We start from the raw sequence: 144,179 nt of genomic DNA on the forward strand, positions 1-144,179 counted from the left end.
ATGAGAGTAGTACAGTAATGACTGTGCATTTTTGTAGGTAAATATTACGACCAATTTGCGTACAGCAATGTCTCACAAACAGCCATGAAGTGACTGGCCAATTTTATTCGGGCAATTGTTAGCCGTGAAAGGTAAAGGGGAAGCAATCCTGATGGAAGGATAAACAAGTGCACCCAGAATGCAGATCGCAAGGTATTCTCCAAACTAGATTGCGTCACATCACATTGGAATTTACCCAAACCTTTCCTCACAATGTTCATAATGAAACAGAAAGTGTTATATGAATCCATGACTTCTGTATTTTATGGTTTCCCCTCAAGACGAAGTCACACAAATTGTTAAAATAAAATAATAGTTTTGGAGGAAGCTACAAACATTAAATTGGTTAAAAACTATAACTTGGGAAGTAATGTTTCGGATCTTCCCAGGGGTGTAGAAAAGGTCAAAAAGCAAGTTTCTATAAGTTTATATCTCCTTATTGTACTATTGCCATTTAATTAGTGTTTATGCAAACTCTAAATAATTCTCTAATTCAACTTCCCTAAGCATCAATTTCCAGAAATCTCAAGAAAAATGATGAGAGTTTTTGCTGAGTGACTGAGTCAGACACAGTTGGGGACAAGTCCATGTTGGTTGCAGTTCCACTGAAGGGTGCGGTTCAGTGATCAGCTCCAGAGAGAGGCAGAGACACCGCGAGCTGGAAGGTGACAGACACTTGGCAGAGCCAATCCAGACTGTCTCAGGCTCCCCCTCAGCAGCTCCAGAGCCTGGCAGCCGAGAGGGAGATAGTGAGGTACAGACACTCACATAGACACAGATACCGAGTGGCACAGACACACACACACACACAGATACCAAGTGGCACAGACACAGCCACCGAGTGGCACAGACACACACACACACACAGATACCAAGTGGCACAGACACACACACACAGAGCCACAGACACAGCCACCGAGTGGCACAGACACTCACACACAGAGCTCCACCTGACCTGCGGGATGGATGGCTGGAGACACAGACCCAGTGCCGCTCGGGCTCTGCTGTGTTTGCTCACAGCACTGTCCGGGGAGGTTACAGTTGGCATCAGTACAGGTGAGAGATGGTGGTGCTGAGGACAGTCAGTGGCAGTATGTTGTGTCCTTGTGTTGTGTTGTGTTGTGTGTGTGTGAGGTCAGGCAGTTTGTTTATTTGAATCGCTGTAAACATGTCAGATACTTGTTATCAGACTCCTCGCCATCACATCTGAGCAGCAGTTTGTGTTATTGGGTTATGGCTCTGATGTCTGTGGCTGAAGGGTTATGGTTTGAGCTGATAGTGTAGTTGTTTATATTCTGTGCTGATTGATGCAAACAAGACAGTTTGTACACAGCACGTACCTGTTTGCTTGGTGTCATGTGCTGTGCTGCTTTGGTTCATTTTAAGAAAATAAAACTCATGCTCTTAATTGTTTAAATGTATTTTTTTTCCCCGTTCTCCCATTTTATTGGAATCTTCTCCCATTTGGAGGTTGATCGCCCCCTCACTCCCTCTCCCCTCAGCTTTCTCTACTTGAGAAAGAATAACCTCCTGCAGACAGCTGACTAACTCACTAACTACCTGCTATAAATGTTCTCACTGATGTGAATGGGGACCAGAGGCCAACATTCCTGGTTTAATGATTACTTTGGGGTTTATGGATAGTCACTATATTGCTTCCAGATGAAGCTGCAGTAGATAAGGGTTCGGGACTGTGACCCTGCACTGTGATGTATAAAAGCTGATCACATCCAGTGCACTGGTTGATGATCTTATCTCTATTCTGTGCTGATTTACTGATGTTCACCTAATGGGGGAAAAAGTAACATATTAAATGGTGTGACCCAACAAACTGGCCCATGTGCAATAACGTTCTTGAAACTATTTTCCTTTTCTAAATACTAGCTTAAATTTGAGTATGTTATAGAGTAAAACCTTGCATGGCATATCAGTTGGGACCATACATTTAATATGTCTGACGCAAAGTATGACTTATGTCAAATTTTAAAGAATATAAACTCTTGAATGGGACTTGGGCAGATGTACCACTTAGGCCATTATACTATTTATAAATATTAGACTTATGTGACTTCTGCTGTACCAATATTTGTTGCAAACTGACTTTTCACCACATTCACCACTAATGTTTTTGGTAATGTGACCATAATTTCTCTGAAAGTTAAAATATTTAGGTCTGCAATTGTCCATTTACTTCAATACCACTTCGGAGATTTACAAGGTATTTTGGGTATAAAAGTAGTCTGGCATTGGGAGTACTGTACCTCCATATTGGTAACAATCTACAGTGAAACTAAATGGTAAAAAAAAGTTCATTTTGAAGAAAATTATTCACCTCCTATTTGTAATTACACAAAGCAACATGAAAGGCTATGAAATGCTTTGTTATTGCATTAATCAGGATGACCCTTGTCACACACTGGTAACTTTGGTCTCATTTGGTGTGTGTGTATATATAGTGTGTGTGTTTGTGACACAAGCTGGAATTCCCCTGGTGTCAGCTCTATTCTGTAAACCAGCGCTCTGAGATGCTACCGTGCATGGAGAGCGTTATACAAGTGCATGGTGTTGTCTATACTTTGCTTTAACTTAATCAACGTTTGATTGCCTTCTGCAAAATAAACCTTTATTAATCAACTTATTTTTTATCTTCTCACTTGGTGCTTTCAGGAAATGGTATCTTTACAATTCAGCATCAGAACAGCAAGAAATGTCTCGATGTCAAGAACAATATAATGGCTATGAATAAATGCGATCAACTAGACTCTTTTCAACAATGGAAGTGGGTGTCTGAACACCGACTGTTCAACATTGGCACCAAAATGTGCCTCGGCATCGACTCCAACAAATTTCCCCAACAATTGAGAATGTTTCAGTGTGATGTGAAGATAACCGCTCTGTGGTGGCGCTGTGAGAGTAGCAGTGTGTATGGCACAGCTCACCATAAACTGTCTGTAAAGAAAAACTCTCCTACAGTGAGCATAGACTCAGATGATTTGTGGACACAGGGCGACTCAGAGCGACATGTTTGTGAGCAGCCATATCGTGGTAGGTACAATTGTTGTTATACACCAAATGTTACTGCTGTTACAGTAAAGTACTGATTTGTTTGGTCGCTAAATATGATATGCAGGATATGATGGAAATCCACTTACAGAATCATGTAATCTTGTGGCACAGAAAGAGGCCCATCGTGTCTGTGCTGTCTATTTGAAAGAGCTACCAACAAGTCCACTTCCCCCGCTCTTACCCCATAGCCCTGCACAAATTTTCCTTTCTAGCTACATGTGTGTGTATGTGTGTGTACATGGTGTGTGTGTAGGTATATATGGTGTGTGTGTGTGTATATGGTGTGTGTGTGTGTATATATGTGGTGTATTGTGTATATATGGTGTATGTGTGTATATATGGTATCTATGTGTATGTATATACGGTGGGTGTGTATGTATATATGTGCTGTGTGTGTCTATATATATATGGAGTGTATATATATATGCTGTGTATATATGTGTGTGTATATATATATGGAGTGTGTGTATATATAGTGTGTGTGTATATATATAGTGTGTGTGTATATTTTGTGTCTGTGTATATGGTGTGTGTGTGTATATATGGTGTGTGTTTGTATGGTTGTGTGTGCGTATATATGGTGTGTGTGTATATATGGTGTGTATGTATATGGTCTGTGTGTATATATAGTGTGTATATCTACAGTGAGTGTGCATGTATGGTGTGTGTGTGTGTGTATGGTGTGTGTGTATGTATGGTGTGTGTGTATGTATGGCGTGTGTATGTATGGCGTGTGTATGTATGGCGTGTGTGTACGTATGGTGTGTGTATGTATGGTGTGTGTGTGTATGTATGGTGTGTGTATGTATGTATATTGTGTGTGTGTATATATATATGGTGTGTGTATATGTGGTGTGTGTGTGTGGTGTGTGTGTGGTGTGTGTGTGTATATACGGTGTGTATGCGTGTGTATATATGGTGTCTGATCTCTGACTGTTCAGAACCTTGGGACGTCCTCCTGACATGAAAGGCAAAGGTAATTTGTTGTTGTTGTTGATGTTGTTGTTTGGTCACCTTCCCACCCCTCCCCCTGGCTCGGTCCCAGGATCCTAAACTGTAAAGCGCTCTGAGACGCCGTCCAGCGTGGAGGGCGCTATATAAATCCAAGTTGTTGTTGTATAGTTGTGAAGCGGGTTGAGACATATGGAAGACCAGGGAAGGCAGTAGATCAAATGCAAAGATTTTACTATAAATGGACTTTTGCAACGAGCGACTAATGATGTGATAGAGAAAGAACAGCAAAAGCTGAAAACTGGAAAAAGAGAAATTATGCATTGGAAACACATGAATGTGACAGAATGACTTATAACTTGGCTAAACAGGAAGCAATTTCACTCACACAGCTTTATAAGGGAGACATTTCATCCTGATGCTTTGACCCAAATATTTAACAGTACTAAACAATATTTAACCTAAGCTAATGATTTTCAGTAGTGGAATTTAAACTGGCAGATGGGAGTCGCTAGTCAACATAATCAGAGTTTGTAGCTGTGTAGAATATAAAGTTTCCTGCAAAATGAAAATGTAATATATGGCAATGTAAATGCTGGAGCTTCCAAATCATCACTTTTACTATCACTTCATTCAAAAAATACTAAAACAGGTGTAGACGATTAAAGGCAATGGAACTTGGTGCAAACGAGATGAAGACTAGACTGCGGTAGAGAGAGAAGATAATACTTAATGATATGCTTTTGTTTTGCAAACTGCAGAATCCTGCATGCAAATAGGCTGTTACCCAAAATATAATAAAACAACCAGTTATCCCAATGTTGTGCCCTGTTCACAGCGCAAGTTCAAACTATAGCTGCTGCATCATATCCGTGCAGTCGTTTTCAGTACATGTAATCATTCAAGGAAAATCCATGTTAACTTGTTCTTGATCTGGTGGAAGGGAGAAGGTTCATTGCTCAAAGATCTTTTTTTTAATTTTATTAGCAGTAAGTAGTCGATTGGCAGATCGCTTTCTGGGGTAATAATTGCTTCAAAAAATATATATATCAAAGAATTTAGCCACTCAATTAGCTCAATTAGCTGCCACATTTCTACCACAAAATATACATTCAATTTGCTTTACAATATATACTGTGAAGCGCTTTGAGACACTTCCATGTCATGATAAAGCGCTTTATCAAATGCCAGGATTAATATTAATATTTTATTGCTTTATAAGCTGCAGTATAGAAACAATCAGACGTGGACAGTATTGTTAAACAATCACTATAGGCCTTTTCTAAGAAGAGGTGGATTGTAGAGATAAAGAACAAAGTGGAATTAATGCACTTTTACATTGGAAAGTGTGGGCAGAGACACTGGAGAATTATTTGAAATAAGCAGGAATAATTTGTGTTTTTCTGTAGATTTTTGAGATTGTTCCAGACGTGCTCTAGCAGTTGCTGCCAAGTATTGCACCAGTCGCTGAAAGTGAAACAGTTTAAGTGTTTTATTCACTCTGTGAGGCACAAATGAAGAAATCACATGACCAACTTGTCACACCTCGATCAGTATCAAGCCATCTCTCGCTGCTCAATCCAGGACCGGTTTCACTACAAACAAAACAAACTGCAGAGTGCTTGTTCTGCTCAACATTATTAGCATTTAGAGGCTACTGATAAACCCAGAGGATGTTGTGTGACAATGAGACAGTGAGACACTGTGTGTGGTTGAGATGACACCACTGTCCCCTCTAGAATCCTTCCTCATTTTATAACAAGCTGCTGAAAACAACAGACACAGTATTTACAATTTAGTTTGATTTGAGGCCTACATAAATGTCTCTTGGAGTAATGCAACCTTTTTGGTTTTAATGCTTGTGGTAACGTGCAGTAAATTTAAAAGCGGCGTTACAGTTTAAATTTTAAAAAATGCTAAAAACTTCCTGCTGCTTATTTGCCTCTCCCCAGACCATCCGTGTTCATTTATTAGATTTTTTGAAATGGAGCTGATTATGGCTATAACCTTGTCAGCACTTGCCAATTTACAACTGAGATTTGTCTCACAGCAAAGCAGGAAACTTTACAGTGTTTGAAGAAACGTGATTAATCGTTTTATCGGTAGATTGTGGTGGAAACTATAATCTTTTCCTTCAGCTACAAAGGCTTCATTGCTATTATTACTGTTGTTATTATTTAAGACAGGTTAATGGCTCTATCAATTCCTATGTAGCACTTAAAAGAGGAAAAGAAAAACATTCTAACCAACATTACATTGTTTAACTTCTATTTGCCTCCACAGACATTTACACAACTCGGGGAAATTCCTACGGGAAACCATGCGTCTTTCCATTTAAACATGAAGGCAATTGGTATCATGACTGTGTCAATGAAAAAGGCGGTGGAGCTCAATGGTGCTCAACAACTATTGACTATGATATGGATAAGAAATGGGGGAATTGTTTGAAACCAGGCAAGTAATGACTAGGTTTGCAAATCGAGATCAAATTATGACACAAATATGCCAGTGTGCAATGATTATTGTCTTTTTTTGGCATCTTTTCACAATCTCATTAAAAATATTCAATAACCCAGCTTGTGAAAAAAAATTAGCTTTATTAGTAATTCAGGGAAGAGAGATACAAATAATATTGTGATTTTGGTGCATTGTTTTGAAGTGTTGGGAATTCTTTATGTTTATAAAAGTGTTTGTATTTTGTAGCTTCTGAAGATGTGTAAATTAATTGCTTTTTCTTTCGTATGTTCTAACCCATAAGCTTGGCCGAAAAGGGGGTAATCCATGTTCAATATCCTAATTAAGGATAAATATAGTAAACTCTGGATAACTCCACCCTGTCTTAACTTGTCACTATCACTTTTAAGTCATCATGCCATCAGCATCTCAGCTGCTTCCCATATAAGCGCTCTGAGACGCTGCCCTGCATGGAGGGCGCTATATAAGTGCAAGTTGTTGTTGTTGTATAAGCAGTAATAAGGAACGCACATCACTTTGCTCGTCACTCTGCTTAACACGTAACTCGTCAAAACTCTTGTGAGAATTTGGGTTGCAAAATTGATCAGATAACTGGACCTACAAGAGGGCGTCTTACATCGCGGAGCCCCTCGTCCTGTCCAGTGACTGACCCGCCCGACGTGCGTGTCGCTGTCGCTGTGCCGAGAGGTCTGGGAGCATAAGCTGAGGTCCCTTCGGCCAACTCGTCACATCAGCTAATCTGTCACTCGGTCCCTTTCCCCTTCGATTGACGAGCGTATCCGGAGTTTACAATGTTTCTGTCTCTGCACAGACACTTCACAACAACAGCAGCAGCCGCTTACACTGTGTAGCGCCCTCCACACAGGGTAGCGTCTCAGAGCGCTTCATATTTAAGATTGAATGTAAGATTTTTTCGCCCTCCCAGTTCCTAAGTAATATTCCCTGTAATGTTTCCAGCCAATCTATTTATTTGTGTACCCAGCGGGTAAAGCTAAAAGTAACTATTGTCGCGCTCCTTCTTCTCCAGACTCAGGATGCAGTCACTTGTGGGAGGCGGCTGAGGAAGGACATGCTTGTTACCAGTATAACTTTCACTCCCTTCTCTCCTGGAAGGAGGCTCGTCTTTCCTGCCAAAGTCAAGGTGGTGATTTACTGAGCATCGCTAATGTAACTGTACAAAACTACATTGTTGGTAAGTGAAACTGTTAGTTCAAGGCAGAGCAGATTTGTTTCCCATTCAAATCGTATAGAGAGTATCTACACCGGTGTTCTGTCATGTTAAACAAATAAAATGATATTTCAAATGATCTCTTTTTCTCTTTGACTTATTTGACCTCTTTGCCTCATTTCTCATGAGGCAATGCAAGGATTATTATTATTATTATTTCTCGATTTATTCCCATTGAAACGGCCCAAATAATTACATTATTTCTTTCTTTCAAATGCAAATGAGATTTATTTTAGGAAATAATATCTGGGGAGACCGTGTATAGTTTGGGACATGATGTGTCAAGCGACTGCCAGGATGGTGGAGGGTGGACTAGATGATGTTGGTCTTCTTTCGTCCAGCAAATTCTTATGATCTTACATAAGATTATCGCCCCAAAAAGCAAAAGCAGGGGTTAGAATTTTTTTTACACACAGAGTTAATAGGTGAAATCAACACTGAAAACAATGGTTATAGCAGAATTAACAACAGTATCTCTAAAAGGTACAATAGACATATATTTGAAACACATTAAAGTGGGACAGGGATAGGCAATTGGGAATAAATGAATAGGTGTTTCAGAAAACCCAATATATTGCTGTCTAGCAAGCTTCCCCGCTGCTTGTCCAGCGAGGACCACCCTACTCATTAGAGCTTTGGCTGCAGGGTTTACAGGAGCTGAGGGGGAAGATTCCAGGTCCTGCCGATGAGCTGTGCTGTCATCATCCTGGAACACCCTGAATCCAGTTCAGCCCGAGGAGAACCCGTTTACCTCCCCCTCCCCCCACACAAGGAGAATAACTGACTCAAGCCTGACGGGCCGGGTGATCTCTTTCTGTGCTGTGAAGTTCTCTGGTTCTGTGAACAGGATGCTATTGCATATTCTGGTGGTAAATTTATCCTTGTTCAGTTCCTGAACATAACAAGAAGATGTATAATACGAAATTTCCACTGCAGCCGTGTCGTGTGTTGGTCATTGGAAAAACTTTCACTTTGACTGGAATTTCCACAATGGTGTGCAAGCTTTACCTTCACTTCAAGTCCCAGGTCTGTGTGCCACACAAAGCTCGAATCCAGCCCAAGTATCTGCTCCTGAGGTCTATGTGATTTGCCCAAGATGATTTCCATTTTACCAGGAAATACTCCTCTGGAGACCGTTACAAAATTGTGAACAAATTCACTCAGTAAAAGCGTGAAAAATTGGGCAATGATTCTCTTCACTTTCTAAGTTGTTTCACCTCTTTCCCTACAGGACTCGCTCCTAAATAAACAGTAATAATAATAGTAATGTGTTTCTGCGAGGGCTTTAGTTATAATAGTATTATTTTCCTTTTAACTTTCAGGGCAACCAGACATTCCAAAGGCTCTGTGGATTGGTCTGAATCAGATGAACACTGCTGGAGGGTGGCAGTGGGCAGATGGAACCCCTGTGGTTTTTATTAATTGGGACTCTGGTAAATAAATATTTTTCACCGAAAATGCCTTTCTAATAGAAGCAGAAACCTATTGGTTTCTAGACTGCCTCAACTCAGAATTCACATTGATGATTCGCTTGTAAATCACTGTAACTAACTACTTTTAAATGTTTTTGAATATGTATATGTTGTGTAAAATGACTATGTCTGAGAGAAGTCAGAATCAGCCAATCTAAACACTGCTCAAAGTCGTCTTTCCCTCCTTTTTGCCCTTCTTTGATTATGTTACATTTTGAGTTCTGTTTATTCTTTACTCTTCTACTTCTTGTTTCTGTACCTCACAAACAATGATTTATTTCATCATCATAAGTCTCTACCTCTCTTCGTACTTTGGCTGCTGTGTTTCGCCCACAAAATATACAGTCAATTCAATTTACAGTATATTCTGTGAAGCACTTTGAGACGTCTCAAAAACGTGATAAGGCGCTATATCAAACGCAAGGATTGTTAATTACCTTTTGTTTTCCTTCATCCTATTATCTCCTTATTTCTCTGCGCTTGTACGCTTTACTGTGTGTTTTCCGCTTTGGCTTGTTCATTTATTCACATTGCATTTTCCTTCTTCAGTTTTCCCATCTCTGTTTGCCTGGTTCTATAAAGTAGGTCAAGGGCAGTTGATTGAAAAGAAAAACTGCAGGTTCTTCAGATCCAGGAAGCAGCATTTTTATTTATTCAACTGAACCCTCTGGCCCTGCTCCAGTTACTGCTCAGATAGCAGCCGGTGAGAGCTCTCAGCTAAACATCACCATTGTTGTGTTTAGGTATATTTGGCAGGTCCACTATTGAAGACACCAGCTGTGCAACGATAAATACTGAATCTCAAGGTCGCTGGCAAATGAACCCGTGTGAAGTTTCCCTGCCATACGTTTGTAAAAAACAATTGAATGAGTCAAGTTTGGAGACAATTGGTAAGTGTTAACTGAAAGTTAACCATTGTTGGATATTTGCTATTACCAGAATTCAGAAATCATATTGTCTAAAAAAAATACTGCAGATCCTTCCACTCGCTGAATTTCCCCCCCCCCCCCCACCCACCCGCCATCATATTGTACTTTCTTTTTGCCTTCCATACCCTATATCCCGCGCCTTGGGACTTCCCCCTGACATGAAAGGTGCTATTCAAATATAATTTTGTTGCTGTTGTCTCTAACAATTGGTTGTTAGTGACACTCTTTGATCAGTATTTTGTAGTGTTAACAATGGATGTAGAAACCCAATCCTTGTAATGTTCAAGATCTAAATAAATGACACTCGCCTTCTGGGCAACCAAACAAGATGTAATACAGTAACTCTAGTCTTCATAAAATTCAGAAAGCTGTGATAAGTTGTCCTCATAAATTTGGCATCAAATCTTGCCTTCTCAGTAGATTTTAATTCTATCATATGCTTAGAAATATAAGCAAGCACGTTTCTTAACAAGACAAATTTAGACATTTAATAGTTTTTTTTGTTATAATTTACACTATTTGGAAGGTAATAATTGGCTGTAATAATTAAAAGGACAAATACTAAGCTGAAGGACAATAGAGGCAGTTTACATGTGGGGAAATCATATGGTATTTGATAGATTCAATTAACTCTTGGCACGTTTTGCTTTGGGTATTTCATTTGCAGATCCCTGGCAGTTTTCGAACACAAAATGTGAAGCGGGTTGGCTGCCTTACAATGGATTCTGCTATTTTATGCACAAGGAAAAGTTAAGCTGGGATGATGCAAGAAGTTCCTGCAAATCCAAGCAAAGTGAACTGATGAGCCTCCATTCATTGGCAGATGTGGAGTTGGTTGTGACTAAGTTACATGATGGTAAGAAGCATGCAGTCTTGTCTTGAGTTTTGCCCTTTTCGCCCACAACATAAAATATACAGTCAATTAACTTTACAGTATATTCTGTGAAGCGCTTTGAGAAGTCTCGAAGATGTGATAAGTCGCTATATTAAAATGCAAGGATTATTATTATTTTCTGGCAACAAAGATAGATCTGAATAAAAATAATGATCATGTTTCTTTACATAAGATGGTAAGAGAAAGTGGGTTTATTCAATACAGAACTGTATGTCACTTGGTAAAGTTGATCAATAATTAAATTTAACACCTGTTCAATATTTAATATTCTGTTACTGAAGTATTCTAACAATCCAGGAAAGCGATCGCAGAATAGGAAGTTAGGAAAATTAAATCTGTAATGTGAACCATATCTGAGATAAAGGGCAACAATAAAATGTACAATTTAAAATGGACCATTTATCCCAACTCCCCTCCCAGAGAAGATTTGTTTCTGGCAAAAATCAATTGATGAGACCAATCTATCCACATCAGTCTTGAAAATGTGAATGGATCCATAGCCTTTTGGGGGAGAGAGTTCCAGATTTTCATTAGCCTTTGCATGAAAAAATGCTTCCTGATTTCACTCCTAGTTATTTTTTACTTTAATTCACTCCTAGCTCTAATTTTCAGATGATGCTTCCTTATTCTGAATTCCCCACCAGAGGAAATAGTTTCTCTGCAGCTACCCTAACCAATTCCTTTATGATCATCTCCATTCACAAAGATAATTATCGATAAAGACCAGATTGCTACTGCAAAATCCACATAATGCACATTACTGCAGGATGTTATTCTACCAATGTGTGGTTTGGGGCTCAGACACAAGCTAGGTTTCAGGAAGGAATGTTCTCTTAGTTTTCTTCCTAGTTTAAATGTGTGCAAAAAGGGGAAACTGTACAAGGACTAAATGTTGCTAGAAATCTACTGCGTTTAAAATTAGCTGGTATTAATGTGCAGGGAAATTAGATACATACAGATATGAGAATTCAGGAAAAGTTGACTGAAGGATAAATTGTGCATGATGTTGGGAGTGAGGCTGAGCTGTCGGCTGGTAATTTTTAAAAATAATCCTTATTTACGGAATTTTCAGAGCTATTTTTGGTGTAGGCTTCTTTATGTTTTCACTCTAGGGTTTGAAGATGAAGTGTGGGCTGGATTGAGAAGTAACCAATCCCCAGCCCTGTTTGAGTGGTCAGATGGATCGATTGTGACCTTCACTTACTGGGACCAAAATGAACCTAATGTTCCCTTCAACACTTCGCAGCACTGTGTTCACTATTCAGGAAAGGCAAGTCATAGTACATGGGTACCCTCCTACCCCTATCCTTTCTACCCTCCACCCCTCCTGATCCCAGCTCTGGTCCACATTCCTGACTTTCAGTGCCTTGGGACATCCTCCCAACAACGAAAGGCACCATGTAAATGTCATTTATTGCTGTTGTTGGATAGTCGCTGAGAGGGAGGAAAAGGCAATGTTCAGAATCAAAAAAAAACTTTCACCAGGTTTGCTGTACATGTGATTTATCTCTGTATTTGGGTGATTATTATCGCTGTATATGTGTGAATTATCCCTATGGCTGTTCAGCTGTGGCAGAAAAGGCACCTGTTATCTGTCTTTTTTCCACTTCATGTCAGCTTGCATCTCCACAAAAGCGATCCCACTTTTAAAAGCCTGAACCAGACTAGACCACGTCACTGCTCACACCTTGTTTTAAGGCTGGGATGCCATTGGTAATTGAGAAATATAGATTTTTTGGGATTAATTTTTTGATGATAAAATCCTGTTAATCTCTTACAGTTGGGTCGATGGAAGGTTAAAGAATGTAGCACAAAGTTATCATACATCTGCAAAAAGACAGGCAACATTGCGAATGACACGGGGCTGTCCGATGCAGGCTGTCCTCAGGAAAAGGTAATCATTCCACTGAAACACTGATTTTGTTTTTGTCAGGCTCCCTAGGGACACGGTGGAAGCAGAAAGTGCCGATTGTTTCAAGAACAAATAAGATAGTTTCTGTTAGGAAATAATATCTGGGGTTACAGTATATAGTTTGGGACACGACATGTCAAGCGACTGCCAGGATGGTGGAAGGCGAACTGGATGGAACTTAGTTTTCTTTCGTCAGCAAATTCGTATATTCTTAAACAAAGAGAATTTATTCCGATGATAAAATTGCTTGATCTGGTATAGTGCAGTTTCCCATATTGGTTGTTCATAATGCTTTATATAACTATAAACATAAGCATGGTGTAAAATGTCCCAATGAGTATTAGATCTTTGATAATTAAATGTCTAGAATGAGTGAATAAGACCTCTTTCTTTTGTAGAACTGGAAAAGACATGGAAATTTCTGCTACAAACTTGATCCAACAGAAGTGACGTTTGAATCTAACTGTCACCTGACCATACAAAACAGGTAGATTAAACCCTTGTACACGGTCAATCTACTTTACTGTATATTCTGTGAAGCTTTGAGACGTCGTCACAATGTGATAAGGCGCTATTTCAAATGCAAGGATTCTTATTCATTTCATTGCCTTTTTTTTAGTTGGTGTTTTACATTTTTACGATGATGCTCATTCAAGCCTTAATATTTGTGAAGTATGAAACCTGTCCAGGCTCCAAAGCCATGTGATGATTAAAAATAATAATCCTTGCATTTGATATAGTGCCTCATTACATCTTCGAGACGTCTCAAAGTGCTTCACAGAATATACTATAAAATGAATTGACTATATTTTGTGAGTGAAACTTGGCAATCAATTGCGCACAGCAGCGTCCCCACAAACAGTCGTGGATTAGAATATCAACACAGCTCAATTGAACATTTTCATCTTATTGGTGTAATTTTGTAACTGCAATAATACACTCCTAAGCCTGGAACAAACTGAATGTGTATCGGAGAATAGATTTGAGACTTTTGTACTAGGTTAGGGTTTAATATTTTGGTTTAATATTCTTGATATAAAGGACCAAAAGGCACTTGCTAATATTAACTGAAAGCACCTGTTAGAACCACAATGGGCTCCGCAGCAAGCTAGGAGTAGAACAATCTTGCAAGCTTCAGCCTAACCATTGAAGCGCAATAAGTTCCCCGCTTCAGCATAATTAACCTGATCTGAAACTCCTGAGAGCACAAGGAAGGAGGTTTACCCAGCAGTGGGGGATTTTTTTAGTTTGTGAAATATCTGAAACTTTCAGAAACCACATCACCATGCATAAGAATATTCAACCCAGACATAGTTCCACATAAGCACCACCGTGGACATTCCATTCCAAACACCAGGAAGTTGCCAATTCTAGAGAGTCTTAGGCGCAGGTTGGTGAGAATCAAAGCTGGAGTTTAACCAGTTAAAACTGCACAGCTTGTTTGTGAAATGCAAGGATTATTATTACAGTAAATTTCACACTGGGACAAATGCATTGCATCAATGATTGATTTGGAAGCCAACAATTTCCTGATGTGTGTGCCCCCAAAAGCAGGAATAAACAGCTAACCCTGTGCTAAGAGGCATTCTTTTGAACATATTACAGGTTTGAACAGGAGTTTATTGAAAGCTTGATTAGAAAACATACCACAGAAAATGACAAGTACTTCTGGACTAGTCTACAGGATATAAATAAAACTGGAGAATACACATGGCTTCCTAGAGGCAGAAGAAATGAACCTGTAACATATACAAACTGGAATGTATATCAACCGGGTAAGTAAACATACACCAAGTACTCTCATCACAATACACATCTAACAGTTCTACATCAGCTAAAGGATGGCCTTTGTTTTGTGCTAAAAGTGCTTTGGCAAATATATTAAGAACTTTTCGAAAAACTTTGCTGGGTGGAATGGATCACACTGGGATAAACCATGTGAAGCTCCCGTTAGAATATTAATGTTGAGGCACTCAGATTTTATCAGCTTTATCGAGTCAACCCGCCCAGCTCTATAACCTGGGTTCAATTCCAGGCAGAGGGCGAAACCTCGGTCAAGTTTCCTTACTCCACACACCTAATAATAATCCCTCCAAAACAAAACAATAATAAATTGGTCATTTTCAATCCACGACTGTTTGTGGGACACTGCTGTGCACAATTGGCTGCTGCGTTTCGCCCACAAATATACGGTCAATTCACTTTACAGTATATTCTGTGAAGCGCTTCGAGACGTCTAGAAGACATGAAAAGCGCAATATCAAATGCAAGAATTATTATTATAGACAGAAATTCAACTGTGGGCAAACAAGTTGGAGGTTTACACAAAGCAATATTTCCAATTCCGTTCATGCTTATTGATGATGTTTACAGGACAATTAATTTGCCAGTAAATTGGGGCATTGATGGCCCACAGTTTGCCCAAGGTTGAATTTCTGTCTTTTCATTTGTTGATTGTCGGACATTTGTGAAGGAAACCAGTGTTTTTCATATAGATAATTTGATGAGATTTACTAATGAAAAGGTCCGTGAATTGCCTCTTCCTGTTGATTATCAGACTGTTTTCAATCAAAAACTATGTTCATTGCAGTTAGATTTGAAGGTTTCCAGTGTTCAGGTATTTTCCGTGCAGTAGTAATGGCCAGTTTTCCTGTGTTACAGAGACTGCTGGAGGCTGTGCTGTGCTGGGCTCAGGGAAGGCTCTGGGACGCTGGGAAGTCAAGAATTGCAAAATGTTCAAAGCCATGTCTATTTGTAAGAAGAGCATTGGAAACACCACAGAACCTGATCCTTCACCTCCAACAGGCTCCTGCCCTCCTGGTTGGGTGACTGACACCACTCTTCCGTTCTGCTACAAGGTAAAGACACACTAACAGCTTGGGAGTATTGGGGTTTAATAGTGTACCTTCGAAGGCTGGATGAAGAGCAGGGTCTTGAGACAGGTCTTAAAGGAGGCAAGGGAGGGGGTGAGATGAAGGGATTGTGGGATGGAGTTACTAGTTTTGTAGAGGAACTGAGAGGAAAGAGTAAATAAATATCATTGCAAATGTTTTAGATTTTCCATCATGAGAGGGTGATTAGCAAGAGGACCTGGGAGGAGGCGGAGAAATTCTGTCAGGCATTTGGAGGCCACTTGCCAAGTTTCAGCCACAATGAGGAGATGAGTTACCTTCACAAGCTGCTGAGGACAACAATCACGTATGTAACACGTGCACAAACACGTCTGACTTCACTTTAATAAATAATAATAATAATAATCCTTGCATTTGATATAGTGCTTTTCATGTCGGGAGGACGTCCCAAAGCGCTTCACAGAACACACTGTAAAGTGAATTGACTGTATATTTGTGGGCGAACGCGGCAGCCAATTACGCACAGCAATGTCCCACAAACAGTCGGAGATTGAAAATGACCAATTTATTATTGTTTTGCGTTTTGGAGGGATTATTATTAGGCTCTGTGTGGAGTAAGGAAACTTGCCCAAGGTTTCACCCTCTGCCTGGAATTGAACTCAGGTCTCTCACTTGCAAAGCGAGTGCTCTAACCACTGAGCTACAGGACTCCAGGACTTACTGTCGCTCCGGAGAATGGCTCACTCACATGGCTTGTAAACAGTAATTTAAACCAGATGCCTCCTTGCTAATTTGATCCCTCAAAAGAAAACCCAAACCAGACCGTTTGTGGGACGCTGCTGTGCGCAATTGGCTGCCATTTTTCACTCACAAAACCTTCACTTTACAGTATATGCTGTGAAGCGCTTTGAGACATCTCGAAGATGTGATAAGGCGCTATATCAAATGCAAGGATTATTATTATTATTGCTCTTCTCTGCACCACCTCCGAAGCCTTTTGTCACCGTGAGCAAAACTATGTACTTTACTAAGTAAAGTTTCCTGCAGCTAAAACCATCAAAATGAGCACTGAAGGTTATTTTAATAAGTGTAAAAGATTTTCTATTTGAAATGTAGAAATGTAAAAGCTTCTCTGTTTTCTCTCTCCTTCAACAGTGATGAGCGCTGGTTTTGGGTTGGATTAAACAAGAGAAATCCCAATTCCAGAGGATCTTGGGAATGGAGTGACAACAGGCCTGTGAGTTTCTGCCTTTAGATGTTTGACCACATTTTGTAAATTAATGAGTCAAAGAAAAAGCTTATAAAACTGCCAAGAAAAGCAGCAAATCTGAAGATTGGGAGAGGTTTAGAAACCAACAAAAAAAAACTAAAAAACTCATTAAGAGCGAGAAAAAGGAGTATGAGGGTAAGCTCGCTGGGAACACTAAGTCTGATTGTAAAGGTTTTTACAAATATATTAAGAGGAATAGACTAGTGAGGATAAATGTAGGTCCACTTCAGTCAGAGACGGGAGAAGTTGTAATGGGGGATAAGGACATGGCAGAGTCCCAAATGAGTACTTTGCATCTGTCTTCACCCGAGAAGACACAACAAGTCTGCCAACAACAGAGATGCGCCAAAGGGATAAAGACAGGGAGCAACTTAAGGAAATTTTCATTAGTAGAGAATTGGTGCTCGGGAAACTGTTAGCACTAAAAAGTGACAAATCCCCGGTCCGGATGGCAGTTGAAGTATAATGTAGGGAAGTGTGAAGTCATCCACCGGAGCAAAAACAGTAGAGCGGGTTATTTTTTCGAAGGGTAGAGATTGGAATGTGTTAGCGTCCAGAGGGACTTGGGTGTCCTTGTACACCAATCACAGAAAGTTAGTCTGCAGGTGCAGCAGCAATTAGGAAGGTGAACGGTACGTTAGCATTCATTATGAAAGGATTAGAGTATAAGAGTAGGGAAATCTTGCTGAAACTGTATAGGGCCCTGTGAGACCAACCTGGAATACTGTGTGCAGTTTTGGACTCCTTATTTAAGGAAGGACGTACTTGCCGTGGAGGGGGTGCAGCGTAGATTTACTAGGTTAGTGCCAGGGATGAAGGGGATGAGTTACGAGGATAGGCTGACCAATTTGGGCCTATATTCTCTAGAATATAGAAGAATTAGAGGGGATCTTATAGAAACCTATAAGATCATCAAAGGGCATGATAGAGTAGATAGTGGGAGATTGTCTCCCCTGGTTGGAGAAACTAAAACCAGGGGTCACAACCTGAAAATCAGAGGCAGCCCTTTCGCACTGAGTTGAGGAAGAACTTCTTCACTCAAAGGGCGGTGAATGTATGTAACTCACTACCCCAAAGGGCTGTTGACGCTCAGTCCTTGAACATATTCAAGACTGAGATAGATATGTTTCTTATTGCAAAAGAGATTAAGGGATATGGGGATAAGGCAGCGTCAGTTTATTAGCTGGAGTTAGATTAAAAGATCAGCCATGATCGAATGGCTGGCAGGCTCGAAGGGCCGAATGGCCTACTACTGCTCCTACATGTTATATTATGTAAGGAAACTTGCCCAAGGTTTCGCCCTGCCTGGAATTGAACCCAGGTGTCTCGCTTGCCAGGTGAGTGTTCTAACCACTGAGCTACAGGACTCCATATATACTCACCTAAGTGGTACATCTGCCCAAGTCCCATTCAAGAGTTTATATTCTATGTAAGGTTTACCGTAACTCATACTTTACATGCGTCATATTGAATGTATGGTCCCAGTGGATATGACTTATTGAAGTTCACCGTATAACCCTCAAACTCATTTTGTTATTCATGATTTTCTGGACTCAAGCATTATACACGTTTATTCCTTCTAGAATCAGAAATGTGGACGTCATCTTTCTAAATCCTTTAATTGAGCATTCACAGCACAGTGGTAATTAGTTCCACACGTTCCTGATGTAAATATTATATGTGCTCAAACACAAGACCCCAAGGATGTTGAGCTTACACTCTGACACTCTATAGCTGACACTCCAGTGCTGGGGTATGAGATGTCAAACTGAGGTTATATATTATATAATAAAAATTATCACGTCTTCGAGACGTCTCAAAGTGCTTCACAGGATATATTGTAAAGTGAATTGACTGTACATTTTGTGGGTGAAATCCGGCAGTCAATTGCGCACAGTAGATCAAGTGGATTTAATTGGAACTAAGTAACTTTGGATAAACCTTTTGTCTTGTTGATGAAACAGCATTGGCTATTGTGATCTTGTCCTTTATCTGATGAATATTTCTAACCTTTGATAGGTTTCCTCGTTAGTTTTGCCCAATGAGTTTAATGAAGATTATGGCATCCGAGAATGTGGTGCATTTCAGGTGAGATTTCCATTTGTTTATGTGAATTAAACGTCTCTCCTTATCTATATATACAGGCTGTGCATAGTCCAATTATGAAATGTTCTGAGATGTGAGGAGAAGCGTTGATCTGTGTCTCAATGGACAGGTGAAGTGTTCAGTCGAGAGTTTAGGCACCGAGAGTTTGTATACTTAAAAATCAATTACACCTCTTTTAGAGAAAGATTATTATACGAAAATGATATCAATTTACAATTGAAGATCTCTCTGGGGGTGCACCATGTTCTTCAGTCAAGTGCCTCATTTTCATGACTCTTTTACAGTGAGCAATATTCAGCTTTTACTATCCTCAGATGAGAGCTTCTACACAAATGATTTCAGATTAAAGAATATCTAAAATATGTCTCCTTTGTGATTTCCACAGACCAAAAGGCAGTGGTGGTTCCATTATATTATGAGGGAGGTTGAAGACACATTTGACTACTACTTGGTCCCTTTCCGCTGTGACATTAGGCTTGAGTGGGTGTGTCAGATTCCAAAAGGTACATCTCTGCTCATCTTTCATCTCTCGGCAATATATTAGCCAATGTTCTTTCCACAATTATTGTAAAGCAGTATTATAATGTCTCAAATATACTGTGAAGTGAATTGACTGTATATTTTGTGGGCGAAACTCAGCAGCCAATTGCGCACAGCAGCCTCCTGCAAACAATCGAGAATTGAGTGACCAAATTATTATTATTATTTATTTATGAATGAATTATTACCCCCAGAAAAGTGATCCCGGCACTGATCGCTCTCTGCCCTCGAAGGAGAGCCCAGGGATGGTTTTACATCTTCTAAACCTTTTTTCTTTGTGTACTCTGATAGGCCACATGATTGCAGTGGGGGGGGGGGGGTGGGTAGAAAATCAAGTAAAAAAATCAAGCCTTGATTCTTATTTGAAATATAAAAACCCAGCCAGATAATAACAGAAAATACACAGCCCATTTTTATTGATGCATTTAATTTTTTTCATAATTTATAGTTTATAATTTTTGTATAAACATATTATTATATGATGTTTAATACATAGTTAACATGATTGTTTGACAGGAACAGCATTGAAGATACCAGAGTGGTACGTACCTGGTAAGTGAAGCCTTGCTCCCTCTGTCTAAATCACCTGTGCCAGTTCCGATCTGCCTGATCCCCTCCTCTGCGAGCTTTCAGCCACTTCCCCACACCTCCTGGAACATTCCAAAATCTCTCTCTCTTTCTATCTGTTTTCAAAATCCAATGACCTATCTTTTTGATGACAATGCTCTTGCCCGCACCCACCACCTCCCCACCTTCCACACGCACATTCTTTCCCATTCATTCTCCCTCCAACTCGGGCTCCCACTATCTTTGTACAGTGTTTTTAGCGTTTCTCCCTGACTGAAGATCCCAGAAAATTGCAAATTGCTGGTATTAAGGAATTCCATTAAGAAATATTTCAAATCAGACTGCAATATGACATTAATTACCCTAACATTACTCTGGATTTGGCATATCTGAAACAGTACAAGTCCAACCCCTTCAGAGGAAGTTCATGTGACTTGGTCCAAACAAAAGTTCTGGAATTTTAATACAGTAACATCAATTGCATCAACCACCAAAGTCGCTTGACATGTCGTGTCCCAAACTATATACCGTATCCCAAGATATTATTTTCTAGCAGAAATCTATCATGTGTTCTTGAAACAAATGACACTTTCTACTGCAACATTTTTTTATTGCAACATTTTCCAGATAATTTTCAATCCTGAAGCTTTAGACTGGAAATGTTAATATGAAACGCGTTAAAGATCATAAATCGAAAACAAAACCGCAGCTGACCTTTAGAAATATTAACTTTTCTTTGTAATACAAGCAGACAGTGCTGATTGGCATATCAGTCCATTTACAGAGAACACGGTCTGTTTTGAGTACAATGGCCCTTCACACTCTGATTAAAGTTGGGAATAAAAGGCTGTTTAAAATGCTGGAATGTATCTTAGGTCAACAAGCCAAGACATTTTTTGTTTAATGAAAATTGAATCTAGATTTCAGTTTAAAGGGAAAACTATCCTGCGTGAGGGGAGCTATATAAATGCAAATTGTTGTTGTGTTATTTTATGGATGAAACATTTGGCTACGACCTTTTTTTATGCCTTTTTCTCAGATGGAGAAAGTAGTCACGGCCTCACAGTAGTTATCAATGGGAACGAATATTGGTTTGTTAACAATGTGACGCTTCCTTACCAAGAAGCTGAATTGTATTGTGCACAGAATGAGAGCACATTGGCCACCATCACCTCCAGAACAGCAGTAAAAGTGATTATATCTCAGATACAAAAGGTAAATCATGGTATATTTTGGAAATGTGTTCCATTTTGGGCATGTGTTCTGTACATTGATAGGAATATGTTTTCTTTTCACATCTTCTGCTCAATGATCACACCTGAATTGTAGAGCTCTGACTGCTGTTGTAGCTGAGATCAGGTAACTGCAATAAGCAGCACTCAAATGTGTGACTTTTGTTTGTGTACAGCTTAGTTCTGCACAGGATATTTGCCTTTATTAATAATCCTTGCACTTGATAAAGCACATTATCATGTCCTTGAGACATCTCAAAGTGCTTCACAGAATATACTGAATTGACTATATATTTTGTGAGTGAAATACAGCAATCATTGTGCGCAGCTGTCCCACAAACAGCTGTAGATTGAGTGACCAAATTTTTTTTAACCCCATCAAACTATTAGGAAAGCTTCAGAGTATGACTTTAAGACCAAGTTCAGTACTTTCTCTATTGCTACAGGTTTTAACATGCCAGAACCACTGTAAATGTTTGTTCCCATTTGCTCGGATAAACAGCTCACTGAACTGTGAAGGGCTTCATTTCCAGTGAACAAGCATAAAAACCACTGCCTGCTGGTGATTGCATCTGAGTTTCCCTTTGACATCAGTGGATTCTTAATCTGGGCTGGCAGCCAAGGGTAGTGTTGAGGTGGAAGTTGTGGGGTTGTGGGAGAGCAAAGGAGGAAGAGAAGGGGCCTTAAAATCCCCACTAAAACTGCAAAAATCTCCCAGCCATGACACTCAACAAAGTGTCCATGAAAGTGTCAATGTAAGTGGAAAAGGCTGTAAAACAAGCTTGTAGTATTCTGCTTTTACACATAGAGTACAAAAGCAAAGCAATAATAATATAAAATAATAATAATAATCCTTGCATTTGGTATAGCGCCTTATCATGTCTTTGAGACATCTCAAAACGCTACACAGCATGTACTGTAAAGTGAATTGACTGTACATTTTGTGGGTGAAAATAATTATCATTGTTTAGGCAGCAACTTACTTGATACTGGGTTCAGTTTTGGAAGCTTCATTTCAGGGAAGATGTTAAGGCCTTGGAGAGGTTGCAGAGGAGATTGACAAGAATGATCAATGAGGGACAATTGTTAGGAGCTCTGGGAGTTTCACAGAGTAAATAGGAAGAAGTTATTTCAGGTGGTCGGACCCAGGAGACAGAGTAATAGGATAATCACAAGAAGAGCAAAAGGAAAGTTTAGGAGACTGTTGGGATGGGGAACGCCATTGTGGGTTTCAAGACTAAAGTAGACAGGAATATGACAATCAGAGGCTTGAAGGTATTTGGGGGTAAAACGGGGCAATGGGATTGAATGAACATGTTGCTCTCACAGCTAGTGCAGACTTGATGGGCCAGATCCCTTTTCCTTCACTGTAGATTTCTATGATTCTAACCAAATGAGTAGAGCAAACCAGATGTTGGGACGTATCAAAAGATCAAAAACAGACAAAATAGTGGGGTAATCCTGCCACTGTATAAATCATTGGTGAGACCATACTTCCGAATACTGTGTACAGGTTTGGTCATTACCGTGTAAAAAGAATATTGGAGAAATAGAGAAGATACAGAGGAGGACAACCAAAATGATTGAGGGAATGGAGGGGCTGGACTATGAAGAGCCACAAGTAAATTGGCCATGTTCAGGCTGGGAAGGAGAAGATTGAGAGGTGACATGATTGCTGTCTTTAAGATTCTAAAGAGGCCAAACAATATAGATCATGACGGGCTGTTTCAACTTGTCCAGAATAGTAAAACTAGAGGACACGGTCTGTGATTGAAGGGGGTAAATTCAGAACAAATCTACGCAAACACTATTTCAGTGAGTGAATAGTGAACGTGTGGAACAGGTTCCCCAGGGAAACGGTTGAAGCAGAAAGTGTTGATTCTTTCAAACACAGATTGGATAGTTTTCTTTTAGGAAATAACATTATGGGATATAGTACATAGGGAGTTTGGGACATATGTGCATGCGATTGGCAGGAAGGTGGAAGCCGAACTAGATGAACCTTGGTCTTTTTTCGTCTAGCATTTCTTATGTTCTTATTATGTTCAAATGGGACAAACTCCAATCACTTAAAGTAATATCTGAGTGTGGGAGGGTATTTATAATAATTATAATCTTATTATTTACTATTTATTATTGTTTACTCCTGCAAGTGGGAGAGCAGAGGAAGATACCTGAAACATCTCAAAAACAATACATTAATACTTGCCCTTACACTATATCTGTGCTGTTTTTTGTCCATAGGAGTTTCCTTCATTTCAGAACTGGTGGGTGAAGACAATTGATCACGATTCAATGGGCCATTTTATGTGAGTATTATACACACGGAGTGCGTCATTTTTCAGTTTGCTGCTTAATACTAGATTTTCCTGCATTTGTTAAACTTTCTCAGCCTCTGTGTTGTGATAAAGATAATCCCTCGTTTCCTTTTGTCTGCTTTGCTGCGGTCACTGCTTGTTTATTTAGGAGGTTTTATTTGCTTATATATATATATATTTAAGCAAGTCCCAAGTATATATTTGTGGAGTCCTGTAGCTCAGTGGTTAGAGCACTCGCTTTGCAAGCGAGATACCTGAGTTCAGTTCCAGGCAGAGGGCGAAACCTTGGGCAAGTTTCCTTACTCCACACAGAGCCTAATAATAATCCCTCCAAAAAACCAAAAACAATAATAAATTGGTCATTTTCAATCTACGACTGTTTGTGGGACATTGCTGTGCGCCATTGGCTGCCGCGTTCGCCCTCAAATATACAGTCAATTCACTTTACAGTATATTCTGTGAAGCGCTTTGGGACGTCCTCCCGACGTGAAAAGCGCTATATCAAATACAAGGATTATTATTATTATTATTATATGTTCTGTTTACCTTGCGTTGTTGTTGTAATAATGGCACAAATGTAACTAAAAGATTGTCACTTAGAATAAGGAAAGCTACAAGCCATATAACCTGCTGTAGTTCATGCTATATATGTTTAAAGTTTCAGTAGGTTTTGTGTTAATAAATCTGGTGGTAATGATTTGAGTGGATCGATAACCAATTGTCTTTTCTTAGCAGGCGTCCATATTTTGGGTTCTATGGCATGAATTCCTTCCGCAACAGATACAGGGAGTGTCCTTTCATCAATCCTTTCCGTCGATGGTTTAATGGTAAGTTAATGTATCACGTTGGGATGTCCTCCTGACGTAAAAGGACTATACAAATGTAACTTTGTTTTTGTTGTAAGTACTTTATCGTAATACATTTAATTTTTTTCCTTGTCTACTTTTACTCCTGAAGGAATATATCTCTTTCTTTCCCATCTATTGGGGATGTGGATGCCAGAAACCAGGCACTCTCCTCCAGTACTTTGTCATGTACCATCATAGGAAAAGGACAAAGCCATTCAGTCCCTCGAGTCTGTTCCGCCATTCTATTAGCTCACGGCTGACCTGTACCTCAACTCCAATTGTCCGCCTTTGCCCCATATCCCCTGATCCCCTGACCTAACAAACATCTATCCACCTCAGTCTTGAAAATGTGAATGGATCCAGCCATAATCCACAGCCTTTAAGGGGAGGGAGAGAGAGAGAGAGAGTTACAGATTGCCGCTGCTCTTTTCTATATCATCTCTATATCATCTGGAGTCCTGTAGCTCAGTGGTTAGAGCACTCGCTTTGCAAGCGAGAGACCTGAGTTCAATTCCAGGCAGAGGGCGAAACCTTGGGCAAGTTTCCTTACTCCTCACGCCTAATAATAATCCCTCCAAAACAAAAAACAATAATAAATTGGTCATTTTCAATCTACGACTGTTTGTGGGACATTGCTGTGCGCAATTGGCTGCCGCGTTCGCCCACAAATATACAGTCAATTCACTTTACAGTGTGTTCTGTGAAGCGCTTTGGGACGTCCTCCCGACGTGAAAAGCGCTATATCAAATGCAAGGATTATTATTATTATTATTATTATCTCATATACAAAGCTCAACACTGAATATCAGCAAAATCACAGATTAGTGCTGTTCTGATTGCAACATTTCCACTGTGACTCGTGTGGTTGTAAGTTCTCGACAGTTTCCTGGCGTGTATCACCCAGTGCTGAACCAAATGGTATCTTTACCCCCTGAGCCTTGAGGATAAGACAATACAATAGCGTGTTATCAGCTTCTTCAATATTTGACAAATATACGAGTTTCATTGCTATAAAGTGATAATCCATTTCACATCACACTTACACAGCAGCTCACAGCTCTGCACTGCAATTTGTCCTGAGAAGCTAGTGAGCAGAGTAGTTTCAACTTAACATTACGTGTTGTGGGTTGTCTGATCAGCTAAGTTTCATTTTACATCAGTTCCTCAAATGAGTCACAAGAAATGTTAAGTTCCCCAAAAGTTGGTACATTGAGGTATTGATTGTGTCCAATTGATTACACTTGGTGAGTGATCAGGGGATACAGCCTGAGAGAGCAAGGCTCAAATGGTTTGTACAACAACAATTTATACAGTACCCCTTACACAGGGTGGTGTCCCAGAGCGCTTGACATTGGCGGAACACGACACCGAGACGGAGGAGAGGGGAGCTGACTGTAGTCACATGCTCTGCTGCTGTTAAGCACTCCGAGATACTGCCCAGTGTGAAGGGCCCTCTATAAATACAAGTTGTTGATAGCAGCTACACCATGACTCACTTCCTAGTTCCGTTTCCTGCATCAATGGATATTGACATCCTGACCCAACTGTACAGCGCCTTGGGACATCCTCCCGACGTGAAAGGCGCACTATAAATGGAATCTTGTTGTTGTTGTTGTTGCAGAGATACAGATGTATATCTGTTTTCCAAAATTTAGTGCAGATTGAGTACATGGTTGTGCAATGGCCTTGACCTGTTGCTAAGTCCAATGGGATGAGATGCAGTGACATGAAAAGCAGAAAATATGTCTTATGGTAAAATGAAATTTTGAAATTGGATTGTATCCTTTTTCCCTGTTGGTTTTTTTTAATTGTCGTATCATCTTTCTGTACAATTGTCTGTCAAGAACAACTTGCAACAACAACTTGCATTTATATAATGCCCTCCACGTAGGATAGCGTCTCAGAACGCTGTCCCCCAAACAAATAAGAAAAAAAAGAGGTTCTCTCTCTTGCCTCTGTCCAGGAGAGACAAATAGCATCCTTGCACCACAGCCCACCACCAAGATAGTTTGTGATTAATAATAGAAGCCAGCTTAGAGCTGGGTTTCGCCCACAAAAATATACAGTCACTACACTTTACAGTATATTCTGTAAAGCGCTTTGAAATGTCTAAACGATGGGATGAGGCACTATATCAAATGCAAGGATTATTATTAGCTGTTGCCCAGAACATTACCCAATGGGTTGGAGTTACTGTATTAGAAGCGTTAACAGTCTAGGGAGCATTTTCTTTGGTATAAACTAAACATCTGATTGGTTTAACATATTTCAAATGTCTTTGTTGCAGGATATAATTTGCAGGTACATTGCTACAAAAGTCTTCCCTTCATTTGTCAAAAGATAAACACAACAGCGTTGGAATCGGGATCCTTTTACCCAGATCAGCCGGGAACCCCGTGTACAGATGACTGGATCCCCTTTGGAGACAATGTATGTACAATACCACCATCTCTAAAAAAACGTACTAGTTTGGAGTTAGACTCTTGAGATTTGATTGGCAGAAGCAACGTGGAGGGTGTAGGCTGTGGAAATGTTATTCGGTGGAAAGGTCCGAATCCCGGATACCCAGAGTCTGGTCACCGAGGGTTACTGGAACTTCATTCAGACATTGAAAGGATGTATGTTTGTGTTTGATTCACAATAGAATTGTTCAGATGTGTGACTGAAACAATAAAGAATGATTTAGGCGCCATTATGGGGAGGGAGGTGTTCCTGGACGTGTTCACAGGAGAAATGTCTCTTCGTGTTCTCCTGTATTGGTGCAGCCTAAACAATGGTTCTAAGGTTACTTTATTAATTCGATTCAAAATCTTTTATACCTCAAGGTCTCCATTAACATCTCTTTTTCCAAGACTGATTGCTCAATAAAACACCAACAACCTTGACAATAAACACTTGTAACCGCAGCGCGAACATATTCATATGAATTTTATGCATTTGATATAAATGGTACAAATAACACTAATGAGGACACTATTATTTTGCAGTGTTATAATCTCGTAAAACCAAGGCTATTAACGTGGGAAAAAGCTTCACAATATTGCAGCAGTCTTGGTGGGAACTTACCAACTATTGCTAACTCTTTGGAACAAGGTAAGTGCATAAACTGAGCCAAAAATCCCTGACAAATGTATCAAAATTCAACTTATATTTTTTGTTTTTAAACAATAGTTATTATTGGGACCTGGCATTGTGATCTGTGGTATCATAACTTTTATTATAATTTTTGGATGTGAGTCAAGCAAACATGTTTATTGTATTTTTCACTAATGTAGATAGACGTGTTGTGATTTGTTGACTGTCAAACCTGTGTCCATATTGTTAGTGTTTGTTGTCTTCTTAAGTTGGGTTGATTTGATTTTTTTTGTGTAACAGATTTTATTACATCCAAATTGCCCGGGCTGCAACAGGCACTGTGGCTTGGTTTGCAGATCTCAAAAAAGGACTCAAGATATAAATGGGTAACGGGGAGGCCAGTTACATACACCAACTGGATTCCGTTGTATGATACCTTTCCCAATTTGATAGATATTGATGTAAGTGTAATGTGTGTATGTTTATATAGATGTATTTATATAAAAATTCAAACATTCGGTAAGATTTCATGAAACAGGATTCAAAAAGGCTTCTTCTGTGAGCGCACATGTGTGTGCAAGCGACTGTGTGTGTGTGCGCGTCCGTGTTTTCAAAAATTGTACATGATTCAATTGAAGGTATATTGTTTGCTGGCTTTTTCTATCCATAACCTCTAAATAACAAGTCAGTAAAATTCCTGGAACAGAGTTTAAACAATTGAATTAATTTATAGTAACAAGTGATTGATATGACCTTTTTCCCCCAATTGCAATAACTCACATTCTATAACTTTTTTTTCTCTAGTTTTTTGAATTTCCATTTGAGAAGCAGTGTACACTAATGCAAAACAATCCCAAAACGCCATTTGTTGGAAAATGGAACAGAACAAACTGTGAAATTAAGCAACATGTTGTACTGTGTCAGAAATATAGAGGTAACAACAACAAATGACATTTACACATTTGTACAGAGCCTTTCACAACAACAAGAACAACACATTACATTTACCAGAGTCCGCCGCTCATGTCAGGAGGACTTCCCAAAAGGCTGGACAGTCAGGGGTTTGGACCCGAGCTGGGGGTTAACATTAGATGAAACATCTGAAATACAAGGTCTTTGCAGTAGTGCAAGCCTTTTCTGAATGCTTTAACTCTGGGTATTGAAATGCATTTACCACAAAACAACAACAAGATTACATTTGTATAGCGCCTTTCACATCAGGAGGACATCCCAAAAGAGCAGTCACTCCACTTTACTGTATATCCTGCGAAGGAAAGTGCTTTAAGACGTCCTGATGTAATTATTATAACTAACTGCAAAGGTATGTTTTTTTTTAAGATGTATAACGATTCAATCAAATAATACACATATTGTAATTCATAATAAGAATGTGAAAATGGATTGATCCTTCATTGAACTACAGGTGACCTTATTGGGACTGTAGTGCTTGTTCCTGGGTGTTTTCAGAAAGCAGACTATGTCACAGCCAGTGTTTGTTACTTTACCACCTCAACTAGTTGTATAATATCCTAAACAAAGCCACTAACAAACAATGTGTTGTCTTTAGAGCATTTTGCCAATGATTCAGCGAATCAACCCTTCAATGACACCTTAAGCTTTCTAAACCATACTTACATGATAATCAAGAGGAACATGACTTGGGAAGATGCATTACTTGAGTGCCAGAAGAATGGGAAAGAATTGGTCAGCATCACTGAGACATACCATCAGGCTTTCCTCACAACTGTTGTCAACACTTTAGGCTACCCCGTGTGGATAGGACTGTACAGCCAAGACGTAAGTTCCCATCAGATAGAATAATTAACAAATATCTTAGTGGTCAATGTCTTTTACAGCTCGAGTGTGCCGCTGGCTCGAGTGTGCCGCTGGCTCGAGTGTGCGAATGCCTCGAATGTGCCACTGGCTCGAGTGTGCCACTAGCCACTTTACAAAGGCTCAAAATTTAGTCAATGCAATTTAAACAGCACGTGGGTCACTGTGATGTAATGAGGTAGATGTTTTTCCACACTGGGATATAATGTTGGTGATGTGATGATGATTATTCCATGAAATAACAATCCATGAACCCTGTTTAACACCAGGATGGTCTTCACTTCCGGTGGTCTGACGGCAGACACGTCACTCACAGTCATTGGAGTAAAGGTGACTCTGAACCTACTGATGACTGTGTTTACATGGACACCAATGGGTTCTGGAAAACCCTGGGCTGTGAGTCCCCTTTACAAGGAGCCATTTGCCATATCCAACAAAGTAAGTCTCCTGCTCATCACACTTGTGTTTGATTACTGAATGACCTTTGGGTGTGTTGGTCACTGCTCTGGGCTTGTAATAAACCAATAATTCAGTCATTGATATTTGGATTTGGGACCTGAGTAATCTTTCCTCTCGTTCTTGTCTATAAAGACCCTCGTTCTTGTCTATAAAGACACATTGAGAGAGGGTTCCTGTTCCAGGCTTCTCTTTGATACTGTATAAAATGGTTCTTCCTCACACATAAACTCTTTGTCAAAAGACTATTTGGCCCTACTTAGGGGTGCGTTAGAGCCAAGTGCAATAGTGATCTTTCCCAAGTGAGCAGAAGTGTGGGCTGATAGATTCTCTCGCTTTCTCGCTTTCCCATGTGCTGAATTCTCATTGTTAGTTGAGCAGCGGTGACAAAGGGTAGGGAGAAGCTTCCCCGGTGTCCCTGGAGGTTGGTTTATAGCCTGGGAGCAGCTCGTCCAGTAATGCAGATACTCTAACAAAGGTACAGATAATACATAGAACAGGAGAGGCAGAAGGCAAACACATGTATTTTCTTGAGATGAGGACCTAACGTTAATCAATGTCAGCTTCTGTGGACTCTGAAGGGAAATCCTAATATCTGTTCATATTGAATCTCATAGATTAAGTCTGCATCCTAACACGCCTCTGTTTATCTAGCAGCAAACAGGAACCCAATTATTCGCCGATTGATAGATTTTGTGGGTAATAATCCCATCAAAAAATAAATTAATTAAATAAAAATAATAATAATTTGGTCACTCAATCCATGACTGTTTGTGGGACGCTGCTGTGCGCAATTGGCTGCCATGGTTACACCCACAAATTATAGAGTCAATCCACTTTACAGAATATTCTGTGAAGCCTTTTGAGACGTCTCAATGGTGTAACAAGGCGTTGTATCAAATGCAAGGTTTATTATTATTATCATCTGTTTTTCAGAAGACGAGTCGCCTGAACAACCAAAAGTGAATACTGTGAGGTGCCCTCATAAGATTCACGGTGCCTTGTGGATACCATTCAGAAACAATTGTTACGCCTTTCAGATTAACGCACAGAATTCTCCAAGATTCAGAGAGGACAGGATTCATAGCTTCTGCAGGAATTTAGGTAAGACTATTCTTCCTATTTGTTCTCAGTTATAGTTCACTAACTTCATTGACCAGGAAGTCTGTCTGGATAATCTTAGAAATTTCAACATATTCTTGTGACCTTTTATTATCCTGTGCCTTTAACATCTGTTCAGTTGTTGTAGTGGTAAATATTACACTGCTCACCAAAATTTGTGGGTTTAGCTGGTTAGATTCCAGCAGTTACCCCAATGTACAATCTGGGCTTCCCCCCCAAGCCTTGGGTCTTGCCAACCTGTGCCTAATACTTTCCGGAATGAGGTAAACAGGATGTGTCCTTCCAGGGAGAGAGAGAGAGAGAGCGCATTCCATTCCAACAATCTCTCTCTGGGATTTCCATGTGTAGGTTGGATGCATGGAAATCTCAGTTTGGTTTGGAGACTCTTCAGCACGGTGATGGGTTTCTGCGTGTGTCAGACACCCGGCTGACCAAAAAAAGAATTTGTCAAAATCAGAAACTAATTAGAAACTGATACATTTTAGTCAATTTCTCCTAATTACTCCTCAGTTTTTATACCATGTAAATTGTTGAGAGCTTTACTCCCAGACTACTATAAATGTTTCTCCTCAAATAGATCCTAGTGCTGATGTTTTAAATATTCGAAATGAAGAAGAGAATAATTTTGTCACAGAACAACTTATTGCTCACAAATATCTGTTTCGATGGGTGTGGCTAAGTATTGAGTACGATAGCTTTGGTAAGTAAAGTGTAATTACTTTAAGACTACTATTATTGGACTGTGGGCCATTGGCTGCTGCATTTCGCCCACAAAATAGTCATTCAAACACTTTACAGTATATTCTGTGAGGTGCCTTTAGATGCCTCAATGAAGTGATAAGGCACTATATCCGTTACAGATTTCTAGCTTTTTTTCAGTGTTTTACATTTGTGTGATGGAGCATTGTCTATTTTAGAGAAACGTCTGAAATGGAACGATGGCTCGTACGTGCGATATTCAAACTGGAGGAATGGGAGACCGAAATTGCAGAACTCACCAACACTCTTCCTGGCCGCTGTCCTGGATATGGCCGGAGTCTGGCATCTGACCAATCAACAATTATTTAAAATACAATTCATTGTGAATAGCATAATTGCATGTAAACTCGAAAACGGTATGTGATTAGTTTAATAATCTGCATTGACTACTAAATGTAAAAAAAGTTTATAGATCTTTGTAGAAGTAACAAGGTATTTAATATCCTTCATAATGAGTGTTGTCACACATACACTAATCGTCTCAGCTTTCAGGTTTAAGCATCATGTAACAGACAGTTTGTGTCCTAATCCTAAGGGTGTTTGAGCACCAGATTTGGTGCGTGTCGACTATTTTTTAGGTATTATTGATGACATTATTTACAAATTGTTTGTACTCTAATAATTATTTACTTTTTAACAAAAAAACCTTCTATTTCTGTAGTAGATTTCTGTATCATTTAGGTGTTGTCGGTTTGACGTTTAGAAAAGTAGGTGTGCTTAGAATAGATAATCGACTGGCTGATTGCTTTTTTGGGGGTAAATAATTATTATAATAATGCTATATTACTGTTTTATTGTTCATTGACGATTCTGTGATTTTTTTTCAAGTCTTTGATCCAAGAGATTTTCAGCCTCTAACTGAGACTGCAGTGTATGAAAACTACAACTACAAACTGCTGCAGAAGAAGCTCAGTTGGTTTGAGGCAATGCAGCAGTGCAGAATGGCTGGCTATCACCTCGTCAGTGTCTACAATGTTTCTCAGCATTTGTTCCTGAACAATTTAGTGAAGTCGGATGGTTTCCCTCTGTGGATTGGCTTGTACCAGCCAGACGTGAGTTCACTTAAATTAAGCTGATGGATCATATTGGATCATGTTATAAGTTATTTGCAAAATACAGTATTGTACATGTGTGAGAGAGGGGGATAGAGTTTAGTTCTTTTCCGGATGAACATTTTTCTACATGTTATCTATTTAAAAGTTGGTAAGGTCAGGTATATTATAGGGTGTGGAGGAAGAGGTTGGTTTGAGCAGACTGTCTAGTGGGTGGAGTTTGGTAGATAACAGGTGATGTACTGAGTTGGCCAGTTAGCACCAGAAGTGACCTCAGTGGTCACCCGACTAGCCACATGTGGGCTTGGCAGCCATTTGCATTTTCTGGACGTGTTCTAACACGGGGTCTAATTTGTGAATCCCAAATGTAGAATTGGACTGTACTGGGGTCTATAGAATATAAAATCCAAGAACGTAGCATTTGCATTTTAAGAAGAATTTGTGATACCACACCGAATTAGAATCAAATTAGAACGAGATAATTCTAACCAGATTTAGAAGCCGTGGAAAGGATTTGGAGAAAGGCAAGGAAGGTGATCACAGATGAATCCAGTAGGAAATATGAACGATTCACGTCTACAGGATCATCTTAAACAGCAAATGTACTTGTAATTCCTTCAGCTAACTATATAGCTTCCTTCAGTTTAATATTCACTTTGCATTACCAGGAAGGGCCTGTGTTTGAATGGTCAGATGGAAGAAATACCGATTACAAGCCCTGGGAGTACAAAAATCTTAATACAAATGGCAGCTGTGTTTACATGGATACGAAGGGCATCTGGACCAGCAAAAGCTGTCACGACGAAGTGGATGGAGCAATATGTTATGCTTCACGGAGCAAAAGTAGGTGTTTAAAAAAATTAATGCAGAATTTTTAGAGCTGTGCATAAGTCACTTTGAATTGAATGGACTTCTTCAACACAATGGCATCATAATAATCCCTTCAAAAGTAAACAAATAAATAAGTAAATTAAAATACTTATTTGATCACTCAATCCATGATGTTTGTGGGACATTGCTGTGTGCAATTGGCTGCCACATTTCACCCACAAAATATACAGTCAATTACAGTATATTATGTGAAGCGCTTTGAGACGTCTCAAAAACGTGATAAGGCGCTGTATCAAATGCATTATTCTTATAATGAAAATGACAGCAATGCAATATCCTGATTATTAACTATCAGTTTGAAATCCAGATGCTACTAGTTGTTTTATTATGAGCTGGATTGAATTCTGGCACAGCACATGTCATTGTATGATGGATAATCTGTTCGCTGGGATTCGCCCCCAAATACAGACTCATTACTCTTTACAGTAAATGCTGTGAAGCGCTTTAAGACGTCTTCCTGATGTGAAAGGCGTTATATTAAATGCCAGGATTATTATTATTTAAAAAGCATTTTCAGAATTTGCAGTAAGATTCTATATGTTCGTAACTCGCTGGCCTAAGTAACGCCTGTCACCTAGCTATCTATTCTAAGTGAGTTATATAAAACTTCAGGAAATATTAACATGAGTCTATATCACATTATCACTGAAAAATCTATTTTACAGATACATCCTCTAACACGCGGGCTGAAACCTCAAACATGTGCCCCCAGAAAGATAGCAAGTCAACATGGATCAGGTTCAAAGATTATTGCTATGGATTTGACATGGGTTTGTACAACTGGTCCGTTTTCACCATGAAAGAGACAGAATTAATTTGTCAGAAACTCGGTACGTTCTCTTGTCATCTCTGATTCAACTGAGTCTCGTGTGATTAGAACTGAGGAAACAAATCAACATCTGTGTTTCTGCATGTTGTTCGCACAAAGAATAATTATTCATGTTTAAATGGATGCTTTGAGCTAATATTGACCCTAATTCCCCCCCCCCCCCCCGCCCCCATGTCCATGCAGGCCAGGGCCTGCCAGGCTCTAGCACATCTCTGTAAAGAGCCTTGAGATCTAATGCTATTTGAAAGGCACTGTAGAAGTTTAAGTAGATATTGTATTTCCCTCCTATTTGACCTCAGAATATTTTCAATGAAATGTTTCAGAGCGTTGAAGAGTTGTTATGTTGTTAAATCCAAACATTTAACATTTAGATGCTTCTGCTGCTGTTCTGAGTATTGAAGATAAAGAAGAGAATGATTTTGTCACCAGACAAATACAAGAAGAACATGGTATTGCAGGGCGGGTCTGGCTCAGCATCTCACGTGGCTCTGAAGGTGAGGAACATTCATCCACCACAACGACAGCAACCTTCATTTATATAACGCCCCTCATGTAGGGTAGCATCCCAGAGCTTAAGAATAATTGAATTAAAACCTTGGAACATTTGAAAAATCCTCCCGTTAATCAAGCGCTTTGGGACGCTACCCTGTGTGGAAGGCGCTGTATAAGTGCAAGTTGTTGTTGGATTACTCATTCTTGGGGCAAGGGGAGGGTAACGGCTGCTGTTCTGACTCTCACGCAGACTATTGGGAGATAAAACCGTCAACACTGAGGCTAGGCTGATACTCTCTGTGTTTGCCTGTGTGATTGGCGGCTGATTGTACAGGCAAACCACCCTTGACCACTTGGTGGCACTGTGCATTGGTCTTCAGATAGATTTGGGAAGGACCCTAAAATCTGTAGAGATGCAGAGGCCTGCACTCCCAACATGAAATTGGGAGCTTTGTATGGGAAAGGGCAAACCACATGAATCCTGGCAACAGGTGGAACCTGACCCCACCAAAGTTAATTGAATCCATAGTGGTGAGAAATGGTTTCATCATAGCATATATTGTCAAACCCACTGATAAACGTCCCAACGTATCAACAAAGCACTCCGAGACACTGCCCAGCTTGAAAGGCATTATATAAATGCAAGTTGTTGATGTTATAACGTCATAGCTTTTTGTAACTGAAGGGCAATTTTCAAGAATACTTGTATTGTAATGGACTTTGCTAAAGTTGTTGACACTTTTGTGCCTCTATGTAGATAACTCATTAAAATGGGGAGATGGCTCCAATCTAAAGTTTGACAATTGGATTAATGAAACGGCTGCAATTCTACCTGGTGAGAGCTGTGCTGCCGTATCAGCCATTAGTGGAAAATGGATCCTAACCAATTGTTCAAGGAGTCTTGGCAGACTTGTGTGCAAAACTCCAATAAGTAAGTAACCGTCTCAAACAAAACTCCAGCAGCCAGTGACCTGGCAACCTGTCCCAGTCATTAACTGCCCCCCTGTGTTTTACAGAACCCGACAACAAAGTGGCAGCTATCGTGCTCTCAGTGATCGTATCCCTGCTGCTCCTGGGAGGATTTCTGTGGATTATCTACAAAAATAAATGGCGATGGGCTAATCCTTTTGGGAGTGTACGTTATGAACGTAGTTATAATGATTTCACAGACTCTGATAGTACAGTTATGATAAGAGAACTTAAGGAATTCCATGATTGAAACCTGTTCAGTCTTTTCATTCCAAAATGTTCAAAGAAGAATGCTTTAAACAGCTTAATGATCTTATCCTTTGTGTCTCCGACATGATCAATTGCTAAATAATTTGATTATTGTACAAATATTTCTTGATTTGCACTATTTCAATATTTCTACTGAACAAGGAATGCTGCAATGGCACACTGTAGCACTTTCCAGAATTAACTAATCTGTCGTGCAATATTTTGCTTAAATGCTTATTTTTATACTATATTAAACATTCCTGTACTGAGGGTTCTTAGTATATCCAAGGTATTGAATAGCTTAGCATCTGACTGGAAAAGAAAACCCTCTACCAAGCATGTAATACAAGACCATTTGCTCATAATGCAAAAATGTAATACTTTATGCACTGATGTCACTCCACAATGATCTGAAATCGACCTGCATACTGGATCATGAAGACCCTGGTAATTTATGATTAAAAAAAATTATAAAAAATATAATATATAAGTGAGGGTATTAAGATGCACATATTGAGATCCACTGACTTGTGTAAAGTGGTGAAACATTGCTGTTCTCGTTTGTGAATTCATCATAATCTCAACTGTGTCAGTGCCTTTGTAATTTCCTTTTCACAACAGTAGCACCTCAAAGTTACAGATGCCAAAGTTAGGCAATTGGTCAAGTGAATGAATGCATTGTGTACATTAATAAAGCACTATTGTACGGATTGCATTTTATTAGCTACTAACCTTGAATCATAAGTGTACATTGTTATGATACGCCTTGCATAACAGATTGATATTTCTGCACTGGTCGCAGTAAAATAGTCTCATAAGCAAAAATTCTTTCTTAATTATAAGAAAATTTCTTAAAAGCTATGAATATTTTAGCCACTTAAACATCTACTTTTCTCAAGGTGTGTTGTTGAGGTTCTACTGTAATTCTATTGCCTGTAAAAAAAAACTGCTAGTTTTAGAGATTATTCATGTTTTTAAATCAATAGGTGACAAAAGACAAAGGCAATTTTCCTTGTTGTGTATTGGTTTGCTGGTAATGACTCTATTGTTGGAAAGTAGCTTGAACGCTGCATTGCACATTGTATTATAGTACCCGAGCTAATTTCTCCAAGCTTATTAAGTAAACTGAGCAAAAAAAAGGGAAAATGTATCTCAACTACTGTAAATTGCAGAGTATCATTATCTTCAATCAGAATTCTTAATGCAGGAGAATTGAGATGTTATCAGTCTATCACTGGAGACGTAATTCCTTCAAAATGTGCGAAACCATTGTAATCTTTGTATTACAAAAAAAATTACAATTAATAAAATCAAACATACGTATTTAATGATTTTCCCTTCAAACAATTAATTGTTTTGGATATCTAGAGTAATTGTCTGCAAATAATAGTCAGTTTAACTACAGATGTGCCAGGTGTCAGTTTGGGTGGGGGGGGGGGGGCAGTTCACTCATTATAAATACATCCCATGTTGTACTGCTGTCTTCTTTTATTGTTAAACCCCTAGTTGAATTGTCTGATAACTTCGTATTTTTGTTGTTGCAAAACAGCAACAATTTCAGGTTGTAACAGTTGAATATTGTTTGTTTGGGGTGAAGGGGATATTGGTTTTTTACAAAACCAATCCTGGGATCTTGGCCTAACTTTTTTTTTAAATTGTTTTGAAAAGTAGGATTTTTTAATTTATATTTCATTAATTTGTGTCCAGTCCCTTTCAGGGCTATACAAATGTGTTTGAACTATGCAATATGTTTCACTTTTTATACAGAGTTGACTTAATTATTGATAGAATTATCTTGCTAAAAGGATTGTTTGACATAAACATGTATGATATGAGCAGCTCAGTATTAAACACTTGACCTCCAACTGGATCCCAAGTCCTGACAGCAGGGCAGACCAGCACTGTGTATCTGTTAGTCACTTGTCACTTCAGTTACTTATCATTGAAGCCGAGCAGGTAACCTATGAGGCCACTGAAATACACTGGGTTATCACAATGCCCGTCACCGTCAGAGCCTGAGGTTCAAACCAGTGGGATTAAAGTTTCCTCTTCTCTACCATAAAGAGTCCAATGTGGTGGGAAATGAAGATCTTACACGGCTGTACAGTGTTAGGTAAGCGCTGGGGTAGGTAGGAGTAAGTTCTTTACTCTGATGTATGTTATGCTATTACTTAACGTGCAAATGTTTGATATTGATATGAGTGCCCAAACTAGAAAAGTCTTTCCTTGCCCAAACCTCATAACTTAAACTTTTTGAATTCTAAAATTTAATTGGAAGAATTCACTCCAACTAAGTTTTTTCCGTAGAGTAGTTGTGGAGGTACAGCTGTCAGTTAGTCAGCGAGATGTTGGGGTACAAACCTCCAGGCTGTGGGGAGGGGGGACATGGGTGGGAAATGGGAGAGAAATATTTTTGAAAAAATATAAAATTGATTGTAAATATAAGCCTAAAATGTTACCGTTTTATTAACAAACAGGATTATTAGCAACCAAATAGTCATATGTGTGTATGTCTCTATAAATATGTGCAAATTTAATTTTTCTTTTGATTGAACAAGCTGTGAAATAAACCAAGGAAAAATATTTGATTGGATTATTTATTAATATTTTACTGTAACCACATTTTGCCATTTCACAGTAAAATCCAGTGAGCACATTGAGAATTCTCAACAACATAAGGTGACTATATCAAATTTGAGTATTTATTATATTAAAAGCGAGTTGGCTATCAGATAGTTAACATTACAGTAACCTTTGCTTCTTATGTCTATAGTAACAGGTGTTAAAATCAAATCAACAGTGATTGTGCAGAAGCTATTGTGCATTTTTTTTGTAGAATATTAATAATTCACTCTGGGTGATAAAATTGCCCATATTCCAAAAGGTAATGAAAACACACTGCCCTCATTCTGTTGCCAACAAATTCTTAATCATTGTTAATTCCCTGCAAATAATACTAAGTGTTGTCTGGTCTGTTTTTCTGGGTTATTCTCCTTTCTTGATTAAACATTTGTAATACTGCAATTGGCTTTGTTAACGGCAGAATGAATGTCAACCATACCTTTTGATTTACTGATACCAGACTATCACATAACTGCCTGTAATGTTAGAATTTAGGAACAAATTTGGAAAAAAAACCTCAATTATATTTTTGCCTAACATAAGACAAACAGATTCAACAAAAAGAAGCACATTTCAAGTAAGAAGCTTAGTGAGTAGAGCAAGGAAACCGACTGGAATCCCTCAGATCCAATTGATTCAAACTACAGTCTCAGAGACTAAAGGTGAGAGGGTAACAGAGTGTTGTCACAGTCAGAGATTAACCACTGAGCTGCAGTAACAGAGTCCATGCTTGTCAGTACCTGTCAACCTATTAAATTGCCTGAAAATGTGATTGTTTGGGGTAAAATATCTTCAGATCTTTATTAGGGCTGTTCCAAAATTGTTATTCTTGTTCTACTTTCTATGGTGGAAGTTTCAACACACGGCAGAACACACTGATACACATCCTACAGTTACTGTGGTTCAGCAATTACTGAGATTTAGAACATCAATCTGCTGGACTGGCTTGAAATGTTGGGTTTCTAATAAAATTTGCCACAATCTTTAATGTTGAAACTAAATATTATTTGAAGCCTGTAAAAAAAGAAACAAAAGTAATAAAACATTTCAAAATTAGGACAAGAAGTAAACAATAACTAATCTAAATGAGAAACAGCCCACCACTCCCCAGGGCCTTATGAAGAGGTGACCATTAAACTTAAATCCAGTTTAAACCAGTTTCCCACAACACACTTACAGTGAAAACACATGTCAGAATTCTGCCCCAGAAATGAACATCAGACACAGAAACCTGGAGCTTCACAGCACACAAACCCTTTACACAGGAAGACTATTGTGCGTTTTGGCTCCAAAAGAGCAAAATCTATTGTTTCATTTATACCTACTTTTCTCCATCTCCCTTCAAATCACTCCCTTTTACACATCTCTTTAGCTCCCTCTTGACAGCTAATCTGGATGGCGTCTGGACCACAGTGCCTGGCAGGGCTCCACATTCTAACGACCCTCTGTTGAAAAAAATCTTCCTAACCCCTCCCCTTTAGTACTTAGTTAATTATTTTTAAATTGATGGCCCGCAGTCACTGATCAGTGGAAATCATTTTTCTACTTTTATCAAACCATTTCATTGCTAAAAACCAGCAGAGCCCACGACAATGCAAACTGCATTCCTGTGAGAATTTTAGCACAGGCCTTAAATATAAATGATACAGTGGAACATGCTGATAACACTGATTCTCTACAGAAGCTACATGTGGTAATATGCTTTCTCTTTGCTTCAAAAATACTAGCGTTTATTCATGAAAAACACTTCTACAGAGTAGAACGGTTTTTGCCAGTGAATACCAAACCCTTTTCACAAATTTAAAGATGTCTAACACACAAGTACTAAAGTCTCAATTGAGGTTTGCTGGTTAATCAATGCATGGGATGCACTAACACTTATAGCAGGCACATACAACTGACAACTGTATCAATTATATGGGGAGTTGTTTTTCAAAGGGGAATGGAGCTAGTTACCCTGAAGGCACATGCAATTATTTTCATTACCCTTCATTAAATTGTTAGTCAAATAATCAGGAATAACCTTAGCCCATTGGCTGAACTGCTGTGGCACACATACTGGCAGAACGTCACGCAATACCATTAATAGAGACTGAGAGCACCTCACCTGCCCACCTGTTCAGGTGGGGAATAATATGTGTCTCTGTGTGGACCTGAAGAATAAACAGACTATTAAATCCCTGTCTTAAAAACTATGGGAAATGCAGAAGCCAAACATTAACAGTTGATCTGTCATTGAGGAATTTTGCATTTTCAGAAAGCAATCCCCTTTGAACCGTGTGGCTACACTGCACATAACTTTTTTTGTTTTGCACTAAGTCACAGTGGAGAGGTGCTAGTTGAGGGGCACAAAGTACTGTAGCGCCCAGTTTAACATTGCAGCCCTTACAGTAAGTTTGTTCGTGCCTCATAGGAAAACAACACTCTACAAACACAGAGAGAAATTAGATACAGGAATTGGAATAATTGCATAATGTCAGTTCCACTGATGGGCACTATTTTTGGGTTTTGTCCACAAAATATACAGTCAATTCACTTTACAGTGTATCCTGTGAAGCGCTTTGAGACATTTGGAAGACTTGATAAGCCGCTGTATCAAATGCAAGGATTATTATTATTACTATTTATTTTGCAGAAATCTGTAGTTTGAGTGACGTGGCTGAGAGTGCAATTCCTAGCCAGGCCTCCAGCGCATGTGGAGTCCTGTAGCTCAGTGGTTAGAGCACTCGCTTTGCAAGTGAGAGATCTGAGTTCAATTCCAGGCAGAGGGCGAAACCTTGGGCAAGTTTCCTTACTCCACACAGAGCCTAATAATAATCCCTCCAAAACAAAGCAATAATAAATTGGTCATTTTCAATCTGCGACTGTTTGTGGGACATTGCTGTGCGCAATTGGCTGCTGCGTTCGCCCACAAAAAATACAGTCAATTCACTTTACAGTGTGTTCTGTGAAGCGCTTCGGGACGTCCTCCCGACGTGAAAAACGCTATATCAAATGCAAGGATTATTATTAAAAAAAGAACAATAATGGATTGAAGGGATCGTTACCCCTGGAAAGCGATCCGCCAATCGACAAACAATCAGGTTCCTATTTATTGGTAAACAGAGGTGTGTGGAGTAAGGGAACTGCCCGGGAATTGAGCGCAGGTCCTCTGGCTTGCGAGGCGAGTGCTCTAACCACTGCGTTACGGTACTCCACTTGCCAATTCGGATAAATTGCAAAGCACTTTGAAACTTTTTAATAAACTATTCTAAAGTTATCCTAAGCTATTATAAAGTTTTTTTTCAGTTGCAGTTTCCTCAAAGTCTGGCTTTGCCAATGTTCTGCCTTATCTGCTGCCACAAGACAGTCACAACCCCCTGCAGACTTGCCAGACTAACGCCCTGCCTCACACCAGCAGTAACCACAGGTGCTGTCACTGATCCGCAGTCGGGCTGCGAGTGGGCAGAGTGTCAACCGAGGATTTTCTCACCAGTTTAGAAGTTTTACAGTAAAGGCTCGTCTGTGAGGCTGTGACACACAGACATCTCCTGCCAGATCATGACACAGCAACGCACACATGACGCATCTGAAGTTCAAACCTTCACGAGTCACAGGAAAACTTCCCCCAAAACTCTGAGCACATCCTGAGGGCAAAAACTTTATACCATGGACTTCATGAGGACTCCAACTTTCTCCTTGTGGGTGACTGTCAGCTGTTTGTTTCTCTCCTCAATCACTGCAGGTCAACAGGGTGAGTAGGTCCAGCCCCCAACACCCCAACACCCCCCCCCCAGCCCCCCTAACCCCCACACCCCCCCCCAGCCCCCACACCCCCCCCAGCCCCAACACCCCTTAACCCCCAACCCCCAACCCCAGCCCCAAACACAACCCCAGCCCCAACACCCCCAACCCCAGCCCCCAACACACCCCAACCCCAACACCCTCCAACCCCAACACCCCCCCAGCCCCCAACACCCCCCCAACCCCCAACACCCCCAACCCCCAGCCTCCAACACCCCCAACCCCCCCAACCCCCCAACCCACCCCACCCCAACACCCCCCAGCCCCCACACCCCCCCCAGCCCCCAACACCCCCCCCAGCCCCAACACCCCCCCAGCCCCAACACCCCCCACCACCAGCCCCAACAACCCCCAACACCCCCACCCAGCCCCCAACACCCCCAACACCCCCCACCCCAGCCCCAACACCCCCCAACCCCAGCCCCAACACACCCCAGCCCCCAACACCCCCCCAGCCCCCAGCCCCCAACACCCCCCCACCCCAACACCCCCCCAGCCCCCAACACCCCCCAACCCCAACACCCCCCCCAGCCCCAACATCCCCCCAGCCCCAACACCCCCCCAACCCCAGCCCCCAACACCCCCAGCCCAGCCCCAACCCCAGCCCCCAACACCCCCCAACCCAGCCCCCAACACCCCCCAGGCCCCAACAGCCCCCCAACCCCCAGCCCCAGTCCCCAACACCCCCCCAGCCCCTCCCCTCCCATTTCCCAATGCAATGTGTTTGTGGGGTAGTGACCCCCAGTATGTGACTGTCTGGGATGCTGTGTTTGTCTGTTGCTCTGGGGGGGGGGGGCTGCCTGGGCCAGGCTCCGGCTGTCAGGATTGTTGCCCCTGAACCTCACATGGCTTTGGCTGATTGCCTGATGTGACAATCTGGGGGCAAAAACCTTCACAAATTATTCCAACTTTATACTAACTAAAACAACGTTTAGTTTAAGATTTCAGGAACTCCTGTAAGTCACCATCTAGAGGGGAAACATTCAGCCAAGTAAACAGTTCACAAACTCACAAATGACCCAAGCAAAACTAATATGTTTTTGATCTTCAAATATATATGGAATGTAGTGAACTTCTCTGTTGTCAAAAAGCATCTAACATTTACATTTTATGGTAAAGAAATGCCACATGTCCAATGATTATTAAGTCATCAGTTACCACATTCTATTATTCTGTGAGAAAACAGGGCAATAACTATAAATTAGCTACAGCAAAGTAAAAATAAGAATGTTTAAAGTTTGTAGATTGACCCCTCTTGTTTACAATTTGTTTATCAGATCTGTCCTGTTTATTTGGACTTGACCATGGGTGGATTGAGTGAGTAAAAGTTTTAAAAAAACCTCTTTGCCATAAAACTAACAATGAGTTGTTCACCTCCTTATGTTCAGTGTTTTAAGGACTGTCTAGGTTTGAACTCCATCTTTCTGCCTCAATGTTAAAGGCCTGTTCCCTGTGGGAGTGGGACATAGGGTTTTCTGGAAATGCCTTAGAGGCAAGTACAGAGGAATTGAAAACCTCTGTTTATGGTTGATCAAAATATCTGGTCAATCAGTAAGGCCTGGGAGTGTAGGCATGTTGAAATTCTTGTGGGTAAATTGGTCCTCGATGGTCAACTGCAGTGTAACAGAATAATCCTATTATTACGGCTTCAAATAACCAGGAACTCTCCTCTCCGAAGGCTGCCCTTTTGATTCTAAAGTCACATGGATTCCATTTAGAAGCAAGTGGTACACTTTCATCCCGACATCAGGAAATGGCTACAATCTCGAAAAGGCCCAGGAAATCTGCAAAACCAGTGGTATTGTATAGCTTTATAAATATCTGTCAATGATCATTTTGATTAAGTGTCATGATTAAGTGTCACAAGTTCTTGCTTATTTGTTGTACAACATCTTATATAAGGAAGCTTATATAAAACAAGCTGCTTTTCAGATGCAGTATATAAGTGTTGATGCTACATGTGTCATCCTGCTTAACCCAAGATCTGACTTTTGACACACAATTAAGGAGCACATATAAGAATAATAATCCTTGCATTTGATATAGCGCTTTTCACATCTTCTCGACGTCTCAAAGCGCTTCACAGAATATACTGTAAAGTGAATTGACTGTATATTTGGGGGCGAATCTGTTATAATCTGTATATCTGCGAATAATCTCAATTACACTTACAGATTAGAAGATATTCTTGGAAATAAATTTAAATGTATCTTCTACCTTCATTTATTATCTCTCTTAAATACATTTTATTTGTAACTAATTACTTCCTCGTCAGCCCCAGGTGCTGATGTTGTCAGTGTACGTGACAAAGAAGAAAACGCGTTCATCGTTGATCATTTTAAACAACTTGTGCAGAAACCTGGAGAGATTTGGTTGGGCATTCTGTTTGATACAGACAGTAAGTACATTCTTTTTTGTAGGTATTTTGATAAATCCTCCTCCCGATGTGAAAGGCGCTACATAAACACAAATAGTTACTGTTATTGGTTGCAATAGAATGTGTCTGAGCTGTTTAACAATTGTATTTGTAAATATACAGACTTTTCACAAGTGACCCTTTCCTCACAACTAAACAGGACAGAGCAAACCAAGACATTCTGTGTCCCAGAATTTCTCACCCAGTCACTTTACCTCTAATTGTCCTAATTGTCACTTTACCTCTGATGAGCGATTGTACCCTGAATGTACACACATTAGGGAGAAATTCTATTTGGCTCAAGTTTTACTCTATTTTCTCAGTGTTTCAGAGCGTAAAAAAAATTGGCAATTGTTGAATTCAGTGTAAACTTTGAGGCCAATTTACTGTAATTCTTATTGGAAAATTAGCTTCAAAATGAAGACTGTGTTTTAGGAATTTGCAAAATTCTGGACACTCAATAATGCTAAACAAAAGGTTAATTATAGGCATAGAGAGAATTTCTACCCATGTCTCTTTCACATCTTGATTGAGCTGCCATGAATCTCCAGCTTTTTGGGGGTTTTATTGCATATTTCTAAATTGCCATTGTTTTCTTTTTATCTTAATTTCCCCAAAGGATTGGATTAATATTGTTTCAATTACAATAACCACTTATGCTGCGGGTCCTGTGATATAATGAAGAACAATCCCAGACTCCCTCACCCTTGTTACAGCATTACACTATAAATCAGTGTCTGTTAGTTCTGTTATATTTGAGATAATATATTAGTTTTGATATTTTCATGTGCTATTTTGTGTGGAAAATGTGTCAAATACTTTAACAGGGTTGTTTACATTCCTACATAAAGCACTTTGTCATTTGTGGTCTAATTCAGCCAATGAGATGCTTTTGACATAATCAGAAAACTCCATGGCAAATGGTGAATTTGAAATGTAATACAGAATTTTTTGACATATATCATTAAATTATTGTTTTGATGAGAGAATTTCTAGTCACATTGCAGTTTGCAATGTCAAATGCTGTGGCTGTTTGTCTCTAGTAATTATTAAAGAATTTATCAATCTGATGAGTTGGAAGCAATGACTGCAGAACAACACACAGCAAAAACATGAACCTAATCAAGCTCGAAGCCAGACACTTTGATATGAAATTCTATTGAAGACAATAAAGTTCATCTTTAATCATGTCAAATACTCTGTTTGCTAGAACTTTAAATTAAACATAGATGCATTTTAAAACTTTAATTCCCACACTCTCTGTCTTTATATATCTTTATATATTTCTTAATCCACAACTGTTTGTCGGACGTTGCTGTACGCAATTGGCTGCCGCATTTCGCCCACAAGATATACAGTCAATTCACTTTACAGTATATCCTGTGAAGCGCTTTGAGACTTATCGAAGAGATGGTAAGGGGCTATATCAAATGTAATATTATTATCTGCTACAAATTATTCAAACTTTGGGAAATACCTCAACATTAATCTTCTTCATAATAGATTAATGCTTTTTTCTCTTCCTATATTTCTCTTCCCTATACTGAATTACAATTTGAAGACTTAAGCAGCAGGTACTAATGAGTAAAATATACTGCTTTTTTTCTCGACCCATGTTTAAAAAGATACCCTTACAACACAAAAGCCAAGGCAATGGTGAAGAAGAATGTCCCAATTCTTATAGTCATTTTCTAGTTGATATTTTCTGTGCAGTTAATGTACGTCTGAGGTCAAAGGTTCCAAGTAAACTTTACCCAAACACAAAACTCTAAAGATAATCAGAGTAAATATATCATTAGTCTATTACTGTAAAGTCTGTGCATTGTTAATGCCAGTCACCGGTTTAGCCAAATAATACTTGTTTATTCTATAGGACAAAATCCAGAGTGTTCCGTCCACTGAGTTGGAGATGATATGTAGAATACATGATAGCAATACATAGAAAAGCACAGGTTGCTTTATTTAGCTCATTCTGCCTGAATGGGAAATGCAGCTGGCGGTCACATGATTGGCAGCAAGTTGTGGAGAAATTTATGGCCGACTGTGTTCTATCCACTGAGCTGGAGAAGAGATGTTCTTTGATGAGGAAATGGGGAAATAAAAAAAGTTACATTCAATAATAATAGATTAGTTTGCCGTTTACATTTCTATAGAAAGATTGCGTAATAGAGGCAGCCAATCGGGATAGACTTTTGCTCTTCTATCTTTGGAACTTGACTTTTAGTCCACCCCAGATTGATATCTCGACTGTTATCAGAGTATATAACAAAACTGCCCACAACTCAGTACTGAATGACATTCAATTGGCCATTGGCTCACGAAGGCTGGCAAGGAAATGAAGAGTGAATGCTGTGCTGTGTGTGCGCTTGGCTCAGTGTGGGCAATGCTCTTGCCTCTGGCTGAGAACATTGTGAGTCAAGCTCCATGTTATGTTGGCCTTGAGTTCAAATTGAAGCTGACACTGAAAGGCCACACTAGTTGAAGGCTGCATTATTAGAATTGCCATTTTACAAATCACACATTAAACTGAAGTCTCGCCTGCGTTTTCTGATGATGGTAAAGATTGCACAACCCTATCCTAGAGGAGGATTGTTGACAAGGTATGCCCTGGTCAGTAATTAATTAGTCAGTCATTCACCGGTTTGCTGTTTGTGGGTCTTTGTTGCTGAAAATAGCTTCCACATTTGCCATTGATAATCTGTGAAGCATTTTGATACTTTTGCAATAAGGTGCTATAAAAATGTAAGTGTTTCCTGGGACTCAGGTATTTTTGCAGACCTTTATTTGAGGTACTTGATTCTAACATTGAGCGCCTAATATGAAAATCTGTTGCAATTTACACTGATATCTTTCTCCTTGATGAACCCTCCAAAATTTCACATGAAAAGGTTACTGATTTGCTATGTGTGTATAAATTGATTAGAAATATGTAAATTTTTACTTTAGTGTCATAAACTTTATTTTCAGCTGATACTTTCAGATGGCATGATCGTTCTGCTGTAAATTACTCAAATTGGGTTCCTGGAGAGCCTAATGAAGACACAACTAGTATTGATACCTGTGCTGTTGTAGAGACACAGTCAAGACAGTGGAAAACCGTTTATTGTGACGAGGAACTTGGAAAGTCAATCATCTGTGATACAACAGTATGTGAGTATGATTTAACTTAAACAATACACCAGCATTTTGGGACGTCCTCCCGATGTGAAAGGCACTCTATAAATGTAATTTTGTTGTCGTTGTCTTTTACCATAGAAATTGACAAAATGGATAAAATTAGGTTATTCACTTCATGGCTTTTTGTGGGACATTGCTGTGAGCAAATTGGCTGCCGCATTCACCTACTAAACACACAGTCACTATACTTTACAATAAATGCTGTGAAGCTCTTTGGGAAAGTCCCTCAACATGAAACATCAAATGCAAGGATTATTATTTCAATATATTTTAAGTGTTCCTAAATGATCAGGCATTAATTTCTGATGTATTCTGTTGACATCTGGTTCCATTGTATGTATTGTGAGTTCTTTTATACAGATTGTCTTGGGATTGATGTCTGTATTTACTGGTCCTGAATAGTGTGCTGAATTACTGAGGACAGTCCCAACTTTTGTTTGCTGTTTGAGAAGGTCATGGGTGTGAATAAATTGTATGAGATCAGCAGCCATTGGCTATTGTCATCGTAACTTGGTTTGAAAAGCTGTTATTACTGTAGTCCTCCAGTTGAAATAAAATTTGACATTTTGTCCCTTCAGGGTTCATGTGAAATGTTTAACCCGTGGTGAGACTGGGCAAGTGCGTTAGCACTCTGTCATCTCACATCTGGCACCTGGGTTTGAGTCCAGAGTGATGGGAGGAAAATCTTCTGTCTTTTCTATTCATTGTGAGGCGTTCCTATGTGAAATATGTTTGAATAGTCTCAATCAAGTTTCAAGTGGACACAGGAAGGAATCACAAAACTTCGTAAAACACAGCACAAGTCAACCTTAAGTTAGCATTTGAAGTTAGAATATAGTAAGTGTATGTGGGTTGTGATTAGGAGAACTGAAATAGATAGCAACATTATAAAGTATTTCATCCCAGCAACTGTAATCTTCACAACAGTACTTTTGTGAAATACCTAAGCACATTAATGAAAAATAAGGGATTGTTTTATCAGGTCTGTTCAAGCATACGATTGTTGTTATTCTACTTTAACTTAAAGTATTCATTAAATGTGTAATATATCAAAATCTATTAATGAGAGGAAATCAGTCTAAAAATTATTTAAATACGTTGTTTTGGGTATTGATGATGACAAGATCAATGAAGTAGGGAAGAATCGCAAGAGCCCACAAAAGATCTGATGTTGAGTGAAACCATGAAAGATACAATACAAAATTACATTTGTATAGCGCCTTTCACATCGCGAGGACATCCCAAGGCGCTGAAAGATTGGAGATTAAGTGAGAAAGATGCTGATGTAAGTTCAGTCTGTGACCTGCTTTGTTTCTCAGCTTACTCAGGAGTGGTCTGTGAAAGCAGGATCTGTGGATAAACTCTACCCCCCCACTCACATACACTCACACACTCACTCTCTCACTCTCACACTCTCTCACACTCACTCTCTCACTCACTCACAGACACACACCACCATATACATGCTGTGTATAGCAGAAAACAGTAACATCATCAATGAAAGGATTTCACTCTCCATTATTTAAAACAAAACAACAAAGCTGATCTTTTGGTGAATTGACTTTATGCAAAATTTTGGTACTGTATTTCAGGCCCATGTACAATGACCGGAACATTTGCGGCAGCAAAACTGATATGTAGCGGAATGGTTATTAATTACATAATTCAGACAATTATTTTCATTACTTGCTAATTACAAAATGAATTCATTAGATTGGATTAATCTGAACACAACGTTTACACATAACACGTAGTGCACCTGGATAGTTATTTCAATGATTCCTCAATACCTGTTGATTACACTGTAGAGTGATTGGGGGGAAATCTAGCCGTCCGCGTGCTAGTCACAAATACAGCTGTCACATAGATTTACTATTAAGTCAACACATTTTCTCGTTTTACAGTAGCTGTCCCTGATGAAGATGCATGTTCAAATGGTAAGTGTATAAATACCTATTTCTCAATTCTCCAATAATGTCAAAGTACGTACTCTCAGGAGTTTTCAAAGATGTTTACTCATGTATGTTTTGTTACTATTAAACATAACAATATGAAACAACAATCTTTGAACTATTAGATTCAATAAGGAAATGTATGAAATATGTGATCAGAGGTTCCCAGATTATTTAATGACTACGTATAAAACCAAGTATAAAAGCTGTTTAAACCAAAGGATGTAGGAAAGTGTGTGAGGAGGAACTGATCTTAACCAGGGCTATAGTTTGTCTTTGTAATCCTGAGCTGGGAAATGGGAAAGTAATGATTGAGCTCCTTTGGGGACATGTTGGATCTCAATTGAGAATAGGATCGGACTTACACTGCCCACATTGACTGTAGGCTCACATGTTAGACGGACAATGAGATAGCAGACAGCTGCGGCACAAGCTGCTCCAGCTGTGGGACCGCTTCTTTTGACCATTCGGGGGGGTTTCGCCTGCCACAAAACACATAGTCACTACACCTTACAGTGTATTCTGTGAAGCGCTCTGAGACGTCTTTGGATGTGATAAGGCGTTGTATTAAATGAAAGGATTATTTTTAATATATTGTAGGAAAAACCAGGCAGCTGCCTAAGATGGCAGATAATGTAGGGGGGAAGATGGTGTTGGGTGGCAGGTGGTATAATGGGGGCAGATTGTCTTGAGTGGCGTCTGGCTGCAGATACACATTGTAGGAAAGGATTAGCAAAACAAGAAGAAAGTGCATTACTATTTAGTCAACAATTGAAAACTCGTTTACTATTTGTGAAAAGCTACCGTGCTACTTATTCCAGTGACAGGATAAACTGACAAACCAGTGCTTCCAGTGTCTGGTGTCCTGTACTCTACCCAGGAAATATTAAGCTGTTCGTTCTATTATTTATGTAAAATCTTGTTTGTTTTTGCCGTTTCCTGTTACCAACTCCATATTTATCTCTTATGAAAGGCATTTTTCACTACAAGTCGGGCTCTCTCTCAGCTCGTGGTTTCTCAGTACCAGTCTCATTAAGTCTCCCATTCATTCCCCTTTTTGCAGTATCTCACTAAACAGATTTCTCTTTGTTCCTCAGTCCGGCCTATTTGTTTGGTGATTTAATAATCTCTTGACCCAGTTTTCGTACTAACAGAAACTCACTGATTCTTTTACCTCACACCTTGCTTCCAGTTGGTAAAATTCTTGATCCCAGTTTCTCAATGGTCTTTTGTAGCCAGAAATTCAGAAGTAGGCAACTAACGTGTGTAATTAACTTGCATTGTGATTTCTTCCCTCCTCTTCCCCTCTCCCTAGGAGTATAAAAGGCCAAATTCTAATCTAAATTACACGTGGACCTAAATTCTATTGGTTTTGCATGTACTTCAGCGCAGCATAGATTCATCAACCGTGTTTCATTCTGACTCTTGAAGGTTGTGGATTTAAGCCCCATGTCAGGACTTGAAATTACACAGTCTAAGATGGCTCTCCAATGCAGCGATGGGGGTGTTGTGCTGTTGGAATTGCTGTCCTTCAGATGAGACAAAGTCCCGTCTGCCTGTTCAGGTAGACGTTAAAGATCCCATGGTGCTATTTGAAAAGAGAAGGGAGTTTCTCTCTCTAAGTGTCCTAGTCAACAAATCCCCAACAAAATATAATTGGTCACTCACTCCACAGCTGTTTGTGGCATATTGCTGTGAATAAACTGGCTGCCGCATTTCACGACAGAATGTAGTCAATCCACTTTATCCTGTGAACCGCTTTGAGAAGTCTTAACGACACAATAAAGCGCTATATATGAAATGCAAGGAGTATTATTAAACAGCTATAATTGGTTGAATGTCTTTGAGTATATTTTTATTGTTCTTTGTGTGGATGCTCATGGATGTTGGCATGAGAATGTGACATGCAGGCAGATTATTTTAACTCTGTAATATTGTATTTAGTTTGAGGCTTTCTTCAGGAGGACATTAATTCATTGGAGAGGATTCAGAGAATAGCAACAAGAGAAATTGCAAAACTTTAAACTAAGCTATTAGGAGGGCTCCACAATTGAACTTGTCATTGGAGAAAAGAAGATTGATGAGATAGTGTTAGAACGGATTAGTGAAGGCATAACGAACTCCGTCAGGAGATTAGTAACTGCAGGAGAGGAGACAGACAGGCATTTCCAGGCCATGAAGAAGGAAGAAACAGCACCAGGTTTTTGGTTAACTGTAAATTAGTGACCAGGAATTTGTATCTTACACATATTCCAACCTATTTATTAACAACATAATTGATTGCCATCTGCCTACAAAACTAATAAAACTCCTGTAAATCCCAAACGCTAAGTGTCTTCATCAATACCCAGCTGACATTGTAAACACTGGAAAAAAAAACTCAACCCACATAAAAAGAAAATCAGGAGAATTTATTTGTAATGAGTTTTTGTTGTACTTAAAAGAGATGTGAACAACACCACAGAAAGGTGACACTTTATTCCTATGAGACAAATTAGCTACAAGGCTGTCTGTCTGACACCAAGATCGTTTTTGTTTCAATCTATACAATTAAATATCAACTCCTTCTCCAAACATACAACAACAAAATATATTTCTGAAGTGCCTTTCACATCAGGAGGATATCCCAAGGTGCTGATATTATTTCAATATAATGTCTGAGATAACACGGCCAGTTTGCACACTAGTATTGGGTACTTGTCCCTTTTGGAGATAACTGTATAATGTTATTTTTGACCAGCTTTCTATTGTTTTTTACAGGCAACAAAAATATACTGTCAACAGCCCTGGTCATCACAGCATCCGCAATTTTGCTGATCATTTTGTTAGTTTCCTGGTACGCATATAAGAGGAAATGTCTTTCTCCAAATGGGCTTAATGCCATTCAATATGATCCAACGGAACGAATTACAGATGATTGTATATTGGTAGAGAATGAAGAGATGGAATATGAGGTATGATTGGTTAATCAACAGGTGTGAAGTTGAATACTAATAAATCAACCAGGAATGAGAAGATCTGTTACATGGGTTAATTATCATTTGATTGAATTTTTTATATAATACCTACATTTTGTATTCAATACTAACCATCGTTATGTATTCAATCAGACTTCTGGATGCATAGAATATACAAAATGGCTTGTGTGTTTTTATCATTAGTTATATAAAATGAATTACACAATCCAAATAAATTGTTTAACAACCATTCAATTGTTTAACTGATATTTTAAGTAATCTTCCCGAAGAAGAGTACAGCAATAAAATTGGGTGCAAAATCTACAAAAAGAAAGATCTGTTTTTCTGGCACATTTTTTTGTTGGATATTTTATTGAACGTGGAAAAAGCTCAATTACTGTGTTTCCGTTGGATTTTAATAATAAAGATTTTTTTCAAGAAAAACTAAGGTTTTGTCCATTGATTAGAACCATAGAACATTACATCACAGAGAGGGCATTCAAGCCCATCGTGTCTGCGCTGGCTCTTTGAAATAGCAATGTAACGGTCATATGCAGTTATGCAAGTTATGCAAATACTTTTTGAGAAAACAATTTTTTTTAAAAAGTTACTTTAACTTGAATATCAGCACATGTATTCCGATAACCAAAAGAAAACTTAAATTCATAATTTTTTACAAGTACCAAATACAATTTTCTTGCCTTCCATAATTTGTTCAATGCCTTGGAACATCCTCCCGACGTGAAAGACGCTATACAAATGTAACGCTGTTGTTGTTACTACTGTAATTGTTCATTTATTTCTCTACATCACATCCCTATTACTACAACGACAACAACAAGATTACATTTGTATAGCGCCTTTCACGTCAGGAGGACGTCCCAAAGCGCTGACCAGCTTTGATTGTTAAATTTACTGTTGCAATTTAACTTATATTTATTATATTTAAGCGCATTGAGACACTGCCCCATGCGAAAGGCACTATATAAATGCAAGTTGTTGTTGATGTTGTACTGCTGACACTGTTACCTGGATATCTTGAATATCTATCCACAATCCTAATGTCACTCAGTGTGCGTATTCTGGGATATTTTCTGATGATTGTTGAGTAAATAAGTAATTAATGAGATGTTTTTCAATATATTTATTTCAGCTATTGAATGGGTTATACACCTATAAAAATGTTAGATCTTATATTTCTCACTTGTTTCCTCAATTTTATAACGTGATTCCTCTGGGCCTCCATTTCCTACAGTTTGATTCTTACTAATAAAGAGTAGTTACACCAATTCCCTCTGGGTGCTGCTGTTCAATGTGTGTCACTAATCTCAGCAACAAGCACTTTGATGCTGAACCATTGCTCCAATTAGCAAACCCATTTCCATGGGTTTTCATGATCCCTAAATCTCATCAGCTGTTTTCTGTGACAATGTTTCTGTGAAAAATAAATTGGATTGAAATTAAATTAATGGACTCAACACCATCAGGAATAGTGATTTATTTGCATTGTTGGAAAGGCTGTAATTTTTTAAACTCATTTAAAAAAGAATTTGCGATAGTAAATAAACATATTCCAGTAATTTAGCCTGCAAAAAACAAAAGCAATTGCAAACGGAAAAAGATGAAATGCAAATACAGCAGTAAATCTATCATATGATTCTATTCTGCTCATTAATGAGAAAATAGGGTCTCTGTGTAAGGGAAATTAAATTCTTTCAGATGTTTTATGGAAGAATCCTTTCACGGTGTAGACTCAAATTCCAACTCAGAAAAGAATAATTTTCTTCTACAACAATAACTTGGATTCATATATAGTGCCCTTTACACAGGGTAGAGTTTCGAAGCCTGGCACAGAGGAGAGGAAGAGGAAGGTCTTCCGGCATGATCTGGAAAACGGCAAAGAAGCGCTAAGGGTGAGGGATTAGGACACCCTCTGTGTAAACAAATACCTTGTCATAAAACTGCTCTTCATAATCCTGAAACTTCTCATGCTGCCTAGATGTATCTGAAAATATTATTGTGAATTGGAATTTCTGTTGTCCAAGTTAACATCTTAATTAGGTTCTTGCTTTTTAGCAGAATTATTTCAAGTCTATGGAACAATGAAACTTTGAGAAAACTGCCCATTTAGAAATGCATGTTAAAGGTCACCCTTATTCACATGATTATTATTATTTTACACATGCCTGCTATGGCGATTTCTTGATAAGTGTCCTGTGGAGGACTCATTCAAATAGACTAGTTGGAATATGTTCATGAGGGTATTGTCTCTACCGTCTATCGATGCCTTATCTCGAGGAGGCCTTCAGTGAATGCTTTCAAAGAGAACTGTCCCTTTACTCTTGCAGTTATGAAGAGGGTAACAGAGATCTTGAGACAGAAGCTTTAAAAAGTTTAATAAGAAACAAAATGCAATCTGCAGATTCTAATTTAGCCATTATGTCATTAGTTCCAAATTTCCAAGTGTAGTTTGTCAAAGGATCACCAGACATCCACTGTTATATATATTTGCTTTACTAACTATCTTGCCAATTGTGAAGGATTATTTTCACTGCTATTTAGAAGTTGCTACATAATACTGAATACAAACATGAAAACCTCAGTCATTTTGGCCTTTTCCGTGTTATGCAGATTCAGAAACATTAATATTATTTTCCCCATTATTTAGTATGAATGGAGACTTCTTATCTATTCAATAACAATAACAGTATTTCGCCCACAAAATATAGTCAATCCATTTTACAGTGTATTCTGTGAAGCGCTTTGAGACATCTCGATGACATCATAGGAAGGATTATTATTGTTATAACAAAAACAAACTAAAAAATTACCTTTCACTCTACATACAGTATGATTGTGAATGAAACAAGCACGATATTGAAGTATAAAATAGATCTGAATAGACTGCTATCCAATACCAAGACCAACATGAAGTACAGTATGTGGAAAACTAGAAAACTGGAGAAATTGCTTCCCCTGGTTTCCTTTATGGAGTCTCCTCTGCCAATGTTGCTGTATTGCTGGTTAATACGATGTATGTAAAAGCTTGACAATCCCTTTATTTTTTCCTTTTTAGAAAGCACCTGATTTGCTCTCAGTCCTTCTCCATTGTGGCACAATTGAGATTGAGAACTTGCCACGTAGACAAATGTAGATGACAGTTATCACCACGCTTTCTCCCCCTCAAAATCTGATATTTAACAACGTTGTGTTACTGCAGTTCAATTTTTTTTCTCAAGTCCCGTTTATTCTATGCAATTCTTTGAGATTATGATCATTTTAGGTCATGATGACATGAACTAAATATGATACTTCTGGTTTATACAGAGAGTTTCCCAGAATCACTTCATTCAATTGAAAGATGTTTATCTAACTCTATTTTACAGGTTAGGCTTGCGGCATGCAATCCCTGTGTGCAAAGAACCCTCCTTTATAGATCCATGCTCCTGGGGATACAGCAGAGGCTTTCTCCAGCACATTTGCCAAGTCCAGGACAAGCAGTGCGGTGGGTTTGTGGCAAACATGGCATTGGCTGCTAGGAGGGAGGGCTCCCGCCTACTCTGACCTGTCGCTCAGCATCCTGTAGGTAGAAGCAGCTTCACAGCCGAGTGACCCAGCCCATTTCCCACTCCGTGGATTTTCTGTGAATTTTGTGGGCAAAACCTGGCAGCCGGTTTTGCACGTAGCAATGTCCCACTCCAGCCATGATGTGAGTGGCCAAATTTTATTGGGGTATTGTTGACAGGGACATTGGTAGGGTGAAACTATCTTTTCCAATAGCGCCATGGGACCTTTAACACCCACCTGAACAGGCAGATGGGAGCTTGGTTTAACATCGCAACCGATAGCACCTCCGACAACACAACACCCCCGCCCCAGCACTGCATTGGAGCATCAGCTTAGACTATATGTTTGCAAATCCCGACCTGGGGATTGAACCCACAACCTTCCGATTCAGAAGCGAGTGCTACCATTTGCTAGGCAGACACTAATGTATCCATCTTTTTTAAAGTCCCACTTTTGAGTCTTTATTCAATAATGTGTGCAATAATTATACAGAGAGGTTCCCAGAATCACTTCATTCAATTGAAAGATGTTTATCTAAATCTATTTTACCGGTTAGGTTTGCGGCATGCTGTGTTGGTAGCTCTCTCGCCTTTTGACCAGAAGGTTCCAGAAGATTGTAGGTTCAAGCTTCTGTCCTTTGGATAAGACATCTAATCCAAGTTCCTGTCTGCCTGCTATGATGGATTTAAAAGATCCCATGACACTATTTGAAGAGAGTTTCTCCCAGTGTCCTGGCTTCCTTCCTCCTCATAAATACGTCATTCGCTTCAAGGCTGCTTATTTGGGTCAATGCCTTGTACAAATCGGCTGCCACACATGCCGGCACCACAAATAAATGCACAGTCACCACACTTCACCCAGATTCCTTGAGGAGCACTATGACACCTTGTAGGGGCCATGTGAAATAATAACAATAATCTTTGCACTTGATATAGCGCCTCATCATGTCATTAAGACAACCTCTCAAAGCGCTTCACTGAATATATTGTAAAATGGATTGACTCTGTAACTTGTGGACCAACCGCGGCCCATAAACCCCCCATTGCCCATTGCCCCCAATGCCCATTGACCCCATTGCCCCCAATGCCCATTGACCCCATTGCCCCCAATGCCCATTGACCCCATTGCCCCCATTGCCCATTGACCCCATTGCCCCCAATGCCCATTGACCCCCCATTGCCCAATGACTGGCCATGGTCCTGTGACGTCACAGAGGGGGAAGGGAAGCCGGAAGTGCGGTGATCACGTGCCTGTGACCCAATCTGGCGACGCCATTAAGCGATGGTGGCGATCAGTCAGCGCGAGCCCGCGGGGAGGGGCTGTTAGTGCCCCCCCCCCCCCCCCGGACACACACACACACACACAGAGGCTGTGGGGCAGCGCCGGAGGTTGGTTTTACTGAACGTTTATATACAATTCTCTGGGGGTGGAGCAGCCGAGGCCCTGTCTGTCTGTGGGAGGGGGGTTTGTGTGGGGGGGTCTGTGTGTGGGGGGTTGTGTGTGTGTGTGTGTGTGGTGTGGGGGGTGTGGGGGTCTGTGTGTGGGGGGTTGTGGGGTGTGTGTGTGTGTGTGGGGGGTGTGTGAGGGGGTGTGGGGGGGTCTGTGTGTGTGGGGGGTGGTGGGGGTGTGTGGGGGGTCTGTGTGGGGGGGTCTGTGTGGGGGGGGAAGTCTGTGTGGGGGGTCTGTGTGTGGGGGGGGTGTGTGGGGGTCTGTGTGGGGGTCTGTGTGTGGGGGTGGGGGTGTGTGTGTGGGGGGTGTGTGTGGGGGTGTGTATGGGGGGGCTGTGTGTGTGTTGGAAGGTTGGGGTGTGTGTGTATTTGAGCGCTCTGAGTCACTATCGTGTATGGAGAGCGCTATATAAGTGTAAGTTGTTTTTGTTGTGTGTGAGTGTGTCCTGTGTGCTGGGGGTGAAGGGTGTCTGTGTATTGGTGTGTGTGTGTTGGTGAGTATAAAGGCCAAGGTTCCTCCACTCTTTTCAGGAAGTGTGTTGTGGTTAGTTTACGCTAAAAAGGAAATGGTTGCCTTTTTAAAATAAGTTTTATATGATTCTATGACCTGAAAAATTGAGTGAAAATGGATCACTGAATATATGGTATATGTATACATTCGGGTGTTTTTAATTTTAAAAAATGGACTGATTTGTTGTATGTGAATTACAGGATTGGTGGTGAGTTAATGTTGGGTCAGATACTCTGTGAAGATGATACTCTATAGGTGTCTTTCTTTAAAATTAGTTTAGACTTCATTTGCTTTATCTCTGAACCAAATGAGCAGGAAAATGGCCTGGCCTTTTAGCAGTAGTAGATTGCCAGAGGGCAAGGTCTTCTGATCATGAAAATAGCTGAGGAGATCGGTTGGGAGGGGTATTGTAAAAAGTCAACTTAATGTTCATTTCTAAACAAATGTACGGTTTGGTTTATATTTTGTTAGGCTGGCATCTAACTTTCTGTAATTGGGTTATTTATCAACAATTGTATAAACTAGTCAATGTTGTAATTGACATGTTGGTCAAGTAGTAAAGGAAGGGAGGAATCTGTTTTAATGTCACCATTAATTTGTTCTAGATTAGTGCAGATTTATGAAGAAATGTTTAAGGTAAGTTTATGACATTGAGCAGATACCTAAAATGGCTGACCAGCTAGCATCTTAAAAGGCATTACTATTGAATGGCTTGCAAGCTATCAGTGTTAGTACCCAAGAGTATATAGTGACATTTGGGATGTTGCTGATCCTAGCAACTTTCTTAAAACTTAAGTTGGTGGTTTGTGTGGGTGTACGTGCAGTAATCTGAGTACTTGACAGAGAAGACAATCTGGAGGACTGAGCCAAGTATTTTCTACTTTATTAGAAAGTAAAATAATGTTTAAATTGCAGTGAGGAATTTTGGGTTTCTAATGTGTTCTCAGAGTGATTTTGTGAATTTTGGGCATTACTGCTTTATCACCACTATTGAATTTTCCCCCATCAAATGGTTGTTGCTCCAAAGCAGCAGCTCCTTTTAAACTTAACCAAGTTGGATGGACTGAACTCCTCAGTTGACCAAAACTCTGGCAAGTGGGGCATGGAAGAAAGTGAGAAGTAAAATAGAAATTTACCTTAAAAATCCTTTCCCTTTTTAGTGGGATTTGCTCATGTGATTTCCACACTTTGTTTCTGCTGTCACTGGTGAGAACCCCAAATACAAACTTGTTGCTTTACCTGTATAGAGGTAAAAGGATTCTGTCAAGACCATGCACGCGGTTGGCTGTGAGTACCATCGATGGGATCACCTGGATGATCCGGGTAGGAAGATCGTGATAGTTATTGTGTTTTTTTAAAAAAACCTAGTTTTGTTTGCCTAAGTTTTGCTATGATGGATGTGTGTGCTAATGAGGCTGAGTAACATTTGCTTTCCATTGAATATCATATTAAAAAACGAAAGGAGAAGCAGAGGCCAGGGTTGATGCAGTATATCCAGTTAGATAAGCACAAGCAGTCAGCTCCCTCTCAGCCAATGATCTGCATGTTGTCAAGTCCTGCTAATGCAGGCTCTTAAATTGAAAATTAATGCCCTCCATCACTTGTATGAACAAATGTTTTTAATAATAATAATAATCCTTGCATTTGATATAGCGCTTTTCACAACAACAACAAGATTCCATTTATAAAGCGCCTTTCACGTCGGGAGGACGTCCCAAAGCGCTTCAGAGAACACACTGTAAAGTGAATTGACTGTATATTTGTGGGCGAACGCGGCAGCCAATTGCGCACAGCAATGTCCCATAAACAGTCGTAGATTGAAAATGACCAATTTATTATTGTTTTTGGTTTTGGAGGGATTATTATTAGGCGTGTTTCTTGGTTGCAGAAAAACGAGTCTAATTTTGAATGTTTGCCAATGTTGGTAATTGTGCAGCCAGATAAATAAAAGAGCTGTTTTTGTTTGCTCTTTAACCAGTACAATAGTTAAGTTACTCATTTTGTTGAACTTTCAAAAATCCTCCCAACATCTTGCATAACTGACTGTGTTATGCCTGTGATTCTGCAAACCAGTTCCTTATTTCAAACATGTTCCTGTTGCTAAGTGAGACCAGGTTCTACTTATCGGCAAAAGGGAAAGGAGCTCGCTCACTACGTGGGTGCCTGGCTTAAGTTCACGGTCTTTAGCTAAAAGTGACATTTTCGAGGCCTGGAAGCAAGTGTCTAACCTATTCTCCTTAGAAACGAGGAGAAAACTATCGTACTTTGTGTTTGGGGAAAGAAGAGAGAGAATTCTGCTTCTTTTAAGGGGCCTGCTGTACTGCATTTAACCTTTTAAAGAAAGCTATGCTTTCAGTGAGGAGCCCTCGTGTATATTGAATGTCTGGCACGCACTTCAACAACAACAACTTTCATTTATATAGAGACTTCACGCGGGGTAGCGTCCCAGAGCTGCACTACCGGGTTCTCAGCTGCTGTGATGTTGTGGATGAAGAACCATTTGCAGCCCAAAGTATTTCCATGGACTTACATGGCTCCTGAGAACCTGACTCAGGATATCCTTTCCTGACATTGTCCATGACATTACCAGAGCACGCTGGCAGGATAGTCAGGTCCTAGGATCCACAAGATGTGGTATATTGTTAGTTTTCATCTGTAGCTGAAAAGGAAGTACTCCCTGTGACTCCTCCCTCTTCAATACTACAGTTTATGGTTTGATTTTTTTAGACTATTTTATGTTGATTTCCTCTAATGTGACTAACATTGTTTCGCAATGAGTGGACCGACAAGCCTAGTCCACGACTTTTTTTTAAGCAAACACTGCTTATGCAACTATATTTAGTCATAATACTTGGCAGATTTCTTGATAGATTTACCTTTCTTGCATCAGCTTTTACCGACATTGAGGTTAAAGTAATAAGAACAGTTTTGAGGACTTCAGGACATTTATCTGCTGCTGTTCTCGGTTGCTTTTAGAAATTATGCATTTTGTCATAAATGGATTGGTTAAAAATATACAGTTGGCATATTTTACATATTTACACATCTTCCATACATCCCATTGAACACCTAATCATTAAAATCTACAGCATCTAACCTGTTTTGAAATAAGACGCATTGTATCTTAAACTTTATTGCTTTTCCACGTTTAAAATGTGTACATGGTGAAGGTTCGACAAAAACACAAATGTCACTTCATATAACCTCAGAGTGATCTTGCTGACACCACAATCAAACATTATCTCTGCCTTGCTCGCTCACCCCTCCCATTTCTACCATGACTAATTATGGGCTTGTGAATTGCAGTCCTTCCCATTATTGTTTTTCAACCAGGTAACTACATAGATGTTAGTGATCTCCTGTGACTTAGCTTCTAACTTTCTCTCCAGTCATTCATTCTCTTTCTATCCTTCCCCCTTTTTCTCCCCCACCACCACCACCACACTGGGGTTACTTGTTCTATGGAGAGCAGCTGCACTGAACACACTTGTTCGGCTAGGATCACCTTAGCTGTTGGGAGCTTTGGCCTGTATCGTTAAGGATGAGAATATATTTTCAAACCTCATTGAGAAGCCACACTGACTTGTCAAGTATCAACAATGAATTAATGTGGGATCTACACTGGTATTTTATTTGCCTTAAATCTTGCAATACGTTGCTCAATAGAAGTAAACGCCTTTGATACTTTGGACTATACTGAATCAATATTTTTTGCTTTTTGTTTTCCTTCTTCCTTAAATGAATTGGTAAGTGAAGTTTACTTAGACATTGATCTTCGCAAGGCTGATCATTCTCATTCATGGACCACAAGAACTGAACTTTGATTTCATATGAGTGACATTAAATGAACTATATAAAATGTCTGCTCCTAGATTTCCATCATGTTAAGTATGTAGCTCTCCCATTATAAACACAGATTGTGACATCGCTTGGTAGAAAATGCCCCCGTCTCCTTAAATTACAGCAATGTCTAATTCATTGTCTCCATTAATATAGTGTTAAATAAGGATGGATCCCAAACCCTCCAGAATAGCCCGAAGAGTCCCTGTTGTAGCACCAAGCCCTCTGGCAGCATCTTCATCAGGGACAAGACGCCTGTATGAGAGCCGAGAGAATGGCCTTCCTGACTCTTTTGGGACGAGAGACACTTCAAAGAAATTGGAAGCGGAGTTTCAGGTGTGTTTTCTTTAATTATCATGCAACAATCAGTGAAATTTACTGTTAACTAGCCAACAAATACAGTTTAATTACAACTACACAGTAAATCACGTGAAGCACTTTGAGATGTTTTTATGTGATAAGGCTCCATCAAATGCAATGATTATTTTAAATAAGCTTGATTGAAGGATCAATGCTATTATAGTGGATTCCAATCTATTCCACCTGTATTATAAAGGCCAGTAGACATCCCTCTGCAATACAACATGCTGCCTCTCCTGTGTGCAACATGATATTGCATGTTAGTTATGCCAAACAATTCTTCCTTTTAAACTGGCAAAAGTGTTCCATAATCATTTTGGTTATCTCAACGATGTGATAAGGTGCTATATCAAATGCAGCAAATACAATACAAAATTACATCTGCCTTTCACATCGGGATGGCGTCCCAAGGAAGTTTATTAGGAGGATTATTATTTCTGTTTTGCTAAACCTTATAGTGCTTGTTTTCTTTCCAGTCAACTCGGTTGCACCAGAATTCCCACCAAGACTTCAATATTAGTGACTCGGAGCACAGTGAACACCTTTTGAAATTATCTGCTGCTGCTTCAACTCACAGTTCAAGAGCATATGAAAGACCATGGTCTGTGGGGCTTTCAGGGAGCAGAGGTAGAATGGTAGGTAATCTCAGTGTTCAGATTGTGGGAAACTGCACCTTTTAAATAGAACTAATATATTGGCAAACATTCACGAAAAACCACTAACTTTTTTTCATTTTAAACAGTCCTCCACAACTGAGACTTGCTGCTTGTCTACGCCTTTACCTTTACCGTCTAGCTTGTACAATGAAACTGAGAGACTCCCAGGAACATCCACAAGACTAACCCAGTCTCAGATCAGTGATTCCAAGAGACCTAAACTGGCATCGACTTGTCCTCCCAGTAACAGCAACAATTGCTTGAGTAACAATCCAGGTACGTTGTTCTTCCAAAATAAAGAAACCCGCCCACTATCCTGTTTTTGGCCAGCTGGGTGTCTGACGTGCAGAAACCCATCAATGTGCTTAAGAGTATCTGAACCAAACAGAGTTCCATGCATCTCACCTACACATGGAAATTCCAGAGATATTTGATCTTACTTTATAAACTAGTAATGTTTTATGTTCTGTAGTTTTAAGTTGACTTCATAGCTATTGAGTTTATATACTGGTGTTAGCTTTCAAAACTTCCTTCAAGGCAAGGTGATTTATCTGGTGAACTGTTCTCTAGACTACTCAACTGTGCAATTTACTTCAAATGAGTTCTAATAAAATGCTTATACATGTTCGTAATGAATGTTCAGTTACAAAGCAGGTCTATAGGTCTCAGATGCATTCACTTTTTATTCAGATTCAGTATGGAGATGCAGCCAGTTTCCAAGATCATCAACTCTGCAGTTTAGTTCAGCATCTACAACAGGAAGCATCAATGAAGGAATAGAAATGGAAAGACCTAAGTCAAGTGTTGGAGACTGCAGTTACAGGAACAGCAGCTCATCATCATCATCGTCATCATCATCATGTATGTACTTAATTCAGTTCTTTAAACACAAAGTATTTTCAGTACTGTTTCTATTGTGAATGTGTAAATCTAAAGCCTGTAGCTTAAACTGTTATAGTATATTTGAGTTAATTATAAAATTTTTATAGAATTATACAGCACAGAAGGAGGCCATTTGGCTCATTGTACCTGTGCCAGCTCTTTGAACATAGCTACCCAAATCAATCCCACTCCCCCGCTCTCTCCCCATAGCCCTGCAAACGTGTCCTTCCCAAATAATTATCTACTTTTCTCTTAAAAGTTGTTATTGAATCGGTTCCCACCGGCCTTTCAGGCAATGCATTCCAGATCCCAACAACTCGCTGTGTGAAAAAATTTCTCCTCACCTCACTGTTTCTTTTAACAACTATTTGAAATTGGTGTCCTCAGGTTACCGACCCACCCGTCAGTGGGAATAGTTTCTCCTTGATCACCCTATCGAATCCCCTCATCATTTTGAAACCTTCTATTAAGTCTCCTCTTAACCTTCTCTGCTCCAAGGAGAATAATCCTCACTTCTCTCGCCTCTCCTGATAACTGAAGCCCCTCATTCCTGGTACCATTCTGGTCAATCTCCTCTGCACCCTCTCCAATGCCTTGACATCCTTCCTAAAGTGTGGGGCCCAGAACTGAACACAGTCTCTCGCTGAGGCCCAACCAGTGTTTTATATAAAGGTTCATCATAACTTCCTGACTTGTGCATTCTATGCCCTATTTATAAAGTCTAGTATCCCGGATGCTTTTTTAACAGCTTTATCTGCCTGTCCGGCCACCTTCAAAGGTTTACTATATGACCCCCAGGTCTCTCTGTCCCTTCACCCCCTTTAAGATTATACCATCAGCTTATATTCCTCTCCTCATTCTTCCTCCCAAGATGCATCACTTTGCATTTCTCCACATTAAACTTCATCTGCCCCGTGTCTGCCCGTGTTACCAGTCTGTCTATTGCAGTCTGTTACTATCCTCCTCATTGTTTACTACTTTTCCTAGCTTAGTATTATCTGCAAATGTGAAAATTGTCCTCCCTATACCCATGTCCAGGTCATTTATGATTCTCCTAAGTCATTAACATGCAAATGAAAACACGAGCAGATCCACATTGTTCTTCATGTAAACATCACAAGAGCAGTTTTATGTGAAATGACCACCTAGGTCATTTGATTTTATTCTTTCAGAATTCCAGCCCTATTGTAGCATCAAATAATGTAAGAACCCAGCTTCAGAGCCCAGCTATTCTTTCTGGCAATCAATTGCAGTTCTTCTTTACTTCCTCTTGTAAAGAGCTGCTTCCAGTTGCCTGTCATGACACCGATGTGAAAGGCACAACACAAATGTAATTTTGTATTGCATAAACTTGTGTCCTGCTGTATAGTGTATATTTTTGGTTTTCTTTCTCTATACCCTCAAGTATCTTCTAAAGTTCCTGACAGACATTTTGAGGCAAGAGTTTATATTTAAGATGAGGTCATATCTGTGCCTTTCAAGTGACTGATTTAACTTTATGGTGTTTTCATACCTATTTTTCTGCTTTGACTGCATCCCTATCTTCCATACTTTAGATCTTCAAGAGAGATTTCTTTCCTCCTATGCACAAGGTGCAAGACCAAGAGACACGTTGTTTGGGTCTTTACGACGCACCGCAACAAGCTTAAATCATCCAACACTTTCCACACCTTTAGAGACCCAGTCTACATTTTCCAAGGATTCAAGCAGAAGTTCTCCCAGATCTTCCGGTGGCGGTAGCTCTTTCAGGGAGGTTGAAACACCACAAACAAGTATAGAGTGTGACTTTATGCATGGCAGAACGAGACCTAGGGTTTTAGAATCGGGAACTTCAGAGAGGAGAAATGCATCTTTATTGCAACAAAGGCAACCCAACTCTTCCACAGAGTCTGGTAGCAGGTGTAGACCAAGACAGTTGTTGTCACGTCTGGCATCCAGTGTGACCTCTACTTTCTCTGGTACCAGAAGATCCAACCAGGAACATTCAAATGCAAGGTCTTTTGAAACCAGACATTCATTTGGGCAATCAGATGCTGTACTATTAGATGGAAGACCTCAAAATTCTTCTCAGATTGGTAGTGCTGGCAGAGCAGTTAATACTGATATTTCACACAACAGATCCTCAGAATCTTCTCAGGGATTTGGATTTTTGAGGTGGAGAAGAACTGCTTCAACAAGTACTTCACAGTCTCAAAACTTCGATGCGGGGAGAGAAAGTTCAATGAGTTCAAGGCCAGATGATTTGGAAGATCGAAGTACCGCTTCATGGCTGTCGTCTTCATTACGCAATCGCTGTACACCTCTCTTTAGCAGAAGGAGACGAGAAGGAAGAAATGAATTTGCAAGAATGGCTGTTGCAAGTTCTACTAATGATACCAGAACCGACCGATCACCAATCCTTCAAAGAGAAGTTCGAATGTTTGGGGACTTGAGCAGACAACCCCCAATCTTTGCCCAGGGAGCTGCAGCTGCTGTTTCAAGTCCTTTGGCCTCTCCTGCTGCGAGCAACATCTCCTCTGCTTCAAGTCCTGCAGATTCTGGGCTAGGAGCCTCTCCTAACAGAATCAATTCAGGAATTGCAAGGATTTTTCCTAATTCTGTGATTCGTCTTTCAATGCCGTTTGACCTTGGCGATGGGCTGACTGACAATGTAATGATTGCAGTAGATTTCACTAGACCCTCTAGAAATCCAGTTGAGTCTCAACAGCAAGAGAAACAAAAGAAAGAAACTGTATCATCAAGGGATCCAGAAAAACTCAGACAAATACAAGAGAGGTAAGTCGGATTTGTTTTCTATTCGTAAATTTTCAATCCCAACTTGGATGGTGTAAAGTGGTTTAATTGTTCAAACTTCCAATTTGTTTTCAATATCCTTTTCCAGGAGAGATTTCTGTTGGTATACACAATTAATGATTGAGGCTTCCTTTTTGCATTTACTGTATCTTAAGTCGCAGGCCTGGCATTTAATAACTTGATAACATCATAACTTTACCATAGGGAATCTAATGGACTATACCAGTTAGTTAATATCTAAAGCCATACAGTGGAGTTTCCATGTCTCACTGTGTGGTGTACTTGTATCAACAGCTTACTATTAGAGGATTCTGATGAAGATGAAGGTGATCTCTGTCGTATCTGCCAAATAGGAACATCATCCTCTTCTAATCCTCTAATACAGCCATGTAACTGCAATGGCAGCTTGCAGTATGTGCACCAAGAGTGTGTGAAAAAATGGTTGCAGTCCAAAATAAACTCAGGTAAGTGATTAATCACATTCCTTTTCTCTGGCTATCACAATGATTTTTAAAAGTTTTTCTATATTACTGAAGGAAATTGAGTTAGGTGGTGATTTTTTCCCTCTTTGTACTACCTTTGAGAGATAGTTTCTAAGCTTAACCATGCTTTAGGATGGGGATTTGTATTTGATTATTGCATAAGCCACCAATCTCACCCAATATCTTAGGCAGAGTGAAGTTTGTATCCTTCCTGTTCAAGAGAGAAAATCTTAGAGCAATCATAAATGTTTCTTAATAATCCTTACCTTTGATACAACACCTTTCACATCATCTGGGGACATATCAAAGCTCTTCACAGAATATACTGTAAAGTTTAGTGACTATATTTTGTCATGGATGATTCAGAATATCATAAGTTTTAAGCTTTGAGGTAAATTGCCTGCTTGCTTTCTTTGTGGTGTGGCGAACTTGTAAAAGAGTAGAAATTGAAGTAGGAAGGCAATAGGACATATTGTGATGTTAGGGCTAGTACAAAATAATGCTTACATTTGATATAGAATGCATTAAAGTTGAGATGTCTTAGTCCATCACAGTTAATTGCTGTCGGCTGTAGTGGCTATGTATCTGTTGAAACATCTGGAAGCCAATTTACACATGGCAATGTCCCACAAATGTTTGGTGACCAATTGATTTGGAGGTTCATTATCATGTTAGTTGTCTTTTTTTTGAGGTGCAGAGTTTAGAATCGGTGTGTAACCATTGGCCAGAAGGGGTCTTACCAGGACATTGCTTGTTTATTGATCAGGCACCAGCATTTACTAATCTATCCAAAATAGTATGATTGATAGAGAATGGAAAAGATGCCACAGACATCTGGCTAGTATTGATGTAATCTAATGGAGTGCATTAAAATGGTATTGTCTACTGAATTAATGCAGGTGCTGATTTGACTGCTGTAACCATCTGTGAATTGTGTAAGGAGAAACTGCAGCTGGACTTTGAAGACTTTGATGTACATGAGTTATACAGGGCACATGCAGTTGAACAGGTGCGTATGGGCTGTAGGATTTTCAATGGATCATTGCCAAATAGGTTTATTGGATGAACACCAGCGTTTACTAGAATATCCAAAATACTGGATGAGTTTGAATGTTTGACATTGAAATTTATTTGGTCATGGAACAGATTTGTTTTTTATATTATACCATCTCATAATACGAGAGACTGTGGGGATTTGTTCCTCTATATATTCACATTTGTCAAGATTACAGGCACCAGATGACCCAAAATCATTTAGATCAAATTTTAAAATTGTATAAAATTTTTGAAAGAATGTAAATTGTTTTCTACCTTTTTAAATATGGTAAAGAATTAACCATTGTCTTTTTCAAAGTTTAAGTGTAACCTAATTTCACGTGGAGAGGGAATTTACATAATTGTACATGCATGATCTGTTATCTGGAATCACTTTGTGGTTAACAGTGCAGTTTCACAGAATCAGTGAATCAAAAAATTGTTCAGGTTTTCTATTGTATGTATTTGGGTAATGTATTCTGATTAATAAGGAGAAATAGAGGCTGAGAAGCTTGAACTTTTGTACATTTAGTAATCATTGCTTAGGTTTGTGTTGTAGGTACCATATGCTATTGAGTACTTTACAATCTCTTTCAGGCACAGTATGACTTCATTAGTTCAGGTCTCTACCTTGTTCTGTTGCTTCATCTGTGTGAACAGAGATTTTCTGACATGATGGGTGGTACAAGTGAGACGAGGACTAGACTTCGGGTAAGCATAAAAGTGAAAAGTAACGTGCAAAACCAAAATAAATCTGATCTGAACACTAATATGAAAGCCTGAAATTATTTAAAAGGCTAAGAGTTTTATGAAGTTGTCTTACTGATCAATTTCACCTCCCAACTAATGCCACACAGTTTATGAACAATGCTGTTAATTTTCTATAGTAATTGCAGTTTGTAAAAGATGTTGGTGAATTCAATAAACCAGTTTTCACTATGTGCAAAGCTCTGAAGTTCTATTTGCAATTTTGGAGGAGAGAAATTAGAATTTGTTAAAAATAATATGATCAACTTTAATTGCTACAATAGAGACATCTGCATAGTGAGGCTGGAAGGAGTGTAAAATGTTCTCTTAAGTACCATCGAATGAAGATGTTCAATTTCATAGCACTTAATTGTAAATTTGTATATTTTTGAGTTTGCAGTTTCAAATATAAACTCACCACATATCTAGAACTCCACAAATGACTTGATGAGACAATATAGGAATAAATGAACGTTTTAGCTAGGAATTGTGCACATACATTATAATTGGATCAGCATAGTGAAGTGAAGCATTGTTTACCTACCAGCTGGCTGGTATTCTGCTTTTGACAGTTGTACAGATTTTGCGGTATACTGCATGATGCAGGCATGTGGTTTTGATGAGATTTTTGTGGGTTTGACATTATCCACGCTCTTATTGCTTTCAGTTCATCCACCTGGCAAGAACCCTTCAACAGCACATACAGGATCTTGAAAGTAGGTTTTTCGGATATTCAGTTGGCCTTAAAATGTGATCAGCCCAACCGCTCAGTCTTGCTTGTTGGCTTATTACTGTTTTTCAGCCAATTTTTTTTGCATGTTTATGTTAGATAGTTAGATATACTATTGGGGCTGGACATTGTGGCATTTTAATTGGTGAAACGTTAATCCCCTACTATGGTCAATATAGTATTATTAATATAACCTTGCTCCCTTCTTCCCCATCTTCAAGTCGCGTCTTGACAACGTTCCTCTTCGACTGAACCCACGGTCACTTCCCTCCCAGCTCGGCGCTGTGCTCCGCCATTGTCAAGCGCTCTGGGATGCTATCCTGCGTGTGGGGGTGCTGAGTAAATTCATGTTAAGTCAAATTGATTGTAATATGGCAGATATGTGTAATTCTGTATGATCTGGCTTCAGTTTGTGTTTTGAGTAGGGTCTGCCTGAGCTCAATTGCATATAAACTGATTTGGGATCAGTTTCTTTTATCCTAATGATCATTCTTAAAACCTTGAATTCTGTATTATGAGATTGCTTTTTAGTTAAAGAATGTTGTGATTATCAAAATACAATGCTGAAACTCTTATAAACCAGAACAATGAAAAACAAAAACAGTTATCAACAGTAAGCAGCAATGGTTTTACAACAAGTGTATTGTGAGGGAATGAAGTAGAAACAAAATCTAAAGATTCCTCCATCAAAAGCGTGCGACGAGAGTAGAGTGTGAAGAGGAAAAGCCAAGTAGGTTAGGTGTCCTAGAGTCAGAACACAACAATACCATGCAAACCTCTGACACCAGGTTAACACAAATGTTGTTTTTAGACAATCAAAGCAGAATAATAGTTTCCAGTAATAGAATTGACTGGATTTTTGGAAAGATTAGGTTAAGAACATATCAGCCAATCAGTGTATGTCTCATTTTACATTTTGCTCAATACCTTTAGCTACTTGCTAGCCTAAAGAGAGTGAATGTTATAATAATGTGAAATATTAAATGAGGTAATCATTTTGCCTTTCTTACTTCTGCTGGTACAACATGCATATTTTTTGAGTGAAAATTGCTATTAATTTTTTCATTACGTTTTCACAGCCACAGATGAGGATTCTGAAGATGAGCAGGATAGTTCCGACAACAGTGGAACACTGGGAGGTTCTACTTAATGAACTGTCTTGTGACCGGACTTGTATAGTATAGCTGCTGTGAGGAAAGCCCCTATCGTCTTTATTCTACAAAAGGGCAACACAATATATTCATACTTTGATTTTGCTTTTGCTAGAAGATAATAGTGGCACAATATCAAAAGAATAGATATTTGAACTTGTTTTAGGTGCAATTTTTCAGATTTGTCCCTACACCAGAGAAATGATTACATGCCTTATAATATGATGCGATTATTTAAGCAAGGCTTTTTGTATTTTACAGGCATCTATTATAAGAGGAAGCCAGGAGAAAGAACACAATATACATGTGCCTTTTCAGTTAAACTTCTTGCATGAAGTAAATGTGGGATAGCTGAAATTTTGCAACTGATTGCAGGTCTAACTTGTGCAAATAAAATTGAAGACTGAAATGTTTCAGTCAATTGCGCCCAGAATTTCAGAGATTCAAGAACCAGAGGTTTATCAGGATACATCTGAATAGTAAACTTGATTTAAAAAGGTTACTTCTCAGCAAGCAAGTTTCCTTTCCCAAATACTGATGGTTATATGGAAAATTGAGATCCTATCCCTCCTTCATTTCAAGAGAAATGGGTACATAGAAAATTGTGATCCTTGCTCCATGTTGAGTGAAATTGACTTTGTATGATCAAATGGGGAGAGAGGGGAGGTTGGATTGCAAATGTGCAAATAAAATGGATCAAATTTTGCAAAGTTGATCATTATATGCGCCTTAACAAATCATAAGTGTGACGCGTTGCGGTTTTCTTTGTTCATTACGTATTAAAGGTATGAAACTGAAACTTTTAAAATTTTCTCTTGATTTACATCTGTTTTTTTTGCAACTATGCTTTTGGCAGAATAACTTTGTTCCTGCCTAACATTATTTTGCTGTATATCTTTGACTGCATGTACAGTTTTAAAGAATAAGCAGTTTAAAAAGAGGGTGCATATGACTGTTTCAGGAAAAAATCAATGCTTTATTTATAAAGCAAATTCTACAGTGAATCCTGTCGTGTTTTGGTTAGAGCACTCACCTCACAAGTGAGAGGACCCAGGCAGAGCGAAACCTCATGATGTATATGTAGTTCTCTTGAACCAACTGCTAATGCATTGTGGAGAGTTTGAGCAGCAGCATAACTATCTAAATGTGACCGCAGGTAAATTGTTAAAACAGCAGACTATTAATCTGAATAATTCACTACCTCTAGTTTTTTTTTTTCTCTCTCAACCAGGGTTTGCCTTTGAAAACATAATTCAACTCTGTTAACAGCAGTCTTTCATTCCAGTACGCCTGATTTCTGAGGCACATTGGAATGAAAGACACCTCCTAATCAAGGTAACTGGATGTTTATGTGTGGGTGTGCATGCACACACACGTTTGAAATTTAGATCAAAAGTGCTAATCTGCACTGTTGCAAAAACATTTTGACTCCATTCTTGTTTCTTTTGTGAAGGGGAGCACCCAGATAGTTTTAATACAGGACCCAGTGAATTGGATTGTGGAATAAGATTTAATTGCATAATTAAGAACCTATAGTTACCTCCTCATGACTTTTGCATATGGTTTGACAAACCCACACATTTATGGATTGTTACAAACCACAAATTAGACCCCACTTTTGATTTGGATGTACAATTGCAAAAACTGAGGTTTAAAGCTTTTAAGAACATGTATCCTGGTCAAGAGACAGTTGTTATAATCTGCTTTGTTGTGCTGCTGGCTTTTTTCTCACTTTTTTTACTATGGTTAATTGGTGTGTTGTCAGAGGCATGTCAGACACACGGCATCGTACATTATGGACAAGGTGAGAATTGGTTATCCCGAATAGAAGAGGTCTAGGGGGACCTTTTTCCCTGCTGACTTACCCTTAATGTTTCTTTTCCTCTCCTCCCCCTTTCTGCTTCGATTATGATTTATGCCAGTCAGTAAATTCACATGCGCATTCAAAATCTACACAAGCATACACTTCACAGCAGCAGTAAAGCAATTTGATAATCTGGGGTCCTTTAGCCCCAACCCCTCACCCCCCTCCCACTATCTGCTAATGGTGCTAAAGATACCATTCAGTATTCTAAAGCAATCTTTTATTATGTTTTAAATAAAATAGTTATGCCCTAAATCAGACTTCAGTTATGATTTTTTTAATGATGTCTGGAGTTACATAATGCTGCTTGGAAGCTCTCCTCTTTGACCATGAAATGGATTAAAGGACTGATTTTCCTTATCATGCAGTCATGGCTTATTACAAATATGCATAATTCAGCAAATTGTACACCAGTAAAATAGCGAATAGATGAAGACAAGTTTTCACTGAATTTGCTTAATTTCAGCTGCCAAACAAACTCGAGATGTGACCTAGATCTCACTGCCAGATGTGACCAGTGCTATCTACAGTGTGGGGAAAAAAAACAGAAGTTGCTGGGAACATTCAGCAGGTCAGGCAGCATCTATGAAGAGAGGAAGTGAGTTAATGTTTCAGGTCTATCTACGGTGTGATTGCTCACATTCTTAGATAAGCTCTGAAAATCTAGAAATGCATGCAGTAGGTTCACAATAATTATCCCAGTTAGATAGTAAAATTATTTTTAAATCTATAGCGAGCTGTTTAAATTTACCAAATACACAATTGTTTTCCAATATAGTAGCTCAGAAACGATACATCTATAACCTGCTGGCAATCTTTACAATTGTGTTCACCAGCAAAATACAGCTTTTAGCCATTACAATTAATCTTTCTGCTTGGAGGAAGGTTTAATGACATATGGTAATCCAGCCTAGATACTAAAGAACAAGAAACAGATTAGTTTTGTGTCGGTGAAGCATTATGGGGATCCTAGCTGTTGGTTTTAGGATTATTTCTTGACTTTGTTCTCCGTCATTGTACCTGTTTAAGGGTATAGATGCATTTTGACTGATTCTCAAACAGTCTGTCAAGCAATGCATTGATTATGGATTAGAATAAAGTGATTATTCATCTTTTTCCCTTCTTTGGGTCCTCAAGAAATAGGAGCCTTTTTTCTGATATTTTTGTGCTTGGAATTTCCATAAGTGAGCATATCGGGTATTCCTCTGCAATAATACAAATATCTTTCCCTGAAAACCAGATGATCTGTGATGTACCTGCTGATCCAGCTGCTCACTTTGCTTCACGCACATCAGCCTACCTCATGTCCCCCGACCCATCTGCCCCACAATCAGCCATTCTGTCCTGGAGTCCCTCCAATTAGCTCCCTTGCTCAACTCATTCACAGCCCCATCTCGAGGTGTATGTCAGTCATTGTTTTCCCCCCACCCCCTCTTTGGCTATCACCTCCCAATGTGATGGGCGTTATATAAATGTATAATATTTCTCTTAACTGTGCTTACAATGCAGAATTACCAATTTTTTTGCTAATTGTGCGCAAATCTGAAACTCTAGTTGCATAAATTATGCATATTTTGATGCATATTTTTTCATATATAATGCCTTTCATGTTAAAAAAGCAGTGCTTTGCAAAATACAGCTGATGAGGAACTGACTTTTTATATAGGAAAACTGACTGTGGCTAATTAATTTACAAAGTCCCATTTTACCAAGGTTTGAACCCCAGTTGTATATACGGTGCAGGGAATGATGAGCAGTGGTTAAATAGTTTCAACTGAAACAAATGAAGATTTTGAATTACTTAAATGACCAAAAAAATGTTTGTGGTCAAGCTAAATCTTATCTTCTTTATTCTAATAAAATGACAATGTCCGTCTGTCCTTCAAGGAGGATCTCAATAACTGATTGATGTAGAGCCATGATTTATACCTCACCGGAAAGGTTTTGCACTGGGAGTGACATGGGCATATTTGTTTTCAGGTATCTCCGATTGTTTGTGTTATTTTCAGTTTTGCATTTTTTTCTGCAGTTACGCCCGGTGGCCACCGAGTCAAAGTGGCGCTGTGGCATTGTGCCTCACGCGCTGCAGTTACACCTGATGGCTGCCCGGCTGACTGTGGCGCTGTGGCTTCCTGCATCACAGAGCGCGCACATAGCCAAGCGACGGGTACAAATAACACAGTCGAACCTGAGCCGCGGCAACAACAGCAAAATTACATATTTGAAACGCTGAGCCCTCCCACTGGAGCCCTCCCACTGGAGCCCTCCCACTGGAGCCCTCCCACTGGAGCCCTCCCACTGGAGTATAGATAAAGATGAAATGTCTGTGTGTCAATCTACATTCCATATTGGATCCTTTAGTTGCAAGTGAAGCTGCAATGGGTACAGCTCGCACCTTATGTAATGTTCAAGGAGACAGGAAATGTAGATTTTTCTCTCACAGTTTTATATAAGCTTATTTACTTATTTTACTGGAGTAGGGCAGCATTAGTCTGGTGTATCACTAATCCTGGCATAATCAGAAATCATGGAAGTGCCATGTGAGTAGCTGGCTTTGGAAAATGTTTAGTCAATGCTATTGTCGTCTTGGAGTAAGTTACAGGTGCTCACTCTGCCATGGTCATGAGATGTCCTGTGACAGAATAGCTTCCAGAATTTGGTATGTAAGTCACCGAGCAATGTACATTTGACTTATCTGCTGCTCCAAGGAAGTCTTTTAATCATTTAATTTTCACATTAACCTTATTAATTCATGGTTATCTGAAATGCTACCATTGAATGTTGCATATTCAGAGGGGTCTGCTATCTCATTTATAAGCTATTTCAGCATCTCTTTTGCAGTCTATCTTTTTGAAATGGAAAGGCTACATATGGAGCATCTCCATTATGTGATTAATGCTTTCTTTTCCAGAAAACCTTCCGCTAGTAAAGATCATAATGCAAAATTTAAGTTTATTTTTGTAAAACTGGTATGAATCATGTTAGACATATAAATGGTAACGGGGCTTCTAACCAACCATGTTGATGTAAAACTGATCACATTTTGTTTGTTATAGGTTAATGCAATTCTTCTCCAGCCATCCCAAAACCATGCTGATGGGGGAATGTATTTGCATTCTACACCAGTTTACCTGGCAGGCGAGATTGAGAGGTACACAGTTGATCACAAGTAACTTGAGGCTATGATCATAACATTTTAAAAACAAATTGGATACATCTTTGCAGAGGAACAATGCAAATGGGAGGTAGCCAGGAATATCAGGGAATTAAGATTTGAGAAGTTTGTTCCAGTGGAAGGGAAGCCAAAAGGTTTTATTTATACCTTTTTACCAATCTTTGGTTTGTTGGCAGTGATGAATATCCAGCATTAAAATCAATTCAAACTAGTCAATTACTGTCTTCCTAGTATCTTCTGAAGCTGAAACCTTTATTCTGCTGGGTACTTTACGTATCAATTGGGTTAGAAAGCTGATTGGCAAGGTTTATATTCAACCTCAAGAGCTTCTGGACAAGAACCCAATCCTCAACTGTCCTAAAGTACACTTTATTTATACTTGTGTTAGGCTGGGCAGAACTGGATCTTAAGTTCCCATTGAAAGATTTTAAAAATTGTCTACATATTAAACTATTGAATATTTGACTTGTGTAGCTCTGGCAAATCAGCTACTGCTGTAAAACATTTTACATTGTTTTACATTTCTCAAGCAGTGCTGACTGGTTTTGTGGATAGAGCTGCAGTTTACAGACCAGGAGATCACTGGATCCAATCCTGTCTTTGCTGTGTTTGGGGTTTCTGATGGGGTTGCAGCAGGACATTCGATTGGACTTCCCATGGTTATGGAGGGGAACCAGGGAGGGTCCTGCTACTGTCCCCTATATAACACACTCTACAGCACACTCTACTGTCCCTTTACAGCACAATCTACTGTCCCTATCCCCCCCATCCACCCCAAGCTCAGGTGCACAGTCAGCTGTTTGAAGCACTTTCAGATGTTCTCTGGACTTGAAAACATATATGTAAATTGGTGTGGGAGTTGGGTGGGGAAAGGTCCACTCAGCTGTGATGCCCTCTGCAGGTGAGTGCCAAGGATTACATCAACAATGCCCTTGTGGGTGGGGGCTGAGGGTGACTGCTGTCCCCAGCAGGAGGCCAGACCAGGGGCAAAAATGTGTGCCAGTGGGGAGAAGATTAGAAACCTAACTACACTTATTTAAATAAAACTTCAATCCACTGATTACTAAACAAGTTCTCCCTGGACTTGAGATGGCTTCAAGGTGACCTGATGGCAATGGAATGCTGGAATCTAGTCAATATTCTGTGGCAGTATTGGTAGTGTAGTTCTCGAGCCAGATGGGTCCACAGTACTCCAGGGCACTGCTGATGATAGACCAGCCAATTCAGGGAGATGTGGAGCAGTCACTACCAGCAGACATTCTTCCTTCACATTTGCAAACCCTATGAGTCAAAGCCCAAATAAGTAGGGTGGTCCAATCTGGGTAAGCAGCCGTGAGCTGTTGTGGTAAGCTTGTCAGACAGTGCTATTAATGGCAAACGATGCAGTTTTAGTTGGTTAGACTCCAGGTGTTCCCAAGCTTATCTCTTGCCAACCTGTGCCTAATATTCTTAAGAATTAGGTAAGCAGGATGCATCTCTTGAGTGATAGTGTGCAACCATTAGACATGGAATTTCCAGGGTAGGTGGTATCTAAGAAAACGCACAGAATTAAAATAAAAATCTAAAATTTGTAAATAGCTGAATTTGTGGCTTTATTTTGAATCACCAAGTTAATGGGAGGCACAAAATCATATACATAATATTTGTCCCAGAAAGATCATATTCCAACATATCTCTGTCAGTGGTGCTATGTTAAACTTCAAAAGAACTTAGTGAAAGAATAAGTAGAATAGGATGTTGCAATAAAAGAACATAACTAGTAGGAAAGATGAGAGATGGCGCTTAAAATATTTAAAATGTATTCTGAAAGCTTTTCTGTGATTCATAGTACTGCTCTCTGAAAGTGCTACCAATTCCCTGACCTTTCCTCATATCTCTTAATATTTTCCTTTTTCAATTATTTAGTTCCCTTTTAAAATATGTTATGGATTCTTGTTTTAGCTCTTTTTACTACTTTGGTCGGGATCACAGTCCATGTGCTGAAAACGTACTGAATCAATTGACTAATGGAGACGGGAGTTTTTGTAGTCCTGACAGAATTCTAAGAGTAACTGCCTTTAAAATGGAGGTGGATAAATATGTAAGAAATGGATGGAAGATAAAGACAGACACAGATGATTAGATTCTACACTAAATGTAAAGGTTTGTATACTGAACGCGTCAGTGTAATGCAACTGACTAGATTTATGAGACTGGATTGATGTCCAGCCTTTTCTTAATTACCTTTGGGCATTGAAATATTTCACAGAGCTTTATTCTCTTTTACCTTTCACTTATAGTTATCTCCATCAGGCTGGTGTGCTAGGGGGTCATGCCTGGCTCAGTTGGTAGCAATCTTATCACAGAGTCAAGGTTGAGGGTTCAAACCCCATGTCAAAGTTCTCCAATGCAATGCGGGGGTGGGGGGCTGCATTTCTGGAGGTGTCATGTTTCAGATGAGATGATATACCAAGGTCCTGGATGTTTAAAGATCTCATGGCATAGCTTGGAAATCAGAAGGGAGTTTCTCCTGGTTTCCTGTCCAATGTTTGCATAGGTACAAGAAGTTTTTGCAAAAAGATTGTAATTTTAAAATCAAAATAATTTCCAATGGCAGGATATTTGGGAGTAACGTTATAAAGCAGCTTCATTTGAATTCAGTTGTTTTTCTAGCTATAGAAACGATAAAATTCTAAATTATTTTTGAGGGGTTTAATACTTAGTACATACGTTATAAATAATATATCATGGACATGACAATGCAATAAATGATTTATTTTTGAAATGACCACGACTCGGCCATTCCTGAGTTTGTATGGAGATAATTGTATGTCATGACAGGTTATGACATATCCCCCAATTGCAGTTTAGAGCAGATTTCCATATCATGAATAATTCATGACTAAATGTGAGTATTTTCCTGCCTCAACAAACTGGAATCATCATAGCGGGTGTAACGTTTTCCTTTGTGAGCTGTGGTGAGGAGTGATGATTGTGATGTGCAAACTGGCATTGCTGTACTAAAATGGTGGACATAGTGCCAGAAAGTAAGGAAACCAGTGGACCAAATGATACAGTAAAAAAAAATTTCGCAATTTTTTTCTGAAATAGCTAACAATAAAAAACGTTAGTGGCTGAAGGATCATTTACAAATGAATATTGCTTCGAGAAATAGTGTTAACACATTACAGATTCCCAAACAGCATATTCATTTTAAAGTTTAAAAAAAAGTTGTTTGCATTCATTAAATTTAATTATTTTATTCCGTCACCTTCTGCTACCTTTTTAACCATCCCACACATCAGAAACAATCTACAAACTTCTATACAATAATCATTAATGACTAAAAGATGTTTTGTGATTTCATGAATTCAAATGTGAATCCAAGAGGCCACTTATTTCTCATTGGAAAACATTCTCCATTTAAGTGTCTATGATACAAATACTCGTGTTGAACAAATGCTGAGTTGTGAAAGAAAATCCAACGTCGCACCGCTATGCATGTACTCAGTATATTAAGCTTTCCCCCCAAGTAAACCATATTAACAAACCATTATTATTTTCGTCATTATATTGCTTACCCAAATTACAAGTTCAAAGAATGGATGGGGTTCCTGAGGTCGGATTAATTTCTTGTTTGAAACCAAGGCCAGTTCCCATTCACTGCCAATGAAGAGAAATTGTATGACCTCCCGTTGAAATTAAATGATTCTCAAAGCACTTTTTTTTCAATGAAATTAACTCTTATATTGAAGCGATTAAATCTGTATTCCCGGAATGTTGCTGTGCAAAAAGAGATCAATAACTGCAAAAGCACAGCGCAGCTGTCTCTGATACAGATGCTTTGAGTCAGTTTACGAACAAAAAAATTAAAACCATATCAGCAAATTGGACTACATATATAACACAGCACCTTCTGTTTTCTTAGTTTTTTGAACAAAATGTTTATGTACATTTGCAATAAGAAAATGTTTTCCGAGCAGCAAATCTTTCTCGTTTAAAACCATTCACGATTCGAATTGTTAAACACTCCACACCCTCCCCCCATGTCTGTGAGTGTGAGTGTGTCTGTCTGTGTGAGTGTGTCTGTCACTGTCTGTGTGAGTGTGTCTGTCACTGTCTGTGTGAGTGTGTCTGTCACTGTCTGTGTGAGTGTGTGACTGTCTGTGTGAGTGTGTGACTGTCTGTGTGTGTGTGTGTGTGTGTGTGTGACTGTCTGTGTGAGTGTGACTGTCTGTGAGTGTGTGTGAGTGTGTGACTCTGAGTGTGTGACTGTCTGTGTGAGGGTGTCTGTGTGACTGTCTGTGTGACTGTCTGTGTGAGTGTGTGTGTGTGTGAGTGTGTGACTGTCTGTGTGAGGGTGTCTGTGTGAGTGTGTGTGAGTGTGTGACTGTCTGTGTGAGTGTGTGTGAGTGTGACTGTGTGTGTGAGGGTGTGTGACTGTCTGTGTGAGGGTGTCTGTGTGAGTGTGTGACTGTCTGTGAGTGTGTGACTGTCTGTGTGAGTGTGTGACTGTGTGTGAGTGTGAATGGGTTGCAATCATTGTGGTCGCACTGATTATGTTCCAAATGACCGAGAGGTAAAGCTGACATTCTCACATCGCCTACAAAAAGAAAAGCAGAGAAAGAGGGTGTGGGGGAGATACCAACCGTTTATTAATGAATCCTAAAGCTTTGTTGATTCTCACACATTCACAGTCGGGATATTTTTTGCATTGCTCTTACCCACAAATGTAACTCCATTCAAAATTAAAAAAAACTATACACTGAAAAGTAATTCATGTGTTGAGGAGAGCGAGGGAGAGAGAAAAAGGGGAAGTACATGTTACTCTTTTGCTTCCCTGTCTCCAGATGATGAATGCAACTCAAAATTAAAAAAAACTATAGACTGAAAAAAATTATTGGACTGAGGAAAGAGGAGGAGACAGAGAGTGAAAGAGAAAGGGAGAGAGAAAAGGGGAAGTACATGTTACTAACTCATTTCCCTGCCTTGAGGAGGGTGAGGATGGTGATGGCTGAGGGCCAGAGACTGAGGGCTAGTGGCCAGCGCCTGAGGACCAGCAGCTGAGGGCGAGTGGCTGAGGGCGAGTGGCCAGTGGCTGAGGGCCAGTGGCCGAGGGCGAGTGGCTGAGGGCCAGTGGCTGAGGGCGAGTGGCCAGTGGCTGAGGGCGAGTGGCCAGTGGCTGAGGGCGAGTGGCCAGTGGCTGAGGGCGAGTGGCCAGTGGCTGAGGGCGAGTGGCCAGTGGCTGAGGGCGAGTGGCCAGTGGCTGAGGGCGAGTGGCCAGTGGCTGAGGGCGAGTGGCCAGTGGCTGAGGGCGAGTGGCCAGTGGCTGAGGGCGAGTGGCCAGTGGCTGAGGGCGAGTGGCCAGTGGCTGAGGGCGAGTGGCCAGTGGCTGAGGGCGAGTGGCCAGTGGCTGAGGGCGAGTGGCCAGTGGCTGAGGGCGAGTGGCCAGTGGCTGAGGGCGAGTGGCCAGTGGCTGAGGGCGAGTGGCCAGTGGCTGCATTGGGAAGGAGAGCGTTTCCAGGAAGTTTCATTGTTTAAGCCCTGCCCGACCGCCCGCTGTCTGACGTCATCCGGTTCATGAACCACATAACCACATTGTCAGTGAAGCGGACAAACTGCAGCGTCTCCGCCCGCGCGCCCGCCCGCCCGCCCGGGAGTGTGTGTCTGTTACACACTCACTCTCACACCCGCTCACACTCACCGCCTCCCTCCCGCTCACACTCACACTCACCGCCTCCCGCTCACCGACACCGACACCGACCAAAGGTTTTGACGGGAAGCGACGGGGGGGTCGGCTCCGGCCCCGCGCGGGAGAGGCTCCGACACCGCACACACTGAGGTGAGCAGCGCGGCCCCGGGGGGGGGGGGGAGCGGCCCCGCACACCGCACCGCACCGCACACCCCCCCCCCCGCCCCCCTGTATCTGACATGTCCCCCCCCGGGCCCGGCCTCGCAGATTTGGTTCGGCGGAGCTGCTCGGCCCCGAGTCCGGGCTGTGGTCAGGGAGCGGTGAGGGGATGGCGGCCCCTGTGTGTGTGTGTGTGTGTGGGGGTGGGGGTGGGTGGGTGTGGGGGTGTATATGGCTTTAGGTCTCTCTCCTGTATCTCCGGCGCTTCCCTTATTCAAAGCTACTGCCGAGCGGCGATCAGTTGGGAAATCTATCCCTTTGTGTATGTGTTGTGTGTGTATGTGGTGTGTGTATGTGTGTTGTGTATGTGTTGTGTGTGTATGTGTGTTGTGTGTGTATGTGGTGTGTGTATGTGTGTTGTGTGTGTATGTGTGTGTGTGTGTGTTGTGTATGTGTGTTGTGTGTGTATGTGGTGTGTGTATGTGTGTGTATGTGTGTGTGTATGTGTGTGTGTATGTGTGTTGTGTGTGTATGTGGTGTGTGTGTATGTGTTGTGTGTGTATGTGTGTTGTGTGTGTATGTGTGTGTGTGTATGTGTGTTGTGTGTGTATGTGTGTGTGTATGTGTGTGTGTGTATGTGTGTTGTGTATGTGTTGTGTGTGTATGTGTGTTGTGTGTGTATGTGGTGTGTGTATGTGTGTTGTGTGTGTATGTGTGTGTGTATGTGTTGTGTATGTGTGTTGTGTGTGTATGTGGTGTGTATGTGGTGTGTGTGTTGTGTGTGTGTTGTGTTGTGTATGTGTGTGTGTATGTGTGTTGTGTGTGTATGTGTTGTGTATGTGTGTTGTGTGTGTAGTATGTGTTGTGTGTGTATGTGTTGTGTGTGTATGTGTTGCGTGTGTATGTGGTGTGTGTATGTGGTGTGTGTATGTGTGTGTGTGTATATATTACAATATCTTCCATTTTTCTTTTACTCAAAGCCTTTTCCATGTGGGGCAGTGGTTGGCTCTGACCCTCTCTGGGCCCTGTGTGTTCCTCTCTCCTCTCAGTAACAAACCCTCAAAAGTTGGGAAATGTTTCAGGGGGAGTGTGGGCGGTGACGTCATATAAAGTTTGAGTTGAGTGAAATGTTGGTGTTTTTGTAGCTGAGTCTCTGTGTCTGAGAGCAGAGGAGAGGGAGTCTGTGTCTGGGAGCAGAGGGGAGAGAGTCTGTGTCTGGGAGCAGAGGGGAGAGAGTCTGTGTCTGGGAGCAGAGGAGAGGGAGAGTCTGTGTCTGGGAGCAGAGGGAGAGAGTCTGTGTCTGGGAGCAGAGGGGAGAGAGTCTGTGTCTGGGAGCAGAGGAGAGGGAGTCTGTGTCTGGGAGCAGAGGGGAGAGAGTCTGTGTCTGGGAGCAGAGGGGAGAGAGTCTGTGTCTGGGAGCAGAGGAGAGGGAGTCTGTGTCTGGGAGCAGAGGGAGAGGAGTCTGTGTCTGGGAGCAGAGGGGAGAGAGTCTGTGTCTGGGAGCAGAGGGAGGGAGTCTGTGTCTGGGAGCAGAGGAGAGGGAGTCTGTGTCTGGGAGCAGAGGAGAGGGAGAGTCTGTGTCTGGGAGCAGAGGGGAGAGAGTCTGTGTCTGGGAGCAGAGGAGAGGGAGAGTCTGTGTCTGGGAGCAGAGGGGAGAGAGTCTGTGTCTGGGAGCAGAGGAGAGGGAGTCTGTGTCTGGGAGCAGAGGAGAGGGAGAGTCTGTGTCTGGGAGCAGAGGGGAGGGAGTCTGTGTCTGGGAGCAGAGGAGAGGGAGTGAGAAAGAGAGAGTTTCTTTTATCGGATGGGGATGGTTTGACTGTTCGGTTTAGCAGAGCTCGAATTGCAACTGATCTAAAGAAAGGAAAGAGCCCTTTCCCGGCTCCAGCCTCGCTGTGTTGTGGAATGACACACACGTAATCAATTCAAAATTAAGAATCGGAACAGTTTGTGGAACCTCACACATTTGTTTCTTTTCTGGAAAAACCTTTTTCTTTAAATATTTTTAATGCAATTGTACTGTATTGAGACACATTTAAACATGTAACACGCAGTATGTGTTTGTGTGTGAATAGTGCTTTGCTGGCAATCTGCAAACCTTGCAGTGAGTTTACTAAATGTTGTAGACACGTAACGATGCAATGTGGAAATTACATATTCACAAAGATATCAATCGAACTGCCACGTCTGAATCTAATTTTTTTAAACATTTTTTTTAAAAAAACTAATTGTTTGGACCAAACTGCACATCGTCCAAAGTAATAAGGTCTGGAATGGTACCCTTGTAGAACTATATAGGTTTTTTTCCCAAGATTAATACTCAAACCTTCAAGAGTAATGCTACAGTGATTCAATTAAACAAGGCCTTTTTAGTTTCTTTTAAGTGTTTTTGTAATGATGGATTTATGATGTGCATAACATATTAAATATTATAGTTTATATATTTGTATCTACATGTACCTTTCCAGCTTTGGTTGTACATTAATTTTGAATGCCTGCGTGTATTTAATGTCTCACTTTAACTACACTCCATACTAGTCTAATATCTGAATTTCATTTTTAAAATTCCCAATGACCACTCCTGGCTATATTTTTGTTTTCGATGAGCATGAGTTTAAAAACAAGTCGCACTGCTTTTAAAAGTGTACCTAGGAACAATAGATTTTCTTTTTTTGTTGTGCAAGGTTGTGTAAAACACTTGGAAAAATGTAATGGAAGAAAAACAAGGCACAAATGTATTTTAACTTGGAAATATGTTTGACTTTTAAGTGTTTTTTATTTAAGTATGGTACGCTTTTCATAAAAACCTTTATCACGTGGCAATTGAAATTTTAAAGAAAGGGAGAATTGCTTTTATCTTTACAAAACTTTTTTTTACACGAGTGTGCACTGTAATAGGACACGACTATAAGTGAGAAATCCATTCTGTCAGTTACTCTGATCTTGGGGTTAATTTTTTTAAAATACAAAAGCCCAAACAGCAGATGGCTTTAAATTATACATGCAACAAAGCTTGCAAGATTTGGCAGATTAAGCAGAGGAGATAAGCAGATCAAAGAAAAGCAAAATATTGCTTGCATCATAATTGCATTTCTCCTATGCAGTTGCTCAAAATGCTGCTTATCTTACTGTAGTTGAATGCTTCTTTCATTGTCCTATTTACATTTTTAATTGCAAGAGTGATATCATTAGAGTGTGTCGTTTAAAGTGAGTTCGAGGACTGGTCTTTCATGGCCAAATATAGTGCTATTTATTGCTTGACCCAAGATTCTTACAAATCTATAGCTAACCAGTTAATATTGATTCAAAGTTTGTCTTTTTTTGAGCAGAATCTGTTTTTAATTCAGAAAAGCACGCTGATTTTGTTACAGTCATGTTAGTGGTTAGTTGGACAAAGATATATTTATTTAATTTTGTTTTGTGGGTATCATCATATTTGCACAACGATAACCCACTTTTCTTTCTTCTGGTAACAGAAGCAATGTTCAGTTTAATACTTTGAAATAGGAAATACAGTACTGAGTCTTAAATTAAGGAAGGAAAAATCTTGTTAATGATTGAAGTGTTGATATTAAAAACTGAAAATTTATCAACATTTCAATTAATTGACAAGCCCCCTAATAATATTATCTACATCTTTTTCTGCACTGTATTAATGTCTTGGGACTGTGTGAATGCATGTCTAAAATTGGTTTTCTATCAGCTCGTGAAATGCTTTAGGTTTGTATTCACACATGTTGTTTGTCAATGTTTGCAGACTGGGTTTTAGCACTGCTCCAAGTACATACTCAGTTTCTGTGTTTTGTTGCTAAAAGTGTTACCCAAGTTTAGACATGAATTGGAGACACTGGCTTGTGTTTCTTTGTTTGGATGATTTTGTTGTCAGATGAAATGCGAAGGAGCAGATGTTTTGCCAAACATCCTGATGTGCTGGTTTCCTTATGGGAGTGTATGACTTTTTCTTCTGATGCATTGAGTTGACAGCTGCTTGATTTTATGGAGCTGCTAAGAACCCATTAGTGGTGTCATTGAATTGAAACAGAACAGTCACTCCCAGCTTGAATTGTAATTTCAAATGTCTTCAATTGTATATTTGCAGCACAAGAGAATTTAATATTACAATTGTGTTCCCTGCACACTTGTTTTGAATTGAAGAATGAAAAAAAATTGACTTGTTTGTCTTGTAAAATAGGATAGGAATGTGTTCTATGAAAATAATTGCTGATTTCATTGCAGTAAAAGGTATTGAAACGAAGATGGTGTTGTGCCTCTATTGTTTATTTGGATTTCTGGGTGGTATTATATGTTTTATACTAAACATAATTGTAATTAACAAAAAAAATCCAATGCAATCAACCAAAATTGCCATCAAGAATAACAGTTGGAAGCTATTTGATCCAGAATGTGCTGTGTGAAAGTCATTTTTAATCAGTCATTTGTATTTTTTGATTACAGTATTTAAAAGTTGCTAAAATGCATTTTTGTAATTTTAAGTTTGTGAGATGTTGAATGGGTTTAGAAAAGTAGCACCAGCTATAAATCCAAATGAATTTTATTGCTAGAATCATTAAAGAAGCATTGTCTAAAACTACTGAATTACAAAGAGTAATGGTATTTGAATTTTTAAAAGAATATTTCAGAATGGAACTTTGCAAAATTTTCAGTTTTGTAGCATTAAAGTGAACTCTGACTGACACCTACCACCATTCATGTGACTAAACTAACCAGTGTTTGTGTACATCTACTTTCCCAAACATATTGTTGATAATACCCTATTGTATTAACTGCAGGATTGTGTTAATACAGTAACCAGCATGATCTCTTTCCACCTCCTATTCATGTACAGTAACCTTCAGACTGAATCTTGTTGTTACATGTCAGTACCTGATAAACATTAGATTAGGTTTACGATTGATTTCCAACCATAATTTTAATTTAGCTGCAAAAATCTATCCATTTGTGACCATTACACGGGATTTAAACCTATTTTCATGTACAATATTTATACAAAAGTGAGCAGTGCTAATTGTGTAGACTTAATTCATTTCTCTGATTTCTTCAGCTATGTCAAGCTCTAACTTGCCATTTGGGTTGTTAGTTGATAGTATGTGGCTGGCATTGTGAGTGTGCAGTGGGACCTCAGTTATCCATGTCGGGGAGGGTGGGGGGGACCCTGATCATGGCAGATTATTGAGTTCTATTGTAGTAAATACAGACACTGGAGTAAGTTTGGCAGTATACTATTTTATTAGTATGTAGTATATGCCTCCGTTGGTTGAAACAAGTACTGTGCTTGTTGGTGTAAAATAAAATGGCTGTGTATTTTGGTTTTGGACCGGAATTCTATCTCACAATGATTGGATTATGGTGTAAGGTCAAATCTGTCTACGAGCTACAAGTCTTCTTTCGCCTCTTTGTTGGTTCAGCAAAGAAAAGTGCCTCAAAGTGTTTTATAGCAAGGGAGACAAACTGTTACTATTTTTCTTTGGTTTTTTATGTTTGCTCTGATATTAATCTTTAATCACAACTTGTTTTTAATGGATTTTCCATTTAGTTTAATCTTGAGTTCCAGTCCTTTTTATTAGCCATCATTTCTGGAGTTGCATCAGAATCTTGTTACCTCTTTTGTTTGTAAATACTCACTGTCCTTATGCTGCTAATTCCTACCTAAGAATTGCCCATTCCATACGCTTTGGTTGAAATGGTCAATTATCTGGATCAGCATCTGAATAAATTGTTGTCATATATAAGTTGTCCTTTGATGGTGTGAAATCATGAATTGAAGTGATTTTGCTTTCTGAAGGTATAGTTAAACTTTAAATACATTTTAAGTGTTGCTATCGCGGTTGCATTCACTCATTATCATTTAGAAGAACAGTAAACATCCAATTGCACTCTTTTAAAAAAACAGGAAGATCACCTGCAATCTAAGGCAATATTCCTTCCTCAACCAAATTTGATGTAATTTGGCAACCTACTTACTCATAGCTGTTTTTTGTTGTTGCTAGTGTAGCATTCTTCACATTCACAATGCTTGACTCGTGTGAAATGGTTTCAGATGAGAGAAGGTTCAATGTGTTAAGGAGCTGCTTTTGCTATTATTTATCTATGATTTTTGAGCTCCTTTGGTAAGGATAAGGAATGTTTGGGGTTGATTTTTGGGGCAAGTCCTCCAAGTGGATTGTATATTATGTTTCTTAATCTCAATTTGCCTGGAAAAAGAGGTGGATTTGTTAACAACAAATCGCATTTATATATTTCCTTTTAGGTTGGGAAGACATATCAAGATTCTGGACAGTTGAGGGAGCTGGGGTTGGAGTCAAGACGCGTGGGAACCAAAGGGGGAAGGGTGAGAAGATAACCAAAGGCGCTGGTCAAAAAGGAAGGTCTTGAGACCTTGAAGGAGGCGGGGAAGGAGCAAGGCGAAGTGATGGAGTTTCAGAGAAAATGGGGAGATAGGCTAAAAGCTTGACCACTGATGGTGGGATGGGGAACCTGAAGGTGGCCATTGCCTGCCGAGCAGGGAACAGGTAAATTGGTAAGATTTAAGAATGTTGCAGAGGTAGTGACAAGACCATGGAGGGATTTGAAAGTGAAGTTGAGGATCTTGAACTCTATCCTCTGGGGGATTGTGGAGCTGGGCGAGGTTGGGGTTGATAGGTTTGCAAAGCCTGGCGCAGGAGAGAGCACCAGTTGCAGAAGTCTGGATGGTCTGTAGCTTGTGGAGAGAAGAGTCAGGGAGTCCGGTGAGCAGGGAGTTGGGCACGATGAAAGTATGGATAATGGTCTTAGCAGCTCAAGGGGAGAGGTAGTGGTGGAGACGGGCAATATTGCGGAGGTGGGGGAAAGCTGACTAGTCAGAGCACCAATGTGGGATTTAGAGGACAATTGAGAGTTGAACAAGACATTAAGGTTCTGCACTGACTTGGTGAGGTGGAGTGATATCTGTGTAGATTGATGTTATCAGTGCCTGAGGTAGGAAGTCCCCAATGGGAGCCAAATACAAGAGCCTATGTCTTGTCAACGTTCAACTGGAGAAATTTAGCTTTTGTCCAGGACTTGATGTCCGACAGGCAATCGGTCAGAACAGCAGTGGTCTTGGAATTGAGAGCGAAGGCAGAGAGGTAGAGTTTCATGTCATTTGCATACATGTGGAAGTTAACCCCATGCCTGCGGATAACATTATCAAGTTAAACTCCTCGAACCCGGATTTTTGATGGACTAAATTTAAAACCGAATAACCCAAAAGCAAATTCTCATGAACTTCTCACAACTGCTGACTCCATAAATATGGATTCTAGTTTTTAGAAAGTTTTAAAAAGATGAGTTGGATATGTGGATTCTTTTAATCAAAAGTTGTTTTGCTTCATTAAGTGGTTTAAAATGAATTTTGAGGAACTTGAATACTTTTTATTTACCTTTTTTAAATGTTTCCTTGAATATTGAAGCTAAATTGGTAAAATCCTTTGAAGATGATTTTTGCTGAAAACTCTAAATCAGTAGTAATGCAGTTTACTCCTCAGGTCCCCAGTATGTTTCTCTTGTTGTATCTTTAGTAGCATGCAATTGCCCTTGGATTTTCTGCAAAGAGCTGCAAAATCTAAGGTCAGCAATTCTTGTAGATACTTTCACTGATCACAATTTTGGAACGAAAGAAGAAAGATCCAGAAAAGCAGCTGCTGTGGGGGAAAAAACAAGTGCCAGTATTTGACCATAGCCAGAACTGGCAAATAAAAAGTGTACCTTCAGCATGATTCTTCCAACACAAAGCTTGGTGTTGACGCATAGCACAGAGCATCGAGTCATTGTGATTTGTGGATGTCAGAAATGTAAAACTGATTAGTTGCCATGCAAAATGCAGATGAAAGAGCCTGAATGGCTGGGATCAGCGGCTGATCATAAACTGGCCGCCAAGCACACCTCCCCTGAAGAGAGACATTGGACTTGTGGGTAATTATTGCTGTGGTACTGATGTGTGGGGGATAATTGTGTGTTTTTACTGTTTTTCTGTTCTTACCTTTTCGACAAGCACACACTCATTAATCAAACAAGCAGCACTCCTGCTGAGGGCAGAGAGCTTCATCAAATTGGCAGTTGGTTTGGTGTTAAGAACAGTGCTGAGGCTCTTAAAGGATGGGCATAAATAAATCTGAGGTCTTTGTATGCAAACCCTAGAGGTTAATACTGTATAATTCAATGTCCTTTCTCTGGTTTGTATGATTGATGTTTTTTTAAGGATTTGAAGCTGGATGCAAGTCCTGCACTAGGTCATGGATGACACCTTCTGATTGGTGAAATTGCAGTGTGTGTGGGTGGGGGGGAGGGGAAGCTTGGATGTAGCTACAGAGATTGCTGATTTTCCCTGAGATGGTTGTCATATTGCTTGTGCTTTTATAAGAACATCCCAATGATTGACATCCCCTACTGTGATAATGGGGTTTGGTGTTTAAAATGCCAATAGTTTTGCCTGTTTGTACTGCAGATTAATGCAATTTGCATCCTTCAGATAGCTAACGTGTATTCTATGAATAAACTCCTGGGATTTCCCTGCAGAAATATTGGGATATTGCTCTGGCAGGAACGGTGGCATATTCATAATTTAACACAGTTGCATAAAGTGTACTGCCATGTATAGGTTTCATAAAAGCCTTTTATGTCAAAACTGCATAAAAGACTTTTATGAAATCTGCACCTATGGTTTCCTTTTATTGATCATCTTCATTTGAGAATCCAGTCACTCCTATCACACAGGTTGTATTTTCTGCTGTGCCAGCAGCACAGCTTCAATGTGAATTAGTTGTGCTGATTAAATGTACAATATGGCAAGACAAATTAGATCTTTACATATTGTATTGTAAGACAGTACTGTAGCTCACAGAAAGGGAACATAAAATTCTGATCAAGAATTTCTCTGATTACCCTCAATTCAGTATTGGGTTTTTATTATCTTTTTGTTTGAAGTTAACTACATACCTCCAGAACAGTTAAGCTTTGAAACAATCAGTTCTGTATTTGCCATTAGAGCAGGAAATGTAACTTTACCTCCAACAGATCATTTCAGTATTGATTATCAATACTATATAGTCACTACACTTTATAGTAAATCCTGTAAAGTGGTGTGAGACTTTCTCTGTATATAAATGCAAGGACTATTATGAAAATGTGCAGGCTCCAATTTTTATATTTTGACAATATATTGCTGTATGTAATTGCTCTTTCAGTGAAGTCTTTGTGTAACGCTTTAGAGTGTAGCTCATTGTTGATTTTCCTTGATCTATCTTGATGTTGTGACGTGAAATTGCTTTGGGGTGGAGAGAGAGGAAGAGGGAAAAGCTGCGTAAGACAAAGCGAAACAAATGTAAGACAATGTTGTTTGACATTGACGTGCAAGGGGTGTGTTCACATGAAGGCCTTTTAACCCATTGATTTCATCCTTCCTGCCTATGTTCTGCTCTGCCCCTTGCTCTCCAGCTATGGACACTGAAACCATTTGTAATACCCCTAACCTGGTTCTGATTCAGATCAACTCAGCACAGACCTGGCCATGTACACAATGGAACCTTTTGAATCTTTTTGATTTGTGGGCAGTGAGTTACCAGCTGAGCTCTCAGACGAGCTCATTTTAGTATTTTTTCAAAGGTGGAAATACAATTGATATCTTACAATTCTGAAAATAATATGAGGATGGTAACGTTTCATTATTTCTTGAAGGGTACTAATGAAAGTAAGGGAAGCATGTTTTCAGAGAAAGTGCTGCGGTGGAATATGCAACGTTCTTTATGTCAGAGATAACTAAAAGTGTGTATCCACTGAACATTGTTATTTGCAAATATGATTTGTCGAACATGTACACGATAAAAATAATGCACGGATCTTCTGTCTTCCTGCCCAAACAAGCAAGCTGTTTGCTAAACATTTTTTATTGATACAGTTGCAGTCAGTCGTGCATCAGTACATAGTTAAATATGAATGCACATGGCACCATATATCCCATGGTGTGGAAATATTTACTTCTCAATCCTTCGCCATACTATTGATACACAGATTAAACGCTTCCCACAACAGCTACGTTTTTTTTTATCAGGTTTGAGGTTATTCATAATGTAGTCTTGTAGATTAAGCTTTTTAGTTAGGATGCCATTTTATACTTTCCAATGAATTGTTGCACATGTCAATGAAGGATGTTAGCTCTGGGGAATGGAATTTTTCATTTTCAGGAATCAAGTGTCTATATGTTATAGTTAGGTTTAGAATAAATCTCCCATTTACTCTGGCCGGGCAGACAGTGTACCTTAACTCCAACCTCAGAAGAGTAGTCTCTTCTTCATCAGTGTCACATTTTCCATTTACAATCTGAGTGGTGCTGTGATTTCACAGAGTGTGTCTGACAGTTCAGTGCAAAATGTAGGTAGGACCAGTTTGTGCTGAGGGCCGGTGGTCACTGGGAGCTGGGTTGAGGCTGTCCGGTCTTGTTACATGCAGCATTGTTACTGCGACTAGAGGTGATTTGTGTCCAATAGTCTAGGCTGCAATCAAACTGAGATTCAGAGGTAGTAAACCACCCTCACTATCAAGCTCCTGTTCATATAGTTAGTTTTGCCTTTTCATATTGATGTTCTGGCTTTTTTTCTACACTTTCTGATTCGGGGTGGGGTGGCAGGGTGCATCTTGAAGCAGTGACATTTGGGAAGGGTATGTATGTTTCCAACACTTTGGGAAAGATGGCATTAAGGACAGTCAATAGACTGAGTTTTGCCCTTGTTAGAGAATGTAAGATATTGGTTGCCATTCAGATGAATAAAATGAGTTGCAGGTTTTTTTAAAACGGAGATATTTTACTCATTGGAATAGTAAGGACATCATTTATCCTCACGAGTGAGTGTTTGTACATAGTTTGCACAAAATTCTTTTAGTCATGAAAATTGTTGTGTGTAGCAAGCTGTGGAAACACTGTATTGAAGACTTGCTGATTACGTTGCTATTAATCTTGAATTCCATTGGAAATGGAAATTTCAGGACTTTTTATGCTTGTTTTGGTATTGAAAAGTTACAATATTCATTGACCTTTTTAATATAATGTTTTGCTTTAAAATACATTGAAGACAACAGAGAGTAACTGTAATATTTCTCCTCTGGCTGGTATAAAAGAACTGAAAGCATTCCAGTGGAAAACTGTTTATCCCCACACGGTTTATGCCTTGTACAGTTATCTGCACAGGCTTTGTTTTTCTGTTTCCTCCTTCCGGAGGCAGTGATGCCTGTTAGGGGACTGGAGTAAATTCCATAGGTGTGATCAGTCTCCAGTGACCATTTTTCATATTTATTCTCGATTGATAGTAAGTGGGAACAGACCCCTGGCATTGCTTTATATCCGTGGTCCAAGTAGAAATTAGCTAAATGTTGTATCTGGCTCCTCCTGGCCTATTTGGAATAACTTTGCCAAGGTGTTTACCCACTGAATAATCAATTTTGGTAAATACAGTGAAATTCTGTTAATTGAATACTCAATGAACCAAACTAATCATATAACGGGACTCAACATAAAAGGACGCTCGTCTCCCAGTCCTGGAGCCACGTGAGCCTCTAACAGCACTGGCTAGGAATGGGAAGGCTTTCCTTCACCGATCAGACATGTGTCCTCACTTACAGGAGAACCGAGTGTTCACCAGCGACCCTGGGGAGTGAGACAGGGACACTGACCACTTTCCATCTGTACTGTGGGTAGTCTGGGACTGTACGTTAATCCAGAATCAAATTGTTTTTTATATGAATGGCCACAGGAAAATTTATTCAATAAACCGAATTATTCGTATATCGGGTATTCAATTAATCAATCTATATTCTTAGATTAAGCATGGAAATGGTTTAGAATTTCTAAATTCTGTTGAATAAACCAAATGATTAAATTTCATTTAACAAAATGTCACTGTATTGAGAAAGAATTAACACATAGTGTGTAAACTATCAACTTGACTCAATCTGCCATCTTTGTACATGTAAGAATTTTTTTAATAATAATAATACCTGTAACAACTATTGGAACAGGCTGTGCAGTTTGATTGTGTCTGAAACAAAGTGGGATTTTTTCCGAATTTTAAAGGTGTAGAATGGTAAATGTGGCCAATTATAACTGACATTGCATTAAACATCAACGATGTGCTTAAGTGATGCAACTGTTGATGAAATGTTCCTGTTTTTACTAAGCGACTTATTGCGATGATTATACATTTTCTGTGTAAATGATAACTGGCAAGCTGCAAATATTTAAATAAGAGTTTCAGAATAAAATAACTACTTGAAATATGTGGTATTAAACACTGGGTGAATTTTTGGTGTTCTCTGGACATGAAAGTTTGATCAGCGATGGGAAAAGCTGAAGGCCTTTTAGTTTTAGAAGAGGTTCATCATAATTTGAAGTTCTTTGTAATTATGAGAGACGTTTCCATCCATGATAGTTTGGGCATTAAATATTCAAAAAGAAGTGCAAATGAAATCCTACCTTTGATGCTTTGTATCGCTGTCAGTAAACAATTTGTAAAGTATTGATGGTGCAAGTTGGGATGAATGTTTCACTGATACCCCTTTTGAAATTCAACTCCAGTTTAGTTAATTTCAAGTCATTAAACATTAGCAGTAGAATGGCAGCCCCCCATTGAGATTACATTCTAAAGTATTCCTAGCTCTTCCCTATGTTTTATGTTCCAAAACAAACACACTGTGCTGGGTGGCATTTACATATTAGATGTCAAGTCCAGAATGACAAGGTTCTGAAGTCCTGAGGCCTGTTAGTGAGCACTGTTAGTGACAAGGTTAGTGAGCACTATTAGTTTAGAGAATGAACTGGGAGAAAGCTTCACAGCTGATTTATTTGATCATAGTGAGTGTTCATTGGCTAGCCTTGTGCAGTCTGATGTTTGTATCATCCTGATATGTAATTTTTTTATGATAGGATGTTAGGATGTTGACTGTTTCATAATAATAATAATACTTGCATTTGATATAACTCTTTTCACGTCTTCTCAACGTCTCAAAGCGCTTCACAGAATAGACTGTAAAGTGAATTGACTGTATATTTGTGGGCGTTTTCTTCCAAACTCTTTTTTCTTTATATTATCTTGGACAAATTGGTATTTCTACTGCCAATTGACAAATCAATCCGGTGGCAAATTGTTCATTCAAAAGTCTTGATCAGCACTTATACACATTTGTCACTTTCAAATCCAGAAGTGACTTATCTTTGCAAATCCAGAAGAATATTTGATATGTCGCACTTGTTAATGGATTGCTTAATGTGGTTATTACATTGAGGCAACTTTGAGTGAGGTTGAATGACCTGCTGTTTCAGGGCTACAGCAGAAATGCTTTTATTTAAAACCTTTAAGAAATGTAAATGCAATCAATTAGGGTGTATAGACAGTATAGACCGCAGTATAAAATATCACTAGAATAGCTTGTTCAGGGTTTCTCATTTTTGGGTCCATTTTTTTTAGAACTTTCATTTCCTGCTTTGTTCATTGTATAACCAGGGAGTAATATTAGATGAGAAAATCATAAATGATGTAAGGAAACTCATAACTTACAATCTCAAAAGATGAATGAGTTATGGGTTTTCGTGTTGGGATTTACGTTTTTGCATATCTGGCATTTTTTAAATTGTGGTTGTGAGTTTTTAAGATTAGGTTTGTGGCACTAAATGAGATCGAACTCCCCTCATAAATCGTCCATCATTATTCATGTTTGGTGCACTTTTATTTTAATTATTTGTTCCTTGTTGTATTTAGTTCATTCCTGTAAAATTCTACTTTAGTTTTTTCTTGTTCCGAGACTACATGCAATATGGTTGTTTATTTTGTTTTTTTTGCTTGTATTGTAAAGGTGACAAAACTATTCTCTTCCAGTTAATAGCAAATAGCCTTCTTTATGCTTTACTTCAAAACAATGCCTCGTATTGTGGTAAATTCCAATTCTTGCACTTAACGCAAATGGCAATATTTTTTTATGTGAAAATGAACTGTGATTGTACAGATTATCAGGTCACTACCTGTGTTGCACATCTTGGCAGCAACCTGATGAACTGGATGTGGCTCATTTTGGCTTCCCACTGCTGGCTAATGTTTGATCATTCTATGTCATGCACAGTGAATGTGTAAGTGCTGATTAACAATTATGTCACTTTGTTTTGCTGGTTGGGAATTTATGGATCCCACCACCTAGATTATATTAGGGTTCTGCTGTAGCTGTAGTATTCAGACTATTGCCATGATTGAGATCAACTGATTCAGGATACGTTATGGTTTGAACCTGGTAATGTCCGAGTCTGGATTGCTAAGTACTTTGCCATATGGTGCATTTACTCATTGAACCATCAGTTGTAGTCTTTTGAGTTATATTAAAATCTAATTCTATACTGGAGAATCGGAGAGTAGAAGCTGGTTTGATGGAACCAGGTTTTTTTATTAGGGGTGTTGGAATAATGAGAACATGAAGTGTTTTAGGTGAACTCTATGGTAGATTTAGGATCAGATGACCAAGAATGGTTGTAGGCTTGTATGGATGGTCTCCAGTTACTAGGAAGTCATGCTTCCTGGACTGCTTGAAGCTAAATAAATGTTTAATTCTGTATGGTACAAAGGGTAGATGCCAGATGCTATTTTTAATTCTGAGCAGCTTGTTGAAGGATGTACTTTGGACATCTGAAAGGAAGACTGTTTAGAGTTAAATATCCTGCCGTTGAATATTATGGCTCTTACAGGAGCACTGTAAAGGCTAAAGTACACTGATGTAACACTATGAACCAAGTTAAGACATTCAGTTATACTTGTTTATACAGTTGTACAACCTCATCTGTAAAACAAGAGAACTCTGAAATGTTACCTTGTAAAGTTTCTGTGCTGCTAGATGTGTGCTATAGAGCAGGTTTAATGGCGGTATTGCTGTGCATAATTAAAATTGGTTATTGGTTGATGGTATTTGATCAGCACTTTTCCAGCTTGTGGCCAGTTTCAGACAGACCTTGCAGATCACATTCCAGGTCAGTGATTCAGATATATAAATTGGATTGTAAAATGGACGTTTTGGAGAGGAACAAGTATTTTACACCTAAGCCTTCATATAATAATAATCCTGGCATTTGATATAGCGCCTTATCACATCTTCGAGACATTGTCAAAGCGCTTCACAGAATATACTGTAAAGTGAATTGACTGTATATTTTGTTGGCGAAATGTGACAGCCAATTGGTACAGCGGTGACCCACAAACAGTTGTGCATTGAGGACCCAATTATTATTATTTTTATTTTTAAGGAATTATTATCCCGGAAAAGTAATCCGCTAATCGACTAACAACCGGGTTCCTATTTACTGTTAGGTAAACAGAGGCATGTGGTGTGAGGAAACTTGTGCAATGTTTCGCCCTGACCGGGAATCAAACCCAAGTCCTCTGGAATGTGAGACGAGTGCTCTAACCACTGAGCTACAGGACTCCAATATGTGACATATCGATGCATTGTTGCACTATTGTACAGTAAAGGTTGATAATTTTTGTCTGATTGGCAAGATACCTATGCTAATAAAAATGATGCTGACATTATAAAAGAATAAAAGCAGAAGTAAACTTGCTGAGGTGTTCAGCTTTTCATTTGTTTAATGTTTCCCTTTCTGATTGTGATCATCCAGTATGAATGTTTGAATAAATAATAGAAATCTTGCTAGCTGTAGATTAATTGGTTATGTAAGCAATTTTCTTTTACCCTGTGTACCGTTTTCAGATTTTTTTCGTAAGTAGTAGAATTCAGGCCAGTTGTTATGTTTGACTCTATTACTTTGTAGATTCTATGCAAGATTCAATAGCTAAGAGTCATTATGTGTATGATTTTGTATATGGTTGGGGGAACGAACACCAGTTCCATCAGTATTGATTGGCTTTTGGTATTGCCTACCCATTGTAGTTCAACACAAACTTCCTTAGTCTAGTTAAAGAAGTTGAATGATGTACAATTTGCAGATCAGATTGGTTATACAACAACAAGATTTCATTTATAGAGCGCCTTTCACGTCGGGAGGATGTCCCAAGGCTCTGGACAGTTGGGTCAGGACCCGAGCAAGGGGGAAATGGAGGGAGGGAAGGGAGGGAGCGAGGAGGGGGGAAATGGAGGGAGGGAAGGGAGGGAGCGAGGAGGGGGTAGAGAGTCGAGAGGGGAGTTGAAGGCACGGTCAAAGAGAAAGGTCTTGAGACCGGCCTTGAAGGAGAAAAGGGAGGAAATAAGGCGAAGGCACTGGGGGATGGAGTTCCAGAGCCTCGGGGCTGAGAGGCTGAAGGCCCGGCCACCGATGGTAGGGCGGTTGGGGCGGGGGATGTGCAGCAGACCGGAGCCGGAGGAACGGAGGATACGGGCAGGTAAGTAGGGGGTTAGTGGGTCGGAGAGGTAGGAGGGAGCGAGGCTGTGAATGGCCTTGTAGGTGAGGATGAGGATCTTGAATTCGATCCTCTGGGGGATGGGAAGCCAGTGGAGGTGAGTGAGGGTGGGAGTGATGTGGTCGCGAAGCCTGGTGTGGGACAGTACACGAGCTGCAGAGATCTGAATGACCTGCAGTGTGGAGGGAGGGCCGGGAAGACCGGTGAGGAGAGAGTTCCCATAGTCCAGCCTTGAGGTGATAAAGGCGTGGACAAGAGTTTCAGCAGCGTGAGGGGTGAGGTAGTGCCGTAGTTTGGCGATGTTTCGGAGGTGATGTAAGGCAGTGCCAGTTGTGGTGCGGATATGAGGAAGAAAGGACAGCTCAGGGTCAAACAGAACCCTGAGGTTCCTGATGGCTTTGAGAGGTGGAGAGTGCAGCCTTGGATGCTGATGGTGTCAGCGCCTGAGATGCGGAGGCGCTGACGTGAGCCAATCAGGAGGGCCTCAGTTTTGCGCACGTTGAGCTGAAGAAAGTTGTCTCTCATCCAGGACTCGATATCGGACAGGCAGGCTGTCAGGACATTGGTGTTCGTGGAGTTGAGGGTAGAGGAGGAAAGGTAGAGTTGGGTGTCATCCGCATACATGTGGAATTTAACCCCATGTCTGCGGATGATGTCACCACAGGGGGAGCATATAGAGGGTGAAAAGGTGACCGAGGACAGAGCCCTGAGGGACACCGCACAAGACCGTGCGGGGGCTGGAGGAAAAGCCGTTTGTGGAAACAAAATGAAGACGGTGGGAGAGGTATGACCAAAACCACTCAAGGACAGGGTTGAGGTGGGAGGACAAGCGGTGGAGGAGGATAGAGTGGTTGACTGTATCGAATGCTGCCGATAGGTCGAGGAGGCAGAGGGAGCCCTGGTCGCAGATAGTCAAGATGTCATTGGTGACTTTGACCAGGGCGGTTTCTATGCTATGGGCAGCACGGAAACCCGACTGAAGTGGTTCGAATAATGCATGGGTGGAGAGGAAAGAGCGCAGCTGTGAGGCGACGACTCTTTCAAGGACCTTGGACAGGAAGGGGAGGTTGGAGATGGGCCGGTAGCTTGATAGCTGCGACGCATCAAGGGAGGGTTTTTTCAAAGTGGAAGTGATGATGGCAGTTTTTATGGGAATGGGAACAGAGCCAGAGGAGAGGGACAGGTTGATGATGTCTGTGATAAGTGGGGCAAGGAGGTGGAGCTGAGAGATAAGGAGTGGAGTGGGGACATTATATGCTAATGAATGATGGGGTCGCTTACTTTGAAACTTCTTATAGAATATCTCTATTCACTGTTTAAAACTAAAATTCTCTTAATCCAGTTACTCTTATTGAAACACTACTATTCGTAATCATTCAAAATATTCATTTGGGAGGAAAAAAAGACCACTAGTGCCTAAGAAAATGTTCCCTTTAAACAAATATTTCATTTGAACTAGTTTATGCAGTTCTTTGCTGAAAGATCAAACCATTCATTTTCTATTATTTTTTGTTTCCTGTATTCATCAATGTTCTTTAATTCCATTTGGGCTGAAGAGATAACCTCGGATTTCTAGCTTGACCTGTTTGCTGAAATTAGTCACTATGGAGGCCCACGATCAGTGTTGTACAAATAATCATTAGGTAAAAACGGTTCACCCTTCCAATCTTCTCTTGGTTTTTAAGATGCTGAATCTTACTGGAATATGTTCCATGAATACAAGCTGCTCACTGGTATCTCATACAAAGCACCATTCTTCATGTATAAGTCTAGACTTGACTGTTGGCAAGCATCACAGCCAAGCCTGATCCTGTCCTCATCTGACGCCTACATAGTTGCACCTTAAACAGATTACTGGTTAGTGATCAACAGTTGAATCCATGGCTAGTAGAACTCTGGCTAGCAGTCTGAATTTTGGTTACAGTAAATCTGCGAGGTTCAGTGAGTGATATTGAAGACTGACTTTGTAGATTTTCTTGAGAGTGACATGCTGCAATCCTTTGCCAATCCAATAATGCATCTGGTTTCTATGCAATGTGCCTAGCATGAGTTGAAATGTACCTTACCATCCCTCCCTACATTCTCAAAAACCTGATTCAGATAGTATCTTCACATAGAAAGTTGTAGACTTGTATCTTGTTGCTCATAGATTAATGGGTAGGTACTATGCCACCAAGGCCACCCTTGAACTGGTAATTTAAGAATAATCAAAATACCAGCTTAAAGTTGATACCAACAAGAGAAGAAAATGAGAAACCACTTATGGCTGCGTGGATTTACCAGAAGATTTGAGAAAGAAGAAAGTAGTAGCAAATACAGTGATAAATTCAGGATGAATGGTTTCAAGGCTTATAGATTCTAGATAAACTTGACTAGCATGCATCAACCATATAAAAATATACTCAAGATAGTGTGTGGATTATGTATAATAATAATATTATTCCTTGCATTTAATACAGTGCCATATCATGTCTTCGAAACACGGCAGGTGATTCTTGCATCAAAACGTTTTTAAATGTTCACAGTACAGGACTTTTTTTCTTGTGACTTTTTCCAAATTATTTAATTGTTCATAAATTTGGAGCCAAAAGCAGAGAGGAATATCAAATCATCAGCCTGTTGGTGAGATACAGAAATATTAAAAATAATTACAATTTAATTTGAGAGGCGTTGTGTAGTCCCTATGATAAGGGATACATCTTGACTGATCTTATATGATGAGGGTTGGCTGAGTAGAGGAGGAAAATGGATTGTTCTTGGTTCATGTGAGATAGCACATTTTTAATATGTGCAGTACTTGTGACTTCATGGTTTGCAAGGATCGATGAATTTCAGACTATTATCTTCATGTTGGACTGTCAAAAATGATGCTTGTTTTTAAAACTTTGGCTGTTGGTTCTTTAGGCATCTTGAAACGAAAATGGATTTTGTCCTACAGATATTTCAAGAATAATGGAGGTTTTTGAAACTAAATATTTTTGGATAGTTCTGAAGAAACATTATCCTAAAATATGTTTACCATTCTCTTGGGCTATCACAGAACTATGGTTTGGTTTTAAGTTTAAAAGAAAACAATCCAGCAGTACTGTATAGTATTCCAGAATTCACTTTTAAAAACAATTGGATTCTATCTAGAGATGCACATCCACAGTCTGCTCTTTCTCTCCTATGAATAATAGGTCTGTTTACAATAAGATAAAACTTACCAATGTCTGTACTGTTTGAGAGTGAGTCTATTACTCTTGACTCAGTACTTCTGTGACATATCAAGACCTAGAGATCCTCAATACCACACGTGAGCAGAAGCAATATTTTAGTTTTATTCACCTATCCATTTAACAGGATTAATTTTCAAATAAATGCTTGTCTTGCATAACGCTATAAAAGGGCAGCTTTGCCTCAGTATTGGACTGGAACTCAATTCATAGTTGATGCTTTGATTCAGACAAATTGCTGGTCGTGATTCTAAAATTACATAAAAGTGTACTAAAAGGTACTAAAACGCTTTAGGGTTTAACTGTGTTTGAGACATGAGCCGATAATTGAGATTCCTTTTTAGAATTTATTTAAAAAATGTTTTATTACCATTGCGGGTTGAGTGAAGAAGCACCCGAGAACATGTGTGAAATGGAAATCCCATTTGTATATAATAATAATAAATTATAAAAAAAAGTTCTAGATACCCAGTTGCATTATCTCCAATGCATTTTTGTAGGACAGACAAAGTTACTACGGACCCGAGCTGGGGGTCGGGGTGGGGGAGGGTTGAGGGCAAGGGAAGAAGCCGGGAGATCGAAAGCATGGTCGAAGAGGAGGGTCTTGAGGTGGATCTTGAAGGTGGCGAGGGAGGGGGTGAGACGGAGGGAGTTCCAGAGGGTGGGGGCAGAGTGGCGGAAGGCCTGCCTGCCAATAGTGGGGCGAGCAAGGCGGGGGACATGAAGTAGGCCAGAGCCCGCTGAGTGGCGGGAGCAAACAGGATGGTAGGGCGTTAGGAGGTCGGAGAGGTTATGGGGAGCAAGACCGTGGAGGGCTTTGAAGGTGAGGACCAGGATCTTGAACTGTATCCTCTGTGTGATGGGAAGCCAGTGGAGTTGGGCAAGGATGGTGGAGATAGGGTCACAAAGCCTGGTGCGGGGGAGGACACGGGCTGCAGAGTTCTGGATGATCTGCAGCCTGTGGAGGGAGGAGTTGGGGAGGCTGACAAGCAATGAGTTTGCATAGTCGAGCCTCAATGTAACGAAGGACATGTATGAGAGTTTCAGCGGCCTGAGGTGTGAGACAGAGTCAGAGCCGGGCGACGTTGCGGAGGTGGGTCATGACGCAGATGTGGGATAGAAAGGATGGTTGAGGGTCAAACAAGACCCCAAGGTTCCGGACTGGCTTAGCAAGGTGGAGTGGTGATGGTGATGGAGGGAGTAGGTGGTGGATTTCATATGGGTTATGGTGGTGATGAGAGAGGAGGGGGAGACAGATTCACAGGTGTGGAGGGAGAGATGGGTAGGGGCCAGGGTGGGAGGAGGAGATGGGGAGGGAGTAGTAATTGCAGTGGCAGAGGCAGCTGAGCAGATTCCCTCAACTTTGAATTCGAGGAAATCCAGCATCGCCTTGCAGTTGGCATTTGAGGTGAGGATGGGTGAGATGTGAGAGGATGGGCGGAGGAGCCGGTTCGTGATGGAGAAGAGGAGGCTGGGGCTGTCTTTAGCCTCCAAGATTGTCTGAGAGTAGAATGAAGATTGGGAGCACTGTGTGTGTGAAACCTTTCTGTTAATGTTATGAAGACTGAGATTGGACTTCTGCCACCACCGCATTTCCTTGTTCTCTATGTCTTGTAAAGGGATTTGGCAGTACGTATTAATGTGGCTAAATATGTTACTGTGCTAAAGATTGGTTCCATTTTGGGAGAAGCCTTAGAGGTGTGGGAGTTACTGAATGCCTGTTTACCTAGCTGCTATTTTTAATAGACTATTTTTGTTCTTAACAAAGTGTATATTTGTAAAGTAATCTAAATTGAAACACACAGCAACAAATGTTAGTGAACTTTGGTTGTTGTAGACAACCTACCCTTGTAGACAACCTACCCTCTACAATATCTGTTGCCTGAGAACAACAACAAGTTGCACTTATAAAGCGCCCTACACGCAGGATTGCGTATCAGCTTCTCAGAACCATCAGATGAACTTCAAATTGCATATGTGGATCATGGGATTTGCTCTGATTATGTGAGGTAACCATAATTCTTCACATGTTGACGTCAACAAATTGGAACCACTCCTATGGATGTCATCTAACTGCTACTCTAGCAGTTCCTGTCATGGTGCTTTGCTGCCGTATTACTCAAACATCTCTGAAAGAAGACCATTGCTTATCTGAATTGCAGCAAAGGAGTTAAATTCTGGCAGTATGATAAAACATGCACACTGCTCGTGACCCTCCCTCTTTTTTTAAAATAAATAAATTGATCCTATCTGTTCCAGTTCTATTCACTGATAACAGGCTAAGTGTACTAGTTACACAACTAGTTTTTATTGTACACTGTAATTCCTGACCTAATATTCATATCCAAAATGCCTGGTGTATTTTAATTCTGGTTAGCAGCTGAAGTCTGATAGAGAATGCCATCATTTCAGTCAGCAGGCAGATTAAACTGGAATTGAGAAGATAAACTGGTTGACACTCGTACTTTTCATACTTTGTTTTTCAATTCCTTCCGCTATAATTTTGTGGTAGTGAAGAAATAAACTGGTTTGATGAACTTGTGTTAACCATCTTTGTCCTGTGGAAACTGGAATTGCCAGCCATGTGCCAAGAAGAGCTTGTTCTGTTTTTTGGAACGTACGCATTTCATCAGAATACAGTGAACTTCACCTTTCACTTCGAAAGGGGGGAGGGGGTATTCTCCTGTAGTAGAGGACTTTAAATGTAAAGTATTTGACTGATTCTTGTTTTCTTTTTAAAGTTAAATCAATTTCTCCTTTAGTAAAATGCTGTCTAACTTTGGATTTCCCTTCAGCCTGTTGCAGAGCCATGTTATGCCTGAATCTTGGCAAAGATTCACTTGCTTGGCATTAGTGATGGTGAGGCTGAATGATGATCTCCATGGAATCCCCTTCAGCTCTGGGGGGAAACTTTGGTCCAGGTAGACAGGATCAATGGCATCAAATATGCAACCGTTCCTAATGGGATTCCAGTCTTGAGAAAATCAGCAGTATGTGAACTCTGCCGTGATGATACTTGCCTTCCGTGAGGAGTCAGTACAAAACTTTTGGCTATCAGAAAGTGTCCAGACTCAGATTCTTTAAGTAAAGAATTGCATTAGAAATTGCTGCGTAAATTAGATACATGAAGGAATCTTGGGGCGAAAAATTGGCCAGGATGCTGGAAAAACTCTGTCCTCCTTTGCAAGAGTCCTTTGGATTCTTCATCGATCCATTTTGATTGTTATGTTAAAATGCCCTTTTCAGGCCACTTAAATGGGAATTTTTCAAATAGGAAATCTGTGAATGCAGCAGTACGCTGAATATTCAACGTCTGTTATTAGATCATGAGCATATACTTTTAAAAGGAATTCTTCAAACTAATTTTTAAAATAACCAGAAGAGAACAGTTTTATTATGCTGTTGACAGGGAGGAAAATGTGTATGTTAAGACGTGTGCGTATAATGTGTATACGCCACCTCAACCTTTTGTTGTCTCTTTCTGAAAAAGGTCAGTTAAACAATGCAAAAGGAGGTGGTATCTGTAATGCTGAGAGATACATTTTAACTGGTTCAAAAAATAAACAATGTCTATTACAAAGCAATACATTGATGAAATTCAAGTTGACATCACTTTAATCTGCACCAAGTTATAAAATGTTTTAGTGCTATGAACAATTAAATCTTCACATTCAAAATCTATTTTCAGATTTAAGTGAGGAAAACATTATCTAAATATTCTAAATGCACATTGCTTTGTTACATAATTTATTTTTAAAATGAAGTTAGCTCGCAAAGCATTGTTAAAGGAGGAAAGGGATTGTTTGCATTGTAACATTAATTTGATTCCTCTATAGATTTGCAGAATGCCTTGAAGGTTTTCTAAATCTTTTTTAAAGAAGTAATATCTTGATAATCAAAATTAGTGATGTCTGTGCTGAGGCAGGTTTCCAATTCTGTCTCCAAGTTCAAGGTAAAATTTATCCTCAGAATGACGTTTCTTCTGCTCTACTCCAACAATCGTACTGAAGCACAACCACAGTCAATCCTAAGGAACCTCCAATACTATTTAAGCCCAAGTGTTTGTTTTAATGTTTTCCAGTGGTGAGTGAGGATTATTAAACCATGTGGTCTTGGAGTCCTCACCCTGTCCTAGTCCTGTTAAATATCATACAGGTAGCAGAGAGAGAAATGATTGGTGTTGGGTACCTTTTAATGGCAGAATTGAGAGAATACGATTTTAGACCACTTGTGCAGATGACAGATATACAATGAACTTAGTTTCATGAGGTTTTTAAAAAAAGCTATCCATGTTGGCAAACCCTGACAATCTGTAGAAAACTGGCTTTTGGACAGTTTGAGGGATTTTCTTGGCGGGTGGGGGTTGGGAAAAGAAGGAAATCAGTTAAAATTGGGAACAGAGCCTTATCCATTATTGAAAGATTCCTATCTTAATCTGTTTGAATAAACCCTAAAGAAAATATGTTTTAATAGTTAACACTAAGCGGTTTCTCCAAGTCATGAACGGTTCAAAAGAAGTTATGTGGTGAATTTGAAATTATCGTTCTGGAATGCCAATCCGATCATCCTCTCATTGCAGCATCAAACTGTTTGTAAATGAGTCCAGTGTCCTGGCTTCAACCACATTAACCACCTTTTCTGGGAGCCTGTTCCAGCTGCTGATTGCCTTCCATGTAAAGAAGCAAGTGCACTTCCTGATGTCTTATAAACCTGCCCCTCAGAACTTTGAACCTGTTCTTTGGTGAATATGAAAGTAAGGGTCTAAAACATGCAACAGTAGTGGAGAAATCCAGCTGGTAACATTACTTTCTGTGTACTGGGGAGGGTGAGAAGAGGGGTGGTTTAGTATTTGCTATTTTTCAGTACACCATAAGCTTTTAAGTTTTTGCTTGCTCTTTCCTATACCGTTGGTGACTTGGCGTTGGGCCTTATTCTACTGTAAAGACTATTATAACCCACTGATGTTTGCAATTTCTATTTTTTTAAAATTAAAAACCTATTCCATTCACTGTTGCTTTATCTTTTTGGTAATATTTCTATCAAGACCTGGCTACAGTTGATGCTGCTAGTGCTTATAGGTGGTTCTCAGGTTATAAATATGGGAAAAAGTTCTAGGAGGCTGTTAAAGGTGAATTGGTCCATAAACTGAGAGAGATCAAAGTATAGATTGCAGAAGCATTTCTAATTTGTACATTTTCCATTTTGCTGTACATATGACAGAGTGTTTCAGGGCATCTCCTTGGAGTGGTGTCTTTTCTGCTATAACTCTCTAGGCCGAGATACCTCATCACCATTAGATCTACCTTCCCGGATTGCTGTTAATAAATAATAATAATAATAATAATCCTTGAATTTGATATAGCGCTTTTCACGTCGGGAGGACGTCCCAAAGCGCTTCACAGAACACACTGTAAAGTGAATTGACTGTATATTTGTGGGCGAAGGCGGCAGCCAATTGCGCACAGCAATGTCCCACAAACAGTCGTAGATTGAAAATGACCAATTTATTATTGTTTTTGGTTTTGGAGGGATTATTATTAGGCTCTGTGTGGAGTAAGGAAACTTGCCCAAGGTTTCGCCCTGCCCTGCCGGGGATTGAACTCAGGTCTCTCACTTGCAAAGCGAGTACTCTAACCACTGAGCTGACTGTGATGTCTTTGGCTCCTCGGGGAGTATTCTCATGGTGTTTATGTTGTTGCCCCATGATGCTTAGGATTCTAGGTCAATACAACAAGGATATTCTTTCCTTTCAGTTGTGGTGTAATTGTAGCTCATACTTTGTGTGCCCTGTTCAATTCTTCACTTGTAAATGTGCAAACCCCTAATGCCTGAATATGTCACTACAACAATAACAACTGCAAAAGTTCAACAAATCATGAAAGATATAATGAATCAGTCACAAGAATTGGTTGTAAATTAAAGATCAAAAATGGTTTTAAAAAATCTTTTGTACAGCTATTGTGCTCATCAAATGTAATACAAGGGAATATATTTTGAATGTTGAACTTTTTTCACCAAATAATAATAGAAGACAATTGATAACATTACTTTGTGATAATCCAGGTTTTGTTTTATGTAAGTTGCGCTTTATTTGCCAAAATGTGATTTAAGATTTTAAAGCTTATAATTTTAGGTACACAGTTCAGTGATGGAGTGATAATAAACCTGGCTCAGTTGGTAGCACTCTTGCCTCTTGAGTCAGAAGGTTGCGGGTTCAAGCCCCACATTGGGACATGGAATTCATACAGTCTAAGCTGTGATTTCAGTGCAGTGTTGGGGTGGGCTGAATTGTTGGGAGTGCCATTCTTCAGATTACACTTTAACCGAGGTCCCATCTGCCTATTCATGGACGTTAAAGATCACATTGCGCTGTTTAGAAAGAAAAGGGAGTTTCTCCTGATGTTCTGCTAACAATCCCCAATATAATTGTGCTTTTATTTCATAGCTGTTTGTAGGGTGTTACTATGCGCCAACTGGCTGCCAGGTTTGCCCACAAAACACAGTTACTCCACAGTACATCTTGTGAAGTGCTTTGAGATTTCCTCCCTTTGTGAAAGACGCTAAAGCAAATGTAAGGATGATAACTTGCTGCTTTGGGAGAGTGGTCTGTCCTGACAAGAAAGCATTAGGTGCTCAGTCCCATTGATATGGCTGCTGATGAAGTATCAGAGGATGAAACCGATTGAGATTGACTTTCTACAATGCAAAACAATAGGCAATCACAGCTCAGTATTTACCCTTTTGCAAGCACAGCCAAAACATGTTTGACTTGATCTTTTACATATCGCCTTCAGAAGTGTGTGTTATGGTATTGAGGCTTCGTCCGTTGCTTTTATTATTAGAAATTTGAATTGACACACATTCAAAGATAATTGCAAGCATGTTGGTAACTAAGTTCAAATTTTCATTTTTCGAACTATCTCACTACGTGTCTATGTGAAATACACACAGGAAAGAGGTCAATCAGCTTGTGAAGATTAATGTTGCTCTTTATCCTACGACGAGATTATTTCACAGGAGGCATATTTGTTAAATCTACGCAACCAAACAAACTGCGCTACTGGGACAGTTTCATAATGCCTGTGTGTATACTTATTGGCTTTGTAAAAAAAAATCAGTTAGCAATGTTTTTATTTTTATTTTAGATGAAACTGCCTCTTATGAGGTGATCGATCGTCTTGTGGTGCGAATGAGAGCTGACATCATTCTTTCAAGTGTGGTGGGTGTGATGAATGTTAGACAGCACTGAGTGAGACTTGAACCTCGTGAACAGGGGTAAGTTTTTATTTTGAACTGCAATCCTACCAGCTCCCAAACTAAATGATCTTTAATATTCCGTTGGCTTAATGAAAACCATTCAAAATTTTGGGGTTTGGAGTCATTTTTAAAATGTTATTTTGTCTCATTCTAAGACCGAATATTTTGCTGCAATTAATATAAGGTTAATTTGCAGGTGCCCGTGAGACTAACTCTTGGTGTGTGTGAGAATTCACTGGTCATAGGTCCCAATCTGTTTGAGTCCCACAAATTGACTGTATTCTAATCTGTCAGGGTTCCTAGTTTGTTGTCTCTCAATGTGATTGTAACTTGTGGATCAAAAGCAGTAATTTTATAAATATGATCAGATGATGTCACACATAACTTGCTTTTCCACAGAAAAATGAGATTCCTTACCCCCCCACCCCCCCATCAATTTATTTATTAAAAGCGCCTTGGGATGTCCTCCCGACGTGAAAGGCGCTCAATAATTGGAATCTTGTTGTTGTTGTTGTTGTTATTGTCCCTTTTCGAAATCATTTCTGTACATTGGCAATATTCCCTTACAGTTGTACTCCACAAGCCACTGACTTTTGTTTTCTCCAAAGTGTTTTTTTTAATGCAGCCAAATTAGAAGTTCCTTTCCTATTCTGTGCCTGTCTTTGTAAAGGCTTGCTGAAATCGAAATATATAATAATATCCACCGAGTTCCTCTTAGCCTACAATTCTATTATTATTTCATAGAAATCTCAATAGATTAGTGATGCATGTCTGCTCTCATAAAGTCATGCAGACTCTCTCTTATCATCCCGTAGACTAATTCCTTTTTATTTTTCAGCATTTCCTCAAATGTTTTAACATTATAAATGGCAGACCTATAGTTTCTAGGCAATTTAATTGGCTTACTTAGGTTGTGGATGCATTACATTTTTCCACAAGTGTGGTTTTTTGCTTGATTTATTTGTGAGCATCTTTGCATTAGAACAACATTTCTGCTATTGGAGAAAGTTATTGGGTAATTTTTTTTCAAATTTGGTACGCACTCTTCTACAACAACAACAAGATTCCATTTATTGAGCGCCTTTCACGTCGGGAGGACGTCCCAAGGCGCTGTACAGTTGGGTCAGGACCCGAGCATTGGGGGAAATGGTCAGGGTGAGGGGAGGGAAGGGAGGGAGCAAGGAGGGGGTAGAGAGTCGAGAGGGGAGCTGAAGGCACGGTCAAAGAGAAAGGTCTTGAGACCGGCCTTGAAGAAGGAAAGGGAGGAAGCGGCGAAGGCACTGGGGGATAGAGTTCCAGAGCCTCGGGGCTGAGAGGCTGAAGGCCCGGCCACCAATGGTAGGGCGGTTGGGGCGGGGGATGTGGAGCAGACCGGAGCCAGAGGAATGGAGGGTACGGGCGGGTAGGTAGGGGATTGAAGAAGAGGATGGATGTTATAACACAATGTTTAGAGTTGTCTGGTTAACCATTATGACAACTAAGTCCTTTCGAGAAGAAGATAATTTTAATTTTAAATACAAGAAAGTGTGTGTGACTGAGCATGTGTGAGTGCACCACATTTATATGCAGTCTTATGCATTGTATGTGGTTTAAATACATTTGTGCAGGAAATGTATTTGATTAGTGCAATTGGAACAGTATGAAACTAAAAATACACAGCTAACTAACCATTATAATAATAATAATAATAATCCTTGCATTTGATATAGCGCTTTTCACGTCAGGAGGACGTCCCAAAGCGCTTCACAGAACACACTGTAAAGTGAATTGACTGTATATTTGTGGGCGAACACGGCAGCCAATTGCGCACAGCAATGTCCCACAAACAGTCGTAGATTGAAAATGACCAATTTAATTATTGTTTTGGGTTTTTTGGAGGGATTATTATTAGGCGTGTGGAGTAAGGAAACTTGCCCAAGGTTTCGCCCTGCCTGGAATTGAATTCAGATCTCTCACTTGCAAAGCGAGTGCTCTAACCACTGAGCTACAGGACTCCATTACTTACTGAACTATGGTATTGGAGCATGCATTTGGTCCCCCCTTCCTTTGATATCATAGTAACGTGGTTTACAATACAGTATTTAATTGCATAAAGATGCAACTTCTATTTATTGTCCCGAATGCTGTAGATTTTGTATATTGTCCTGAATGTACGTATAATAAAAGTAGAACCATGGACATCTACGACAGAGGAGGAGGCCATTAGACCCATTATATTACTGATGGGTTCTATGTGTGTATGTGTGCGTGTGTGTATATATATACACCGCCCCCGCCCCCCACCTCTTGATTCCACCCTTAACTGTCCATTACCTTGGGATGTCCTTCTGATGTAAATGTAATTTGTTTGTAAAAGTCTAATCTTTTAAAAATGTTGGAACACTAATATTTAATTTTAATCCTGAAATTCAAAACAAACCCTTATCTAGTGTTGGAAATGTTGAAAATGTAAAACTTGTTGCGTTTGGATTTTAATGATGTGGATTACAATTGATGTTGGCTATTTATACTGAGGGAGGTTTGCTGGAGTACATACAGCGAAGCTAAATATAAAATGGAAGGTACTGCTGACAGAGCTCCTGCCAAAAAGGAAATTGGAGAAAATAGTGAAATTCTTTGAGTGTGAGGCAGTGTCTGTTTTGATTTTGCTGATTTGAGCTGGCTGTGACTGTTTGGAGCACGTATGTTTGTGAAAGCTTGTGGTGCAGTAAATTACCATGTTCTCAGAAAGCAGGCTTTGAGTTGCAAAACTCAAGTTCTCGCTAAACCGCCTTCAGAAAAATCAGACTGTTAGGATTTTCCATTGTTCGCTGAAGCTATTGCCAAATTTGTAATGGATGACATAATGCCAAATCAGACTGCCATTTTGTTCACAACTTGTTTTTGAATGCATTGTTTTAATAATAAAACTATCTGTAATCTTCGTATCAAAGTCTACCAGAACCGCTGTGCTGTAACATTTTTAATTACTGTAGTTATTAAAATGTCGTCTTTCAAGCTCTGTGTGTAAAGCTTGTACAAAGTAATCAACACTAAAAATGAAACTACAGCTAAGCCCTTCGCTCCATTAAGTATTGCAGGTTTAAGCAGGCAACATTGAGAACTGCTGTAGTAAATGGGAGACATGAAAGCTGAATAGCCTGTTTTTGCTTGTAGTTTAATTTTCCAGTTTTGTAATTCAAACAATTAAATAAACATGAGTGCAAATATTTGATTTGAATAAATGTTGGCAGTACAGAATTAACTGAAGTATATTTGTCAGGTAATTGTTCTCTACACTTAATACAGAAGTATTTTATGGTCTCTTTAGAGAGGCAACGCTGGGGGTGGTGGATGAGAAAGAAACTAATAGTAACATGACTGAAATCAGAAAATCTAGAATGGGGGAAGAGAGAGGTCGTTTTGGACGTATGCTCTTTCTTTGTCTTGTGCAAGAAGCACATTTTTGCATGAGATAGTAATAATCCACCTGGATCAGTGTGGAAAACAATTGCTTTACAAAAATGTCAATGGTTATAGTTTGTTAATTGTATTACTTTATGAGAAACCCAGTAAAAGGTATTGTTTAAGCTCATTTCTGAATCGATGGTAATAGGTTTGTACAGATATCTGAAATATGTTAATTCTGCTGAGCCCCTGATTTTCACGCAGTGTGGTGTCCATCTGTGTTCAGTTAGAACAGCTCTATTACCACCATTGTTAATGTTTGTAAATACTATAGAAGGCTGACAAGGGTTGAGTTTGCTAGAAGTCTGCAAGTTGTACCTCAAATGGAAAGGGCTTTTATTACATTAGAAAAAGTTTACAAAACTACAGTTGCAGTAGTGACTAGTATTTTCTAATGTAAGCTTTCAATTTTTCCTATTGGTGTATTAAAAGTAGCTGCTTTATTAAAACATCTACCAATGAAATGCTCATCTTCCTAGACCAGTTCAGTTAAAATTCTCACCTCACACACCTTAATGCAAAAGCACTAACATTGCAGCCTTATTAAGGTGATATTACACAAATACATTTCATCCAGCACTGTACTAATAGAAACTAAAAACTTAAATGCTTCTGTCTGCTTATTTTACTTTCCTTTGTTCCTATTTATTTGTTATAAAAATGAAGCACGTCTGGGAGAAAAGTATGAGAAGGTAAATGTGGTGAGTATCATGTATTGTAGCTTCAGAATTTGAAGTATTAGACTATTCTTACGCAGTGAAAACCTTACTAAAATGCCGAGGTAGAGATAAAAACAGTACTTCAGAAGATTGCTTAGATGTTACTTAGATCAAACTGTTTTAGAAGCCTGTTGTACTGTGGAGAAAATATTTCTACCTTCAGCTGCACACAGAGGTGATGTCAAGGTGAAAACAGACTTGCAGAATGGTTGGAAATCATTGATATTCTGATTCTCAGGCAGCAAATGGCTCTGTGGCAGATGGAGTCTTTGTCAAGGAAGAAAAATGGCAGCTCTGGAGCATCCGAGCTGTTTTTGCTATCAGCTCACAGGCTGTGACCTTCTCGTGTTCAGGGGTTTCTGGTTTGTTTTGATCAATTGTCCTCATTTTATTGCTAACCAAGAGATGGAAAGTCACCTGAATGCTGAATTACAGAAAGTCACTGTATCCGAGCAAAGTCTAATCTCACATAGACAAATTGTTTTATACTTTAAAGGATTAATAGGAAAACAGAATAAGAATGTCTTTAAAAATTTTAAGAAAATATTCCAGCATTGAATTGTTTGTGAATAATGTAACACCAAATTGATTCCACATTGAGTGGCAATTGACAAATATTTACTGTGATTTGAATGAAATGAGTTGGACTTGGGTTGGCTGCCTACACATTTTTTGTTATCAGAATAAAAACAAAAATTGCAATGTCACCTCTTCATTATCCTATGATGTATACAACTATAAAGTACTATGGTTCATCACAGCCAGCATAGAGACATTTGGAAACTGTACATTTCATTCAATATACAGGGAAGCCCTGTTGTAATGTGGTCAGCTGGGTGCAATGTCTCCGCAGCCGCATTCTAAGCGAATGTGACACAGTGACTCACTTTCAGGTTGTCAGCTCGTCACAGTGATCCTCCCTTTGCATGTGGGCAACACCCAGGAAATGGCAGCATCAGTCAGCACTGGTTACCTCAGGTCCACAGGACACCTGTGTTATAGAGCGGCAGCAACAACAACAAATTACATTTGCATTGCGCCTTTCACATTCAGTCGAGTGCTGTAACTGGTGTCCTGGATTAGATTAGAGCATTAGATTGAGTAATACATTCATGTGTAAGGCTCAAATTGATGTACATTTCATCAGAATTATTTGTTCCATACCTATTTTACCAATCTTAGCATTTGTCCTATTTGAAGTCCATGTAAATTTGAAAGTATTTCCAAGGTTTCTGGAATGAGTGAGTCCTGCGTTCAGCGCCTTGAGACATCTTCCCGACATGAAAGACGCTACACAAATGTGATTTTGTTGTTGTTGTTGTCATTCTCGGTGAGCGTCAATGCCAGCCTTACTCCCCAGTAGGGACGTCACTCAGGCTTAGAGGAATTAGGTCATCGAAAATCCCAAATCCTTCATGAGACAGTGTTGGAAATATCCTTTAGGCATGCCTCCTGGAATCCTTGAAGCTTGGGGCAACCCCACCCCCCTATCCAAATAACAGACAAAGCTGCCCTTTTCCTGGTGCATATGAAGCAAAAATCTTTGTTCATTACCTCAGAGTGCAATAACTGACTTTTGTTTTACCTTTTTTTTAACCCTAAGTCAGTGTGCTCATTTGGGCCTGTTTAACATATTGCAACCAATACACTAAGAACAATTAGAAAATGTGTACGTTTTTGGTATTGACCATGAATAGGCAGCTTTCTCTGTCACTCCCAGTCATAACCGCACAGGATTCTTGCATTCAGTCCATGTCTTGACCAAACCCACTTTTTAAAAAAAAAAGAAATTCCTCCTCAGACACCTTGAGTAATTTAGATTGAACTTTTTCTACCTGTAACCTGGTCCTTCAATGTGATCACTGTCTTTGTAAAGACATTCTATAATGTTCTCCTTGAACCAGGAACTGACTTCAGCCGAGGGGTGGATGGGGTGGGGTGTCTGCTAAAGCATCCTGTAATAGTCCTCTGAACATACAAACGTTGCTCATGTAATGGAACGTGCATTTCTCGTTGGAAAAACTGCCCGTGAGGACAGCAGCATTGAACCTATAGTCATCACTGTTGAGAGTGTAGTGAGAGTACAGTGTTGCAAACAGAGAAACTGCTTGTGTTTTTCACAATCTTTATGCAATAGTCAATGTACCAAGAGGGAGAAGAAAGCTAATAGAAGACTTTTGAAAGAATGTTGAAAGATTTTGAGAGGGAAATACTAAAAGGTTTGATAGTACTTATGAAAGGCTATCGAGAACACAGACTCAGAATTGTTGTTGGGTTAGGAGGGAGATGGGTTGCTACAATATGAAAGTGTTGTGACAATTAGCCATTGAGGCCAAGGCCATAACATTCAAAGGGGAATTCAATAAACATTTGAAGAAAAAAATATAAAGGGGACAGAAAAGGAAGAGGTTTGGGATTAGAGTACACAGCGCTGTTAGATTAGCCAGCACAATTCTAGGCTTGATGGGTCCAATTGTCTCTTGTGCTGTCATTTGTATGATATTATGTGCAAATATAACACTTTGTGAAGAATTCATGGATCCTTTTTTTTCTTTTTTGATGGACATTCAGGATTAAACTGGATTGTCAGTTTACCAAATGGGAAAAAAGTGTATTTTTATTGATCGTCTGTCTAACTTTTTTCAGTACTGTAAATGTAGAGGCTGGATTAGTCGATTTGAGACTTCTCAATGACGTGATAAGTCACTATATCAAATGCTATTATTAAATGTAGTAAAATATTTTTTTTCCAGAATAATCGTACGATACAGTTTGTTCATTTATGCTTGTGCGTGTCTGTGTTTTGTGCATTGGGAGCCAACTAAAGACAGAATTAAGAGACCATAGAGCATTTCTAACTCGCTGTGGTCAGCATTCAAAATTGGCAGAACATTAATTGTCGAAATTACAGGATATGAATGTGCAGATTCTGATCAGACCTTCACTATATTTAGGATTAAAACGTTGAAGTCAAAGAATGAAATAGAATATTTACATACTATGCAGCAAAAATGATTTATGAAAGTTCTAATGAAAAGCGAACTAGACATTAACATACTGGTGCAATATCTGTGTTTAAGTATGTCCACAGTGACATTTTATATATAAAAATAATCCTTGCATTTGATATAGCCCTATTTATTCTTCTAGATGTCTCAAAGCGCTCCACAGAATACAACAATAACAAAATTACATTTTTGAGTGCCTTTCACATCAGGAGGATGTCCCAAGGCACTGGACAGTCAGGGGTCAGGACCCGAGGATGTGGGAGGGGTAGGATAGGGGTGAGGGAAGGCACAGAGGTAGGAGGGTGACCGAAGGCATGATCAAAGAGGAGGGCCTTACAGAATAAACTGTTAAGTGAATTGACTGTATATTTGTGGGTTGAAACGCGGCAGCCAATTACACACAGCAGTGTCCCACAAACAGTCACGGATTGAAGTGACCAATTTATTATTTTTTTTGCTTGAGGGATTATTATCAGGTGTGTGCATGGAGTAAGGAAACTTGCCCATGGTTTTGCCCTGCCAGGAATCAAACCCATGTCCTTCGCTTGCAAGGCAAGTGCTCTAACCACTGAGCTACAATACTCCATTTTAAGTCCATACATGGACTATAATGTATTTTAGCGCAAGGAAAAATCTAGTTTAGATGCAAAAAGCGAAAAGAAGGAGACAACCGTATGAGTAGTAGTGGTGTCATTGAAAATAGTGTTGAATTTCGGTACTTGAAAAACCACCCTGTCTGTGTGGGTGTTTGTGTGTGTCTTAGTAATAGATATTCTCAATTATATGCTGTAATTTTCTTTTGGACGAATTCCTAAAACTTCAGAATGGGACCAAAAAGGTTTTGTTTGGTTATGAAAACAGCGTAACCAAGGAAGAAAGCCAGCAAAATGAACTGACACTGAGGCCCCAGTATAATACATATTTAGTGCAGGCTGATGGTGATTTCATTAGCGTTTCTCATTTATATGCACTGCTTGTTCTTCTGCAGCAAAATGAATATTCTGATGCACTGTTTCAAAAGGACGATGCATTTCAAAGTGTCACGTTCAGTTACATGCTATTAAAGTGTACCTTTTGCTTCCTCTCCCGTTTATGAATACAAAGAATCAAGAAAGGAATTTCTCAGGTTTGATGTAAAGATTTTTTTTCTAATGGAAATCAGGGAACTTGTGCAGACTTTTTGACTTAAAAATCCCATTTCAGACATGCTAACTACCGAGAGGTAGAATTCTCTGTGTATGCGTCCAAACTATTTGTTCACAGACGGTGCATTTTTCTTCAGTTAAATAGTTGTTTAATGTGCGACACTTGTCTAATGTGAATGTTTCTTTTCTCAGATCTGGATAATTCTACAGGAATTAGGGTCTTCTTGTGATTGGGGCATCTCCATGTAAAACAATACTTATTCCATTTCCCCTTCCCTTCAATTGCTCAAAAGATAAAGGCACTTCAATGCAGACCAAGTGTAGTCAGACAGTGGCCTTTCAGACCAAAAAAAGTCTTGAGTTTGATTCCTGTTTGTTACTCAGTAAGCTGATCTCATCTCAGGTTGCGGTAGAAGTGCTGCAGTCAGCCTCATTGCCCTCGGATATCAAAATAAAAATTGACCTGGTTCTCTCTCTTTTCTTCCTTTCCTCCCCTTCCCCATTAATCCCTCGGTGGCAAAGGTTGTGCAGTGACAGGAGTGAGCTGACCCTTGTTATCCCATAGTTGCACAGACTGCCGTGCCAACACTTACTGTCTAGCCTCGCCCATGAAGAATGATTCGGGATTGACGTCCTGCTAAAATCGACCCAGCTCTGTATGTTTGTCAGAATATCATTTTCAAATTGCAAAGATTTTTGCAAAGAAAGCTGCTTTAAAGAAAAAACTTGAATCTTCACAAAATTTTCAGCACATTCAGAACATGTTTGGACTGGTTAGAAAATATTGAAAAATCAGCAATGTTTTACTGGTTAAATTTTCATCATAAACAAGTTTTCTGTAGCAAAATCCATGTGCATTGTAAATTCTATGTTTCACTGTTTTTCAGATTATCAATCACTACTATTGGGACCAATACCACCTTCATTTGTCTTGTAGAAACCCCTCAATAGCGCTAGGGCTGACTGATACCTCAGTAGAATAGGAGACAATTCACGGCAATCTTGGGCCATGCAGTTTCAGCAACTACCATGATAGAAGCTTCTTTCCCCCTAAAGATCTTTAAGATCTAATTGTTACTTCAAACAACAATAATTTCCACTGATGTAATACTTTTCACGTAGGGAGAACATTTGAAAGTGTTTTACAAGGATGGAGTGGGAGCCTGACCCAGTGGGAGAGGTGGCTAAAGGCGCAGTCAAAGACAAGCAAAGAGTGAAAGAGTGCGGGATATTGGAAGAGTTCCAGAGGGTCAAAGTGGCTGAAAGTACTAATTGTGGAGTGGAGCAGGCAGGGGACATGAAGCAAGCCAGAGTTGGTAGAGGAATTGAGTGAGTTGCAGGAGATCACGGAGGTGAGGTCGGGCATTGGAGTGGAAGCATTTGGAAGTACAGGTGATGATATGATCCGCTGAATGATAGGCAGCCAGTGGTGGTGGGTGAGGATGGGAGTAATGGGTCACGAAGTCTGATGTAGAATAAAACATAGAAACAGGAAGAGGCCATTTAGCCCCTTGAGCCTGTTCTGCCATTCGATAAGATCATGGTCTGATCTGTACCTCAACTCCAGTTACTTGCCCTTATCCCTTATTACCCTCACCTAATAAGTAGCTATCCACCTCCCTCCCACCCCACCGGTGAGGTTTCAGTTTACCCGGTGTTTAAATTACCAAAGCAACAAAATGAATATGATTGGGTAACTGGGCCCTGCTCTGGGGTATGGGGCTCCTCTCAATTAAGATCATATTTGGAGGCAATGATGATAATGCATATTTTTTAAAAAACTCTATTTTCAGTGTGATTTAATCATCACATGATTCTATATAATTCTTTCTTCCCACCCCCATTTTTAAAATGTAGATACCTAGCATGTATATCAATAGTGATTCAATAGGAGAATATTGGTACAGAATATTGTCTTCAGTGTGAGTCTAGTATTTAAGTCCATTAAGCATTTTAAATGTATATTTATTTAGATTGAACACATTGAAAGTGATGCATACTGTGCACAAATTAACAGGTAATTAAACTAGAAAGTGAACAGCAAAATTGTTCAATTCTTAATTTCAGTTCATTTAGTTATAGCCTTCAACTTACTAGTCTCTTTGGAGCAACACATCAACAAGTCACTCTGGATAAAACTTCCTGTGCAGCATGCAAGGAGTAGAGAATGTTGGTTATAAATCAGTATGTTCAGCATGTCATAAGTAAGGAATGTAAGTTATTTGTTAACATTTAAATGTTTTTTCCTGTTGTATCAAAGCTTTTATGAGTGCTGCCTAGTATATAATGAATTAATTTAACATTAAACAGTGGCAGTAATAGCAAAATGTACAATTTGGTGTATATACCTTGCTAGTCGACTGCAGCTACTTACATTTAATATATAGTTTGGCAGATTGCCAGAAGTGTTCTTCCTATTTTGAAAAAAAGCAATTGAGGATCGGCATCTTATTATAAACAATCTGTGGTTCGTTGTTAATGCAGGTATCCATTTTGCTACAAAATGCAGACGTTTTAAATGGTGGTATTGTGATGACTGCGAACATAATGAAGTCAGCTTTAAAAAAAAGCACAATATTTACAACATCCACAAATTGGATGGCAGACAAGTACAGTTATTAATACCATGTGCAAACTGAGTGCAGATTCTGCTGGTATTATAGCCACTGGAGCACTACTGGTGACTCATATGTCTTTTACAGCAGACATTTAACACTCTTATTGTGTGATTTTACTGAAAGTTTACTGTAAAGATCAGAGTTTCAAGACAGGTAAAAAGAGTCTTGCACGGAAATGGCAGTTTGTCAGTATGTGTGCTGGCTGTGTGTAGCACCATTACATTCCTTAAGTCATTGTAGAGTTACTTTGAGGCTAATGACCCTGTGATTAACCTACAACAACAACAAAATTACATTTATCGAGTGCCTTTCACGTCGGGAGGACGTCCTAAAGTGCTGAACAGTCAGATGTCGGGGCCCAAGCATGGGGGAGGGGTGGGATGGGGGTAGGGAAGGGGTGGTGTAGGGGTGAGGGAAGGCAGAAAGGTGGGAGGGAGACCAAAGGCACGGTCGAAGAGAAGGGTCTTGAGACCGGCCTTGAAGGAGGCAAGGGAGGAAGCGAGGCAAAGGTACTGTGGGATGAAGTTCCAGAGTGTGGGAGCAGAGAGGCTGAAAGCCCGGCCACCGATGGTACGGTGGGTCGGGCGGGAGACATGGAGCCGGCCGGAGCTTGCTGAACGGAGGGAGCGGGCAGGTTGGTAGGGGGTCAGAGAGGTAAGAGGGGGCAAGGCCAAGGATGGCCTTAAAGGTGAGGATGCGAAACGTGAACCCTAACCTACACCATTCATTACATTTTTATAGATATTTTGGAGCCATTTTGTCGGGTACATCCACTTCACTTTATTTCGGCGCTTTTTCTGTGTCTCATTTTGCTTTTTGTAAAGAAATTCTAAGAACTATAGAAAATGGCTCCAAAATAAGGCCTGAATTGAAGATGTTTTAGACTATCAGCGCCTTGGGACGTCCTCCTGACGTGAAAGGCACTATACATATGTCGTTTGTATTGTATTGCATCTGAAATACAAAGAAAATAATATAATTACAGATCTAGGTGGAATTTCTCCCCGGCTTGAGAACTTGCCTATGGTGCAGTAGGGGGTAATTGTTAGTGTGTGTGAGGAGATATTTCTATTATTCTAGAAACTGAAACTAGAATTTATTTGGAAATGGACAACTTAAGGGTTTAACTGAAATGAGCTTCACAGTAGATTCGAGATCCATTTTGCTTCACCAACTGTGTTCAGCGCAATATGTGGTAGTTATAACAAAATCGTATTGAAACCAAAGAAATAGTTATTGCTGTAAGTAATGAAAACTGACATGATGCCTCCCCAAATGGGGTAGGTGGGGCTACCAATAGGAGTCAGATTGCAGATTGTTATTGCATGTAATTACATCCACTAAGATCAATTCCTTCCTCTGAAGGTCTAAGTCAGAACTCTTCAGGTGCTGGTGGCTGCCCAACAATTTAGTTAAATAAATAAGAATAGTGTTCAGTGTGTCTCATGGATTTTGCTCCACTAACTTCTGTGGATGCTTGTTTTGTGTTTTAACTTTCCTTTGGGACTGCAGTCGTTGACGTTACAGATTACATTTGATACGCGACTGCAAGTCAAGGACCAGCTGAAGAAATAGATCTCTATTGTGGCGTCTGCCACACCGAACCTTGATGCAATTGCTGGGTTGGTACAGAAGGGTGAAGTTGTCACTGGTAATCTACCTGCCCAGTCTATATCAGAATTAGTGACAGTAGATACCCTTTTATTGCTTCCGCAAAGATGGCAGGACCTTGTACTTCATTTATTATATTGATCGAGACCTGTTAACTTGTCAGGTGCTTTTTGGGTCCTGATCTAACAGAACTGGCCACTCTCTTGCCCGTGGAGGACTTTAACTTGCTTGTGGTCCTGGAGGCCATCAGAAAGCTAAATGCTCACAATATTATGACCTGATTCACCATGACTCTGATTTAGTTAATGCAATAAAATATTGGGATATTTTTATAGGAACTCTACCGGTTGCAAAGTACGCCATGCCAGTAAAGTGTATGTTTATTCAACATTATTGACCATTAGTGGTTAAGAGGGCAGAAGACGTACTCTTCTGCATTCATCACAGCCATTTACAGAAGACAAGAGTTCCGTGTCATTCTCCAGCAGTTTTTTAAAAAAGTTAAACATGTGGCTCAGTTCTGAGGAACAGAAATGAATTAGCACTTTAGTATCCATTGTGAATATTGAGAATTTCTGCTGCTGAATAAGCTGTCCCAACAATCTGCCTGACACTGGCAGTGTGTGCCATACTAATGTCATACTAATGTCAATCTTTCCACTGCCACATCAGCTACTTTTGTGATATAGTCAGATTATTTATTATTGTGGTGGTTCGTGGCTGGATTTAAGTCCCAGAGGTGAAATAACATGCTAACTGTATCGCCTTTTATTTGTGGAAGTTTTTTTTAAATTGGAGGCTTGACAGAGTTCAGGACTAGCAGAGTTTATGCCGTGGAAACTATTGAAATTGAAGACTGAAATATGCAAAACAGATGTGTGATATCATCATGTGGCTGATAGTGTATGAAAAGATGTTTTGATAACAAAATATGGTTAACTATTTAGTCTGTAGACATGGTTAAAAAGTTTTTTTTATTTATATCCAAATAGCTACGAATATCTCAGTGTCCTTTGCAATGCACTTTTTAATTGGAAGATGAACTAAAAATTCAAGGATTATTATCTGTTGCTCTGTAATCTAAGTCCATTCAACAGAATGAGTTGACACTCTGAAAACAGTTTTTAAACTAATCATTTTAATGAAATAAGCAAGACCTGGTTTACCCGTCAGGCTCAATCTTGAAAGTAAGTTGAGTATAATGGAGTCACGCAGTGTAAAATGTTCTAAACTGCTTCAGGCTGAACATCTAGTTCTGATGCTTGCATGGGAGTGCTATAGTACCGCAAAACACGCTGTTTCCTTCTTTTTTAAAAGAGTGCAGCCTGGTATATAGAAAGTGGAGTGTAGCTTAAGGATATTACTGTAAGATAGTGCAGAAATGTTTGAAAAATAACACCAAGGTATTTAAAGCTGTTACAATGACCTCTGGTTTCAAGAAAGGTCATTTCTTTTACCCTGAGGCACCCTGGCCAGTCTCTAACCGTTATTGTTTTGAAGCTTGGCTTTTTGCAGATCCTAGTTTTTAATAATTCTTTTCTCTGCTAAATTGACTGCTGAGGTTCAAATGAAAGGAAGCAAGGGAAAAAAAATCAACAACTTTACAAAGGTCGACAGAGGTTGTTCCCCCCCCCCCTTTTGCAGTCAAGGCAACGTCATCTGGTGATATCATGCATCTGTCTTACTTTGTCAGGCTTTGATGCACTATACTTTCAAAGGGCATTTACAAGGTGCTGTAACAAGAGCTTGGTTGAGATGTTATTTCCATTAATACAAGCCTCCAGCTGTACAGCGAAGGTGCTTTGTTTCATTTTGTCTCACAGAGACAAGGTAAAGAGAAAATGTGAGCATAATATAGTTGGAATATCTATTTTGTGCACATTGCCGATCTTTAATATAATAAGAATAAAATGTTCCCTGTAACTAGCATTAAGTCCAGATAATCAGAAGTCACAGATGTCCAATCAGCCCATTATGTCCACAATGTTCTTAGCCACAGACCTGAACTACCTAATCTATTCTTATTTCCATGTTTTTTTCCTGAACCATTTAATATTATTTTGACTATTATTTTGACTCGTTTCTCAATGCATTCATGCATGTTCCTGGATGCAGATTGGGTCGGAAGGGTGATCTTTAAGTGGATAAAACCACTCTTTCATCTCAATTAATTAATTAATCTCAATTAATTGGCTGCCGTGTTTTGCCCACAAATATACAGTTGGTTCACTTTACAGTATATGTGAAGCCCTTTGAGACGTCTCGAAGACGTGAAAAGCGCTATATCAAATGCAAGGATTATTATTATTAATTAATGCTTTTTATTCCAGTATTTCTGATGTTGGAATTTATTGTTTGGACAGGACAGGCTATTCAGCTGGGATACAAACACAATGTAATTACGTTGATTTTAAAATACTTCAGAATCAACCTATTCATTTATTTGGGGCAGATAAATCATAATTTAATCTTTATATTATCATAAACTCTTTTGGGACTCCAGTTAGCATGAGAGCCATTCAGTTGAGCTAATGAGAAGTGTTACAATGTTGTAAAATACTTATGCAATTACTGTTGTTAATTGAAATTTTGCACTGAGGGGCTTGAGATTTTTAAAAAATTCCTTTACGTGACTCTTTAAAGAAAACTTGCTTTATGCTACTTTACACAGCTCCTTTTTTAAAAAGAAAGTGAGAATTGACAGTAAAATTAATTGCAAGTGTGTTGCAGTTTGGTTGTCAATTGTAATATGAATAAAAGCTAACAAACATTAAATCTTATATCTTCAGGCTTGGTTGCCCTAATCTAGATTCAAACTCTTCATTCCAACAAAGGCAGTTGCAGCAAGGTAATTATGTTTCTTCATTTCAGACATCCTCAACACATAGCTGACTTACGATGCTGTTAAGGATCAAAAAGAGGGCGGAGGAGGGGGGAAGGGTTTACAAAGGCAGTATTGTATTTCTTTAAGGTATTGGGATCTTTGGCCATTGAATGTCATCCATTGGAGCTCTGTCGCCCTGGGTGAATATGTCACTTTGATTTGTCTTGTGAATTGATACTCAACCCATAGCAGTAGAGTCTTGCAATAGGATTGATTTTATTGTTTCCTTTTCTGTTAAATGAGGTGCTTTTGAGAATTGGTCCTATTCTGTTTCTACATTTAGTACTCCAGTACAGAATTGTTGGCACTAACCAGAAGTGGGGGAAATCAGCCTCACTTTCACTGGTTTAAACTATCCATTGCTGATATTGGAGAGTGTTTAGATCTAAACCTTGCAGTTTGGGACTTTTATTTTGGATAGTTTTGATATCTTTCCAGCTACCGTTCTCTCTGAAGCAGAATTCAATGGCACTTTTGGAGTTTAATCTGCATTTTGCAAGGCTTTGAGGGGAAAGATTCAGCTTTTGATCACATTTGTTGTATAGTAAAACTCACAAACGTTGTATCAGTTGGAACCATAACATTTGATGTGACTTATGCAAAATATGAGCTATGGCAAACTTACATAAGGTGTATCGTATATGTCTTGTGCGAATTTATGTAATAAGTTGGATTTTATATAAGTGGATTTAATAGGAAATTGAATGGGACTCGGGTGGAAATATGACTCAGGTGATTATACGATTTATGCAGTTGATGCTTATGTGAGTTTTACTGTAATCACAGCAACTCTCCTTATAGGACCCAGTGCAGCAACTCCAGGTGACCCCCTGCTAAATTGACTGCTGAGATTCAAATGAAAGGAAGCAGGGGAAAAATCACTTATGATGGCTAGTTACTTAGGGCAGGGCAGTCTCCTTCAAGGTTGTTAAAGCCAGTGTGAAAACTCCACACTGCCTGCTTATCATAGTCCCTCTGTGAACTCTTAACGTACTGTTATATTGCTGTACTACCCACTGTGTCCAACACCTTAAATTCCTATCATGGTAGAGAGCAGTGTTTATGACTTTAGTGTTAGCCCTTCTGGTTAATAGATCCAGGCAATGGTAGTTGATCTTAAATGCACTACCACCCCACCTTCCACCCCTCCTAATCCCAACCACCAGCTCCGGTGCAGATCCCCAACTGTCCAGTGCCTTGGGATGTCCTCCTGATGCGAAAGGTGCTGTGTAAATGTAATTTGTTGTTGTTGAATGAAGGGAGAGAGTGACTCAGGGGAACTCTGGGATGGAGTGGGGGCCCAGAAACCCTGCCTGCCAAATGTGGGGCAGATGAAGTGGGAGACCTGAAGCTAGCTGGTGTTGAATGCACTACCCTTCCGACCAGGTTAGTATGGTTGCAGACTGTCGCAGAGGTAGATTGGGATGAAACCGTGGCGATTTGGGTGTGAGAACGAGGATCAAACTTGATCTGCTGTGGGATGGGGAGCCAGTGGAACTGCGTGAGGATGGGGTAGTAGGTACACGGAGCCTGGTATGGGAGAGGACACAGGCTGCACAGTTCTGGATAGTCTGCAGCTTATTCAGGGAGAAGCTGAGGAGTCCTGCTAGCAGGGTGTTGGTGTAGTCAAGCCTGGACATAATAAAAGCATGGATGAGGGTCTTGGCAGCCCAAAGGGGGAGAGGTAGAGGCAGAGCCAAGCACTGTTGTTGAGGTGAGGAAAAGCTGAGTGGGTAAGAAGCTGGAAATGAGGTTTGGAAGATAGTTGGGAGTCGAACAAGACACCAAGGCTCTTGGCCAATAATCCACGATTGGTCGTTCACTTGATGGCTGTTTGTGGGATATTGTTGGGCACAAATTGGCTGCCACATTTGCCTACAAAATACAGTACCTACACATTACAATAAAATAAAAATCCTGTGAAGCACTTTTAAGACATTTTAGTGATGAGGTACTATATAAATGCAATCCATCTAACTCTGTCAGACCTTTCTCACAAGTTAAGTCTGTCTCAGTCATAAGCATAAATTTGTCATTAAAACATGTTTCTTTACTTTCATTTATTTATGTTTAAAAGTTACGGTTACTTTACCTCAATCTCTGTGCTGGGCCAAGATGTGCTATTGTCCTCCCGAAGTGAAAGGTGCGAAACAAATGTCATTTTGTATTGTATTTACTGTGTTGTCGGAAGAGTTTTTTTTAATGGTTTTGGGCGGAGCTTCACATTGAGACATGCATTTACCTGCTTGAGTTCCATTTGATATGTACACACTGATCCGTGAGCTGACTGCTCCACCTGCCTTTTAGTTGTTTCCAGGAAATCATGATGTGTAAACAGCAGGAAGTACTGCTTTGACCTCACAGACAGTATCTCATTACAATAATTGCTAATCTCTGAATATAAGACAGCCATGTTGTGCTGTGTGTGCAGGAGGATGGTGTGGTGAAAAACAGCTGCCCTAGAAATCTTTAAAATATTACCAGGAACTTGTTGGTTTGGACCTGATTTTTAAGCCTTTTCTTCCCTGATACATCCCCGTCTGTTGTGTGTTTGTGACCTCAAAGGTCAGTAGCTCTTGGCAATACAGTATATGCTTGTTTCTTCATTTATACAAACTGAAAAGCAAGACGGTCTGTTAAGAGAGCTGTCACTACTGTGCAGGAGAGGGATAATGGCTACTTCCTGATTAAACCACCGTTTATGCAGCTGATCTTACATGTCTGCTTGCTTCTCTCAAGAGACTACAAGGATGTGTTGTTGCCCTTTTTTCTCCATTATAAAAGAAAGTGTTGCTGCATGTCTTTTAAACTGAGAATTGAATTAACTCAAGAAGTCAAGAAAAAAAACCTGAAATATTAAAATTGGCAATAATGAACTGAAGAAAAAGTATAGTACTTTCATTTTAAAAAAATTAATCAGGGAGTTTGCTACAAAAAAGTGTATATCTAATGAAAGTGGAGCGATGTGACATATCCTGCCACCAAGAAGTGTTGTGAAAACGTTTTCTCCAAGAGCTGCTGACAGGTATTGTATCTCTTCAGAACTGTGGGCAAACCTTTATGATGTTTCCTGAAATAGATCTAGGGAATTACAATTATTTAAATATCATACACACTTTACATTTTAAGTGTTAATTATTTATAAAGCGAGTGTTTCAAATCTAGATTTTGTTTTGCGAATGGATAATGGTGACACTGTGAATTGCTTTTTATTTAACTGACCAATTAGTGAATTTTAAACAAAATCATAAGATGGTGTCTGTCTCCTGCTACTGCTGGCGTCAGCACCCTATTAATGGTAACGACTATATTCGAGTCGTGGCAGTCTGGAGGCTTGGGGACCATCTAAAGAAGTAATTTGTGCGTACAGATCCCTGACTGTCCAGCACCTTGGGATGTCCTCCTGACGTGAAAGGCGCTATGCAAATGTAATTTATTGTTGCTGTTGTTGTTGCTTGATGGAGGCCACAGGCAGAGTCAGGCTTGCTTTGCTATAGGCTGGTGAATGTTGTATACTTTGGAACCAAATAAAACTGATGCAGGTTGCTGGTACTCACAAATTACGAAGAAGTGGATCCCAAAACAATGGCGGGTTTAGGATATGATAGATCAGCTACTTTGAAGTGGTCTTCAATATAAAAATGAGGTTTAAAAGTCAGCCACCTGTATAATAGTCCAGAGTACAGGTACATTGCTTACAGTGCATTTCTTGAGATAGTTATGAGCATGACCGCCAATCTATTCACTTGTTAGAGATGTGTGATATGGTGAAACATTATCTTTATTATATTTATTTGAGCTTTTTGTTTGCAATGTCCAAATCAGTGACTGTTCAGCGCCTTGGGATGTCCTCTTGACGTGAAAGTCGCTATTTGTTGTTGTTTTAAGTTATGTTTGCTACACTCTGCTACAGTGCACACCCATGTTTTATGAAAATATTGATTATTCTTACCTCTCAGCATCCTCACACACTGCGGGGTGAGGTCCAGCCAGAAATGCTTGTGACCAAAGTGTCACTTCCCAGTGAATCCTTTACCAGACAATGCTGCAATACACACTCTGAGGAAATTAAAGAGGTGTTAAATTGATGCTTCCCATCCTGCAATTATTTTTGCCGTATCCCTGACTTGAAAATATAATAATAGTTCTATTTATTATATTCTGAATATAATGATAATATAATAACAATAAAATAGCTACTGTTTTCTGAGATCCCAGTAACCAACAGACAACTGAACACCAACAGACAGGCATCTGCACCAGCACATTTTCAGTTAGGGTTAGGGACATGCGACACCCTCCTGACGTGAAAGGCACTATACAAATGTAATTTGTTGTTGTTGTTGCTGGTGTTTCATTGGATGTTGACCCAAGCAATCAACACCTATGCCTTGATTGATTGCGTGCAGAGCTGATCTGAGATCCCAGTTGTCTGCACTTAGATGTGTGTTCTGTATACGTGGCACCAAGAAGTTGCCCGTCTCCTGTGAAATTCAGTACAAACTTCTAAAGCATGTCAAATATTTGTTCTTATTTAAAGGCAATGAAAGTGGGTACTGTATAAAGGTTTTTTTAAATGCTGGTTATGATACAAATCTGAACATTTCAGATCTTTTTAAATTTTTTTTAGATTCTTGAATGTTTTACTGCACCGTTGTCAGAATTGTGTGTTGTGGGTTTAAACATTGAAATAATTTGATGTAATCTAATTTGATCCAAGTAGCTACAGTTTTGTGTAAATGTGGGTATAGAGATTAACAGTAAATGTTCTGTGGTGGAGGGGTATATCTGATTTTTTTATCATTGCTTTATTTTAAGCAAATAGTGGTTTCAATTTGCAGCTACATTCAGTGCAAACAGGTCAGCTTGAAAGAGCTACACTTGTTGGAAAAATAGGACACCTAAAAAAGTATGTCGATCACAAGTAGAGTAGACTTCCAGCAGTAAATTATTTCTATTTTGGGAATAAATCTGTGAGCAAACAATACTGTCTGCAAGTTAGAAAACTGACTTGCGGTGAAATACACCAGGAAGTTTTGAGTAGCATCTATTTTATAGATACAGTATTTTAAATTCAGAGCAATTTACTGTTTTGTTAGAAATGTGCCTTTGGACTCGATGGTTTTAGTTGATTTAATGCCTCCGTTGATGAGTTGGGTATAAAATAAGTATTTCAACTTTTTTTAAAAAAATCTTGTATGTAAACTTTAATGAGATGTAGTTCTTGTCTCGTGTGATAAGAATGTGTTTTTGGCCAATCTCCAGGACATGCAGGAGATTCAAATGGGAGCCATACGGTGAAGGTGGGGAAGGTAGAGTTCTGTGCATGGAGCTTAAACTAACTCGGGCTGGGTACAATTATTAGAATTCAAAGATGTGCTGAATGGCTCATTTTTGATGATTGAAATGCCAAAATAATATCAAGCTAGCAATTTGTTTCAACTTTAACTTGGTAGCGACAAAGTTATAGGGAAATGAATGCCTACACTGTAAAATAGGAAGTAATCTACTGAACGAGCATGAAGATAGGCAAAACACATCCCCCGATGGACTTTCCACTCAGCTTCAAGTCATTATTTGAAAGTTGTAAAATATATCCTATAACCAGTAATTCAACGTGGTTTCTTCAACCTTTGTTCTGCTCATTCACATAATTTTTTTAATGCCTACTTCAAAGCTTTAGGATTTGTACGATACATTTAATTCTTGTAAATATTGCTAGTATATGTAAGGTGAGTACTGCAGTAACAAAAAAAATTCCTGTTCAGCTGTGCGTGGCTACATTTGCTAACAGTAAAGATGATTTTCAATAGCCAAGACCTTTAGAGATTTACAACAGAATGACTACAAATTAAAAAGTGCCTGTGTAAGTACTTTCTGTGCTTCAGTGCAGACTAGGGAATGACTCGAGAGTGTTGCTGCACTTCATTGTAAATGCAAATATGTTTTAAGCATATTATCAGTGTGAGATTTCAGGCAGCTCTTTGTGCTGTCATGATGTTGAGTTCTCTTTAAAGACCACTGCAGTTAATATGGAGGTTTTAAAGTATTTTGAACAATTCTGCATCAATTATTGTCTTAATCTCATCCCACCCTCATAATATGGTGCTTGAGAGCAAAGCATTTTGAACATTCTAACCTGTTATGTTTTGTGTATATTTCATTCACACAATAATGTATAATCAGTTTAAAACTAAGATTGGGATGGGTTGGCTCAGTGAGTGGATGCACAGGTGTGTTCTGAGGCTTGATGGGAAATGGGAATGTGTTTTGAGTCAGGTCATTTCAGCTGGTTCAGTGTTGAGGATGGTAAAATTGCCCTCAGTGTTTTAGTATCAGGGAATAGAAAAGGTTTCTGCTTCTGATTGCTATTCTAACACAATTTCTGGATTTTGTGTTGATTTTGTTTGAAGATCTATTTGGGTTCAGTTGTGTTGCTTCATATGTTTTGAGTAATAATCTGTTGATGCTCATTTTGAATGCTTACACCCGAAACTGATCCATTTGAGCAGGGAGTCAATGGGGAGGAGGGGAGGAAGAGATGATTTCTACAAAAGTGATGTTTTGAAATATTGTTGACACTTTTATGATATTTAATTATTTTATGTTGCTTTATATAATATTGCCAGTATTAATTGAGCACAATGTGTTTAGGAATTTAATACCATGCTAGGGTTTGCTGTTTGCTGGAGACACTACATAGTTTTATGTACCTTTTCATACTTGATCTTACACTGATCAAAATGAAAAAAANGATAAGTTCATCAGTTTTTTTTCATGGAAGTGCTATTGGAATTATTGTGCTGAATAAAGTTTTATAAATGACTCCTGCAATAATCATGCAAGACATTATTATTGTTAAATCAAGGTAGTTATATTCAATAATTGGAGGATGTTTTTTGAAGAGAGATGCCTATTGATTTTTTTTCGCTCTCAATACACTAACTTGTGCACTGAAAACAATGCACTTGAAAAATAATTCTTGTTTCTGTTAGGTTTCTCCCCTACCTCAGATCATAGATCACCTTAATATTGCAAATGTAATCAATGTAGAAGTCTATTAGGGATTTAAATATATTGTTAGATTGCTGTGATGAAAAAAAATTATTAAACCTACATTATGGAGTCCTGTAGTTCAGTGGTAAGAGTGCTCTCCTCGCAAGCAAGAGACTTGGGTTCGATTCCCGGGCAGAAACATTGGGTAAGTTTCCTTACTCCACACGCCTCTGTTTACCCAGCAGTAAGTAGGAACCTGGTTGTTAGTCGATTAGCATATTGTTTTTCCGGAGGTAATAATTCCTTCAAAAAANCAATAAAAATTGGTCACTTCAATCCACGACTGTTTGTGGGTCACTGCTGTGCGCACTTGGCTGCTGCATTTCGCCCACAAAATATACAGACAATTCACTTTACAGTATATTCTGTGAAGCACTTTCGACGTCTCGAAGCCGTGATAAGGCGCTATATCACATGCAAGAATTATTATTATATTGAACAATTTCTAATTTATCCTAATCGTTTATGCTATTTTAATTCATGTTCAATAAAATGTAACACTTCAGTGTATAAAGAATAATAATCCAGGGAAAGTCCACGGGTCATTTACGAAAAATACTTTTCACAATTTAGTTGAAAGTTAATTTTTAAATTCGACTAAAAAATTGTACCAAATAGTGAGAATTAAACATCTATTCCAGGGAACCCAGGATCATTTTCGTGGTGATGAATGGGTGTCACTTGAGTGAAGCAGTGAGCTGAGGATATCCTGGTAGGTTAGGCCCAACACACAGAACACTAAGCTGAGGACATCTGTAGAAGTGCATATTGACCAGTCAAGTCAGGTCTTGTACTCTTTTCATAAGATGTAGAATATACCTGATGATTGAGCTAGCTGAAGACACGTCTATAGTCATGATTGTGTGCTTTATTTGGCACAAATTACAAGGGAGGAAGTGAATAATATTGCTGACAGTAGGAATAAAATCTATACTTTTAAGATTATAATTTGAGGAGGAGAAATTAATTTAAAGAAATTATTGGCATTTCAGTTGTAGAATGTGGATCTTACAAATATATTCACTGAAACCAATAAAATATAAAGCTTCAGTTCAAATCACTGAGAAGCCATTTGACTTGATTGCAATAGGTGCCGACTGGGAGCAGCAAAATAGACCCCACAAACACAGCTTTCCTTGTGCACATCACCCGCTTCTGTTATGAAGGATGACCTATAGGATGGAGTTTGTTGCTAGACGTCATTTGTCTTGACGTTGGGCTGGCAATGGCGCAACTTGAAAGCCTTTGTGGTTTGACATCGTCTCACTTCTGTATCACTGCCATATAAGATAACATACTCTACCACATGCGTAATAATAGGAATTAAAAGTATTTGATTTTTTACTTCAGCTGCCTCTTTATTTGCAACTTCTGAGAGCTGTATTTTTTCACTGGTTTGCAGCTTTATTTTTAATTTATGCACAAAAGCTAAATGAAAATGAGCTACTTAATGTATTTTGGGAATAGAGGAGGCTTTGAGGTATGTATTGCATATCACATTACCCTGTGACTCCAGTCCAATGCTCTTGTCACATGTTAACTGATTTTAAAAAGTAATTGCAACTGCACATTGTGAAGATCAGCACAAAATTGTAGGTGGAGAGGGATAAGACTAAGAGCAATTCCCAACTCTGCAGAAACGACAGCTGAGGTTATAAACAAAAATGAGAAATACATAAAAGTAAAATTGTTTTTAATAGTAAAGTTTATTTTGTAAATATTTTTTCGATGTTTTTAGCAATTTGCATCATATCTGAGATTAAAATCTAAAGTACAGGGCATTCAATTCCTGTTTATCTTGCAATTAGCAAACATGATGAAACCTGCTGTAGGATCAGAAAGACAAAACCTGCTGTGGTGCCAGGTGTATTTTCTTGATTTGCTATGTGTGCTGTAAAAAAGCCAATTTTATTCTTGGTTCATTTTCAGTCTGCTGAAATGCAAATACACAATGTTATTACAAGTATTTCACACAATTTGCAGTAGTATATCTTTTTTTCTGGTGGATTTTGTGACCCAATTGGAGATTTGGGGAATAAAGAAGCTGACTACACACTAGATGATGAGAAGTTTGGATGTGGTACAGGGATTCACAAGATTTACAAGACTAAAAGTAGGAGCACAGGTGGACCAGGCCACAAAGAATGGAAATTGTGTCCTTGGTTTTATGCATAGAGCAATAGAGTACAAAAGTAAGGAAGAATGTTGAATTTATATCAAACCTTGGTTAGACCACATTTGGAGTACTGGTGCATTTCTGGTTGCCATAAAGGATGTTGTATCATGGGATCTGGTGCAGCTTAGATTTACTTGGATGTTACCAGGGGTGGAATACAGCCATGAAAAAAGATTGGACAGGTTAGATATTTTCTCTGCAAGTCACATAATTGAAAGGGAACTTGATAGAGGTGTTTAAAGTTATGAAATCATTTGATAAGGTAAGTGATTAGTGGTCTGTTTCCCAGAAGAATCTCCTCCTTTTGGCCTCACCAACATTGGCTGTGTAAGATGGACAATAAGGAGATCTAAAAGGGAGTTTAGGAGAAACTTCTTGATGCGGAGGTGATAAAAATTTACTGTGCGAAGCTATGATTGAAGCAGAAAACATCCGTGTATTAAGGGGAAACTAGAATACTTGAGGGTGAAGGAAATAGCAAGATATGAGAGAGGGGTTTAGAAGTGGGAGTTTGTGTGTCCCTGTTCTGTGATATAATGTTTGGTGTAATTTTGTGTTTCTGTTTTATTATACCTTCCGCTTCAATTTATAGAATTCAATTTTCTCCATTTTGTTTATTTTAAAAAGTGTTTTTAAGCCAGCGATCAATATTCTCTCAATACAACAACAAATTACATTTGTAAAGCACCTTACAACAAGGACTGCATGATAAATTGATCTGAGATGGAACATTTGTCCTTTTTTAGAAAAAAGTACTCTGCCATTATATAGTTAGTAGAATTGCATAGTGAAAGTAATATTAACAACAAAGTTACACAGGAATAAAGAAACGGTTGCTTTTCTAGTTTTCAATTCTTCAGAAATTTCAGTTTTTCAGAACAATGAAATGTTGGCTAATGAGCAGAGTTGAGAAGTTTCCCAATTGCCTGCACAGAGTGGTGATGCCACATTACTAAATTGTTAAATGATGCAGAAATCTAGCCCAGCTAAACACCTGCTAGACTTGTTTGTCATGTGCATGATTGGCAAACAATAGTTCCTGCCTCAGCCTCCCAAATCAGCTGGAGCAAGACTAACAACTTCAGACCTTTGGCTAACTATGCATTTTAATTAGTAGTTGAGTATTTAGCTGGTAGCTACAATCACTGTAAATCATGTTCATTAGTTGCAATACAATTTGCTGCATTCAGTTGAGATTTAAATATAACAATACTAAACAGTTTTTGCCTATTGTATCCATTATCTAATTCGTATTTTGATAATTGTGTTGTCCTACATAACTACATTTGTGCAATCGGCATCAATTTTGTTTATAATTCACTAAGGATCCAAGCTGCACGTGTAGGTACTGCAGTGTAATTGCTAAATACAAGGCTGAGCATTGTAACCAGCAGCATTAATACCAGCTGGTGTCTTGTCCTCTTTGCTCATAATGAAGTTACCTTTGGTGCAAGCAGCCGTTTCTGTAAGATGCATCAGAGTAGTATAGTATACAGAGCCCATTGTTTTCTGAATACGTTTTTATTTCTGATCATGAAACCCATGAACAGATTGTAAGAAGAAATCTATGATTTGCAAAATAGATTTGAAAAACTTCAGGTTTTTCTTCATTAAATATTTTCGTATTGTTGCTGACGATTTCGGCATTTTGTAAACTGAATTTTGAGACAAATATAAGAGGACTGCTGTTTGTATGTCTTTATTGTGAAGGCAGAGTAATTCTGGTAACCAAGTAGAATACAGTCTCATCTTTGGAGATCAGTTGCGTTCTATTTGGTTAATGAAAAGCTGGATAACTTTGCCTTCATAAAGTCTGCTGGCTATACTGATCAGAATCTTAAAAATAATCAAGATGTAGTGGGTAAATATTAAACGCCTATTGTGTTAAACCACAAACTGAAGTTCACTAAAACACTTCACATGCAGAACTGTATTTGAGACGTTCTTCCAATCTAGCTATTAGGTCAATATGATTTAGTATACCACTGTTGCAGCTTTATGGTTGCACTACTCTGATGTGAAAGGTAAGCATATCTTAACCATCCATCATGTAATTGTGATGCTTTTTTTCAGTTTGGATACAAATTATTGAGATGCTTTCATAATCCATTTCAGCTACTAAAAATCTGTGCAAAATAGAATTATTGTGCTGTATTAGAGAATACAGTACCTTCAAGTCAAATGATTTTTGTAATCTCCTGGTTTGGCAGAGCTGTAGAATCCCATTCCCACTGGGGGCTGATCCCACAGCACTGCCAGGCCTCTCCCAATAGATGAGCCAAAAAGATGTGTCATGAGTTACCTGACCTGCCCGTGGTCAGAAAGCACCAATTACATTGCTCCTGCCTGCAGAGGTACTGAGAAAACTACTTCAGATGGGGCCTTTGACTGTGGAACCCATAGCACTGGCTTATGTACTTTACAGCATTGACACCAAAGTCACAGTTACTACTGTAAAGTAAACTCTGCTTTGGAGTTGAACTGTTAATACTGGTTAAGATAACAAGGACAATTTGCATTTATATAGGAGCCCTTCATGTAGGATAACGTCTCTTAGCAAGTGCTTCACTAAAACAGACGAGTAGGCTATAAAGCCTATGGTTGGTGGAAGTGGGTTACTTATGAAGAGAAGTGTGCTAAAGAACTGATCATTGAAGCAGGGATTATTTTTTGCAGTAGGCAATCGGTGCTCGCCCACTAATCCTGTGGAAATGCAATAAATTGGGCTTTTCCATAATTAGAATGCTAGAAAACGTTAAAGCCCTCCTATTAATTTGTTAGAGGGAGGCTTTGGGTATTATTAGTTTAGTGTTGTATTATAAACTAGCACCCACTGATATGAAGCTGCTACTAAATAAACATTAATCTATAACTATTTTATATGATTGAGGCAGGTTGCATTTGTAGCAGTCTTCTCTACCAATTATAAACTTTGAGCAGTGTAACATGTGTTTCTACATTATATCATTTAGTTTTGTTTAAGGAACATGGTATTACAGATACTGAACACAGTATGTTTAATAATAGTATTTCAGTACAAGTATTTGTATTTCTACCTCTAAATTATTGTCCTTGAACATGTTTATACTGTACCTGCTCAGAACCTATGTCAGATTTGTTATCTATTAAAATAGTAATGGCTGATTAATAGTGATGCCCTCTTCTGCAAAGAGACCAGCTTGACACTGAGTAGAACAAGGTGGAGCCAGGTTCAAACACTACTTCTGAATTCCTACTCTTACAAGTCAAATTTGCCTAGCACATCTTCCATTGCCCTCTTTGGGTGTTCCCTACTTGCATAGATCCTTTGCCAGTTGTTACGTCTTAATCACTTTGGTTCTTACTATGATCATTCTTGTCCATTCCACATTCCTTAGCATTTAATTTGCCAGGCACTGGCCTCCCTACAGTTGAGTTGCCTTGTGTTATTTATTGCACTTGTGAATACTTACATTTACTGGTAAGTGTGGTGAAAATTAATAGTTAAAAACATTTTCAAGGTTTTTTTATTTTTGAGGCTGGTTTTTAGGCTATTGATGGGATAAGGAGTTATTCAATCAAATGTGGTTATGTCTTATTTTGAGAAATTATTTTCAGAGGAGAATGAAAAACCATGACTATCAATTTGTGACTTTCGAAGAGATGTAAAATAATTTTGAAACTACAAGTAAAAGTTAACAAACATGAATTGATTTCCAGCTTTACATGTGAAGTCACTTCAGTTGCTGGAAATGGGAAACCATTCTTGTAAAATTTACTGTGGATTATGGCGTTTTGTGGAATTTCCTTAAATATACAAAACAATTTTCCTGGAGTGTAGAAGTTTGCATCTGCAGATGTCGACTCATCTTATCTGTTTGCTGTATTTGCTTTATTTTGGTCTTGGGATACCAACCCCAAACAAAAAATAGAGTTAATGAGGCTGAAGTCTGAAAGTGGTTAGACATCTGTTGCAGAGGTTTACACTGGTGTCTGAACTCCTGTCTTCGTCACATTAAGGTGTATCAGCTTTGACCATTCGTATGTTTGATCGTTGGAGAGAAACTAAGTAAACGGTAGATACTTGGGAAATTGTCGTTGGTGCAATTTGTAGGAAGCTGAGTGCACAGAAATCTTATGAAATTGTCTTTCATGCTATTTGTAGGGAGTAGCCTTTTCCCTTTGTCTTGCTCTTCATATGCATGTCTACTGCATTATGTATATTCTGTGTGACTAAGGTTGTAAATCCCTACACAGCTGACACTTGGCTGAAGGTTTAAAATGCACTCCAAGTCGCTTCTTTATTTGCAGTTCATTAGATGTGGCAAGCATTATGTAGCAATTTTTCAGTTAAACAAACAAGCAGCCTTTTTCCATCAAAATGGCTTTGCCTAATTTGGTTTAATTCTTGGTTTGGAATAATAGCATTTTAGTGTTCTTAGTTTTTTAATATACAAAAAAATTCTTTCTTTTTCTACCTGTGTATTTGACAGGACAGTAGACTCCTGGTGGTTTCATAGATTGGAGAAAAAAAAGCAATCTTCCAACACAAAATTCTGGTGACGTTTGAAAGGATGGCATTGTTCATACAGTTTTATTACAATCTATTGCGTTTCAGCTGCTGTGATTAATGCTAATATCTAAATGACACACCAGAAGTGCACACAGATCAGGGAATCCGCAGTTGTCTTTCAAAATGAAGCATTCAAATGTATATCTTCCACGATTTCAAAGTTGGAAGAATCATACCTGGAGGAAAAAGAATTCTTGTCGGTCTGAAACTAAAGAATGTACAGACTATAAGCGTTACTGCATTTATCCTAATGCTGCATTTTGTTCTTCGATGACTTCAGAAATGCTTTCAATAAAAGCTGTCCTGAACTAGCAAAGGCTGCTTGTGGCTGCAAAGCTCCTCTTACTTCCCCTCCTCCCCGTAACTTGCTGTGAGGCACAATTCAAGTCAGTGCTGCCCACGTGCATTATTTTGAAGCGTCGACTTATGACTTAAAATTCTAACTACAGAGTTTTGGGATCTCCAGGGAAAGTGGTGACGGGCGATCAATGACTAGCTGTGGGGGCGGGGGGTGCAGCCAGCCCTGGTCAGCGAAGATGGCAGCCAGTGCACCTGCTAAGCAGCCATTTCATTTGTGCCAGATGCTTGCTATCTCAGGAGGTGGGTGAGGACAGAGCTCAGGATCCAGAGCACTGCTCTCGGAGTTGGTGCTTTAAGCTAAATGGATTATTAGCCATGCGGGAAGAAAGGTGCCCCTTTTCCTTTATTGTTTTCATGCTAATACCAATAGAGCAGGATATTCATTCCAGACCATCGGCAGGGTACACAATGAACTTCTTTATTAAAAAAAATCAAGTTGGAATCCTGCCCAATTCTTCTGAAATATTTCTCAAATGTTCTATACCAGTATTAAGCGATATGTTGAAATTGCTTAGATTTTTTTTGAAACATTGAATATTGTAAAATTTCCATGTGTTCCAGTCAAATTATTCTTGTGCTAAAGTACTGAACAGTCAGATTCAGGTAATTTGTTTGTTTAAAACAAATTATTAATTCTACTACAGATTATAAACATTTTGTATCTGATTGCATCTGGCAAGGTTTAGAATATATATCTAATCCTTTCCTATACAGTTCCAACTGTAGCTCATTTAGTATTTTGACTAACATTCAGCGTGTTGCAGGAGACCAATTAAGACTGCGTTCAAAAAGTTCACAGTATCATTTGTATAATGGTAGTTTAGCGTCACAATTTTAATTTGTTTCAGAATGATTTTAGAGTAGGATGTTTATTTCGACTGTGTCCGGAATATGGATAAAATGTAAAATACTTCATAACATAAAGTGTCTCGGTGAGTAATTGAACTGTGTGCTGTGGTGTCGAGTCATATACAGACTTCATCGCTAGATTCTGCTGAGTTAGTTGATACTGTTACAATTGGCCTTGTGTCCCTGAGTTATGGAGAAGAAAATCAGTAAGCTGTTCCTGTTTCTGATTATTATTCATTACTAAAACACATTTGTGTGGATATTAAAGGACAACATTCCTTCCTCATGTTGTCATGGTCTTCACCTCCCCTGATACCAGCTTTATACCTGGGTGTGATTGCCGGCTGGAGCTTCTGTAACATGATATCACCAAACTTACATGGAGTCCTGTAGCTTAGTATTAAAGCACTCGCCTCACAAACAAGAGGACCTGGGTTTGATTCCTGGCCAGGATGAAACCTTAGGCAAGTTTCCATACTCCATACACCCCACCTCTGTTTACCTAGCAATTAGTCGATTGGCGGATCGCTAATCCCTTCTAAAAAAATAAAGCAAATAAATAATCATAATTTAGTCATGGGTCATTGCTGTGCGCAATTGGCTGCTATGTTTCGTCCACAAAAATATATTCAATTCTTCATAGTATATTCTGTGAAGCGCTTTGAAACTTCTCAAAGACTCGATAAAGAGCTGTATCAAATGCAAGGTTGATTATTATTATGTCCAGTAGCATTCCAATGCTTGCACACAGCAAATCAGCTAACTTAAGATGCTTTAAAAAAAAGTCTGATTGCGATTTTCTGGACACCAATTACAAGGTTATAACAGGCTCTACTGAAGTAACCAATTATTTTCTTCTAAAAAGCTGTTTATTGGGGATTTTGTAAGTCTTATCAACAAATATTTCCATGACTAGCACGAAGTGTGACCAAAGTGGTTGGAGCACCATCACTGACGCATAAATAAGTACAGTATAAAAAAACAGAATAAATAATTACATAAGGTAAGATGTGCTTGGTGCAAAAGCATACAGTAATGCAACCTGGGAAAATCTCTTGTTAATGTAAAGGAAACACTGCGGAATCTAACGGGTCATGTTATTTCACAGAACTGTTATAATAATAATCCTTGCATTTGATATAGCGTCTTATCACGTCTTTGAGACGTCTCAAAGCGCTTCACACGTTATACTATGAAGTGAATTGTTATGCTCTTACTACCTAAGAAGCCAACTGTTCTTCGCTCCAGATTAGAACCAGAACAGGTTGATTGTTACTAAATCTGTCCAATTATGATGGTATTTTTATTATTATTTGATCAATTATGATCTGATTTAGGGCAGAGGTATGCTTGAATGGACAATATTTGAGAATGGGAGAGCAAAGTGTATCATTCTAGAGGGTCCATGAATGGTACTGTACTCTTGAGGGTATATTTCTATGAATACTGACCAGTGAGCAGCAGGTGATGATGCTTGGATGAGAATAAATGGGTCAGGTTACATGTTACTGTTGCTCTCTTGTAACCCATGTGGATTGGTTTGTTAAACAGCCTAAAGCAACAATGATTTCTGGATACATTGTAAGAATAGAAAATAAAGACATTTCTGAAGTAACATCTGAGTTCTGAGTTAGTCACATATCTCTATGTGATAACTGCACTAAGGTTTGAATTGCATGTCAATATTTGCCTCAACCCATTTGGGAGAATGGGATCTGCCACACAGATTTTTTTTAATGACAGGTGGGGGAGTATTGTTAGCTCCCTGGTACTTGTGCATGGAGACAATCTGTTAAAACTTTTTTTACATAAAAATAATCGTATTTGTGGAGGCACTTAATTTGCTTACTCTGTAGCCAGGCATGCGATGAAGCAAGATTTCCCTTCCTCCCTCTTAACCATCAAAAATCAAAATATGAATACATTAGCATTTTGGAGAGTCACAGAACCAAAGAGAACATCATATTATTGTCTTGTTTTACACAGTTTGAAAACAAAATGACTGTCGGTGGGATATGAGAAAAACATATGAACTGTTAATAAAGCTAAATGGCAAGTAATCCATATTTTTTAGTAAAAAGATCTGAGATTTTTCTTCTTCCTCGGCCCATAATCAGACTCTACTTTTTCGCTTAGAATTTAGCAGAAATTAGACTGAAGAGAAAACATCCATGCAATTTTTTCAATGGAGGAGGATTGATGGTGTCTCTGAAGACCTCTGACAAACCATGTCATTCTGCTGACTGCTGAGCTGGTGTGGATCGAAGTTTAATAACACTATTTTGTGGCGGTGGGGTCTGTAATAATGTTTGGGTGGGACTATGTTGTTGGTTTAATTTGTTACGTTTACAAATAAACCTTCCGATATTCAGCCACAGTTTATTGAAACTAGGTATAAATAATTTGTATTCAGCAGATGTTTACCATAAGCATTAATACTATAGTGTGTGCATTGTACATAGCTATTAGTGAATTTAATAGGTGAGGGTAGATATACCAAACAGATCCGTCCTTCATGACAGAACAAGCACCAGTGGAATGAAGATGTCTTTGGGATTTGTTGCTTACAAAATAAGACAATTTGGTCCCAAAGGTGCAAAGAAATCAGATTTTCCTGGTGAAACGCCTGCCTGCTGATTTACAGTTTGAACATCCTATGTGCAGATTTGAGGAAGTAATATCACATGGGAATGAAATGACATTGAATATTTATAGCAAACAATTCTTTCTTCAAATCTGTACATGAACATGCATCAGCAGATTGAGCAGGAGCATTAACTGTCTGAATTTTAATGACTGCATAATTTGGACACACCTAAATTGATTTAAATTGCAGTTATATTCTAGAAAACCTGTATGCTGCTTTTTGTTATGCATACTGTGCAGCTTATATTGCAGTAAAACAGTAAGCGTTACAACACACAGTGGATGTAGAAATGAGTTTAACTTGGAGATGAATCTGGTGAAAATGCTGTTATCTTTGTGGGAACATTATTTCCCTCATCAACAAAAGGATTTTGATCTTATTACTCTGCCTCTGAAATAACTCAAACTGTTTTACAAATTACATAAATCAAGCTTTGTGGCACCATCTGAAATTATAGCAAAATAACTAAGTGGGAGAGGAGTGTCACAGGGGATTATGGTTACCTGGTTATAAATAACACAAATTAAATAGAGTAAACCTTTTTGCAAAAGCTCTAGTATGATTGCAAGTGCAAATTCATTTTCCGTATCAGAAGGAGGAACCTCATTTGAAGGAAAAGGTCATATTTTCATGCGGAAGCTGGATTTTGTTTCAATGTATTAAATGTAAGTACTGTATGTGTTTACAAGTGTAGTAACCACTGCAACTGTATTTAAAACATTATCATTGCTTTCATTAACAACTTGGTTTTCAGGTAAACAACATCAGCTGTAGCTCATTTCAGATGGGTTTTCTTTGCATATTGTGGGATTATATATTTTGAGTTGTGTTGAGCATCTACTGAATTATTTGCAGTAATGTGTCGTTTAAACAGTAATTGTCCAAAAAAAGGTGAGAATGACTTTGCATTGAATTGAAACTACTGATTGACCTGGTCAGTATTGCTACCTTACAATAGAAAATCAGAACGTTTGTCAGGCTGGAGCTTTTTGTCCTTTTTGGATTTGGTTCTTGACCAAAAGGAGTTGCAGAAGTTTAGAGCGGCTGATTTTCAGCATTTCTGACAGTGAGTTCCACTGAACAACCAAAGATTACTGTAGCACAGGCTGAAGCTGCCTGGGATGGTGGTCCCAAGGGAAGATGAACAAGAGAAATATATAGTGTTGTCTGATTAGCCTGGCTGCTTGCTGTTCTGTTTACAGTCTGTGATTGAAAATTGGATCTTGTTTCACAACAATTTGTCCCTTTTAACATTTCTTCTGGTAAAAAAANCACCAAACCTGCTGCATAAGAACACATCAGCAGTTGGGAGGTAAAATGCACTGCAGCGGAGACAGCCCTGACTGAAATTATGGTCGAGGCATCTTGTGAAATATAGTTTCTCGCGCCTGCACCTTCCATTAGGGGAGAGACATTGTGTCCGCAGCCTGATTACTGCTGATCCATGCTGATCACTCTGTTGCAGGGATTATCTGGTAGCATCAGCCATCTGTTACCGTCCTGTACAACAAGCAATTGGGCAAGAATCGTTGGTCGTCTTTCTGTAAATTTTTAAAAATTATACTTGATTGGCGTAACATTATAGTAACTGGACATTTAAATAAACTAAATCTCTGAAATTGTTTTCTTTTTTTAAAAATAAGGTCTAATATTAGTAGCTCTATGAATAATTGAGAGAGGCTCTCATTAGCAGCGAGGCAGAATTTAGTTTAGTCAGCGATCAGACTACAATATGCTCCAGTATATTATGTTTCAACTGACATCTGTGGGTTTGGTTTTCAGCAGAACCCGTGTATGAAACAAATCATTTTGAAACTA

The 144,179-nt window shown here is 39.3% G+C and overlaps 4 protein-coding genes across 25 annotated transcripts in view; all 4 read left to right on the top strand.

Moving 5' to 3' along the window:
- The first annotated feature begins 769 nt into the window (after window positions 1-769).
- Window positions 770-39,010, top strand: ly75 (lymphocyte antigen 75). 4 transcript variants are annotated; one of them, XM_042336054.1, is made up of 35 exons: window positions 770-793; window positions 2,707-3,084; window positions 6,340-6,510; window positions 7,559-7,723; window positions 9,082-9,192; window positions 9,975-10,121; window positions 10,828-11,016; window positions 12,168-12,325; window positions 12,836-12,949; window positions 13,366-13,454; window positions 14,573-14,742; window positions 15,629-15,825; window positions 16,023-16,165; window positions 16,975-17,056; window positions 19,109-19,177; window positions 19,581-19,698; window positions 20,252-20,287; window positions 21,342-21,517; window positions 23,779-23,843; window positions 24,585-24,679; window positions 26,988-27,130; window positions 27,688-27,793; window positions 28,076-28,236; window positions 28,580-28,709; window positions 29,343-29,572; window positions 29,878-30,046; window positions 31,001-31,168; window positions 31,764-31,886; window positions 32,104-32,301; window positions 32,774-32,997; window positions 33,666-33,840; window positions 34,554-34,718; window positions 35,089-35,211; window positions 35,967-36,140; window positions 36,226-39,010. In XM_042336054.1, exons 2-35 carry the CDS (start codon window positions 2,772-2,774, stop codon window positions 36,426-36,428), a joined length of 5,100 nt encoding a protein of 1,699 aa, XP_042191988.1. In that variant the 5' UTR covers window positions 770-793; window positions 2,707-2,771; the 3' UTR covers window positions 36,429-39,010. The 4 variants fall into 4 exon arrangements, with proteins under 4 accessions (XP_042191988.1, XP_007888386.2, XP_042191986.1 ...); XM_007890195.2 differs by lacking the exon at window positions 770-793 and adding an exon at window positions 959-1,095; XM_042336052.1 differs by lacking the exon at window positions 770-793 and adding an exon at window positions 959-1,095 and having other exon boundaries at window positions 31,004-31,168.
- Window positions 39,011-42,463: 3,453 nt separating this feature from the next.
- LOC121849379 (CD302 antigen-like) lies at window positions 42,464-53,778 on the top strand. 4 transcript variants are annotated; one of them, XM_042336057.1, is made up of 6 exons: window positions 42,464-42,782; window positions 44,511-44,630; window positions 45,108-45,230; window positions 48,321-48,398; window positions 50,330-50,362; window positions 53,138-53,778. In XM_042336057.1, exons 1-6 carry the CDS (start codon window positions 42,698-42,700, stop codon window positions 53,335-53,337), a joined length of 639 nt encoding a protein of 212 aa, XP_042191991.1. In that variant the 5' UTR covers window positions 42,464-42,697; the 3' UTR covers window positions 53,338-53,778. The 4 variants fall into 4 exon arrangements, with proteins under 4 accessions (XP_042191991.1, XP_042191990.1, XP_042191992.1 ...); XM_042336055.1 differs by having other exon boundaries at window positions 42,466-42,782; window positions 48,216-48,398; XM_042336056.1 differs by lacking the exon at window positions 50,330-50,362 and having other exon boundaries at window positions 42,465-42,782; window positions 48,216-48,398.
- A 4,381-nt stretch (window positions 53,779-58,159) lies between these two features.
- On the top strand, window positions 58,160-72,344 carry marchf7 (membrane-associated ring finger (C3HC4) 7). 7 transcript variants are annotated; one of them, XM_007889821.1, is made up of 12 exons: window positions 58,265-58,289; window positions 60,108-60,183; window positions 62,857-63,036; window positions 63,537-63,695; window positions 63,803-63,992; window positions 64,407-64,577; window positions 66,155-67,373; window positions 67,686-67,855; window positions 68,773-68,882; window positions 69,506-69,619; window positions 70,323-70,371; window positions 71,465-72,344. In XM_007889821.1, the coding sequence occupies exons 3-12, from the start codon at window positions 62,869-62,871 to the stop codon at window positions 71,533-71,535; spliced, it is 2,421 nt and encodes an 806-aa protein (XP_007888012.1). In that variant the 5' UTR covers window positions 58,265-58,289; window positions 60,108-60,183; window positions 62,857-62,868; the 3' UTR covers window positions 71,536-72,344. The 7 variants fall into 7 exon arrangements, with proteins under 7 accessions (XP_007888011.1, XP_007888012.1, XP_042192262.1 ...); XM_042336328.1 differs by lacking the exon at window positions 58,265-58,289 and adding an exon at window positions 58,678-58,764 and having other exon boundaries at window positions 60,021-60,183; XM_042336327.1 differs by lacking the exon at window positions 58,265-58,289 and adding an exon at window positions 58,811-58,993 and having other exon boundaries at window positions 60,021-60,183.
- A 36,833-nt stretch (window positions 72,345-109,177) lies between these two features.
- The window catches only part of baz2ba (bromodomain adjacent to zinc finger domain, 2Ba), a 77,677-nt gene continuing 42,675 nt past the window's right edge, over window positions 109,178-144,179 (top strand). For all 10 annotated transcript variants that reach the window (XM_042336025.1, XM_042336030.1, XM_042336026.1 and 7 more), the window contains exon 1: window positions 109,178-109,307. The gene's annotated coding sequence lies outside the window, so the exon portion shown is untranslated. The remainder of the gene's footprint in view (window positions 109,308-144,179) is intronic.

The sequence above is a fragment of the Callorhinchus milii genome, unplaced genomic scaffold, assembly GCF_018977255.1.
Source record: "Callorhinchus milii isolate IMCB2004 unplaced genomic scaffold, IMCB_Cmil_1.0 Scaffold6, whole genome shotgun sequence".
Classification (NCBI taxonomy): domain Eukaryota; kingdom Metazoa; phylum Chordata; class Chondrichthyes; order Chimaeriformes; family Callorhinchidae; genus Callorhinchus; species Callorhinchus milii.

Excerpts from the sequence above, each read along its gene's own strand:
- marchf7 (XM_007889820.2), top strand. The coding sequence starts at position 62,869 with ATGGATCCCAAACCCTCCAGAATAGCCCGAAGAGTCCCTGTTGTAGCA. Across the intron at positions 67,374-67,685 it reads CTCAGACAAATACAAGAGAG|CTTACTATTAGAGGATTCTG; the intron begins GTAAGTCGGATT and ends TTGTATCAACAG. Across the intron at positions 68,883-69,505 it reads GGGCACATGCAGTTGAACAG|GCACAGTATGACTTCATTAG; the intron begins GTGCGTATGGGC and ends AATCTCTTTCAG.
- ly75 (XM_007890195.2), top strand. The coding sequence starts at position 1,002 with ATGGATGGCTGGAGACACAGACCCAGTGCCGCTCGGGCTCTGCTGTGT. Across the intron at positions 12,326-12,835 it reads GTGTTCACTATTCAGGAAAG|TTGGGTCGATGGAAGGTTAA; the intron begins GCAAGTCATAGT and ends AATCTCTTACAG. Across the intron at positions 27,131-27,687 it reads GGATCCCCTTTGGAGACAAT|TGTTATAATCTCGTAAAACC; the intron begins GTATGTACAATA and ends ATTATTTTGCAG.
- LOC121849379 (XM_042336055.1), top strand. The coding sequence starts at position 42,698 with ATGGACTTCATGAGGACTCCAACTTTCTCCTTGTGGGTGACTGTCAGC. Across the intron at positions 44,631-45,107 it reads GGAAATCTGCAAAACCAGTG|CCCCAGGTGCTGATGTTGTC; the intron begins GTATTGTATAGC and ends CTTCCTCGTCAG. Across the intron at positions 45,231-48,215 it reads CATTCTGTTTGATACAGACA|CTGATACTTTCAGATGGCAT; the intron begins GTAAGTACATTC and ends CTTTATTTTCAG.